Below are 137,630 nucleotides of genomic sequence, written 5' to 3' on the forward strand. Positions count from 1 at the left end.
TTAAATAATAAGGTGGGTGAGGTAATGTCTTTTACTGGACCAACTTCTGTTGGTGAGAGACAAGCTTTCAAGTTACACTGAGCTCTTCTTCAGGTCTGGGAAAGATACTCAGAGTATCACAGCTAAATACAAGATCAAACAGATTGTTTAGCATAAGGTGTTAGTGCATATTCTAAGGGTCCATTCAAGATGACGTGGCCCATTAACCCCACTGTAGTCAATGACCAAAAAGAGGGGTTAAATGGGTTACAATTGCTGTAATAAACCATAAAAATCCGGATTCTTTATTAAGACCATGATTTTCAGTGTCAGGCAAAGTTACAAATTTAAGATCCGAACTCGGCTTTGGAATTTAAGATCCCAGCTCGTCTTCGGACGGTGTTGTGCAGGTTTCCTTTGAGGACTGGTAAATCAAATATGGAGTAATCACTTTGGGAAAAAGGTGTTTTTTGTCTTTTAGCATTTTGCTGTCTGAGTTCATAAAAGAGTTTAGTGATTGTCTGGTTTCACCCACTTATTTTTTGTTGGGGATTTTAGTGCCTTCAGTGAGATATACCGCATGTTGTGATAGGCATAAGTAGGACCCAAGGATCCTGAAAGGTGTGTTGTTGTGGGGGTGTTGATCAGTGTAGCAGTGGAATATGTCTTCAGGTTTTGCACCTGTTGTTCTGGCAGGGTTTGGTGCCACTTTGAGTTGGTGTGGCCTGGTCTGTGGGCAGCTGTTTCTCATGATGAGCTTAGAGAGGTTAGGGGTTTGTTTGAAGGCCCAAAAAGGAGGTTCAGGAAAGATTTCTTTCAGGATGGAGTTCCCCTTCAGTATGGGTTGTAGATGTTTGATGATACCCTCTATGGATTCCATGATGGGGTGGTGGGTGACAACTAGGGGTGTGCAGTTGGAGTGGATTTTATATCTGTATTAAAGCAGATTCTCTCAGGGTATTTGGGTGGCCTGTTCCCTGATGTGATCTGCTTCTCAGGTGGTGTGTCAATGTTTGGTGAAGGCATGTTAAGGTGTATATCCCAGACTTTCTGCTTGGAGCATATTCTGTGGTATCTGAGGGACAGCCAGTAAAGCTTGCTTTTCTTACATTTTATAGGTGTCATTCTTTTTGTTTAATACACAGCTAGAGATAAGGATGTGTCAGTAATGAATGAATGTAGGCACCATTCAGCAAAACACTGAAGCACATGCTTATTAGGCTTCCAATAGTAACACTTGTACAAATGTTCTCCCTTCTCAATAGGGTGGCAACCACCAGCAAAAGGCTCAGGAATTCCAACTGTATTTCAGGAATAACTTCCATTGTAAATATATTTTGTTGTACACACACACACGCGCGCGCACACACACACACACACTCTCTTGTTGCTCTGAGGAAGGTATACGTCTAAATATCTCTTCCAAACCTAGAGTAGAGGTAGAGCTTTGATACCAAGTTCTGTTTTGATTTTTCAATTCCAGGTACTTATTCCTATGACCGGATGCAACTCTCATAAGGAAACTATCAAAGGGCAGGTGAAAGTGAGAAATTGTGGTATCTATGTACTGATATTTGCTAATACCTTCTCTAGTTAGGTAGAGTTTGAGTGTAGAGATTGAAATGAGTGTTTCATCACTTGTAGACATTGTTAGACTGGCTATTAAGAAAAAGGGGTTAAAAATTGGTTTAGTGGCCTGAGTTTCAGATTTTGTTAATGATAGTTTCCCGTGATTCTATAACATTGTTCCATCCTTCGATCCTCTTAAACTCTGAGAGGGTAAACAACAGAATTTACTGCATGATTATGTTCAGCCAATTGAGTCCAGATTGTCTTCTTGTAGTTAATGCCCCTACTGCATCCAATCCTGCAGTCCTAACTCACACAAAACTTCTCAAAGTCCAATGGATGTTTGCTTAAGTAAGGATTGCAGGATTTGACCAGCTATCATGATCTGATTTTTACCTGAGATAAACTAACACAATCTGCTGTTGTGGGGTTGTTGTTTTTTGTTTGTTTGTTTTTATTTGTACAGCTTTTATCTCAAAAAGAGTATTTTATCTCTTGACTGTTGAACGACCTGTGATCTATGATGGTAGTGATTTTCCATAGCTTTGAAAATATGCTGGTATTTTTAATTATATTTTTAAGAAACGCTATTATTCAAATATATCAGAGAGGTAGCCGTGTTAGTCTGAATCTGTAAAAAGCAACAGAGGGTCCTGTGACACCTTTGAGACTAACTGAAGTACTGGGAGCATAAGCTTTCGTGGGTAAGAACCTCACTTCTTCAGATGCAAGTCACTTCAGGACCCTCTGTTGCTTTTTATTATTCATATGTGTATGAAAGCACTGAAATTACCACTGCTTGAACACCCGTTAAAGCTATGCAGTAGTTATAAAACAAAGTATGTACAGTACTTTCTAAAAACAAGAAAGAAACCTTCACAGGAACTCGTATGTTTCAATACTGTGCAGAGACTGCTCAAAAGCCAGCTTGTTCTATCGGTGTGGTCAAAAACTATCCATTAAAAAAAATTTCAACAAAAGTTGTTGTTTTTTTTTTACAAAATTTAAAATGTTGATGTTTTTGTAAAAAAAAAAAAAAAAAAACCCAACATTTAATTGGCTGAAAACTAAAAGATATTTTGTTGTTGTTGTTGAAAAGTTTGGATTTCCCCCCCTGAAAATATTTGATAAATATGAAAAAAAAATCTCAAAATTTTCAATGGGGGAAACACATTTTCTGGTCAACTCAAAATTATAAGAAAATGCAACTATGCAATTCTTCAGACTTTACAGATAGGTATCACTAGAAGATCATTTTTATCTTATTTCAGACTTATAAGCAAGAAATATACTTTTTTGAGATACAGTTTAGGTTTAAAATGTTTAAGTGGGTTTTAAAAAATGGTCTGACTTGTAATACCAGTTCTTCTTCGAGTGCTTGTTCATATTGATTCCAATTAGGTGTGCACACACCACGTGCACAATCGTCGGAAGATTTTCACCCTAGCAACACTCAGTGGGTCGGCTGAGGCGCCCCCTGGAGTGGCGATTTTATGGCACCGGATATATACCCCAGCCGGCCCAGCGCCTCCTCAGTTCCTTCTTACTGCCCGTGACGGTCGTTGGAACTTGTGGAGTGCGGCTTAGCTGAACTCCACTTCCCTAGCTTCTAGTGTAGTACTCGTTTATAGTTGTCAATAGTTTTAAAAGTAGTTGTTATTAATTCTTTAGTAGTTGTTAATAGTTATTGTTCTTAGTGTAAATAGTTGGGGTTAAGGGGCTTCTCCCCTTCCCGCCCTCCCGGTACCCGGGCTGATGCCTAGGTCTCCGGGTTTCAAACCGTGCTCGGCCTACCTTAAACCAATGCCTATGGTTGACCCCCACGACTCTTGCTTGAAGTGCCTGAGTGAATCCCATCAATCCGATAAGTGCCACATTTATAAGCCATTTAAGCCTCGGACTAAAAAGGAGCGGGACTTTAGCCTGAAGCAACTCCTTATGGAAGCGGCACTTAGCCTGATGTCCTCGGCTCCACACTGAGCTCCGGTGTTGACTTCGTCGGTTCAAAGTGCGCCTGCAGCACCGGCAGGGTCAGCACCACGTCTGGACACTGGCAAAGACTCCCGGCACCAGACGTCTCTGGCACCTCAACCAGCGTGGCATCGCTCGCTGTCCCCGGGTCCGAAGAAGCAGCACAAACAATCTGCTGCCCCCCGCAGTTGCCGGCACCACCTGTGCCTCCCTCGGAGCCGCATCCCATGTTGGACCGTCCCGCAAAGGCACCAACCCTGGTACCGTTGACTCCGGCGCAACAAGGGCCGTCGATTCCAGTGCACATGGTGCGTACCGTGATCGAGCTCAGGCTGCCGTCCACTCCGGAGACTGTCTCCACACTTAAAAAAAAAAACCTGCATTTTTTGCAAAAGACAGTTACTCACCTTTGTAACTGTTGTTCTTCGAGATGTGTTCCTCATATCCATTCCAATTAGGTGTGTGCGCGCTGCGTGCACCATCATCGGAAGATTTTTACCCTAGCAACACTCGGTGGGTCGGCTGAGGCGCCCCCTGGAGTGGCAATTTTATGGCACCGGATATATATCCCAGCCAGCCCAGCGCCCCCTCAGTTCCTTCTTGCCAGCTACTCTGACAGAGGGGAAGGAGAGCAGGTTTGGAATGGATACGAGCAACACATCTCGAAGAACAACAGTTACAAAGGTGAGTAACTGTCTTTTCTTCTTCAAGTGCTTGCTCATATTGATTCCAATTAGGTGACTCCCAAGCCTGATTGCGCTCACCGAGCCAAGACTGTCGCAGCCTTCGATACTGCTGGTACGGGCTGTTCCGTCAAAAGGAAAACCCTCCATGCTGCGTCCTCCGTCGCAGAGTGAGACAGGACGGCACCGATCCCAGTCCCAATCCCAGTCACGGTCCCGATCCAGAGGCTGGTCTCATTCACGGCACCGGTCACACTCGCGGCGCCGCTCCGCCTTGTGAAGATTTACTTCCCGATATGGTCAGTACCGGTCCTGCTCCTGGCATCGATCCTGACACCGGTCCAAGAGCCGATCTACTTGGAGTTGATCCCAGCACTGTTCCACCCATAAATCTTCATTGACAGGGCCGGCTCCAGGCACCAGCTTGTCAAGCAGGTGCTTGGGGCGGCCGCTCGGGAGAGGGGCGGCATGTCCAGCTATTCGGCGGCAATTCGGCGGACGGGCCTTCACTCCACCTCGGAGCGAAGGACCTCCCGCCGAATTGCCGCCGCAGATCGCGATCACGGCTTTTTTTTTTTGGCTGCTTGGGGCAGCCAAAACCCTGGAGCTGGCCCTGTTCATCGAGGTCCAGATCTGCCTCCCGGCACCAATATGACCACCAGTCCCGATCAGGATCGCAGTACCGTTCAAGACCACGGCGCCGATCTCCATCTCCATGGCGCAGTGCAGTACCACACAACAAGGCAACCCAGCATACGCACTCGGCTCCGCATTGGCCATCCCGTCCCACCTCGAGGTCGTCCCAGGGAGAAAGTGGCTACTATGTCCAGGACCAAGATGTGGACAGTGCTAGCCAATGGCATGATGAGGGACAGGATCCTGGTCAGGGACCTCTGCAATGGTCTTTTTGGACCAGTTGGGCTTACCATCAGGCCCAGGGTGTCCCCTTAGAGGCTTCTTGCTCTGTCCACTCTGAGCCCCTGGTACCGGAGGCCACTGTGAGTCGCCCCCCCGCCGGTGGTTCAGAGGCGACGGCCCTGCCCCCAGTTCAGGCCCATGCCCCTAGCATGGTGGACCTAGGGCAGCCGGACCCTCCCCAGCAAGACCTTCCCCAGGACCCCTTAGTCCCAGGAGTATCCCAGGTGTTTCCATACCTCAATGACTGGCTCATTCAGGTTGGTCCAAGGACCAGGTGCAATCTCATGTTCAGTTCACCATGAGCTTGTTCAGACAGCTGGGCCTGCTGGTCAAGGTCGAAAAGTCCACTTTGGAGCTGAGCCAAAGAATAGACTTCATCGGAGCAGTCCTAGATTCAAGACTCGCCCGTGTGTGCCTACCGCACGCGTGCTTTCAGTCCATAGCGAGCATTATCCATGGCCTCCAAAGCTTCCCGACCTCGACAGCACAGACGTGCCTCGTTCTCCTGGGACACATGGCATCTTGTACCTTTGTGACCAGACACACCAGACTGCGCCTCCATCCACTTCAGGCCTGGCTCTCAACCGTATACCACCCAGGCCGGGACAGCATGGGCACAGTGATCACGGTACCTCCAGAAATCTTAACCTCCCTGGACTGGTGGCTGAACCCCAACTCAGTATGCGAAGGGATACCATTCCATGCCCCGCAGCCCTCCCTGGCCCTAACCATAATCTTTGGGTTGGGGTGCTCACCTTGCGGACCTTCGCACACAGGGCCTTTGGTCCTCACAAGAGATATCCCTGCACATCAATGTACAGGAGCTGAGAGCAGTGCACCTGGCTTGTCAAGTGTTCCACAAGCACCTTCAGGGACATTGTGTTGCAGTTTTCACAGACAACACAACGGCCATGTTTTATATCAACAAACAAGGGGGAGCGCGATCGTTCCCCCTCTGTCAGGAAGCCATTCACCTGTGGGAATTCTGCATAGCCCACTCGATCCACCTGGTGACATCATTTCTCCCAGGAGTCCAGAACACCTTAGTGGACCGCCTCAGCAGATCCTTCCAGGCTCACAAGTGGTCGATTCGCCCGGACAGCATCCACTCTGTTTTCCAGAAGTGGGGGTTTCCCCAGATAGATCTATTCGCCTCTCGCGAGAATCGGAAGTGCCAGGTGTTCTGCTCTCTCCAGGGACGCTCCCCGGGTTCCTTGTCGGACGCCTTCCTGATACCGTGAAAAGACCGCCTGTATTACGCCTTTCCTCCATTCCCATTAGTCCACAGTCCTTTTCAAGTTCTGCAGAGTCAGGGCCCACTTAATTCTGATCGCCCCGGCATGGCCCAGGCAGCATTGGTATACCACTCTCCTCGATCTGTTGGTGACCACTCCAATTCCACTTCCGTTGTGACCGGATCTGATCACTCAGGACCACGGACGACTCTGTCATCCCAACCTGCAATCCCTCCACCTCACAGCGTGGATGCTGCAGGGCTAACTCAATCTGAGCTACGTTGCTCCCACTCGGTGCAGCAGGTTCTTTTGGGTAGCAGAAAGCCCTCTACCAGGTCCACGTATTTGGCCAAGTGGAAGCGTTTTTCCTGCTAGTGTGCTCTGAGCAATATGCCCCCCTGGAGGCACCAGTACCTACTATCTTAGACTATCTCTTGTCCTTGAAATAGCAGGGCTAAGTAGTTTCATCCAGCAGAGTATACCTAGCAGCGATTTCAGCCTTCCACCCGGGTGAAAATGGGCACTCTGTCTTCTCCAATCCCATGGTCAGCAGGTTCCTCAAGAGATTAGAACGTCTGTACCTGCAAATTCGGCATCCGGCCCCTACGTGGGACCTCAACCTGGTCCTATCCAGACTCATGGGTGCCCCGTTCGAGCTGATGGCCACCTGCTCACTCCTGTACCTTTCCTGGAAGACAGCCTTCCTCGTAGCTATCACCTCAGCGAGACGTGTGACGGAGCTTAGAGCCCTCACGTCAGACTCACCGTATACGGTGTTCCATAAGGGCAAGGTACAGCTGCGACCACACCCTGCCTTCCTTCCTAAGGTGGTGTGTGTCTTCCATGTCAACCAAGACATCTTCCTCCCAGTCTTCTATTCGAAGCTGCATGCTTCTCGACGAGAAAAACAGCTGCACTCCCTAGACGTTCGCAGGGCCCTCGCCTTTTACAGCAAATGAACGAAACCTTTTAGGAGGACGACCCAGCTGTTCGTAGCTGTGGCAGACTGGATGAAGGGCCTTCCGGTCTCCACCCAGTGTATATCGTCCTGGATCACATCATGCATCCGTGCGTGCTATGACTTGGCTGGTGTCCCAACTACGCACATTACTGCCCACTCCACTAGGGCTCATGCTTTGTTCTCCGCCTTCCTGGCTCATGTACCCATACAGGAGATATGTAGGGCAGCAACTTGGTAATCGGTGCATATCTTTGCTTCCCACTATGCCATAGTTCAGCGGTCAAGGGGTGACATGGCATTTGGCTCATCGGTTCTGCACTCCACGACATCTCACTCCGACCCCACTGCCTAGGTAAGGCTTGGGAGTCACCTAATTGGAATCAATATGAGCAAGCACTTGAAGAAGAAAAGACAGTTACTCACCTTTGTAACTGTTGTTCTTCGAGATGTGTTGCTCGTATCCATTCCAAACCTGCTCTCCTTCCCCTCTGTCAGAGTAGCTGGCAAGAAGGAACTGAGGGGGCGCTGGGCTGGCTGGGATATATATCCGGTGCCGTAAAATCGCCACTCCAGGGGGCGCCTCAGCCGACCCACCGAGTGTTGCTAGGGTAAAAATCTTCCGATGATGGTGCACGCAGCGCGCACACACCTAATTGGAATGGATATGAGGAACACATCTCGAAGAACAACAGTTACAAAGGTGAGTAACTGTCTTTTGCAAAAAATGCAGGGGTTTTTTTTAAGTGTTTTCCAATTGAAAAAGTTGAAAAAAGCCAATATCCCAGAGCTTCACTCTAGTGGGCTGTTATGCTGACTGGGGAGCAGCTGAGTATGCCCAGTGCTCTGGCCACACCCTGCACATCAAATGGAGATGTGGCTAAGAGGAGGTGGGCAATCCCCAGTGCTCCAGTAGGGTGGCTTTGGAGCCCCTCTGATATCTGGAGCGCAGCAGAGGCAAAAAAACAACAACAACGCTATTTTCAAGCCAATACAAGGGTTTTACAAATAACGTATCTAGAAACAGGAGATTTATACTGTTAAAGTTCGATGAAATATTCCTAATTAAAGTTTATGGTGCCATTTTACCTGAACAGGAATCCAACCATGCAATCCAAAAGACTGGAGTGTTGCTACATATCAGGCCAAGGTGCTGTGCAAAGAGGATAGTGACAACCTGTTAACGTACCTGGTTTTCCATTCGTACATTAATAAATGGAGGCAAAGCAGCCCCTAATGGACTATACAGCAAACAGAAAACAAATAGTCCAGAAGGCTGGTACAAGAACAGCCATCAGTCAAGTGTCATAAGCCGCAATTCAACAAAGTATTTACGCACATGCTTAACTTTGTAGTTATTGGGATGGCTCGTGTACTTAAAGAGAAGCACATGCTCATGTGCTTTGCTGAAATTAGTCTTTTAAGAACTAATGATCAGCAGCAATGGAAATAAGACAAAAGACACATTTTAATCTGTAATGAGATTAAATTAAAAGTGAGTGATAATTTTGTTACACAGACAGTACAATTATAGCACAGCAAAAGCCAATTACCCAACAACACAATGCCCATTACTGGGCTCAAGGATTTACACATATTTAAGTAGCAGTAACAGTAATGTGCAGTCAGGTGTTTTTTTCGGGGAGTCAGAGGATGTGGCTAATGATTCTCTCCCACCAGAGTTTTCTCTGCATAGGGTAGAATTTACTTGTTGTTTTTTCTCTTTTTGTTTTTTCATTGCTTGACAGTGTTCCTTTACATTTCTATAAGTGGTTCATGAAAACTTACTGACATGTATTGCATAAAAAGAGTTTCCAGCTTTGTAAAATGCTGGAGTTGTAAAGCTGCAATACGTGACTTTGCTCGGTTTTGTTTTAAAATTGAACTTGCAGTTCAATAATAATAGTTTTAATAATTCTCAATGAAATTTACTGTAACTTCTTCAGAATTATCTTTTGGTCATAACTGCCAAAGAATTGCACAGTGGATTTGCACCAAGTTCAACTTAACTTTCACAGAGGAATAAAGCTTTTTTGAATATTCAAGTCTGTACATTTATGGGCATGTAGACGGCTTTGTACCGGAATATTTCTTGATGCTTTTTATTTTTACTCAGGAATTCAATAAATAAAATTCTATATCATTTAGAGTGAGCATCCTTGGTTTTTTAGCTCACAGATATAGCTTTGTCTTGAAAATGAGAAATTGAAATACTGTGCAGTCAGCTTTTAAGCAAGAAAAAAAAATAAGAAAAATCTTGAGGCTTGAATGTATCATGCCAATAAAGTAACTGGGTGAAATTCACACCTCTGCAAATGCTTACATGGTGCATAGACTTTGTGCTGGTTCTTTGCACAGAGGTGAATTTAACCCATAATGAGTTGCATTTAATTCAGAGTATATTAAATAAGTAATATAAGTATAAGTAAGGACCCAGAAGTCAAATTTGTAGTGAGCAAATTGTTATTAGGGGGGTCTGTTCTTTGTTATCTCAATGAGAAGACTAAATGCCCGTGGACCATAATCAGCATTCATTGACACCTGAGTCAATGGAAAACACATAGGTGTAATTGAGGTCAGAATTTGGCCCGAGCCTGCGTCAACAGACTTGTGCTTGCAGGGCTCATGCCACTCTGCTAACAATAGCTATGTAAACATGGCAGTTTGGTCTGGAACTCTGATTCTGAAGGCCACAACTTCAAAGTGCTGCTACACAGCTATTTGTAGGGTGATTCCAAATCTGTTGACCCAGGCTTAGAGGCTCGCTGCTGGTGGCTCTGTAGATGTACCCTGAAATGCACATTTATGCACTGATATTAAGTGGCTTGATTTTAAAAAGTGCTGAGCACCCAGGAGCTTCCACTGAAGGTGCCCATATATGGAACTAGGAACCTAACTTTAGGCACCTACATTTGAAAATGTTGGCTTTATCCTACAATGAAATAATAGAGGGGATGACCACGGTACGTGGGATGGGGAGGGACATCAATTTGCATAGCACAAGTCTCTGTTCAAGTGGGTGAGAAGGAACAGCATCACCACAGATAGCAATACACGACTGAAGGACAACACATGGGATGGAAAACAACTGAGGCGCTCCTCAGAGATTTTCCCACGTTCTGAAAGGAATCTTGTAAGAGTGGTGTAACAGGTGATTGAGCCAGCAAACCTTGCTGTGACAGGTGAGTCTATGCCAAATGAGGTCACGTGTTTGTTTAATTTTGTCTGTGCTGTGTAAGTTCTTATGAATCGAGCATGTGCTAGAACTACACAGGAAGTAGCCTGGCTGCAGGGTGAAGTCTGTGAGAGAAGCAAACAACAGTCATGATGCAGAGAGCTGAAACTACACCACCAAGCGTATACATGATGTTGGCCAAAGTCTGCCCTCATGTGCGCACAACTCACTGGGCCCCCTGTGAATGTTGCTGCATTTGGCCCATCAGATGGAAATGTTTCTTTCTGTAACACCAATTTTTAAGCAGCTCATTTCCCACAGGTTTTTGAAATTATTCTCTCTCTTTCCTATTCTGTCTCCTCAAATTCTGTGCACAAAATCCTACTCAGAGTTATGTTCTGCTCTGTTACACTAGTGTAAATCCAGCAAAGTTACACCAGCTTTTTTTTGCTGTAACTGAGAGCAGAAACTAGCTCGTTATTCTTACCAGTCTTTATTCAGGCAAAAGTCCCAGTGAAATCAATTCAGAATTTGGGCTGACTAAGACTTGCAGATACGGTACAGTTATTATATAATGTGTTGGACAGGTTCCAAAATGGATCAGTTTTTCTAAGCCTTTCTGACCAAATTATGCCAAAGTCACATACCCTGGAATCTAATTGATCTATTTCTATCATTGCTTCAAAAACCTTCTGATGACAATACAAAGAGATCCAAGAAGTGACTCAGGCAAAGTAGCATGACCAGGTCGCAACCTTTCTGTATGAGAAAATACAGATCAGGTTTCAGAACACTTCTAAAGCTGATTGGCGCCGCAAGGCTGGGAGGCAAGAGAAGTGGAGCAGCAACGGTGTGCTCGGGGAGGGGGCGTAGCAGAGGTGAGCTGGGGTGGAGAGCCCTGAGGCAGCTCCCCCCCACCCTGAGGCACCCCCGTGGCAGCTCCCCACCCCCCCAGCCCGGGGAGCCGTGCGGCACCTCCCCACCCCAGCTCACCTCTGCTCCGCCTCCTTCCTGAGCACGCTGCCCCCGCTCTAATTCCCCTCCCAGGCTTGCGGCGCCAAACAGCTGATTGGCGCTGCAAGCCTGGGAGGCGGGAGAAGTGGAGTGGCGACCGCGCGCTCGGGGAGGAACGCTGTAAAAAAAATTGGGGGCACCGCTTTTTGGCGCCCCCAAATCTTGGTGCCTTAGGCAACCGCCTAGTTCGCCTTAATGGTAGCACCGGCCCTGCAGGTTGGGGTATTTTGAAGTTCAGTCTTTCACCTTTTTCCCACACTGGGGGATATGTGAAGAACAGTGGTGAAGAGCTAATAAGTGCCTCATGGGTAATTATCTATGTAGTTTGCTCTGCTGGTGTAGATTTTTTCGATTGGCAGATGTTAATGTGGTTTTCTTGCTGTTTGAGAAGTGTGTACACTGTCTATCATACGTCAAGATTCCACTGCTTTAGCCAAAGCCTGAACTTACTGTGGTTTTCACAGCTGAGCTAAAAAGGCAGGGCAAGCAGCCAGGGCCGGCTCCAGGCACCAGCCCACCAAGCTGGTGCTTGGGGTGGCACCTGGAGGGGGGCGGCGCGGCGCTCCAGCCCGAGAGCGGGGCTGCGACCGGGCTCGCCGCCCTCCCCCCAGCGCTGCCTCTGGCCGCCAGGGAGAGCGGAGCCCCAGCCAGGCTCGCCGCCCTCCCCCCGGCGCTCTGGCCGCTGGGGCTCCGCTCTCCTCGGCAGAGCTCGCCGCCCTCCCTTGCGGGGGGGTGGGGGGGCAGCGGGAGGCTTTTTTGCCTGGGGCGGCAAAAAAGCCAGAGCCGGCCCTGCAAGCAGCACTCTGCTCACAAGGTGAGTCCTAGGAGCTGCTGACTGGAGCTGGAACCGGTGTCAGAGAAGACCATTTGTCCTGGACATCAAGTCAGTGTGTAAGGTTTGCTCATTTACTGTTCAAGGCTAAGGATTAAGAAGGCAGCTTGCAGGGGAAGTAAAACTTTAACTAGAATTTAATTAGCAGAAGAACAATGCTATGTTCATGGCTCATTTCTGTCCCTGCCTTGAGGTAGGTGAGTCTCCAAAGGGGATCTAAGTAACACCTGTTCTAAATGTTTGTGGGTATTTAAAAAAAAAAACCTAGATGATTGGAGTGTTTTGCCAGGATAACTATATTGTATAGAACAACTTTAATATATAAAGCCTCACAAAGTGCGGGGAGGTTCAAAAATGTGTCCATTGGTTTTATTCTATGCTCCAGTGCAGCGAGCATCTCAAACAGACACAAACTGAGGATTTGTTTTCCATAACGTGCTTTGCTCTCTCGTGTACTAAAAGTAATCGGTCTATTCATGTTCTTTTCATGCTGTTTCACCTTGTGTTGAAGCACCATTCTGCATGGTGCTGAGCACAATCAATGCTCACTGAAGTCTGTGATAGCTGAGGGCACTCAGAATCGCCTAGGAATGCTCCACACCTTGTAAGGCCAAATTCTCCATAAGTTAATAAATCCTACATCATTTGGATAAACAGCAGTTTTGTTGCTTCTACTTGCAATTTGGGGCTTTGTCACCAAAGTCTTCTATGCATAAGCCCTGTCTTAGCTCTTTCTTTAGGATTTTTGCAGAAGAGAAAAGACAGCAAAGCTGTGCACCACTTATGCCCAGACCTTGTCAGTCAGAAGGATGGTCTTGTGTTTCTGGCACAGAAGAGGGAGACAGGAGACCCTGACCTGGGTTGTTTCTCACTCTGCCGCAGTCTTCTTGTGCAATTGTAATACTGAAAGGCTAAATTCATTCATGCCTGTGAGGTGCTTTTGACACCACTGAGCAGCAGATGCTATAGATGTGCAGGACATTATAATTGCATAATGTGTGAGACTGGCCCATCTCCAGTGACCAGAGTGGGGAAGTGTCTCCAAAATGTTCCTGCACCTTAGGTTCCACTCCTTCCCTCTCTCTGCCTTACAGGCCTCTGGCTGGGTGCACTTTCTGAACCAGGTTACTATGCTCAGTTTATAACCCTTGGTTCATTCAGGCATCCGTTTGTTTGTTACGTCCAGCTTTACCAGAGGGTAAAAGGAAATTGCCATATTGCTAGAAAATGACAAATATGATCCTCTAAAAATTGTGCTGTACGATGCAATGTTTATTTATGTGCATATATAGTTCAAGTGTCTAACATCAAAGCATTACGGTACAAACCATACACATAGTTTCACTCTAAAATCAAAGACCTACAAAAAAGAATCTAAATCAATCCAGTTCCACAAGGCCCACGTTTGCGATAAAAAGACAGGCAAGAAACCATCATATGTTCATTATTCTGGCAATGTAGCAGCTTTGGAAGTGGAACAAAATTAAATCTGTGTTCACTAAAGTTACACTTACAAATCAGAGACTGAATAAAAAAGCAATGGGGGAGCCAAAGTGGGGACTGGTGTAAATCTGGAGTAGCTCTGGTGAAGTGGCCAGAGTTACTCTGAATTTAAAATGATGTCAGTGAGTGCAGAAATAGACCCTCGATGATTCTGGGGCTGACCCTGAGAAATGTTGAAACTCTCACTAAAAACAGCTTTCACTTCAGGTTGCCAGGTGTCTGGTTTTCGCCTGGAACGCCCAGTTGAAAACGGACCCTGGCAGCTCCAGTCAGCACTGCTGATCGGGCCGTTATATGTCCGGTCAGCAGTGCAGCAGGGCTAAGGCAGGTTCCCTGCCTGCTGTGGCTCCCTGCAGTGCCTGGAAGCAGCAGCTTGTCCCCCGGGTGGCTCCTACGTGTAGTGGCAGCCAGGGGGCTTTACGCACTGCCCCTGCCCCAAATGCCAGCTCTGCATCTCCCATTGGCTGGGAACTGCAGCCAATGGGAACAGCGGGGGTGGCGCCTGCAGATAGGGCCATGCGCAGAGCTGCCTGGCCACGCCGCCGAATAAGAGCCGGAGTGGGGACATGTTGCCACTTCTGGGAGTCGCCTAAAGTAAGTGCCATCCATAGCCTGCACCACTGACCCCCTCCCATGCCCCTGCCCCAGCCCTGATCCCACTTCCATCCTTCGAAGCCCTCAGCCCCAGCCTGGAGTCCCATCCTAAACGCCTCACCCCCAGCACCACCCTAGAGTCTGTACTCCCAGACAGAGCCCCCACAACCGCCCCTGAGCCAGGGTGAAATGAGTGAGGGAGGGTGTTGAGAGCAAGCGACAGAGGTAGGGGGGAAGGAGTGAGCGGGGGAAGGGCCTCGGAAAAAGGGCAGGGCAGGGGGCAGGGCAAGGTTGTTCGGTTTTGCGTGAGTAGGAAGTTGGCAACCCTACTTTCACCTGTTACAGAAAAGGGACTTTGAAAAGCTGCCAGTGCCATGACCGTAACAATCCGTAGCATTTTTCATTTATGAAGCATTATACAAACATCAACCAATTAAGGCCTGATCCTGACAGGTACTGAGCACCTGCAACTCCCACTGAAAACAGTACTGGCCTGACTCCTTCCCTGGCTTCAGTCAGTCATCATGGAAGGGAATGGGCCATAGTGTGAAGCAGCCACCATGTCTTAGCTATGTCCATTGCTATAGTAACTGGTGATTTCCCTTAAATCACTTGCAGGTTCAGATTGTTCACTGTCACAGCTGGGTTGGATATTTACACTTGTAACAAGATTTTTTTTAAATCCCCTCCTTCGGCAGTTCTGCTTCCAGTCAGCGTTATACTATTTCTCTGGCTCTTTTCAATGGTGTCACTGTCTTTCAGCCAGAAGTGTAGGGCTTGATCTTTGAAGGTGCTTGGCGCTCGAGGGGGAGGCACTGAGCACCCTCAACTCCTGTTGACTTCAGCAGAAGTTCAGAGTGCTCAATACTTTGAAGCATCATTGGATCAAGTCCCTCATGAAGAGGCTAATTCACTTTGTTGAGAGGGATCTTTCTTTTTCTTTCATAGGGTAAGAATCACTTACAGAGCACTGCATTCAGTACTCCTTGCTCCAGCGAGACTCCCATTAAGTTTGAAAGGAGCTTGGCAGAAGTTGGGTGAGAGTGAGGAATTTCGGTGCATACTCAAAGTGAGAGAGCTCCTGCTTTTTGATGGCCCCAGCAAAGCAGACCATTTTGAACTCCCATCTTGGCTATCATATACGGAAGAGCTCTGTTCTCGGCTCTTATCAGTGCAGTGAATTTTAAAGAGGGCTTTACGGAATCTTTCCCCAACAAACACATAGAGGAAGGGGTTCAGGCAGCTGTGAAGGAAGGCGATGCTCTGAGTTATCTGGAATCCGAGGTCAATGTTGTCAGAGGTTTTGCAGTCAGATATGACCATGGTGTAGGCGTTGATGGTTTTGACCAGCAAAATGCTGTTGTAGGGCAATTGGGAGAGAAGGAAAGCTGTGCTAATAATGATGATGATCTTTAATGATTTGTGCTTTTGGGATCTTTTGGCTTGAAGGAGGGTATGAATTATAAAAGCATAACAAGTAACCATGACGAAGAGAGGAAGGAGGAATCCTATTGTGATTTTCAAAGCTAGGACAGTAACTTTGACGGTTCGGGTCACTATGGTAGGGTATACCATCTTGCAAATAGTTGTATCATTAACTTGCTTAGATTCACTGTATACTATTTCTGGGATGCATAAGACTATTGCAATCAGCCAAACACCAAAGCAAACTAGTTTACTGCGCAGAAGCCTTTTTGGCATAGAGTTCTTAGCTTTCATGGCCTGGACAATTGTAATGTACCTGTCAAAACTAATGCATGTTAGAAATAATATACAACTGTAGAAGTTGATCTTGTACATGCTATTGACAATTTTACACATGACATTCTTAAAGATCCAGCCATGTGAAGCTGCTATTGCCCAGAAAGGGAGAGTGAGAACGAGGAGCAGATCAGCAATTGTCAGGTGCAGCAGGTATCTGTCAGTGATGCTCTTCCGGTATCTGTATTTGCAGTAGACGAGGATGACTAAGGCATTACCCACTGTGCCGATGCAGAATACAATGCCGAAAAATGCTGGCAGGAAAGTTTGAGCAAACTGCCGGGCGTGCCTTTTTTCACAAATGATGTCTGTGTGGTTAAACGGGTTGTCGTACGGAGGCAACACAAAATGACAACCCGTATAATAATCCAGGTTGGCTGAGTAATTCTGGATGGCCTGCAGGGGAACATCAGGTTAGTTTCATGCTGACAAAATCATTAAATAAGAAACAGTGAAGGTGGAATTTTTAATTAGTTTTGCAATAACCTGGGCAAATTTTCCACCACCAGAAATTGGAAATTTCATACCCTCCATTGGCTGTCGATCAGAGTAATGCCCAATAACCCCAATACATTTGAGTGCAGATAGTGCAGAGCAAAGGCCACCTATGAAATTGTGGCATCTTTAGTATCTAAACTATTGAAATGTGCCTACACCCAAAGTCTAAACATTTCACCATCAGGAAACTCCACGGAAACGGAAGCCCAATCTTGGTCTATCTCTGGGGGGGGAAATAGAGCCAATTTCCTTCTGGTGTAAATGGGTGCAGCTCCATTGACTTCAACAGAATTGTGGTCATTTACTCCAGCAGTGGATTTGGCCCACAGAGGATTTGGAGGTATAATGCCATTAATACAACAAATTAGATAAGTCTGGTGCCCTTTTGTTACCTTTGGGGTACTCTCAGCTAGGGCTTGATCCAGCACCTATGGTGTCAAGAGAAGCCTTTCCATTGATGTCAGTGAGTATTGGATCAGTGAATGTCTTGGACTGTCATAGTTCCATAACTCATTGCTTGGAAGCGAGATTCTGACATCTCTCCTTCACCCACAAGAAATGTTTTCTCCTTCAACGCAGGTTGTTTGTGATAGTCAGAAAGATCTAAATCAGCTCTGACCTATGGGGATTCCCCCAGTGCAGGAAGCTCCCTATGGATGTAAAGCCAATATGCCATCTCATCACAACTCTGCACCACCCAGCATAGCTGGTGTGCCAGGGCACAGAGGTGCAAGAAGGGCTATAGCTGATGTACCTTGCAAGTTGGTAATACAGATGGTCCCATAGCCAGCCAGTGCAGTTTAACTCAGACAGGGATGGGGTCAGGGTAGAACCAGACCCATAATCAGGGACCTAGAACAGGCAACATTCTGGCTTCCCCCTCTCTGCTGTGCCCAGAGGAAAGTGAGAGCAACAAAGAACATAGCAAACAGAGTCTATAGGAAACAGGCACAAGGCTAAAATTGCATAGCAGACACATCACTCTTGTGACCTTTTTGCTCTATTTGAACTTTTATTCCAAAAAGAATCCTCTGGGCCTGTCTCCTCTTGCTTAAATTGTGTAAATACAGAGTAACTGCACTGGAATCACTCAGCCATTTTCTGACTTGACTTGGACTGGTGTTGCATCAGTGGAGCTATTGCAGATTTACACCAGAGTAACAGAGATCAGACACTGGCCCAGTGGAGTCAGGCCTGTGTAAAACGGGTGTGTCATCAGAATCAGGCCATCTCTTTCTTACATATTATATATCTGATTTTATATATATAAAATAAGTAAATGATAGTGCCCTTTTAATGCAGCATTTCTAATCAGGGCATCGAGAAATCTTGCAAGAACAGGTTATTTCCAGAGTGAGCACCTGAATCTTCTGATGCTTCCCCATCTGTGGGGCATAGGTATGATCCTGCTATTAAATCATAGGTACAATCTATGCTCTTGCTGTGTGAATTTAGGCAAATCAATGACGTTCTCTGCTTCTCATTCCCCAGGCGAGAACCTCAGCAGGAGGAAGTTAACAGAGCTGCCCATTTACATCAGCTGAGGATCTGGCTCCCCAGCTATAAACTACAGACAATAATACTTAGCTCACTGGGGTGTTTCATGGTAAAGTGATTTAAGATCCTCACTTGGAAGATCCGATAGGAGAGCAAAGTACAGTTCTACTCTCAGCTCAGCAGGCAAATTCATGTCCAGCATCTTTTGGCTGAACAATACTACTAGTTTGCGTGAGCCGAGTGGTTTGATATGGCGGGAGCATCCATGACTGAACAGATGTTCATTGCTAGCTTGGACAGGACAACACAGTTCTAGAATATGTTCAGGGGAATGTGTTATTGCGCCTTAGGGAATGATGTCATATCCTAGGTCACAAACTGAAATGGGGGAAGTGAGAGAGATTATTCGGCAGTAGTAAATTTATACTCACCATGCTCGTAAATGCCATCTGCAGTCAGATCTTTATTCCGTCTTGAAAACAACACTATGAACTTGAGAGGGAATAAGGTGGGTAAGTGACATATAAAATACCGACCTTCAGACAGGACTGAGATGAGTGTAAAACCTAGGAATATTCACAGAAAGACTTCTCATCTGAGCCTGGGGGCCAGATTCTACTCTCCTACCTCACACGAGTTGTCCCTTTGAAATCCAGGGGACTGTGTGAGTGAGTAAGATGAGCAGGATTTTACCCTGCAGTTTTCAGTTATATTTGCAGCTTTCTTTTCGTAACGCACGTTTTCCAAAAACAAACCTCTCTAAATATGCTCAGGCATTTACATTTGCTTTTAACAGCATACTGGCTGCAGCTTTTCAAGTACTCCGGGCAGGTTAAACATTTTTAATGGCTAGGATTACTTCTGTTTCGTTTTCAATAAGCTGTACAGACCCTGGGTTCACACTTTTCTTAAAAAACTGTTAATTGAAACTAACATAACTTTCCAAAAGCTCCTGGGAGTGAAAAAAAAATCTCAAATTATCTTTCACAACTAACAAGGAAATCCACCTATCTTCATTAACAGCCTCTAGTTTAAAAACACCTCCATTTTCTGCTATGACTGGTTATCTAATCTTTTTCGTTCCCTCTGGGAAATGTCTTTTTCTATAGGCTGTGATCTCTACTTGGGATTATTTCAATTTTAGTCATTGATGGCCAGGAACCATGTAAAACCCAAGGATGGACAGGAATGGATCTAAGGAATTGACAATCCTACATTCAAGCAGGGATAAACTAAACTAGTGCAAATCATGGCTTTCCTTGTCTACAGTTGGTTTGCACTAGTGCAGCTATGCACCAATGAGGGAATCCCAAACACAGAGAAGACCTAGAGTTTTCCCCTTAAATACTATTAGCCACTCAGCAGGTGACCACACACTCACTGGATCTCAGTGGAAATCACTCAGGAAGTTCAGAGTGTCACTTGTTCCCGCATCTTTGAAAATAGGTCACACTACAAACTGGTTTCATTGTGTAGCCGGAGCTGACACATAAAACCGATGCCCACAACAGTGAAGGTACATTAAATAGTGCTTGTTCCAAGAGGCCGTGACCCATGAAAATAAAGAAAAAAACTTCTCATCTGTGCTTACTATAAAATCCCTTCTGATCTCATTACTGGTGGGTGGTAATCCATCATCCAATCCCTCACTATATTATCACTAGCTGTGCTATTAATTTTTATTGAGACAAGAATCTCATTCCATTTGTGTGTGTGTGTATACATATATATATATTAAACATTACCATTATCCTTAGGTCTAAAATCTTTTATGCTTGCCCTCAGCCCAAAAGAGAAGGTTTGAAGAAAATCCACTCATCCTTTTTGTCATTAGACAAGGGTCAAAAAACAACACTTCTTTCATGCATTATTTGGATACTTTTTTTCACCCAACTCAAAATAATTTTGTTATAAAAGTACTAACTTTGGAACTGATCTGGCCACCTTTTGTCATCATGGGGGTGCTACTTATGTGAATATTTGTAACTTCCAGGTAAGGTTTACAAATGGAGTCTTTGCATGTATATCACTATAGCTTTGACAAGATCAAGTAAAAAAATTACAAAAGAACAGAATTTAAAGTCATGAAAAATATATGCTCTAGTAATTTTAATCATATAGAGCGCCTGAGACTGAGAGGTGACAAGCAGCAGAATGGCTGTTAAGTCAATCAGAGCCAACTACTTCATCATGATCAATTTGATCCCCTTTTGGATGCTTGTCTGCAATTCTGCGGTTTGAAAGAAAATACACAGTGAGAATCCTGTCAATTAAACAACTAGAAGTGTGATGTGACCCTTTCCAATTACTATCTGTCATTATCCAAGCCAAAATGTAACAATGTGTCCTCTCTCTGCTGCATTTTGTTTGTTCAAAAGCTTCTGAGCAAGTGGGAATCTCCCAAGTGAGCTGTAATTGACAAAATTATTTTCGGAGGGCCAGGTTCGAATCTCAATCACACTGGTGGTGATTCGTAGTAATCCCACTGAAACTGATGTGCACCAGGGATAATTGCAAGAAAAATGTGTCTATCCCGGTGAAGTCATGTAGCTCCTGATTGCCTTGTTTGCTCTTAGTATCGATTCCAAAATGTCACTGTAAATCCTTTTGGGGTGCACACGGGTAGCTTGGCTGGGCTGATTGCAGCAGCCTTGGGCACCCCAGCAATTACTTTTAACAGTAAATATTTTAAAGGAAACAGTAAATAGTCGTTACAAAAGGATGAGTTAAAAATTGAATTTACTGCTCGCCAAGAGAGGTGGTGTGTCACAGAGACTCATCTCCACTGCAGCAGCATGTGGAAAATAAACAGAAAACTCTTAACCCTCATGCCAGGGAGAGGATGGGAGAGAACTGGGCACTTACCAGCGGCTGTAGCTCCTTATCGAGTCAGTCTGTCAGTCACTGCACTGGTGACCCCAGGTGAACGTGTGCTCCTAGGACTTCAGCAACTCCTGGGAAGTGTTTGTCATTCAGTGCGAGTCTAGGAGGACATATGGCTCCAGGACTCTGGGTTGAGTGAATCTGTGGCTGCCTTTATTTATCTGTGGCTTGAGTCGGTTGCAGCCTCATAAATGAGGCAAACCACTCCTCACCTGAGTTCCAGTAAGCCACACCCTGATGTTTTCTTCATGCTGCACGAAGGATGTTCTTAGTCTTTCCCCTGCCCCCTCTTTGGGGTAAGTAGTTGGATCCCTGATGCCTGAATGTTTTTCTGCCTGTTAGCATCTGTCTGCTCATACAACAGTTAATGCAGGACAAACCAGAAATGTCCAGTGCCATGGCTGCCCCCTCCACGGGCACTGGTGAGAACAACTGAGCCCGAGGGAAGGGTGAGAACGAATGAGTTGCAGCCATAGTCCTGACCTCGCTACACTGGCCAGTTCATCTGGCTTGGAGTGCATGGGAGCATACCCTGCACCCGCTGTGGGAGGCCCTGTTTTGTCCTTCCACAGGGGCTCTGCTGTACAGAGTAAAGGCCAGGCAGGGAGGCTAGTCCAAGCTGTTGTAATGTCTGCTTTCTTCCAGCCCACTTGACATGTGTGCTAGGGGCTGCCAAATTCTGGTGGACAGGCAGTAGTATGATTTGCTGAGGAGAGGAGTAGAGCACTTACTGGGGCTCTGCTCAGGCATTTCCTCACACGGAGGTGGGCTGGTCTTTGATTGCAACATGCCTCAGTACCAGCATAGCCCCAATGCCCAACTATGATTCTTTTCATCGGCAGAGAGGTGGGGCTAGGCAGGTCGACTTGCATCGGTTCAGGGTCTGGCAGGACAACTGGGGCCCCAGGAGACAGAAGAATTCTGCCCTGTGGATATCATTTTTCTTGGGCTCGCTTCGTTAGCCAATCGTGAGTCCTAATGCACAGACCAATTAAGGATCCCAGACGAGGCGGAGGTTCCACCTGTGCTAACTCACTTTGATAGAGTTGTTGAGGCCCTGCCTGAAGTGGTGTTCCTGGGCAGCCTCATTCCAGTGGGGATCTGCAGCCAGACATCAGCGTCCCACTGCATATTTGGCGACAGACCAGAGGGCTTAGAGAGCAGCTTCTGCAGTACGTTCTCAATTAGGGCTATCGAAGACACCTGCCATTGCCTGTACAAAGTAGTCCAAGTGTTCAAAGTGAGGGCTGGACCCCTCCAGGAGAGGGGATGCCCACATCAGGGCCTTTGTGGTGAGCAAGTTAGTACCAATCCTACTGATCTGTGGGGTACAAATGTGGCTGTAAGATGAACTGGAGATGACATTGGTTAAGGAACCTATGAAACTTGGCATAATAGCTGTTGAACTTGTCGGGTAGAAGCAGCTTGGTCATTTAGAAAGTGGATGTGAGAATTGCAGGGACAGAAGACAATCCCTGGTATTGTACTGGGCCTGCAGGGGTGCATTCTGCTGACTGAATTCTGTGACCTGAGCCCGCAGTTCCCCAACAATGTCCAATAAGGCGGATTAGACTCCTGCAGTTGCCCTTCTGTAGGGGAGCTCCACGCTATGGGGCGAAGGCCCCTCCTATCGTCTACTGGGCTGCTCAAACTGTTACACTCCGAGGTTTAGGCGTTGCAAGCTAGTGGTCGGAACAGGAGTCTTGCCTAGTGGTCAGAGCAGAATCTAAGCGCAGATCGGGAGGTGTGGTCAGAGGACAAGCCAACGGTCAGAGACAGAAGTCGGGAGCCAAAACAGAACCAAAGGGCAGAGCAGGTGTCATAGTCAAGAGACTAGCCAGTGCTTTGAGCCAGGAATCAGGAGGTCTGAGGAAGGCAGGGACTAGGGCAGCACCAGGGAGAGACACTGGTTAGAACAAGGGCTGGTACAAGAAGCGGGTCTGGCACAGCTGCAGGCATGGAACACATTGAACAGACACTGTGCTACTGTTGCTATCAGACTTTAATAGAGATCTGTTGGCTCTTCTGTCCAATCTGGGAGTACAGTCACTCAGTAAGGGTTCATTGGGCCCAGCCAAGCTCATTGGGTTACTAGGTGACTGTGCAAGGAGCCACCTGAGTTCCTGACAGTGTTGCCCCTCTAGCGTTTAATCCATCGTGAAGCTAAAAGCCTACTACCACTCCTCGCTAATGGAGTTCCTTCTTTAAAGTGGTGGATGTCTGTGCATTGGTGAAGGTGACACATTCAAGCCCTGTTGATGACCTGTGGTGGGGTTTGTTGCACTTAGCTGCTTTCTCTGCACTGCTGCTAGCCTCAACCCCATCATCCCCCTTATTGTAAAGTTCTATGGAATTTCATAGAAAATAAACTTTTCTAGAGCTGTTTGGAACTGGCCTATAGGGTGTTTGAGAGAATGAAATCTTTGCTATACAGCTAGGATGGTTCAGAAAACCATAAAGAGAGATCATGCTCTATTACATTTTTTAAATTTTTGCAGAAATGTCTATAATACCCTGTTAGTTTCCTACATATTAAAATCTACAGGATTTTCCCATAAAAATGGCAGCATAACTGCCTCAGTTGGCACGTTACTGTTGGCTCCTGTAACACCTCTGATGGAGGCAATGGAGTAAGTAGGCAAAGTTAATACATCTTAGAGTAGCATTAACTTACATGGGAACTGTCCATGTGTGTTCCATGACTTTCAGTGGGGAACATGGTGCAGACAGGCTGCTTTCAGACTCCTTTTCCTCTGCCTCTCCACAGCCCCCAACCCGGTATTTCACAGGCTACTCCAATATGTGAAATTGATGCAGAGGCTTTACTTCCCTTACTGCACCACTTTTTGCACAAACTATGAGGTCTTCCACTCCACTCACTGTAGCATGTAATGGAGAGATGCATATGGGGGTGGGAGGGTTGGGTCTATGATAATTTGATGTTCAATATATTCCTGTTCCTGGTTCATTCACAATTTCCAATAGGTTCAGAAGATTTGCTGTTTTATCATGAAGATATTTCTTGTAAAAGTATTCTGTCATGGACCAGCATTTTGAGTGATATTGTCAGAATAATGACACATTTATAGAACACTTTGCAGTCCAGATCCGGTATCAATTTCACTTCCCTCTGTCAGGGTAGGAGGGCAGCTTTGAAATCTGCCCGCAGCTCCACAGGAAACCGATGCACAAAGGCTGCTGAGGAGATGTACTGAATCTGTGTATTCCCCAACTACTCTGGTCTCACATGCTCTCTGGACAATGGCAACCACTTTTGAGGCTATGCTGGCCCCCTGAAGTGGGGAAGTTGTTGTCACCACAATCTTCTCCCTCCCTCCCCCACCGGAGCAGACTTTCTCTCTCAGTCTCTTTAGTCATGGTTGACTACTTGCTTGCACAGGTTTTTATCCTACATCTTCAAAGCACAGTAAAAACGATCGCTAAGAAACTGGACATTAGAATGTTTTCATGACCATGTGCGTAGTAGGGAGGTGAGAGCTGTGGTGCAGGAACATCAAGACGAGTGAAGCTGGTATCAGTGTAGACTTACCTGTCTGCTGGTAAATGCTGTGTCTTCCATTAAATATCTAAATATCTTGCAGCCCTTATCCACTTTGTTGTTGTGCTCAGTCTTGTCTAGGGGTTCTCCTGTCACCCAACTGTAACTTGATTGATTTCGATGGACTCATCTCTTGGTTCACAGTACCATCATTCAGAGAGGAATCTGACCTGTACAACACAGTTCATTATTTTACTCTCACTGTGAGTTTCCTCACTCTTACTCAGGGGAAACAGGTCTTGGAAGTAAGGCATTGGATATGGGACAAGGTTTGAGCTTGATTCCTGGAAGTGTCCAGATTTCCTGGTAAGTCACTTAAATTTCTCTATGCCTCAGTTTCCCATTTGTAAAAATAGAGATAGCAATGATTCATAGACTCATAGACTCATAGACTTTAAGGTCAGAAGGGACCATTATGATCATCTGGTCTGACCCCCTGCATGATGCAGGCCACAAAGCCATCCCTACCCTTTCCCTTGACTCTGCTGTTGAAGTCCCCAAATCCTGTGGCTTAGAGACTTCAATTGGCAGAGAATCCTCCAGCTAGCGATCCCTGCCCCATGCTGCGGAGGAAGGCGAATCTGCCAATCTACCCTGGAGGAAAATTCCTTCCCGGCCCCAAATATGGCGATCAGTAAAACCCCGAGCATGTAGGCAAGAGTCTCCAGCCTGACCCTCGTTAGCCATTATACTATTTACCTTTCTCCTACTCTTTGTCTATCTTCTCTATTTGCACGCCACCCCTCATGTGCTCTCGAGTTTTTATAGCATGTTAGAAGGGAGACTATGGGGGGCTCAGGAAATAATCTATGAGAATTTAAACCCTGATAAGGAGAGAATCAGCTTCCCTCCTGCCTGCCCATCCATTTGGGGCCAGGAAACCTTCCTTCCCACCATTGCTAGAGTTCAGGGGGGACTGAGACCCTGTGAACAGAAATTCTGGAGAGAGGCCTTTAGCACTTCAGTACCTGGACGAAGACATTGCCTTAGAGGCAGGGGGCAAGGCTCAATTCATCACCGGTGATTGGTGAGCCTTTGGGGGAGGGGCTTATTTCCCATCAGCCACCTCTACCCAAAATGAATCTGTCATAGAATCATAGAATCATAGAATATCAGAGTTGGAAGGGACCTCAAGAGGTCATCTAGTCCAACCCCCCTGCTCAAAGCAGGACCAATTCCCAGCTAAATCATCCCAGCCAGGGCTTTGTCAAGCCGGGCCTTAAAAACCTCCAAGGAAGGAGACTCCACCACCTCCCTAGGTAACGCATTCCAGTGTTTCACCACCCTCCTAGTGAAATAGCTTTCCTGATATCCAACCTGGACCTCCCCCACTGCAACTTGAGACCATTGCTCCTTGTTCTGTCATCTGCCACCACTGAGAACAGCCGAGCTCCATCCTCTTTGGAACCCCCCTTCAGGTAGTTGAAGGCTGCTATCAAATCCCCCCTCATTCTTCTCTTCTGGAGACTAAACAATCCCAGTTCCCTCAGCCTCTCCTCATAAGTCATGTGCTCCAGACCCCTAATCATTTTTGTTGCCCTCCGCTGGACTCTTTCTAATATTTCCACCTCCTTCTTGTAGTGTGGGGACCAAAACTGGACACAGTATTCCAGATGAGGCCTCACCAATGTCGAATAAAGGGGAACGATCAGGTTCCTCGATCTGCTGGCAATGCCCCTACTTATACAGCCCAAAATGCCGTTAGCCTTCTTGGCAACAAGAGCACACTGTTGACTCATATCCAGCTTCTCGTCCACTGTGACCCCTAGGTCCTTTTCTGCAGAACTGCTACCTAGCCATTCGGTCCCTAGTCTGTAGCAGTGCATGGGATTCTTCCGTCCTAAGTGCAGGACTCTGCACTTGTCCTTGTTGAACCTCATCAGGTTTTTTTCGGCCCAATCCTCTAATTTGTCTAGGTCCCTCTGTATCCGATCCCTACCCTTTAGTGTATCTACCACGCCTCCTAGTTTAGTGTCATCTGCAAACTTGCTGAGAGTGCAGTCCACACCATCCTCCAGATCATTAATAAAGATATTAAACAAAACTGGCCCCAGGACCGACCCTGGGGGCACTCCGCTTGAAACCGGCTGCCAACTAGACATGGAGCCATTGATCACTACCCGTTGAGCCCAACGATCTAGCCAGCTTTCTATCCACCTTACAGTCCATTCATCAAGCCCATACTTCTTTAACTTGGCGGCAAGAATACTGTGGGAGACCGTATCAAAAGCTTTGCTGAAGTCAAGGAATAACACATCCACTGCTTTCCCCTCATCCACAGAGCCAGTTATCTCATCATAGAAGGCAATTAGGTTAGTCAGGCACGACTTCCCGTTCGTGAATCCAGGCTGACTGTTCCTGATCACTTTCCTCTCCTCTAAATGTTTCATAATTGATTCCTTGAGGACCTGCTCCATGATTTTTCCAGGGACTGAGGTGAGGCTGACTGGCCTGTAGTTCCCCGGATCCTCCTTCTTCCCTTTTTTAAAGATGGGCACTACATTAGCCTTTTTCCAGTCATCTGGGACCTTCCCCGATCGCCAGGAGTTTTCAAAAATAATGACTAATGGCTCTGCAATCTCACCCGCCAACTCCTTTAGCACCCTCGGATGCAGCGCATCCGGCCCCATGGACTTGTGCACGTCCAGTTTTTCTAAATAGTCCCGAACCACTTCTTTCTCCACAGAGGGCTGGTCACCTTCTCCCCATGCTGTCCTGCCCAGTGCAGCAATCTGGGAGCTGACCTTGTGCGTGAAGACAGAGGCAAAAAAATCATTGAGTACATTAGCTTTTTCCAAATCCTCGGTCACTAGGTTGCCTCCCTCATTCAGTAAGGGGCCCACACTTTCCTTGATTTTCTTCTTCTTGCTAACATACCTGTAGAAACCCTTCTTGTTACTCTTAACATCTCTTGTTAACTGCAACTCCAAGTGTGATTTGGCCTTCCTGATTTCACTCCTGCATGCCTGAGCAATATTTTTATACTCCTCCCTGGTCATTTATCCAATCTTCCACTTCTTGTAAGCAACTGCTGTCATAGCTACTGCTGTCTATGACTTCTGTCCTGATGAATATGTATATGCCACAATAGGAGTAAATCTTCAAAAGAGCCCCAACCCAGCCTGCACTTGTGTGCCCACAACCCCCTGCACACACACAACTCAAGTGCTAACATTTACACACAATGGCAATAGAGTGTGTCACTTGCACAGCAGCTAATAGAATTGATATGCACAAACCCCATCATTCTTATCCCCACCTGTAGATGCCTCTTTTTGAAAATTTGACTCAGCTGTGAGAAGGTTTATTCTTTGACAACAAGAAGGTGATTTGGCCTGTGCTGGGATTTTGTTGAGAGCCCAAGCAAAGGCAGCAGTAAAGAAAAAAAGCCAAACAACAGATTGAGGGGGAGGGTTAAAAATGTCATCAGTTTCTTAAAATTTAGGGTAATTGAGCAAGTTTGGTAGTTGTTTCATCTACGGTAACAACTAATGTTGTGAATAAAGCTGAACATTTCTCCTTGGCCTGGGTACAGTAGTTATTAAAATTCAGCATTTGCCATTTGTTACCAAACAGTAATCTCCAAGATACCACAGTCACCCCCATACTTAGAGTAGGAAATAACCATGGGAATGGTGTGATATCTACTTCAAATGTTGCTTTTTGATGGCAAACAATGAATTCATTACAGTATAACATTATACCACAGATCACGGTTAGCTCTTTGCTCAGATGATTTCTCCTGATTCTAAACAGTGATATATCAGACCAACTCCAGTGGAGATACTGTGGACAAGACAATGAGCTGAGGATCTAAGTATATAGATGTGAAATATATCACTGTAGTCAAGCAGTCTGACAGTGTGTCAAAGTGTGATACAATACACCCCTGACCGACATAAGTTTCCCTGGCAAAAGCGCCGGTGTGGACAAGTGCTATTTTGGCAGGAGAGGCTCAGCTGCCAACATAGCTACCACCAGTCGTTGGGGGTGGTTAAATTATGCCGGTAGGACAGCTTTCTACTGCCATCATCGAGCGGCTACACAGGAGACCTTACAGCAGCCCAGCTGTAGTGGTACAGCTGTTCCAATGTAAGGTTTGTAGTGTAGATACAGCCTTAGGTTCCCAACGTTGGCACACATGTAGTTTGCTTGTTCACTGACAATGTGAGCTTTAGGGTTAATTACCCCCAAAATCCCCAGGACAGAGCACCATGTGACATTTAGTAGAACGGCTGCTCATTTTCACTTGCTCTATACATCTTTTTTTCCTTAAAAATCCATTTCTCGGTATGGATGACGTTAGCATGGTAAGTAACTTAAATAATAAGGTGGGTGAGGTAATGTCTTTTACTGGATCAACTTCTGTTGGTGAGAGACAAGCTTTCAATCACACTGAGCTCTTCTTCAGGTCTGGGAAAGGTACTCAGAGTATCACAGCTAAATACAAGATCAAACAGATTGTTTAGCATAAGGTGTTAGTGCATATTCTAAGGGTCCATTCAAGATGACGTGGCCCATTAACCCCACTGTAGTCAATGACCAAAAAGAGGGGTTAAATGGGTTACAATTGCTGTAATAAACCATAAAAATCCGGATTCTTTATTAAGACCATGATTTTCAGTGTCAGGCAAAGTTACAAATTTAAGATCCAAACTCGTCTTTGGAATTTAAGATCCCAGCTCGTCTTCGGACGGTGTTGTGCAGGTTTCCTTTGAGGACTGGTAAATCAGATATGGAGTAATCACTTTGGGAAAAAGGTGTTTTTTGTCTTTTAGCATTTTGCTGTCTGAGTTCATAAAAGAGTTTAGTGATTGTCTGGTTTCACCCACATAGTTTTTGTTGGGGATTTTAGTGCCTTCAGTGAGATATACCGCATGTTGTGATAGGCATAAGTAGGACCCAAGGATCCTGAAAGGTGTGTTGTTGTGGGGGTGTTGATCAGTGTAGCAGTGGAATATGTCTTCAGGTTTTGCACCTGTTGTTCTGGCAGGGTTTGGTGCCACTTTGAGTTGGTGTGGCCTGGTCTGTGGGCAGCTGTTTCTCATGATGAGCTTAGAGAGGTTAGGGGTTTGTTTGAAGGCCCAAAAAGGAGGTTCAGGAAAGATTTCTTTCAGGATGGAGTTCCCCTTCAGTATGGGTTGTAGATGTTTGATGATACCCTCTATGGATTCCATGATGGGGTGGTGTGTGACAACTAGGGGTGTGCAGTTGGAGTGGATTTTATATCTGTATTGAAGCAGATTCTCTCAGGGTATTTGGGTGGCCTGTTCCCTGGTGTGATCTGCTTCTCAGGTGGTGTGTCCATGTTTAGTGAAGGCATGTTAAGGTGTATATCCCAGACTTTCTGCTTGGAGCATATTCTGTGGTATCTGAGGGACAGCCAGTAAAGCTTGCTTTTCTTACATTTTATAGGTGTCATTCTTTTTGTTTAATACACAGCTAGAGATAAGGATGTGTCAGTAATGAATGAATGTAGGCACCATTCAGCAAAACACTGAAGCACATGCTTATTAGGCTTCCAATAGTAACACTTGTACAAATGTTCTCCCTTCTCAATAGGGTGGCAACCACCAGCAAAAGGCTCAGGAATTCCAACTGTATTTCAGGAATAACTTCCATTGTAAATATATTTTGTTGTACACACACACACGCGCGCGCACACACACACACACACACACACACACACACACTCTTGTTGCTCTAAGGAAGGTATACGTCTAAATATCTCTTCCAAACCTAGAGTAGAGGTAGAGCTTTGAAACCAAGTTCTGTTTTGATTTTTCAATTCCAGGTACTTATTCCTATGACCGGATGCAACTCTCATAAGGAAACTATCAAAGGGCAGGTGAAAGTGAGAAATTGTGGTATCTATGTACTGATATTTGCTAATACCTTCTCTAGTTAGGTAGAGTTTGAGTGTAGAGATTGAAATGAGTGTTTCATCACTTGTAGACATTGTTAGACTGGCTATTAAGAAAAAGGGGTTAAAAATTGGTTTAGTGGCCTGAGTTTCAGATTTTGTTAATGATAGTTTCCCGTGATTCTATAACATTGTTCCATCCTTCGATCCTCTTAAACTCTGAGAGGGTAAACAACAGAATTTACTGCATGATTATGTTCAGCCAATTGAGTCCAGATTGTTTTCTTGTAGTTAATGCCCCTACTGCATCCAATCCTGCAGTCCTAACTCACACAAAACTTCTCAAAGTCCAATGGATGTTTGCTTAAGTAAGGATTGCAGGATTTGACCAGCTATCATGATCTGATTTTTACCTGAGATAAACTAACACAATCTGCTGTTGTGGGGTTGTTGTTTTTTGTTTGTTTGTTTTTATTTGTACAGCTTTTATCTCAAAAAGAGTATTTTATCTCTTGACTGTTGAACGACCTGTGATCTATGATGGTAGTGATTTTCCATAGCTTTGAAAATATGCTGGTATTTTTAATTATATTTTTAAGAAATGCTATTATTCATATGTGTATGAAAGCACTGAAATTACCACTGCTAGAACACCCGTTAAAGCTATGCAGTAGTTATAAAACAAAGTATGTACAGTACTTTCTAAAAACAAGAAAGAAACCTTCACAGGAACTCGTATGTTTCAATACTGTGCAGAGACTGCTCAAAAGCCAGCTTGTTCTAGCGGTGTGGTCAAAAACTATCCATTAAAAAAAAATTTCAACAAAAGTTTTTTTTTTTTTTACAAAATTTAAAATGTTGATGTTTTTGTCAAAAAAAAAAAACCAAAATTTAATTGGCTGAAAACTAAAAGACATTTTTTTGTTGTTGTTGAAAAGTTTGGATTTCCCCCCCCTGAAAATATTTGATAAATATGAAAAAAAAATCTCAAAATTTTCAATGGGGAAAACACATTTTCTGGTCAACTCAAAATTATAAGAAAATGCAACTATGCAATTCTTCAGACTTTACAGATAGGTATCACTAGAAGATCATTTTTATCTTATTTCAGACTTATAAGCAAGAAATATACTTTTTTGAGATTCAGTTTAGGTTTAAAATGTTTAAGTGGGTTTTAAAAAATGGTCTGACTTGTAATACCAGTTCTTCTTCGAGTGCTTGTTCATATTGATTCCAATTAGGTGTGCACACACCGCGTGCACAATCGTCGGAAGATTTTCACCCTAGCAACACTCGGTGGGTCGGATGAGGCGCCCCCTGGAGTGGCGATTTTATGGCACCGGATATATACCCCAGCCGGCCCAGCGCTTCCTCAGTTCCTTCTTACTGCCCGTGACGGTCGTTGGAACTTGTGGAGTGCGGCTTAGCTGAACTCCACTTCCCTAGCTTCTAGTGTAGTACTCGTTTATAGTTGTCAATAGTTTTAAAAGTAGTTGTTATTAGTTCTTTAGTAGTTGTTAATAGTTATTGTTCTTAGTGTAAATAGTTGGGGTTAAGGGGCTTCTCCCCTTCCCGCCCTCCCGGTACCCGGGCTGATGCCTAGGTCTCCGGGTTTCAAACCGTGCTCGGCCTACCTTAAACCAATGCCTATGGTTGACCCCCACGACTCTTGCTTGAAGTGCCTGAGTGAATCCCATCAATCCGATAAGTGCCACATTTATAAGCCATTTAAGCCTTGGACTAAAAAGGAGCGGGACTTTAGCCTGAAGCAACTCCTTATGGAAGCGGCACTTAGCCTGATGTCCTCGGCTCCACACCGAGCTCCGGCGTTGACTTCGTCGGTTCAAAGTGCGCCTGCAGCACCGGCAGGGTCAGCACCACGTCTGGACACTGGCAAAGACTCCCGGCACCAGACGTCTCTGGCACCTCAACCAGCGTGGCATCGCTCGCTGTCCCCGGGTCCGAAGAAGCAGCATAAACAATCTGCTGCCCCCTGCAGTTGCCGGCACCGCCTGTGCCTCCCTCGGAGCCGCATCCCATGTTGGACCGTCCCGCAAAGGCACCAACCCTGGTACCGTTGACTCCGGCGCCACAAGGGCCGTCGATTCCAGTGCACATGGTGCGTACCGTGATCGAGCTCAGGCTGCCGTCCACTCCGGAGACTGTCTCCACGGCACATGACCTGATTGCGCTCACCGAGCCGAGACTGTCGCAGCCTTCGATACTGCTGGTACGGGCTGTTCCGTCAAAAGGAAAACCCTCCATGCTGCGTCCTCCGTCGCAGAGTGAGACAGGACGGCACTGATCCCAGTCCCAATCCCGGTCACGGTCCCGATCCAGAGGCTGGTCTCATTCACGGCACCGGTCACACTCGCGGCGCCGCTCCGCCTTGTGAAGATTTACTTCCCGGTATGGTCAGTACCGGTCCTGCTCCTGGCATCGATCCTGACACCGGTCCAAGAGCCGATCTACTTGGAGTTGATCCCAGCACCGTTCCACCCATAAATCTTCATCGACAGGGCCGGCTCCAGGCACCAGCTTGTCAAGCAGGTGCTTGGGGCGGCCGCTCGGGAGAGGAGCGGCATGTCCAGCTATTCGGCGGCAATTCGGCGGACGGTCCTTCACTCCGCTTCGGAGCGAAGGACCTCCCGCCGAATTGCCGCCGCAGATCGCGATCACGGCTTTTTTTTTTTTTTTTTTGGCTGCTTGGGGCAGCCAAAACCCTGGAGCTGGCCCTGTTCATCGAGGTCCAGATCTGCCTCCCGGCACCAATATGACCACCAGTCCCGATCAAGATCGCAGTACCATTCGAGACCACGGCGCCGATCTCCATCTCCATGGCGCAGTGCGGTACCACACAACAAGGCAACCCAGCATACGCACTCGGCTCCACATTGGCCATCCCGTTCCACCTCGAGGTCGTCCCAGGGAGAATGTGGCTACTATCTCCAGGACCAAGATGTGGACAGTGCTAGCCAATGGCATGATGAGGGACAGGATCCTGGTCAGGGACCTCTGCAATGGTCCTTTTGGACCCGTTGGGCTTACCATCAGGCCCAGGGTGTCCCCTCAGAGGCTTCTTGCTCTGTCCACTCTGAGCCCCTGGTACCGGAGGCCACTGTGAGTCGCCCCCCCGCCGGTGGTTCAGAGGCGACGGCCCTGCCCCCAGTTCAGGCCCCCATGCCCCTAGCATGGTGGACCTAGTGCAGCCGGACCCTCCCCAGCAAGACCTTCCCCAGGACCCCTTAGTCCCAGGAGTATCCCAGGTGTTTCCATACCTCAATGACTGGCTCATTCGGGTTGCTCCAAGGACCAGGTGCAATCTCATGTTCAGTTCACCATGAGCTTGTTCAGACAGCTGGGCCTGCTGGTCAAGGTCGAAAAGTCCACTTTGGAGCTGAGCCAAAGAATAGACTTCATCGGAGCAGTCCTAGATTCAAGACTCGCCCGTGTGTGCCTACCGCATGCGTGCTTTCAGTCCATAGCGAGCATTATCCATGGCTTCCAAAGCTTCCCGACCTCGACAGCACAGACGTGCCTCGTTCTCCTGGGACACATGGCATCTTGTACCTTTGTGACCAGACACACCAGACTGCGCCTCCATCCACTTCAGGCCTGGCTCTCAACCGTATACCACCCAGGTCGGGACAGCATGGGCACAGTGATCACGGTACCTCCAGAAATCTTAACCTCCCTGGACTGGTGGCTGAACCCCAACTCAGTATGCGAAGGGGTACCATTCCATGCCCCACAGCCCTCCCTGGCTCTAACCATAATCTTTGAGTTGGGGCGCTCACCTTGCGGACCTTCGCACACAAGGCCTTTGGTCCTCACAAGAGATATCCCTGCACATCAATGTACGGGAGCTGAGAGCAGAGCACCTGGCTTGTCAAGTGTTCCACAAGCACCTTCAGGGACATTGTGTTGCAGTTTTCACAGACAACACAACGGCCATGTTTTATATCAACAAACAAGGGGGAGCGCGATCGTTCCCCCTCTGTCAGGAAGCCATTCACCTGTGGGAATTATGCATAGCCCACTCGATCCACCTGGTGGCGTCATTTCTCCCAGGAGTCCAGAACACCTTGGTGGACCGCCTCAGCAGATCCTTCCAGGTTCACAAGTGGTCGATTCGCCCGGACATCATCCACTCTGTTTTCCAGAAGTGGGGGTTTCCCCAGATAGACCTATTTGCCTCTCGCGAGAATCGGAAGTGCCAGGTGTTCTGCTCTCTCCAGGGACGCTCCCCAGGTTCCCTGTCAGACGCCTTCCTGATACCGTGAAAAGACCGCCTGTATTATGCCTTTCCTCCATTCCCATTAGTCCACAGCCCTTCTCAAGTTGCGCAGAGACCGGGCCCACTTAATTTTGATCGCCCCGGCATGGCCCAGGTAGCATTGGTATACCACTCTCCTCGATCCGTTGGTGACCACTCCAATCCCACTTCCGTTGTGGCCGGACCTGATCACTCAGGACCACGGACGACTCTGTCATCCCAACCTGCAATCCCTCCACCTCACAGCGTGGATGCTGCAGGGCTAACTCAATCTGAGCTACATTGCTCCCGCTCAGTGCAGCAGGTTCTTTTGGGTAGCAGAAAGCCCTCTACCAGGTCCACGTATTTGGCCAAGTGGAAGCGTTTTTCCTGCTAGTGTGCTCTGAGCAATATGCCCCCCCTGGAGGCACCAGTACCTACCATCTTAGGCTATCTCTTATCCTTGAAATAGCAGGGCCTAGCAGTTTCATCCATCAGAGTACACCTAGCAGCGATTTCAGCCTTCCACCCAGGCGAAAATGGGTGCTCTGTCTTCTCCAATTCCATGGTCAGCAGGTTCCTCGAGAGATTAGAACGTCTGTACCCGCAAATTCGGCATCCGGCCCCTATGTGGGACCTCAACCTGGTCCTATCCAGACTCATGGGTGCCCCATTCGAGTCGATGGCCACCTGCTCACGCCTGTACCTTTCCTGGAAGACAGCCTTCCTCGTAGCTATTACCTCGGTGAGACGTGTGTTGGAGCTTAGATCCCTCACGTCGGACTCACCGTATACGGTGTTCCATAAGGGCAAGTATCAGGGGGTAGCCGTGTTAGTCTGTATCTACAAAAACAACAAGGAGTCTGGTGGCACCTTAAAGACTAACAGATTTATTTGGGCATAAGCTTTCGTGAGTAAAAACCTCACTTCTTCGGATGCATCCGAAGAAGTGACGTTTTTACTCACGAAAGCTTATGCCCAAATAAATCTGTTAGTCTTTAAGGTGCCACCAGACTCCTTGTTGTTTTCATAAGGGCAAGGTACAGCTGCAACCACACCCTGCCTTCCTTCCTAAGGTGGTGTCTGTCTTCCATGTCAACCAAGACATCTTCTTCCCAGTCTTCTATTCAAAGCTGCATGCTTCTCGACGAGAACAACAGCTGCACTCCCTAGACGTTCGCAGGGCCCTCGCCTTTTACAGCAAATGAACGAAACCTTTTAGGAGGATGACCCAGCTGTTCGTAGCTGTGGCAGACTGGATGAAGGGCCTTCCGGTCTCCACCCAGTGTATATCGTCCTGGATCACATCATGCATCCGTGTGTGTTATGACTTGGCTGATGTCCCAACTACGCACCTTACTGCCCACTCCACTAGCCGGCAAGAAGGAACTGAGGGAGCGCTGGGCTGGCTGGGATATATATCCGGTGCCGTAAAATCGCCACTCCAGGGGGCGCCTCAGCCGACCCACCGAGTGTTGCTAGGGTAAAAATCTTCCGATGATGGTGCCCGCAGCGCGCACACACCTAATTGGAATGGGTATGAGCAACTCATCTCGAAGAACAACAATTACAAAGGTGAGTAACCGTCTTTTGCAAAAAATGCAGGTGCTCTGGCCACACCCCGCACATCAAACGGAGATGTGGCTAAGAGGGGGTGGCAGCTCCACAAAAGCCACCTGGGCAATCCCCAGTGCTCCAGTAGGGTGGCTTTGGAGCCCCTCTGATCTCTGGAGCGCTGCAGAGGCAAAAAAACAACAACACTATTTTCAAGCCAATACGAGGGTTTTACAAATAACGTATTTAGAAACAGGAGATTTATACTGTTATAGTTCGATGAAATATTCCTAATTAATGTTTATGGTGCGGTTTAACCTGAACAGGAATCCAACCATGCAATCCAAAAGACTGGAGTGTTGCTACATATCAGGCCACGGTGCTGTGCAAAGAGGATAGTGAAAACCTGTTAACCTACCTGGTTTTCCATTCGTACATTAATAAATGGAGGCAAAGTAGCCCCTAATGGACTATACAGCAAACAGAAAACAAATAGTCCCGAAGGATGGTACAAGAACAGCCATCAGTCAAGTGTCATAAGCCGCAATTCAACAAAGTATTTACGCACATGCTTAACTTTGTAGTTATTGGGATGGCTCGTGTACTTAAAGAGAACCACATGCTCATGTGCTTTGCTGAAATTAGTCTTTTAAGAACTGATGATCAGCAGCAATGGAAATAAGACAAAAGACATTTTAATCTGTAATGAAATTAAATTAAAAGTGAGTGATAATTTTGTTACACAGACAGTACAATTATAGCACAGCAGAAGCCAATTACCCAACAACACAATGCCCATTACTGGGCTCAAGGATTTACACATATTTAAGTAGCAGTAACAGTAATGTGCAGTCAGGTGTTTTTTTCGGGGAGTCAGAGGATGTGGCTAATGATTCTCTCCCACCAGAGTTTTCTCTGCATAGGGTAGAATTTACTTCTTGTTTTTTCTCTTTTTGTTTTTTCATTGCTTGACAGTGTTCCTTTACATTTCTATAAGTGCTTCATGAAAACTTCCTGACATGTATTGCCTAAAAAGAGTTTCCAGCTTTGTAAAATGCTGGAGTTGTAAAGCTGCAATACGTGACTTTGCTCGGTTTTGTTTTAAAATTGAACTTGCACTATAGTTTTAATAATGCTCAATGAAACTTACTGTAACTTCTTCAGAAATATCTTTTGGTCATAACTGCCAAAGAATTGCACAGTGGATTTGCAACAAGCTCAACTTAACTTTCACAGAGGAATAAAGCTTTTTTGAATATTGAAGTCTGTACATTTATGGGGATGTAGACGGCTTTGTACTGGAATATTTCTTGATGCTTTTTATTTTTACTCAGGAATTCAATAAATAAAATTCTATATCATTTAGACTGAGCATCCTTGGTTTTTAGCTCACAGATATAGCTTTGTCTTGAAGATGAGAAATTGAAATACTGTGCAATCAGCTTTTAAGGAAGAAAAAAATTAAGAAAAATCTTGAAGTTTGAATGCATCATGCCAATAAAGTAACCGGGTAAAATTCACACCTCTGCAAATGCTTACATGGTGCATAGACTTTGTGCTGTTCTTTGCACAGAGGTGAATTTAACCCATAATGTGTTGCATTTAATTCAGAGTATATACGGTAAGGACCCAGAAGTCAAATTTGTAGTGAGCAAATTGTTATTAGGGGGGTCTGTTCTTTGTTATCTCAATGAGAAGACTAAATGCCCCGGGCCATAATCAGCATTCATCGACACCTGGACAAACTGAGTCAATGGAAAACAAATAGGTGTAATCGAGGTCAGAATTTGGCCCGAGCCTGGATCAACAGACTTGTGCTTGCAGGGCTCATGCCACTCTGCTAACAATAGCTATGTAAACATGGCAGTTTGGTCAGGAACTCCGATTCTGAAGGCCACAACTTTATCCTACAATGAAATAATGGAGGGGATGACCATGGTACGTGGGATGGGGAGGGACATCAATTTGCATGGCACAAGTCTCTGTTCAAGTAGGGGGGGAAGGAACAGCATCACCACAGATAGCAATACACAAGTGAAGGATCATACATGGGATGGAAAACAATTGGGGCGCTCCTCAGAGATTTTCCCACTTTCTGAAAGGAATCTTGTCAGAGTGGTGTTTCAGGTGAGTGAGCCAGCAAACCTGGCTGTGACAGGTGAGTCTGTGCCAAATGAGGTCACGTGTTTGTTTAATTTTGTCTGTGCTGTGTAAGTTCTTATGAATCGAGCATGTGCTAAAACTACACAGGAAGTAGCCTGGCTACAGGGTGAAGCCTGTGAGAGAAGCAAACAACAGTCATGATGCAGAGAGCTGAAACTACACCACCCAGCGTATACATGATATTGGCCAATGTCTGCCCTCATGTGCGCACAACTCACTGGGCCCCCTGTGAATGGTGCTGCATTTGGCCCATCAGATGGAAATGTTTCTTTCTGTAATACCAATTTTTAAGCAGCTCATTTCCCACAGGTTTTTGAAATTATTCTCTCTTTCCTATTCTGTCTCCTCAAATTCTGTGCACAAAATCCTACTCAGAGTTATGTTCTGCTCTGTTACACTAGTGTAAATCCAGCAAAGTTACACCAGCTTTCTTTTGCTGTAACTGAGAGCAGAAACTAGCTCATAATTCTTACCAGTTTTTATTCAGGCAAAAGTCCCAGTGAAATCAATTCAGAATTTGGGCTGACTAAGACTTGCAGATACAGTACAGTTATTATATAATGTGTTGGACAGGTTCCAAAACGGGTCAGTTTTTCTAAGCCTTTCTGACCAAATTATGCCAAAGTCACATACCCTGGAATCTAATTGATCTATTTCTATCATTGCTTCAAAAACCTTCTGATGACAATACAAAGAGACCCAAGAAGTGACTCATAGGCAAAGTAGCATGACCAGGTCGCAACCTTTCTGTATGAGAAAATACAGATTAGGTTTCAGAACACTCAAAAGCTTTATGTGTCAATTAACCCAGGAACATGGTTCACCAAATACCACACAGCAAAGGAGCCATTATTTCTATTAAGGAGACTCAAGACTTCAAAGGGCTGACAAAAAAAAGTAATACTGAAAGTGACGTGCAACCAGGTTGGGGTATTTTGAAAGTCAGTCTTTCACTTTTTTCCCACACTGGGGGATATGTGAAGAACAGTGGTGAAGAGCTAATAAGTGCCTCATGGGTAATTATCTATGTAATTTGGTCTGCTGGTGTAGATTTTTTCGATTGGCAGATGTTAATGTGGTTTTCTTGCTGTTTGAGACGGGGGTGCACTGTCTATCATACGTCAAGATTCCACTGCTTTAGCCAAAGCCTGAACTCACTGTGGTTTTCACAGCTGAGCTAAAAAGGCAGGGCAAGCAGCACTCTGCTCACAAGGTGAGTCCTAGGAGCTGCTGACTGGAGTTGGAGCTGGAACCGGTGTCAGAGAAGGCCATTTGTCCTGGACATCAAGTCAGTGTGTAAGGTTTGCTCATTTACTGTTCAAGGCTAAGGATTAAGAAGGCAGCTTGCAGGGGAAGTAAAACTTTAACTAGAATTTAATTAGCAGAAGAACAATGCTATGTTCATGGCTCATTTCTGTCCCTGCCTTGAGGTAGGTGAGTCTCCAAAGGGGATCTAAGTAACACCTGTTCTAAATGTTTGTGGGTATTTAAAAAAAAAACCTAGATGATTGGAGTGTTTTACCAGGATAATTATATTGTATAGAACAACTTTAATATATAAAGCCTCACAAAGTGCGGGGAGGTTCAAAAATGTGTCCATTGGTTTTATTCTATGCTCCAGTGCAGCGAGCATCTCAAACAGACACAAACTGAGGATTTGTTTTCCATAACGTGCTTTGCTCTCTCGTGTACTAAAAGTAATCGGTCTATTCATGTTCTTTTCATGCTGTTTCACCTTGTGTTGAAGCACCATCCTGCATGGTGCTGAGCACAATCAGTGCTCCCTGAAGTCTGTGATAGCTGAGGGCACTCAGAATCGCCTAGGAATGCTCCACACCTTGTAAGGCCAAATTCTCCATAAGTTAATAAATCCTACATCATTTGGATAAACAGCAGTTTTGTTGCTTCTACTTGCAATTTGGGGCTTTGTCACCAAAGTCTTCTATGCATAAGCCCTGTCTTAGCTCTTTCTTTAGGACTTTTGTTTGCCATTTCCTTTAAAGTGTTATCTTTCCTTTTCAAGACCATATTTCCAAAGCATTCTTGAAACTTGCAGTCTCAAAACTGCCTGTGTATGTCCGTTTGCCCGCACATGTGCCAATCAGGTCATTGTATGTCTAGTTGCCTCCTTTGTGCACAACAATTTAGGCTTTGTATGTGCCGATGGGTCAGTGTGAAAATTGTGCTCAGAATGGAGGCTAGCTGGGAATATGGTCCTTAATTCCAAAGCCCTCTGTGCCTGTTGCACTCGTCCTGGAGCCATGATAACACTGAAAGAGCTCCTTCCACGAGTGCTTACTGAAACTAAAATGGCCACCAAGAGACGTACAGTCTAGTGCATGTTAGGGAGCAGAAGAGAAAAGACAGCAAAGCTGTGCACCACTTATGCCCAGACCTTGTCAGTCAGAAGGATGGTCTTGTGTTTCTGGCACAGAAGAGGGAGACCCTGACCTGGGTTGTTTCTCACTCTGCCGCAGTCTTCTTGTGCAATTGTAATACTGAAAGGCTAAATTCATTCATGCCTGTGAGGTGCTTTTGACACCTCTGAGCAGCAGATGCTATAGATGTGCAGGACATTATAATTGCATAATGTGTGAGACTGGCCCATCTCCAGTGACCAGAGTGGGGAAGTCTCTCCAAAATGTTCCTGCACCTTAGGTTCCACTCCTTCCCTCTCTCTGCCTTACAGGCCTAAGGCTGGATGCACTTTCTGAACCAGTTTACTATGCTCAGTTTATAACCCTTGGTTCATTCAGGCATCCGTTTGTTTGTTACGTCCAGCTTTACCAGAGGGTAAAAGGCAAATGCCATAATCCTAGAAAATTACAAATATAACCCTCTAAAAATTGTGCTGTACGATGCTATGTTTATTTATGTGTATATACAGTGCAAGTGTCTAACATCAAAGCATTACGGTACAAACCATACACATAGTTTCACCCTAAAATCAAAGACCTACCAGAAAAAATCTAAATCAACCCAGTTCCACAAGGCCCACATTTGCGATAAAAAGACAGGCAGGAAACCATCATATGTTCATTATTCTGGCAATGTAGCAGCTTTGGAAGTGGAACAAAATTAAATCTGCGTTCACTAAAGTTACACTTATAAATCAGAGACTGAATAAAAAAGCAATGGGGGAGCCAAAGTGTGGACTGGTGTAAATCTGGAGTAGCTCTGGTGAAGTGGCCAGAGTTACTCTGAATTTAAAATGATGTCAGTGAGTGCAGAAATAGACCCTCGATGATTCTGGAGCTGACCCTGAGAAATGTTGCAATTCTCACTAAAAAACAGCTTTCACTTCAGGTTGCCACGTGTCTGGTTTTCGCCTGGAACGCCCAGTTGAAAACGGACCCTGGCAGCTCCAGTCAGCACTGCTGATCGGGCCATTATATGTCCGGTCAGCGGTGCAGCAGGGCTAAGGCAGGTTCCCTGCCTGCTGTCGCTGCCTGCAGTGCCTGGAAGCAGCAGCTTGTCCCCCGTGTGGCTCCTACGTGTAGTGGCAGCCAGGGCGCTTTACGCGCAGCCAATGGGAGCTGCAGAGGTGGCGCCTGCAGATAGGGCCATGCGCAGAGCTGCCTGGCCACGCCGCCGCATAGCAGCCAGAGTGAGGACATGTTGCCACTTCTGGGAATCGCCTAAAGTAAGTGCCGCCCGGATCCTGCACCACTGACCCCCTCCCATGCCCCTGCCCCAGCCCTGATCCCCCTCCCATCCTTTGAAGCCCTCAGCCCCAGCCTGGAGCCCCATCCTAAACGCCTCACCCCCAGCCCCACCCTAGAGCCTGTACTCCCAGACAGAGCCCCCACAACCGCCCCTGAGCCAGCCCGGTGAAAATGAGTGAGTGAGGGTGGAGAGAGCAAGCGACAGAGGGAGGGGGCATGGAGTGAGCGGGGGAAGGGCCTCAGAGAAAGGGCGGGTAGGGGGCAGCGCAAGGTTGTTCGGTTTTGCGGGAGTAGAAAGTTGGCAACCCTACTTTCGCCTGTTACAGAAAAGGGACTTTGAAAAGCTGCCAGTGACATGACCGTAACAATCTGTAGCATTTTTCATTTATGAAGCATTATACAAACATCAACCAATTAAGGCCTGATCCTGACAGGTAATGGGCACCTGCAATTCCCATTGAAAACAGTACTGGCCTGACTCCTCCCCTGGCTTCAGTCAGTCGGCCTGGATGGGAATGGGCCATAGTGTGAAGCAGCCACCATGTCTTAGCTATGTCCATTGCTATAGTAACTGAGCTCCATGACCACATGTGATCATTCCCTTAAGTCACTTGCTGGTTCAGATTGTTCATTGCCACAGCTGGGTTGGATATTTACAGTTGTAACAAGATTTTTTTTAAATCCCCTCCTTCGGCAGTTCTGCTTCCAGTCAGCATTATACTATTTCTCTGGCTCTTTTCAATGGTGTCACTGTCTTTCAGCCAGAAGTGAAGGGCTGGATCTTTGAAGGTGCTTGGCGCTCGAGGGGGAGGCACTGAGCGCCCTCAACTCCTGCTGACTTCAGCAGAAGTGGAGAGTGCTCAATATTTTGAAGGATCATTAGAGCAAGCCCCTCATGAAGATGCTAATTCACTTTGTTGAGAGGGATTTTCCTTTTTCTTTCATAGGGTAAGAATCACTTACAGAGCACTGCATTCAGTACTCCTTGCTCCAGCCAGACTCCCATTAACTTTGGAAGGAGCTTGGCAGAGGTTGGGTTTGAGTGAGGTATTTCGGGGCATAATCAAAGTGAGAGAGCTCCTGGTTTTTGATGGCCCCAGCAAAGCAGACCATTTTGAGCTCCCTTCTTGGCTACCGTATATGGAAGAGCTCTGTTCTCGGCTCTTACCAGTGCAGTGAATTGCATCCTCCAGAATTTTTAAGAGCGCATTACGGAATCTTTCCCCAATAAACATATAGAGGATGGGGTTCAGGCAGCTATGAAGGAAGGCGATGCTCTGAGTTATCTGGAATCCGAGGTCAATGTTGTCAGAGGTTTTGCAGTCAGATATGACCATGGTGTACGTGTCGATGATTTTGACCAGCAAAATGCTGTTGTAGGGCAATTGGGAGAGAAGGAAAGCTGTGATAATAATGATGATGATCTTTAATGATTTGTGCTTTTGGGATCTTTTGGCTTGAAGGAGGGTATGAATTATAAAAGCATAACAAGTAACCATGATGAAGAGAGGAAGGAGGAATCCTATTGTGATTTTCAAAGCTAGGACAGTAACTTTGATGGTTCGGGTCACTGTGGTAGGGTATACCATCTTGCATGTAGTTGTATTACTAACTTGCTTAGATTCACTGTATACTATTTCTGGGATGCATAAGCTTATTGCAATCAGCCAAACACCAAAGCAAACTAGTTTACTGCGCAGAAGCCTTTTTCGCTTAGAGTTCTTAGCTTTCATGGCCTGGACAATTGTAATGTACCTGTCAAAACTAATGCATGTTAGAAATAACATACAACTGTAGAAGTTGATCTTGTACATGCTATTGAAAATTTTACACATGACATTCTTAAAGACCCAGCCATATGAAGCTGCTATTGCCCAGAAAGGGAGAGTGAGAATGAGGAGCAGATCAGCAATGGCCATGTGAAGCAGGTATCTGTCAGTGATGCTCTTCCTGTATCTGTATTTGCAGTAGACGAGGATGACGAAGGCATTACCCACTGTGCCGATGCAGAATACAATGACGAAAAATGCTGGCAGGAAAGTTTGAGCAAACTGCCGGGCGTGACTTTTTTCACAAATAGTGTCTGTGCGGTTAAACGGGTTGTCGTACGGAGGCAACACAGAACTGGAACCCGTATAATAATTCAGGTTAGCGGAGTAGTTCTGGGTGGCCTGCAGGGGAACATCAGGTTAGTTTTATGCTGACAAAATCATTAAATAAGAAACAGTGAAGGTGGAATTTTTAATTATTTTTGCAATAACCTGGGCAAATTTTCCACCACCAGAGACTGGAAATTTCATACCACCCGTTGGCTGTCGATCAGAGTAATGTCCAATGACCCAAATACATTTGAGTGCAGATAGTGCAGAGGTACAACCTATGCTCTTGCTGTGTGAATTTAGGCAAATCAATGAAGTTCTCTGCTTCTCATTCCCCAGGCGAGAACCTCAGCAGGTGGAAGTTAACAGAGCTGCCCATTTACATCAGCTGAGGATCTGGCTCCCCAGCTATAAACTACAGACAATAATACTTAGCTCACTGGGGTGTTTCATGGTAAAGTGATTTAAGATCCTCACTTGGAAGATCCGACAGGAGAGCAAAGTACAGTTCTACTCTCAGCTCAGCAGGCAAATTCATGTCCAGCATCTTTTGGCTGAACAATACTACAGGTTTGCGTGAGCCGAGAGCATCCATGACTGAACAGATGTTCATTGCTAGCTTGGACAGGACAACACAGTTCTAGAATATGTTCAGGGGAATGTGTTATAGCACCTTAGGGAATGATGTCATAGCCTAGGTCACAAACTGAAAGGGGGGAAGAGAGAGAGATTATTCAGCAGTAGTAGATTTAGACTCACCGTGCTCGTAAATGCCATCTGCAGTCCGATCTTTATTCCGTCTTGAAAACCACACTATGAACTTGAGAGGGAATAAGGTGGGTAAGTGACATATAAAATACAGACCTTCGGATAGGACTGAGATGAGTGTAAAACCCAGGAATATTCACAGAAAGCTTCTCAAATGAGCCTGGGGGGCAGATTCTACTCTCCTTCCTCACATGAGTTGTCCCTTTGAAATCCAGGGGACTGTGTGGGTGAGTAAGATGAGCAGGATTTTACCCTGCCGTTTTCAGTTATATTTGCAGCGTCATTTTCGTAACGCAAGTTTTCCAAAAACAAACCTCTCTAAATATGCTCAGGCATTTACATTTGCTTTTAACAGCATACTGGCTGCAGCTTTTCAAGTGCTCTGGGCAGGTTAAACATTTTTAATGGCTAGGATTACTTCTGTTTCGTTTTTAATAAGCTGTACAGTCCCTGGGTTCACACTTTTCTTAAAAACTGTTAAATGAAACTAACATAACTTTCCAAAAGCTCCTGGGAGTGAAAAAAAATTCTCTCAAATTATCTTTCACAACTAACAAGGAAATCCACCTCTCTTCATTAACAGCCTCTAGTTTAAAAACACCTCCATTTTCTGCAATGACTGGTTATCTAATTTTTTTCGTTCCCTCTGGGAAATGTCTTTTTCTATAGGCTGTGATCTCTCCTTGGGATTATTTCAATTTTAGTCATTGATGGCCAGGAACCATGTAAAACCCAAGGATGGACAGGAATGGATCTAAGGAATTGACAATCCTGTATTCAAGCAGGGATAAACTAAGCTAGTGCAAATCATGGCTTTCCTTGTCTACAGTTGGTTTGCACTAGTGCAGCTGTGCACCAATGAGGGAATCCCAAACACTGAGAAGACCTAGAGCTTTCCCCTTAAATACTGTTAGCCACTCAGCAGGTGACCACACACTCACTGGATCTCAGTGGAAATCACTCAGGACGTTCAGAGTGTCACTTGTTCCCGCACCTTTGAAAATAGGTCACACTACAAACAGGTTTCATTGTGTAGCCGGAGCTGACACATAAAACGGATGCCCACAACAGCGAAGTTACATTAAATAGTGCTTGTTCCAAGAGGCCGTGACCCATGAAAATAAAGAAAAAAACTCTGTGTTTCTCATCTGTGCTGACTCATAAAATCCCTCCTGATCTCATTACTGGTGGGTGGTAATCCATCATCCAATCCCTCACTATATTATTACTAACTGTGGTATTAATTTTTATTGAGACAACAATCTCATTCCATTTGTGTGTGTGTGTGTATACATATATATATATTAAACATTACCATTATCCTTAGTCTAAAATCTTTTATGCTTGCCCTCAGCCCAAAAGTGAAGGTTTGAAGAAAATCCACTCAGCCTTTTTGTCATTAGACAAGGGTCAAAAAACAACACTTCTTTCATGCATTATTTGGATACTTTTTTTCACCCAACTCAAAATAATTTTGTTCTAAAAGTACTAACTTTGGAACTGATCTGGCCACCTTTTCTCATCATGGAGGGGGGGGCTACTTATGTGAATATTTGTAACTTCCAAGTAAGGTTTACAAATGGAGTCTTTGCATGTATATCACTATAGTTTTGACAAGATCAGGTGAAAAAATAGATTACAAAATAACAGAATTTAAAGTCATGAAAAATATATGCTCTAGTAATTTTAATCATGTAGAGCACCAGAGACATGCAGAATTCTGTAGCTCCCGAGCGTTCTATGTATAGAAATATGTTCAGTAGATACTTTTTATGATTATATCTATGCTGTGGTGCATTTAGTTGAATTTGTGACCCCATGCTTAGTTGAGGCTCACATCCATAGATTCAGATTTCCTCTTTTTAAAAAACAAAGAAGGAAATTAAATGCCTAAAACCATATTAATGTCACAATGCAGATGGGAATTTTACAGTAGTAAAAGGAGGCAGATTGAAAGTCCCCATCCCTACAGAAATCATAAATTAGTCATACTATACCGAAATGCTAAGGCATAAATAGTAACACCAGAGAGTGTCATATAAAAATAGTACATGTAAATGAGGTGCTATTTTACAGTTCTGAGATGCAACATTGTAAATTCAGATAATTACACTGGAGCCAATGGAGTTATCTGGATTTACGCTGGCGTAATTGAGGAGCAAAAAACGGTGTCACAAAAGCATCCTGCGTTGGGTGTGTGTAACATGTTAGCCACAGCTTTGCTATCATGTACGGGGGAGTTATTGTTATTTCACGTAGCTTAATTTCAGATGTTCAGAGATATTTTAGATGTTGAAGATACTGACTCATTTTTCTATAGCAAACCCTGAGACTAAGAGGTGACAAGCAGCAGAATGGCTGTTAAGTCAATCAGAACCAACTACTTCATCATGATCAATTTGATCCCCTTTTGGATGCTTGTCTGCAATTCTGCGGTTTGAAAGAAAATACACAGTGGGAATCCTGTCAATTAAACAACTAGAAGTGTGATGTGACCCTTTCCAATTACTATCTGTCCTTACCCGAGACAAAATTAAACATTGTGTCCTCTCTCTGCTGCATTTTGTTTGTTCAAAAGCTTCTGAGCAAGTGGGAATCTCCCAAGTGAGCTGTAATTGACAAAATTATTTTCGGAGGGCCAGTTTCGAATCTCAATCACACTGGTGGTGATTCGTAGTAATCCCACTGAAACTGATGTGCACCGGGGATAATTGCAAGAAAAATGTGTCTAACCCGGTGAAGTCATTTAGCTCGTGATTGCCTTGTTTGCTCTTAGTATCCATTTCCAAAATGTCACTGTAAATCCTTTTGGGGTGCACAGGGGTAGCTTGGCTGGGCTGACTGCAGCAGCCTTGGGCACCCCAGCAATTACTTTTAACAGTAAATATTTTAAAGGAAACAGTAAATAGTCGTTACAAAAGGATGAGTTAAAAATTGAATTTACTCGCCAAGAGAGGTGGTGTGTCACAGAGACTCATCTCCACTGCAGCAGCATGTGGAAAATAAACAGAAAATTCTTAACCCTCATGCCAGGGAGAGGATGGGAGAGAACTGGGCACTTACCAGCGGCTGTAGCTCCTTATCGAGTCAGTCTGTCAGTCACTGCACTGGTGGCCCCAGGTGAACATGTGCTCCTAGGACTTTAGCAACTCCTGGGAAGTGTTTGTCATTCAGTGCGAGTCTAGGAGGGCATATGGCTCCAGGATTCTGGGTTGTATGAATCTGTGGCTGCCTTTATTTATCTGTGGCTTGAGTCGGTTGCAGCCTCATAAATGAGGCAAACCAACCCCTCTCCTCACCTGGAGTTCCAGTAAGCCACACCCTGATGTTTTCTTCATGCTGCACAAAGGATGTTCTTAGTCTTTCCCCTCCCCCCTCTTTGGGGTAAGTGGTTGGATCCCTGATGCCTGAATGTTTTTCTGCCTGTTAGCATCTGTCTGCTCATACAGCAGCTAATGCAGCTAATGCAGGACAAACCAGAAATGCCCAGTGCCATGGCTGCCCCCTCCACGGGCACTGGTGAGAACAACTGAGCCCGAGGGAAGGGTGAAAACAAATGAGTTGCAGCCATAGTCCTGACCTCGCTACACTGGCCAGTTCATCTGGCTTGGAGCGCATGGGAGCATGTCCTGCACCCGCTGTGGGAGGCCCTGTTTTGTCCTTCCACAGGGGCTCTGCTGTACAGAGTAAAGGCCAGGCAGGGAGGCTAGTCCAAGCTGTTGTAATGTCTGCTTTCTTCCAGCCCACTTGACATGTGTACTAGGGGCTGCCAAATTCTGGTGGCCAAGCAGCAGTGTGATTTGCTGAGGATAGGAGTGGAGCGCAGACCCAACTCTTGCCCCTTACTGGGGCTCGGCTCAGGCATTTCCTCACCCGGAGGTGGGCTAGTCTTTGTCTGCAACATGCCTCAGTACCAGCATAGCCCCAATGCCCGACTATGATTCTTTTCATCGGCAGAGAGGTGGGGCTAGGCAGATCGACTTGCATTGGTTCAGGGTCTGGCAGGACAACTGGGGCCCCAGGAGACAGAAGAATTCTGCCCTGGGGGTGTCATTTTCCATGGGCTCGCTTCGTTAGCCAATCATGAGTCCTAATGCACAGACCAATTAAGGATCCCAGGCGAGGCGGAGGTTCCACCTGTGCTAATTCATCTTTGATAGAGTTGTTGAGGCCCTGCTTGAAGTGGTGTTTCTGGGCAGCCTCATTCCAGTGGGGATCTGCAGCCAGACATCAGCGTCCCACTGCATATTTGGTGACAGACCAGAGGGCTTAGAGAGCAGCTTCTGCAGTACGTTCTCAATTAGGGCTATCGAAGACACCTGCCATTGCCTGTACAAAGTAGTCCAAGTGTTCAAAGTGAGGGCTGGACCCCTTCAGGAGTGGGGATGCCCACATCAGGGCCTCTGTGGTGAGCAGATTAGTACCAATCCTACTAGGACTGATCCGTGGGGTACAAATATGGCTGTAACATGAACTGGAGATGACATTGGTTAAGGAACCTATGAAACTTGGCATACTAGCTGTTGAACTTGTCAGGTAGAAGCAGCTTGGTCATTTAGAAAGTGGATGTGAGAATTGCAGAGACAGAAGACAATCCCTGGTATTGTACTGAGCCTGGAGGGCTGCATTCTGCTCACTGAATTCTGTGACCTGAGCCCGCAGTTCCACAACAATGTCCAAAAGGCAGATTGGACTCCTGCTGTTGCCCTTCTGTAGGGGAGCTCCAGGCTATGGGGCGAAAGCCCCTCCTACAGTCTACTGGGCTGCTCAAACTGCTACACTCCCCGGTGTAGGTGTTGCAAGCTAGTGGTTGGAACAGGAGTCTGGCCTAGTGGTCAGAGCAGAATCCGAGAGCAGATCAGGAGGTGTGTCCAGGGGACAAGCCAATGGTCAGAGACAGAAGTCGGGAGCCAGAACAGAACCAAAGTGCAGAGCAGGTGTCGTAGTCAAGAGACTATCCAGTGCTTGGAGTCAGGAATCAGGAGTTCTGAGGAAGGCAGGGACTAGGGCAGGAGCAGGGAGAGGCACTGGTTAGAACAAAGGCTGGTACAAGAAGCAGGTCTGGTGCAGCTGCAGGCATGGAACGCATTGAACAGACACTGTGCTGCTGCTGCTATCAGACTTTAAAAGAGATCTGTTGGCTCTTCTGTCTAATCAGGGAGTACAGTCACTCCCTGGGCCAAGCTAAGCTCATTGCAGGGTCACCTAGCAACCCAAGGAGCCACCTGAGTTCCTGACAGTGTTGCCCCTCTACTGTTTAATCCATCGTGAAGATAAAAACCTACTACCACTTCTCGCTAGTGGAGTTCCTTCTTTAAAGTGGTGGATGTCTGTGCATTGGTGAAGTTGACACATTCATACGCGCTGATGACCTGTGGTGGGGTTTGTTGCACTTAGCTGCTTTCTCTGCACTGCTGCTAGCCTTAACTCCCATCATCCTCCTTATCGTAAAGTGCTATAGAATTTCATAGAAAATGGACTTTTCTATAGCTGTTTGGAACTGGCCTATAGAGTGTTTGAGAGAATGAAATCCTTGCTATACAGTTCTGTAGCATGGTTCAGAAAACCATAAAGAGAGATCATGTTATAATGTAACTTCTATTACATTTTTTAAGTTTTTGCAGAAATGTCTATAATACCCTGTTAATTTCTTACATATTAAAATCTACAGGATTTTCCCATAAAAATGGCAGCATAACTGCCTCAGTTGGCACGTTACTGTTGGCTCCTGTAACACCTCTGATGGAGGCAATGGAGTAAGTAGGCAAAGTTAATACATCTTAGAGTAGCATTAACTTACATGGGAACTGTCCATGTGTGTTCCATGACTTTCAGTGGGGAACATGGTGCAGACAGGCTGCTTTCAGACTCCTTTTCCTCTGCCTCTCTACAGCCCCCAGCCCGGTATTTCACAGGCTACTCCGATAAGTGAAATTGATGCAGAGGCTTTACTTCCCTTACTGCACCACTTTTTGCACAAACTATGAGGTCTTCCACTCCACTCACTGTAGCATGTAATGGAGAGATGCATATGGGGGTGGGAGGGTTGAGTCTATGATAATTTGATGTTCAATATATTCCTGTTCCTGGTTCATTCACAATTTCCAATAGGTGCAGAAGTTTTGCTGTTTTATCATGAAGATATGTCTTGTAAAAGTATTCTGTCATGGACCAGCATTTTGAGTGATATTGTCAGAATAATGACACATTTATAGAACACTTTGCAGTCCAGATCCAGTATCAATTTCACTTCCCTCTGTCAGGGTAGGAGGGCAGCTTTGAAATCTGCCCGCAGCTCCACAGGAAACTCATGCACAAAGGCTGCTGAGGAGATGTACTGAATCTGTGTATTCCCCAACTACCCTGGTCTCACATGCTCTCTGGACAGTGGCATCCACTTTTGATACTGTGCTGGCCCCCTGAAGTGGGGAGGTTGTTGTCACCACAATCTTCTCCCTCCCTCCCCCCATCCCTACCGGAGCAGACTTTCTATCTCAGAGTCTTTAGTCATGGTGACAAGTTCACTTCTTGCTTGCACAGGTTTTTATCCTACATCTTCAAAGCACAGTAAAAACGGTCGCTAAGAAACTGGACATTAGAATGTTTTCATGACCATGTGCGTAGTAGGGAGGTGAGAGCTGTGGTGCAGGAACATCAAGACGAGTGAAGCTGGTATCAGTATAGACTTACCTGTCTGCTGGTAAATGCTGCGTCTTCCATTAAATATCTAAATATCTTGCAGCCCTTGTCCACTTTGTTGTTGTGCTCAGTCTTGTCTAGGGGTTCTCCTGTCACCCAACTGTAACTGGATTGATTTCGATGGACTCATCTCTTGGTTCACAGTACCATCATTCAGAGAGGAATCTGACCTGTACCACACAGTTCATTATTTTACTCTGACTATGAGTTTCCTCACTCTTACTCAGGGGAAACAGGTCTTGGAAGTAAGGCATTGGATATGGGACAAGGTTTGAGCTTGATTACTGGAAGTGTCCAGACTTCCTGGCAAGTCACTTAAATTTCTCTGTGCCTCAGTTTCCCGTTTGTAAAAACAGAGATAGCAATGATTCCTTTCTCCTACTCCTTGCCTATCTTCTCTATTTGCACTGCAGGCTCTTTGGGGTAGGAACTGTCCCTTACTGTATGTATGTACAGTGACTAGCACACTGGCACTGCAGTTTGGGTCTGGGCCTCTAGGTGCTGCTGTATAACAAATAGTAAAGATGATCGAGTTTGTCCCTCAGTAACTGAAAATAATCTACCATAGGAGGCAAGTGTGCAAAGGGTACTATGGTGATTATTTGTCTGTGTTGTGCTGTTTCAGAGATTATTTAATAACAGTTTTCTTCCCTTTTGCCATAGAAACAGCACATGTAATTCGTTGACCTTTGATGACTCAGAAGAATTGCAAGTGGCCCAAGACGCTGAGATATGTTTGCTGAAGTCAGGAGAACTGATGTAAGCAGAATAGTTTCATTACTGCCTGGTTTAAAGAATAAACCTCAAATTTGCATCTTGGATATGTGAGCACAACTCTCATTGACCTCAGTGGGAGAATAATGGGAATATACCTGGGTTACATGGTAGCTGTGAGAGATGATAAGGAGCAGGGCTTAAATTCAGCCAGAGCTGTCCAGAGCGGAGCTCCGGTAAACATTTCCAAACCTGCGGGGAGCCCCAGTTTCTCTCAGCGGGCAGAAGTCCTGGGCCCCGGCACGCCCCACAGGGCAGAAGCTCCGAGCCCCGGTGCCCCTTGTGGGGCTATAGCCCTGAGTCCCTTCATTGCCCCCACTTGGGGCTTAAACCCCAAGTCCCAGCATCCTGCCTCCCGCGGGGCTCAAGCCCCGAGATCCCCCTCCATGCAGCTGAAGCCCGGAGCCCTGCTGCTCCGCAGGGCAGAAGCCCCTAGTCCCACCACCCCACCGCAGCACAGAAGCCCCAGGCTCCCCACCTCCCCCAGCCCAACGGCTCAAGCCTGGAGCTCTGAGGGCACCCCCCACCCCTCATGTGCTCTCGAGTTTTTAAAGCATGTTAGAGGGGAGACCATGGGGAGGCTCAGGAAATAATCTATGAGAATTTAAGCCATGATAAGGAGAGAATCAGCTTCCCTCCTGCCTGCCCATCTGTTTGGGGCCAGGAAACCTTCCCTCCCACTATTGCTAGAATTCAGGGGGGCTCTGACCCTGTGAACTGAAATTCTGGAGAGAGACCTTTAGCGCTTCAGTACCTGGAGAAGACATTGCATTAGAGGCAGGGGGAAATGCTCAATTAATCACCGGTATTTGGTGAGCCTTTGGGGGAGGGGCTTATTTCCCATCAGCCACCTCTACCCAAAATGAATCTGGCATAGCTACTGCTGTCCGTGGCTTCGGTCCTGATGAATACGTATATGCCACAATAGGAGTAAATCTTCAAAAGAGTCCCAACCCAGCCTGCACTTGTGTGCCCACAACCCTCTGCACACACACGACTCGAGTGCTAACATTTACACACAATGGCAATAGAGTGTGTCACTTGCACAGCAGCTAATAGAATTGATATGCACAAAACCCATCATTCTTATCCCCACCCGTAGATGCCCTTTTTTGAAAATTTGGCTCAGTTGTGAGAAAGGTTTATACTTTGACTACAAGAAGGTGATTTGGCCTGTGCTGGGATTTTGTTGAGAGCCCAAGCAAAGGCAGCAGTAATTGAAAACAAGCAAACTATTGTTTTGATTGAGGGGGAGGGTTAAAAATGTCATCAGCTTCTTAAAATTGAGGGTCATCTGAGCAAGTTTGATAGTTGTTTCATCTACGGTAAGAACTAACATTGTGAATAAAGCTAAACATTTCTCCTTGGCCTGGGTTCAGTAGTTATCATTAAAATTCAACGTTTGCCATTTGTTATCTAACAGTAATCTCTGAGATACCACAGTCATCCCTATACTTAGAGTAGGAAATAACCATGGGAATGGTGTGATATCTGCTGCAAATGTTGCTTTTTGATGGCAAACAATGAATTAATTACAGTATAACATTATACCACAGATCACGGTTCGCTCTTTGCTGTAGTGAGGCAGTCTGACAGTGTGTCAAAGTGTGAAAAAATACACCCCTGACCGACATAAGTTTCCCTGGCAAAAGCGCCAGTGTGGACAAGTGCTATGTTGGCAGGAGAGGCTCTCCAACATAGCTACCACCACTCTTTGGGGGTGGTTTAATTATGCCGGTAGGACAGCTCTCTCCCACCAGCATCCAGCGACTACACAGGAGACCTTACAGCAGTGCAGCTGTAGTGGTACAACTGTGCCAATGTAAGGTCTGTAGTGTAGATATAGCCTTCAGTTGGCACATATGTAGTTTGCTTGTTCACTGACAATGTGAGCTTTAGGGTTAATTACCCCCAAAATCCCCACGACAGAGCACCATGTGACATTTAGTAGAACGGCTGCTCATTTTCACTTGCTCTATACATCTTTTTTTTCCTTAAAAATCCATTTCTCAGTATGAATGACGTTAGCATGGTAAGTAACTTAAATAATAAGTTCAAAAACTTCAAAAGTTTTTTTTCTCTTACTTAATTGGTCTCTCAGAATTGGTAAGACAACTCCCACCTGTTTATGCTCTCTGTATGTGTGTGTATATATATATATATATATCTCCTCAATATTTATTCCACTCTGTATGCATCCGAAGAAGTGGGCTGTAGTCCACGAAAGCTTATGCTCTAATAAATTTGTTAGTCTCTAAGGTGCCACAAGTACTCCTGTTCTTTTTTAAATAATAAGGTGGGTGAGGTAATATCTTTTACTGGACCAACTTCTGTTGGTGAGAGACAAGCTTTCAAGTTACACTGAGCTCTTCTTCAGGTCTGGGAAGGGTACTCAGATTATCACAGCTAAATACAAGATCAAACAGATTGTTTAGCATAAGGGTTAGCGCATATTCTAATGGTCCATTCAAGATGACGTGGCCCATTAACCTCCCTGTAGTCAATGACCAAAAAGGGGGGTTAAATGGGTTACAATTGTTGTAATAAACGATAAAATCCAGATTCTTTATTAAGATCATGATTTTCAGTGTCAGGCAAAATTACAAATTTAAGATCCCAGCTCGTCTTTGGAAGGTGTTGTGCAAGTTTCCTTTGAGGACTGACAGATCAGATATGGAGTAATCACTTTGTGAAAAGTGTGTTTTGTCTTTTATCATTTTCCTGTCTGAGTTCATAAAAGAGTTTAGTGATTGTCTGGTTTCACCCACATAGTTTTTTGGGGGATTTTAGTGCCTGAGTGAGATATACCGCTTGTTGTAATAGTCATGAGTAGAACCCATGGATCCTGAAAGGTGTGTTGTTGTGGGGTGTTGATCAGTGTAGCAGTGGAATATGTCTTCAGGTTTTGAACCTGTTGTTCTGGCAGGGTTTGGTGCCACTTTGAGTTGGCGTGTCCTGGACTGTGGGGAGCTGCTCTCATGATGAGCTTGGAGATGTAAGGGGCTTGTTTGAAGGCCCAAAGAGGAGTTCAGGAAAGATTTCTTTAAGGATGGAGTTCCCCTTCAGTATGGGTTGTAGATATTTGATGTTACCCCCTATGGGTTCCACGATGTGGTGGTGGGTGACAACTAGGGGTGTGCGGTTGGAGTGGATTTTATATCTGTATTGAAGCAGATTCTCTCAGGGTATTCGGGTGGCCTGTTCCCTGATGTGATCTGCTTCTCAGGTGGAGTGTCCATGTTTGGTGAAGGCGTGTTAAGGTGTATATCCCAGACTTTCAGCTTGGAGCATATTCTGTGGTATCTGAGGGACAGCCAATAAACTTGCTTTTCTTACATTTTATTTGTGTCATTCTTTTTGTTTAATACATAGCTGGGGATAAGGATGTGTCAGTAATGAAAGAATTTAGGCACCGTTCAGCAAAGCACTGAAGCACATGGTTAATGTCACAGAAGTTCAACATGTGCTTAAGTGCATTGCTGACTTGGGCCATAAAGCTTGTTACCAGACGTTAATCCCACTAACTGTGAAGTAAGAAATCTACATGTTTAAACAATCCATTCTGCTTGTACATGAAATGGTCTCACACCAAGTACCAGAATTTTTAAAAATCAGTTATAAGTTCAAGTCCATCTTCCATTACATGTGAGAGGGATAAATGCAATATCTCAGCAGTTTCCTGCTTGGAGAGTTAAAGTTCTCCAGTGATTGATAGAAGTCTGACAGTAACTCGTTTGAGATATTAGGCTTCCCATTGTATCACTTGTACAAATGTTCTCCCTTTTCAATAGGGTGGCAACCACCAGCAAAAGGCTCAGAAATGCCAACTGTATTTCAGGAATAACTTCCATTTTAAATATATTTTGTTGCACACACACACCCTCTTGTTGCTCTGAGGAAGGTATATGTCTAAATATCTCTTCCAAATCTAGAGTAGAGGTAGAGCTTTGAAACCAAGTTCTGTTTTGATTTTTCAATTCCAGGGACTTATTCTCATAAGGAAACTATCAGACGGCAGGTGAAAGTGAGAAACTGTGGTATCTATGTACTGATATTTGCTAACACCTTCTCTAGTTAGGTAGAGTTTGAGTGTAGAGATTGAAATAAGGAGTTTTTCATCGCTTGTAGACGTTGTTAGACTGGCTATTAAGAAAAAGGGGTTAAAATTCAGTGGCCTGAGTTTCAGATTTTGTTAATGATAGTTTCCCGTGATTCTATAACATTGTTCCATCCTTCGATCCTCTTAAACTCTGAGACGGTAAACAACAGAATTTACTGCATGATTATGTTCAGCCAATTGAGTCCAGATTGTCTTCTTGTAGTTAATGCCTCTACTGCATCCAGTCCTGCAATCCTAACTCACACAAAACTTCTCAAAGTCCAATGGATGTTTGCTTAAGTAAGGATTGCAGGATTTGACCAGCTATCATGATCTGACTTTTACCTGACATAAACTAACACAATCTGCTGCTGTGGGGTTTTGTTTGTTTGTTTGTTTTTTTGTTTGTTTGTTTTGATTTGTACAGCTTTATCTCAAAAAGAGTATTTTATCTTTTGACTGTTGAACGACCTGTGATCTATGATGGTAGTGATTTTCTATAGCTTTGAAAATATGCTGTTATTTTAATTATATTTTTAAGAAATGCTATTATTCATATGTGTATGAAAGCACCTATATTACCACTGCTTGAACACCTGTTAAAGCTATGCAGTATTTATAAAACAAAGTATGTACAGTACTTTCTAAACACAAGAAACGTGTTCCTGTGAAGGTTTCTATGTTTCAATACTGTGCAGAGACTACTCAAAAGCTAGCCTGTTCTATAGGTGTGGTCAAAATCTTTCCATCAAAAAATGTTCAATAAAAATTTGGTTTTTTTACAAAATTAAGAATTTTGAGGTTTTTGTCAAAAAAAAACAAAATTTAATTGGCTGAAAACTAAAAAAACATTTTCTTGTTGTTGAAAAGTTTGGATTTTTTCCCCTGAAAATATTTGATAAATATGAAAAAGAAAATCAAAATTTTCAATGGGGAAAAACACATTTTCTGGTCAACTCAAAATTATAAGAAAATGCAACTATGCAATTCTTCAGACTTTACAGATAGGTATCACTAAGGGATCATTCTTATCTTATTTCAGACTTATAAGCAACAAATATACTTTTTTGATATTCAGTTTGGGTTTAAAATGTTAAAGTGGGTTTTAAAAAATGGTCTGACTTGTAATACCTGTTCCAAAAAATGCTGTTACAGATGCAAAATTAGTCTTGATCAGTCTACTCTGTAAGTAGATCCACTGAAATCAATGGAAGCTCTTGCAGAATCAGGTTTCTCTCTAAGTAACTTACAGTGGCAGAATCTGGTGTATAATTGGCAGAAAAAATCAGCAGTTCTCGTGTGTGACACTAAAGAAAGGGAAACAGGCATGTTTATTTTTTCTGCTTTGGCTCTTTTAAACCACAGTAATCGCACAAAAATAAAAACTCAAAGGATACAAATGACGAGAATGATTCCTTTTTATAGACTGAGTGGAAGGTAGCAATTGTTGAGCCTCATGTTGTAGTGACCAAGCAAGGTACTGACAAACTTCAACAGGACTTTATTTTTAAAGTGGAAACCTCTTTACCAAGCTGCTGCTGCACCCTCTGTAACTCTCACTCAGCCTCCTCTTCTCCTCCCCCCTCCTTCCTCTTTCCTGTCCTTCCAGACGCCCAACAGCCAGTGCTCCCAGTTCTAATAATTACAAGCAACATCTAAACACCACACCTCATCAGGTTTGATCCAGTCTAGATAAGTCCACCCAAAACTGGATGCATATCCAAACCTAGTGAGGTCCTCCTCCTTCTCCCCTGTCCTCCTATCCTTCTCTCTCCTGGTACCAACCCAGTCAGGTCACTTTCCTTTGTCCTTCCCCGAATCTCTGCTTCCTCTACCCCAGCCTACGTGCTCCTCTGCTCCTTCCCTCCAAGTACAAATGATTTCCTCCCCATTTCCTGGCTAATCTGGTGACTCCTATTACCATTCTCCATTGTCCATCCAGCCCTCATGCTTGGCACTTTCTCCATCTCCTCTCCCCCATGTTTATTTCCCCAGTACAAACCAGTGGTTTGCAGTCTCTGCTCGGCCCAAGGTGGCTCCTGTATTCAAATCTTGTGCATTTGTGGGCAGGGCTGGGTAAAAGTTTTCAATCAAAAAGCCTTTTTTGGTGGAAAATAGGTTTTTTGATTTAACAAAAATCGTCTCCATAGAAAGTGTCTGCTTTCTACACAAAATTTGAGGATATATTTTTTTTAAACAAACTGAAAAATCAAAAGATTTTGGGGTTTCAGTTGAAAAGTTTTCAGTTTATCAAAAGAAAGTTGGGGAAAAAAATTGAGAGCAGATGGACATTTTCCAATCAGATCTCCTCATGGGTCAGAGGCATCTCAGAATAGACTGAATATCGCTCACCAAAGGAGGCCTAGGACCATGAGAGATTTCAAGGCAGCAACTGGTGGAAGCCCAGCAGAGCCTGCCAGGAATCTGACAGCTTCCTGATCGGAGTAGCAGCTGATGTAGGGGGCCCTGTGAGGAGTTAGAGGAGGGAAAAGAAACCTGGGGGTGAGAACAGAAAACAGTGGGAGTTTCCAAGTCTAGGCTGAAGGATCTGGCTGGTTGACTGTAGAGAATTTGGAAGGGGGAGATAAATTTGGGTACAAAAGAGCATTGGATGGGGGTGGGAGGACTCTTTATCAAAGGTTCAGTTCAGTTTGGGAGAAGGATTGAGGTTCAAATGGGTGTGTGTATTTTTCTGGTGCCGTACCTCAGCCCTAATGGATTCTGTTTGATAGGAATAGCACTGTTGCTGTGATGGCACAGATTGCTCATGCTGATTGTAAGCACTGAGGTCTGTAATCCCTATTGCTGAGGTCATTATTGTTATTGTAAACAGCAGTGAAAGGGGATGGACGTTGTTTATGGGTGATGTACTTTTTAATTGGTCAATACATAGTATTTTTAGACCATAAATGCCCTTGCTATGCCCCCAATCCAAAGCCCACTGAATTAAATGGAAGTCCTCTTGGGGGGGAGGGATAGCTCAGTGGTTTGAGCATTGGCCTGCTAAACCCAGGGTTATGAGTTCAATCCTTGACGGGGCCACTTAGGGATCTGGGGCAAAATCAGTACTTGGTCCTGCTAGTGAGGGCAGGGGGCTGGACTTGATGACCTTTCAAGGTCCTGTCTAGGAGATGGGATATCTCCATTAATCTAATCCTCTCATTGATTTCAACAGGCTTTGGATCAGTCCCTATGTTAACCTCCAGGACCCTGACTCATCTCAAGATATTCCATTTAGTTGACCATCCAGTTCATCTTTCTTATTATATCAGTACTACATGTAAAGTGCCGTGGGAAGATGTATCAAAGAAAGATGCAGGGTCCTTTTCTTTGTAGGAACAGAGAGGTCAGAGACCATCACAACTGAGCTCTATGCTGCTGAAAATATGATTACATTTAAAAGATTCTAATCAAGATGGAAATGAGATTAAGGTGAGCAGCACATAAGCAGGACGGCTCTATTTATTTTGCCACCCCAAGCACAGCAGTCAGGCCGCCTTCCTGCTTTCCTGCCCTGGCAGCTTAGGACTTCAGTGCCCTGCCTGGTTACACGGATTTGGCAGCATGCCTGCGGGAGGTCCGGTGGTCCCGCGCCTTTGGCGTCCCTGCCGCCGAATTGCCACCAAAACCACAGGACCGGCAGACCTCCCGCAGGCATGCTGCTGAAGGCAGCCTGACTACTGCCCTCACGGCGACCTGCAGGCCGCCCCCTGCAGCTTGCCGCCGCAGGAACGTGCTTGGTGCGCTGGTGCCTGGAGCTGCCCCTGCACATAAGCAATAAACAAATTATGCACTAGCAGTTTCATTACTTACCAGCATATTATTTTATTATTATTATTGCTGAGCTTATGTTTTATTCTTATTTAGGCAATGAGCATTTATTTCATATTTAAAAGTGGAACACTACACTATGCAATATAATGGATGTTTAACTGAAGTCTAACTGCAATTTTCCTTAAACTTTTAGGTGTAATTTTAAAAGCATTTTGCTACTGTTTAGCTGAATACTAATTTCACTAAGATATTTTTTCTTAAAATGCCAAACATAAGTTAAAGGGACACTGTCAAGTGGTAGGTCAAACTGTGATCTATAATATATTATAAATAATCTGATGAAGGGTGGCCTCTGGATTTACTTTTTCTCTGTCCCTTATTTAAATCTATCACTCTGTTGCAAAGATTTTTTTTTTTTTAAATGCGCTGTTCATGTAGGGCCCAGAGTAGCTTTGCTTCTGCAAAAAACGGTATTGCAACCTCAAATATTCAAAACACGAATCTGCCCCGCCATCCCAAAATCTAGAGATTTATAAGGCGATCATGAGATTTTTTTTAAATTATAAATGTTGGGCTTTTTATTTACCTTTTTTGCTTTTGAGTCTTTAGGGTGCATTTGTATCACATTTTCACACTTTTCTCTGCAAGCATCGGGGTAGAAACTTACTTATTGAAAAATGAACACTGAGATACTCCTGCAACACCATGACTCCAGCAGCTGGGGCTTAGTGAAAAACACTAAAAACTGTTGGCAACACTGAAAAACAGCAATCCAGCATCAAAATCACACATTTATTAACAGAACTCTGTTATCAGAGCTGTGCTGAGGTTGTCAGTTATGTTATCAATAAAGCTGGGACACAAACGAGGTAAGAAATGTAGCAGTTGTACGACATCAGAAATGCAGGTGGTTTTTAAAAACAAAAACAAAAACAAGAAGTCAGGTGGCACCTTAAAGACTAACACATTTATTTGGGCATAAACTTTCGTGGGTAAAAAAACTTCACTTCTTCAGATGATTCTCTCCCACCACAGTTTACTCTGCATAGGGTAGAATATAATTGGTTTTTTGTCTTTTTGTTTTTTCATTGCGTGACAGTGTTCTTTTACATTTCTATAAGTGTTACTGAAAATTGGTTCATGAAAACTTACTGACATGTATTGCATAAAAAGAGTTTACAGCTTTGTAAAATGCTGAAGTTGTAAAGCTGCAATACGTGACTTTGCTCGGTTTTGTTTTAAAATTGAACTTGCACTATTGTTTTAATAATGCTCAATGAAATTTACTGTAGCTTCTTCAGAAATATCTTTTGGTCATAACTGCCAAGAATTGCACAATGGATTTGCACCAAGTTCAACTAACTTTCACAGAGAAATAAAGTTTTTTTGAATATTGAAGTCTGTACACTTATGGGGATGTAGACGGCTTTGTACTGGAATATTTCTTTATGTTTTTTATTTTTACTCAAGAATTTACTTATTAAATATTATATAATTTAGAGTAAGGATGACTATGGTATGCAGGAGGGGGAGGGACATCAATTTGCATGGCACAAGTCTCTGTTCAAGTGGGTGAGAATGAACAACATCGCCACAGATAGCAATGCATCGCTGAAGGACCATACATGGGATGGAAAACAACTGGGGCGTGCCTCAGAGATTTTCCCACTTCCTCAAAGTAATCTTGTCAGAGTGGTGTAACAGGCAAGTGAGCCAGCAAACCTGGCTGTGACAGGTGAGTCTGTGCCAAATTAGGTCACGTGTTTGTTTAATTTTGTCTATTCTGTGTATGTTCTTATGAACCGAGTGTGACGGGTTGGATCACAGAACCCCCCTGATGTGCCACCTGATGTGCCAAAACTACTTCTTCTGCTGCTTTCCTGCCCTGGCAGCTTAGGACTTCAGTGCCCTGCCTGGTTTGAACCAGATCCGCTAGCCTGTCGCAAACCCAGACCCAGGTCTGAACCACGTCCCCTAACAGCTGTAGGCTTAACTGAAAGCAACTTACAGAAGTGTTCCTGTCTTTAACACTCAGATGTCCAACTCCCAATGGGGTCCAAACCCTAAAAAAATCGATTTTACCCTGTATAAAGCTTATACTGGGTAAACTTATAAATTATTTGCCCTCTATAGCACTGAGAGAGAGAGATGCACAGCTGTTCCCCCACCCCCCGGTATTAATACATACTCTGGGTTAATTAATAAGTAAAAAGTGATTTTATTAAATACAGAAAGTAGGATTTAAGTGGTTCCAAGTAGTAACAGACAGAACAAAGTGAATTACTAAGCAAAATAAAATAGAACACGGAAGTCTATGTCTAAGAAACTGAATACAGATAAAAACCTCACCCAGTAAGCTTCCTTTTACAGACTAGTCTCCTTCTAGTCTGGGTCCAGCAATCACTCACACCCCCTGTAGTTACTGTCCTTTGTTCCAGTTCCTTTCTGGTATCCTTGGGGGTGGATAGGTTTTCCCTTTAGCCAGCTGAAGACAAAATGGAGGGGTCTCCTGGGGGTTTAAATAGACTTTCTCTTGTAGGTGGAGACCCCCCTCCTCTCTCCTATGCAAAGTCCAGCTCCAAGATGGAGTTTTGGAGTCACATGGGCAAGCCACATGTCCATACATGGCTCAGTTTTTACCAACCAAGCCACATTCCTGTGAAAGCTCAGATGTGGATTGGCAAGTTCATTGTTGGCTTAAGTGGTTTTTGATTGGGCACTTAATTTGTGCTTTTCTCAAGAAGCTGACCATAATGCTCTAGTAGGCTCAGGGCTGCCCAGAGGGGGGGGCAAGTGGGGCAATTTGCCCCAGACCCCGGGCCCCACAGGGGCCCCCACGAGAGTTTTTCAGGGCCCCTGGAGCGGGGTCCTTCACTCGCTCTGGGGGCCCCGGAAAACTCGCACATGGTCCGGGCACCCGGAGCTTCTTCCGCTCCGGGTCTTCAGTGGCAATTCAGCGGCAGGGGTTCCTTCTGCCCCGGGACCCGCTGCCGAAGTGCTGGGTCTTTGGCGGCAATTTGGTGGCAGGAGCCCCCTGCCGCTGAAGACCCCAAACTCCCTGAATCCTCTGGGTGGCCCTGACTAGGCTAGTTAAAATCAAGCAAGTATACAGCCAATATTCCTAACTTCAAGTACAAAAATAATACATGCATACAAATAGGATTAATAGATTCAGTAGACCATAACCTTTACAGAGATATGTTTCATGGCATATTCTAGTTATGTCATATGTACATTCATAAGCATATTCCATAAAGCCTTATGGGGGGCCAGCGGCGGCTCAAGGCACCAGCACTCCAAGCGCGTGCCTGGGGCGACAAGCTGCGGGGGGGCGGCCTGCCGGTCCCTGCGAGGGTGGCAGTCAGGCTGTCTTCAGTGGCATGCCTGCGGGAGGTCAGCCGGTCCCGCAGATTCGGTGGCAATTCAGCGGTGGGTATGCCGAATCCGCAGGACCAGGGACCTCCCTGCCGTGCTTGGGGCAGCAAAAAAGCTAGAGCCTCCCCTGTGGGGGCCACCGTCACATCAAGCATGTGTTAAAACTACACAGGATGTAGCCTGGCTGCAGGGTGAAGCCTGTGAGAGAACCAAACAACAGTCATGATGCAGAGAGCTGAAACTACACCACCAAGCGTATACATGATATTGGCCAAAGTCTGCCCTCATGTGCGCACAACTCACTGGGCCCCCTGTGAATGGTGCTGCATTTGACCCATGGAAATGTTTCTTTCTGTAACACCAATTTTTAAGCAGCTCAGAGCGTACAGGATTTTGAAATTATTCTCTCTCTTTCCTATTCTGTCTCCTCAAAATTCTGTGCACAAAATCCTACTCAGAGTTATGTTCTGCTCTGTTACACTAGTGTAAATATAGCAAAGTTACACCAGCTTTCTTTTGCTGTAACTGAGAGCAGAAGCTAGATCATAGTTCTTACCAGTCTTTTTTCAGGTAAAAGTCCCAGTGAAATCAATTAAGAATTTGGGCTGACTAAGACTTGCAGATATGGTACAGTTATTATACAATGTGCTGGACAGGATCCAAATGGGGCAGTTTTTCTAAGCCTTTCTGTCCAAATTATGCCAAAGTCACATACCCTGGAATCTAATTGATCTATTTCTATCATTGCTTCAAAAACCTTCTGATGACAATACAAAGAGAATCAAGAAGTGATTCATAGGCAAAGTAGCATGACCAGGTCACAACCTTACTGTATGAGAAAATACAGATTAGGTTTCAGAACACTGAAAAGCTTCATGTGTCAATTAACCCAGGAACATGATTCACCAAATACCACACAGTAAAGAAGCCATTATTTCTATTAGGGAGACTTGAAAATACAAAGGGCTGACAAAAAAGTGACATGCAACAAAGTTGGGGTACACCTCTACCTCGATATAACGCTGTCCTCGGGAGCCAAAAAATCTTTCCGCATTATAACTGAAACCGCGTTATATCGAACTTGCTTTGATCCACAGGAGTGCGCACCTCTCCCCCCCCGGAGCGCTGCTTTATCACCTTATATTCAAATTTATGTTATATCGGGTCACGTTATATTGGGATCGAGGTGTATTTTGAAGTTCAGTCTTTCACTTTTTTCCCACACTGGGGGATATGTGAAGAACAGTGGTGAAGAGCTAATAAGTGCCTCATGGGTAATTATCTACATAGTTTGCTCTGCTGGTGTAGATTTTTTCGATTGGCAGATGTTAATGTGGTTTTCTTGCTGTTTGAGAAGTGTGTGCACTGTCTATCATACGTCAAGATTCCACTGCTTTAGCGAAAGCCTGAACTCACTGTGGTTCTCACAGCTGAGCTAAAAAGGCAGGGCAAGCAGCACGCTGCTCACAAGCCTAGGGCTGGATCTTTGAAGGTGCTCAGTGCTCCAGGGGGAGGCACTGAGTGGCCTCAACTCCTGCTGACTTCAGCAGAAGTCGAGAGTGCTCAATACTTTGAAGCATCATTGGATCAAGCCCCTCATGAAGATACTAATTCACTTTGTTGAGCGGAATCTTTCTTTTTCTTTCATAGGATAAGAATCACTTACAGAGCACTGCATTCAGTACTCCTTGCTCCGGCCAGACTCCCATTAACTTCGAAAGGAGCTTGGCAGAAATTGGTTGTGAGTGAGGAATTTTGGTGTATACTCAAAGTGAGAGAGCTCCTGGTTTTTGATTTCCCCAGCAATCCAGACCATTTTGAGCTCCCTTCTTGGCTATCGTATATGGAAGAGCTCTGTTCTCGGCTCTTACCAGTACAGTGAATTGCATCCTCCAGAATTTTAAAGAGGGCTTTACGGAATCTCTCCCCAACAAACACATAGAGGATGGGGTTCAGGCAGCTGTGAAGGAAGGCGATGCTCTGAGGTATCTGGAATCCAAGGTCAATGTTGTCAGGGGTTTGGCAGTCAGATATGACCATGGAGTAGGCATCGATGGTTTTGACCAGCAAAATGCTGTTGTAGGGCAACTGGGAGAGGAGGAAAGCTGTGATAATAATGATGATGATCTTTAATGATTTGTGCTTTTGGGATCTTTTGGCTTGAAGGAGGGTATGAATTATAAAATCATAACAAGAAGAACAGGAGTACTTGTGGCACCTTAGAGACTAACAAATTTATTAGAGCATAAGCTTTCGTGGACTACAGCCCACTTCTTCGGATGCAAAAAATCATAACAAGTAACCATGACAAAGAGAGGAAGGAGGAATCCTATTGTGATTTTCAAAGCTAGGACAGTAACTTTGATGGTTCGGGTCACTGTGGTAGGGTATACCATCTTGCAAGTAATTGTATTAATAACTTGCTTAGATTCACTGTATACTATTTCTGGGATGCATAAGCCTATTGCAATCAGCCAAACACCAAAGCAAACTAGTTTACTGCGCAGAAGCCTTTTTCGCTTAGAGTTCTTAGCTTTCATGGCCTGGACAATTGTAATGTACCTGTCAAAACTAATGCATATTAGAAACAACATACAGTTGATCTTGTACATGCTATTGACAATTTTACACACGACATTCTTAAAGATCCAGACATCTGAAGCTGCTTTTGCCCAGAAAGGCAGAGTAAAAATGAGGAGCAGATCAGCAATTGCCAGGTGCAGCAGGTATCTGTCAGTGATGCTCTTCCTGGATCTGTATTTACAGAAGACGAGGATGACGAAGGCATTACCCACTGTGCCGATGCAGGATACAATCCAGAAAAATGCTGGCAGGAAAGTTTGAGCAAACTGCCGGGCGTGACTTTTTTCACAAATGGTGTTTGTGCGGTTAAACGGGTTGTCGTACGGAGGCAACACAGAACGACAACCCGTATAATAATCCAGGTTAGCTGAGTAATTCTGGATGGCCTGCAGGGGAACATCAGGTTAGTTTTATGCTGACAAAATCATTAAATAAGAAACAGTGAAGGTGGAAATTTTAATTAGTTTTGCAATAACCTGGGCAAATTTTCTACCACCAGAAATTGGAAATTTCATACCCTCCGTTGTCTGTCAATCAGAGTAATGCCTTATAACCCCAATACATTTGAGTGCAGATAGTGCAGAGCAAAGGCCACCTATGAAATTGTGGCATCTTTAGTATTTAAACTGTTGAAATGTGCCTACACCCAAAGTCTAAACATTTCACCGTCAGGAAGCCCCACGGAAACAGAAGCCCAATGTTGGTCTATCTCTGGGGGGAAAATAGAGCCAATTTCCTTCTGGTGTAAATGGGTACAGCTCCATTGACTTCAACAGAATTGTGGTCATTTACTCCAGCAGTGGATTTGGCCCACAGAGGATTTGGAGGTATAATGCCATTAATACAACAAATTAGATAAGTCTGGTGCCCTTTTGTTACCTTTGGGGTACTCTCAGCTAGGGCTTGATCCAGCACCTATGGTGTCAAGAGAAGCCTTTCCATTGATGTCAGTGGGTATTGAATCAGTGAATGTCTTGGACTGTCATAGGTCCATAACTCATTGCTTGGAAGCGAGATTCTGACATCTCTCCTTCACCCACAAGAAATGTTTTCTCCTTCAACGCAGGATGTTTGTGATAGTCAGAAAGCTCTTAATCAACTCCGACCTATGGGGATTCCCCCAGTGCAGGCAGCTCCCTATGGATGTAAAGCCAATATGCCGTCTCCCCACAACTCTGCACCACACAGCATAGCTGGTGTGCCGGGGCACAGAGGTGCAAGAAGGGCTATAGCTGATGTACCTTGCAAGTTGGCAATACAGATGGTCCCATAGCCAGCCAGTGCAGTTTACCTCAGACAGGGATGGGGTCAGGGTAGAACCAGACCCATAATCAGAGACTTAGAACAGGCAACGTTCTGGCTTCCCCCTCTCTGCTGTGCCCAGAGGAAAGTGAGAGCAACAAGGAACCTAGCCAACAGAGTCTATGGTAAACAGGCACAAGGCTAAAATTGCATAGTAGACACATCACTCTTGTGACCTTTTTGCTCTATTTGAACTTTTATTCCAAAAAGAATCCTCTGGGCCTGTCTCCTCTTGCTTAAATTGTGTAAATACAGAGTAACTGCACTGGAATCACTCAGCCATTTTCTGACTTGACTTGGACTGGTGTTGCATCAGTGGAGCTACTGCAGATTTACACCAGAGTGACAGAGATCAGACACTGGCCCAGTGGAGTAAGACCTGTGTAAAACGGGTGTGTCATCAGAATCAGCCCATCTCTTTCTTACATATTATATATCTGATTTTATATATATAAAATAAGTAAATGATAGTGCCCTTTTAATGCAGCATTTCTAATCAGGGCATCTAGAAGTCTTGCAAGAACAGGTTATTTCCAGAGTGAGCACCTGAATCTTCTGATGCTTCCCCATCTGTGGGGCATAGGTATGATCCTGCTGTTAAATCATAGGTACAATCTATGCTCTTGCTGTGTGAATTTAGGCAAATCAATGAAGTTCTCTGCTTCTCATTCCCCAGGCGAGAACCTCAGCAGGTGGAAGTTAACATAGCTGCCCATTTACATCAGTTGAGGATCTGGCTCCCCAGCTATAAACTACAGACAATAATACTTAGCTCACTGGGGTGTTTCATGGTAAAGTGATTTAAGATCCTCACTTGGAAGATCCGATAGGAGAGCAAAGTACAGTTCTACTCTCAGCTCAGCAGGCAAATTCATGTCCAGCATCTTTTGGCTGAACCATGCTAAAGGTTTGCATGAGCCGAGTGGTTTGATATGGCGGGAGCATCCATGACTGAACAGATGTTCATTGCTAGCTTGGAGAGGACAACACAGTTCTAGAATATGTTCAGGGGAATGTGTTATTGCATCTTAGGGAATGATGTCATATCCTAGGTCACAAACCGAAAGGGGGGAAGAGAGAGAGATTATTTGGCAGTAGTAAATTTATACTCACCGTGCTCGTAAATGCCATCTTCAGTCAGATCTTTATTCCGTCTTGAAAACAACACTATTAACTTGAGAGGGAATAAGGTGGGTAAGTGACATATAAAATACAGACCTTCAGACAGGACTGAGATGAGTGTAAAACCCAGAAATATTCACAGAAAGACTTCTCATCTGAGCCTGCAGGCTAGATCCTACTCTCCTTCCTCACATGAGTTGTCCCTTTGAAATTCAGGGGGCTGTGTGGGTGAGTAAGCTTTGTTTTCATAATGCAAGTTTTCCAGAAACAAACCTCTCTATATATGCTAAGGCATTTACATTTGCTTTTAACAGCATACTGGCTACAGCTTTTCAAGTGCTTTGTGCAGGTTAAACATTTTTAATGGCTAGGATTACTTCTGTTTCGTTTTTAATAAGCTGTACAGTCCCTGGGTTCACATTTTTCTTAAAAACTGTTAAATGAAACTAACATAACTTTCCAAAAGCTCCTGGGAGTAAAAAAAAATTTTCTCAAATTATGTGTCATAAGGAAATCCACCTGTCTTCATTAACAGCCTCTAGTTTCAAAACACCTCAATTTTCTGCAATTAGACTGGTTATCTAATCTTTTTTGTGCCCTCTGGAAAATGTCTTTTTCTATAGGTTGTGATCTCTCCTTCCGATTATTTCAGTTTTGATGGCCAGGAACCATGTAAAACCCAAGGGTGGACAGGAATGGGCCTAAAGAAACCTGTGATTTGCACCAATTGACAATCCTACATTCAAGCAGGGATAAACTAAGCTAGTGCAAATCATGGCTTTTCTTCTCTATAGCTGAGGTTTGCACTAGTGCAGCTATGCACCAATGAGGGAATCCCAAACACTGAGAAGACCTAGAGTTTTCCCCTTAAATACTATTAGCCACTCAGCAGGTGACCACACACTCATTGGATCTGTCCAGCTGTGTTTCTCATCTCTGCTGACTCAAAAAATCGGTCCTGATCTTATTACTGGTGGGTGGTAATACATCATCCAGTCCCTCACTGTATTGTCACTAACTATGCTATCAATTTTTATTGAGATGACAATCTCATTCAGTGTGTGTGTGTGTGTCTCTATATATATATATAGAGACACACACACAAAATTACCATTATTTTAGGTCTAAAATCTTTTATGCTTGCCCTCAGCCCAAAAGTGAAGGTTTGAAGAAAATCCACTCATCCTTTTTGTCATTAGACAAGGGTCAAAAAACAACACTTCTTTCATGCATTATTTGGATGCTTTTTTTCACCCAACTCAAAATAATTTTGTTCTAAAAGTACTAACTTTGGAACTGATCTGGCCACCATTTGTCATCATGGGGGGGGGGCTACTTATGTGAATATTTGTAACTTCCAAGTAAGGTTTGCAAAATGGAGTCTTTGTATGTATATCACTACAGGATATGAGCTTTGACAAGATCAGGTGAAAAAATAGATTACAAAATAACAACATTTAAAGTAATGAAAAATATATGCTGTAGTAATTTTAATCATATAGAGCAACAGAGACATTCAGAATTATGTAGCTCCCTGGAGTTCTATGCATTGAAATACCTTCAGTAGATTACTTTTTATGATTATAACTATGCTGTGGTGCATTTAGTTGAATTTGTGACCCCATGTTTAGTTGAGGCTCACATCCATAGATTCAGATTTCCTCTTTTTAAAAAAACAAAGAAGGAAATTAAATGCTTAAAACTATATTAATGTCACAATACAGATGGGAATTTTACAGTAGTTAAAGGAGGCAGATTGAAAGTCCCCCTCGCCATGGAAATCATAAATTAGTCATACTACACCCAAATGCTAAGGCATAAATAGTAACACCAGAGAGTGTCATATAAAAATAGTACATGTAAATGAGATGCTGTTTTACAGTTCTGAGATGCAACATTGTAAATTCGGATAATTACACTGGAGTCAATGGAGTTCTTTGGATTCATGCTGACGTAACTGAGGAGCAAAAAACGGTGTCACAAAAGCATCCTGCGTTGGGTGTGTGTAACATGTTAGCCACAGCTTTGCTATCATGTGCGGGGGAGTTATTGTTATTTCACGTAGCTTAATTTCAGATGTTCAGAGATATTTTAGAGGTTGAAGATACTGACTCGTTTTTCTATAGCAAACCCTGAGACTCAGATGTGACAAGCAGCAGAATGGCTGTTAAGTCAATCAGAACCAACTACTTCATCATGATCAATTTGATCCCCTTTTGGATGCTTGTCTGCAATTCTGCAGTTTGAAAGAAAATACAGCAGTGAGAATCCTGTCAATCAAACAACTAGAAGTGTGATGTGACCCTTTCCAATTACTATCTGTCATTACCGGAGCCAAAATGTAACAATGTGTCCTCTCTCTGCTGCATTTTGTTTGTTCAAAAGCTTCTAAGCAAGTGGGAATCTCCCAAGTGAGCTGTAATTGACAAAATTATTTTCGGAGGGCCAGGTTCGAATCTCAATCACACTGGTGGTGATTCATAGTAATCCCACTGAAACTGATGTGCACCGGGGATAATTGCGAGAAAAATGTGACCATCCCAGGGGAGTCATTTAGCTAGTGATTGCCTTGTTTGCTCTTAGTATCCATTTCCAAAATGTCACTGTAAATCCTTTTGGGATGCACAGGGGTAGCTTGGATGGGCTGACTGCAGCAGCCTTGGGCACCCCAGCAATTACTTTTAACAGTAAATATTTTAAAGGAAACAGTAAATAGTTGTTACAAAAGGATGAGTTAAAAATTGAACGTACTGCTCGCCAAGAGAGGTGATGTGTCAGAGACTCATCTCCACTGAAGCAGTATGTAGAAAATAAACAGAAAACTCTTAACCCTCATGCCAGGGACAGGATGGGAGAGAACTGGGCACTTACCAGCGGCTGTAGCTCCTTATCGAGTCAGTCTGTCAGTCACTGCACTGGTGGCCCCAGGTGAACGTGTGCTCCTAGGACTTCAGCAACTCCTGGGAAGTGTTTGTCATTCAGTGCGAGTCTAGGAGGGCATATGGCTCCAGGACTCTGGGTTGGGTGAATCTGCGGCTGCCTTTATTTATCTGTGGCTTGAGTCGGTTGCAGACTCATAAATGAGGCAAACCAACCCCTCTCCTCACCTGGAGTTCTAGTAAGCCACACCCAGACGATTTCTTCGTGCTACACAAATGATGTTCTTAGTCTTTCCCCTCCCCCCTCTTTGGTTAAGTAGTTGGACCCCCTGATGCCTGAATGTTTTTCTGCCTGTTAGCATCTGTCTACTCATACAGCAGCTAATGCAGGTCAAACCAGAAATGCCCAGTGCCATGGCTGCCCCCTCCACGGGCACTGGTGAGAACAACTGAGCCCGAGGGAAGGGTGAGAACGAATGAGTTGCAGCCATAGTCCTGACCTCTCTACACTGGCCAGTTCACCTGCATGGGAGTGCATGGGAGTATACCCTGCACCCGCTGTGGGAGGCCCTGTTTTGTCCTTCCACAGGGGCTCTGCTGTACAGCATAAAGGCCAGGCAGGGAGGCTAGTCCAAGCTGTTGTAATGTCTGCTTTCTTCCAGCCCACTTGACATGTGTACTAGGGTCTGCCAAATTCTGGTGGACAGGCAGCAGTGTGATTTGCTGAGGAGAGGAGTGGAGCGCAGACCCAACTCTCACCCCTTACTGGGGCTCAGCTCAGGCTGTAACATAACTGGAGATGACATTAGTTAAGGAACCTATGAAACTTGGCATAATAGCTGCTGAACTTGTCGGGTACGAGCAGCTTGGTCATTCAGAAAGTGGATATGAGAACTGCAGGGACAGAAGACAATGCCTGGTCTTGTATTGGGCCTGGAGGGCTACATTCTGCTCACTGACTTCTGCGACCTGAGCCCCCAGTTTCCCGACAATTTCCGAAATGGTGGACTGGGCTCCTGCTGGGGCTCTTCTGTAGGGAGCTCCATGCTATGGGGCGTAGCCCCCCGCTGCTTTTTGCTGGGCTGCTCAAATTGTTACACACCGAGGTGTAGGCATTGCAAGCTAGTGGTCGGAACAGGAGTCTGGCCTAGTGGTCAGAGCAGAATCAGAGCGCAGAACTGGAGGTGTGGTCAGAAGACAAGCCAATGGTCAGAGACAGGAGGCAGGATTCAGAACAGAACCAAAGGGAAGAGCAGGTGTCATAGTCAAGAGATTAGGCAGTGCTTTGAGCCAGGAATCAGGAGGTCTGAGGAAGACAGGGACTAGGGCAGGAGCAGGGAGAGGCACTGGTTAGAACAAGGGTTGGTACAAGAAGCAGGTCTGGCACATCTGCAGGCATGGAACGTATTGAGCAGACATTGTGCTACTGTTGCTACCAGGCTTAAATAGGGATCTGTTGGCTCTTCTGTCCAATCAGGGAGCACAGTCAATTAGTGAGGATTCATTAGGCCAAGCCAAGCTCACTGGGTTGTTAGGTGACCGTGCAAGGAGCCACCTGAGTTCCTGACAGTATTGCCCCTCTAATGTTTAATACATAGTGAAGATAAAAGCCTACTACCGCTTCCTGCTAATGGAGTTCCTTCTTTAAAGTGGTGGATGTCTGTGCTTTGGTGAAGATGACACATTCAAACCCCACTGAGGACCTTAGCTGCTTTCTCCGCATTGCTGTCAGCCTTCTAACCCCATCATCCCCCTTAAAGTTCTATAGAATTTATTAGAAAATGAACTTTTCTGTAGCTGTTTGTTCCTGTACCTGGTTCACTCACTGTTTCCAATAGGTGCAGAAGATTTAATGTTTTATCATGAAGATACTTCTTGTAAAAGTATTCTGTCATGAACCAGCATTTTGAGTGATATTGTCAGAATAATGACACATTTATAGAACACTTTGCAGTCCAGATCTAGTATAAATTTCACTTCCCTCTTTCAGGGTAGGAGGGCAGCTTTGAAATCTGCCCGCAGCTCCACAGGAAACCCATGCAAAAAGGCTGCTGAGGAGATGTACTGAATCTGTGTATTCCCCAACTATCCTGGTCTCACAAACTCTCTGGCCAGTGGCAACTACTTTTGAGCCTGGGCTGGCTCCCTGAAGAGGGGAGTTTGTTGTCACCACAATCTTCTCCCTCCCCCACCCCCACCAGAGCAGACTTTCTATCTCAGAGTCTTTAGTCATGGACACAATCTGACTTCTGGACTGCGCAGGTTTTAACCTTGCACCTTCAAAGCACAGTACAAACATTAGCTAAGTAACTGGACATTAAAATGTTTTCTTGACCATGTGCTTAGTAGGGAGATGAGAGCTGTGGTGCAGGAAGATCAAGATGAACTAAGCTGGTATTAGTATAGACTAACCTGTCTGCTGGCAAATGCTATGTCTTCCCCTAAATATCTTGGAGACCTTATCCACTTTGTTGTTGTGCTTAGTTTTGTCTAGAGGTTCTCCTGTCACCCAACTGTAACTTGATTGATTTCGATGGACTCATCTCTTGGTTCACAGTACCATCATTTAAAGAAGAATCTGACCCATACAATACAGTTCATTATTTTACTCTCACTGTGAATTTCCTCACTCTTACTCAGGGGAAGCAGGTCTTGGAAGTAAGGCATTGGATTTGTAATAAGGTTTGAGCATGATTCCTGGAAGTGTCCAGACTTCCTGGCAAGTCACTTAAATTTCACTGTGCTTCAGTTTCCCATTTGTAAAAATAGAGATAGCATTGATTCCTTTCGCCTACCCTTTGCCTATCTTCTCTATTTGCACTACAAGCTCCTTGTGGTAGGAACTGTCCCTTACTGTATGTATGCATAGTGACTAGCACACTGGTGCTGCAGTCTTGGTCTGGGCCTCTGGGTGGTCCTGTATTGCAAATAGTAAAGATGATCAAGTTTGTCCCTCAGTAACTGAAAATAAACTATCGTAGGAGACAAGTGTGCAAAGGGTACTATGGTGATTACTTGTCTGTGTTGTGCTGTTTCAGAGATTATTTAATAACAGTTTTCTTCTCTTTTGCCATAGAAACAGCACATATTTTCTTCCCTTTTGCTGTTGACCTTTCACGACTCAGAAGGATTGCAAGTGGCCCAAGACGCTGAGGGTATGTCTACACTACGAAATTAGGTCGAATTTATAGAAGCCGGTTTTATAGAAATCGGTTGTATACAGCCGATTGTGTGTGTCCCCACATAAAATGCTCTAAGTGCTCTAGTCGGCGGACCGCGTCCACAGTACCGAGGCTAGCGTCGACTTCCGGAGCATTGCACTATGGGTAGCTATCCCACAGTTCCCGCAGTCTCCGCCGCCCATTGGAATTCTGGGTTGAGATCCCAATGCCCGGATGATGCAAAACAGTGTCGCGAGAGGTTCTGGGTACATGTCGTCAGGCCCCTCCCCCTCCGTCAAAGCACCGGCAGACAATAGATTCGCGCCTTTTTACCTGGGTTACCTGTGCAGACAACATACCACGGCAAGCATGGAGCCCGCTCAGCTCAGCTCACCGTCACCATATGTCCTCTGGGTGCCGGCAGACGTGGGACTGCATTGCTACACAGCAGCAGCTGCTAACTGCCTTTTGGCGGTAGACAGTGTAGCATGACTAATAGCCGTGGGGCTGGCAGTCGTAGGGCTGCATTGCACCAGCCCCTTGCCTTTTGGTAGAAGATGGTATATTACGATTGGTAACCATCGTCATTGTACTGCAGTGGCTGTCAATCATGGGCACCTGGGCAGACATGCTACTGTCTCGATGATGATGGCTATCAGTCGTAGTATGCTATTTTCTGCCAATTGCCCAGTATTGTCTGCTAAGCACCCAGAAGTGGCCGAGGGCGATCTGGGTGCTGGCAGACGTGGGGCTGGCAGACATGGGGCTGCATTGCTACACAGCAGCAGCCCCTTGCCTTTTGGTAGAAGATGGTATATTACGACTGGTATCCATCGTCGTCGTACTGCAGAGGCTATCAGTCATGCTGCACTGTCGGCTGCCAGCTTAAGATGTAAAAAATAGATTTGTTCTGTATTCATTTGCTTCCCCTCCCTCCGTGAAATCAACGGCCTGCTAAACCCAGGGTTTTCAGTTTAATCTTTGGGGGGACCATTCTGTGTGACAGTTGTTTGTGTTTCTCCCTGATGCACAGCCACCTTTCTTGATTTTAATTCCCTGTACCTGTACGCCATGTCGTCACTCGACCCTCCCTCCCTCCCGCCCTCCCTCCTTCTCCTGGTCCGTCAGATACTAGTTTCGCGCCTTTTTTCAGACCAGGCGCCATAGCTAGCACTGGGATCATGGAGCCCGCTCAGATCACCGCGGCAATTATGAGCACTATGAACACCACGCGCATTGTCCTGGAGTATATGCAGAGCCAGGACATGCCAAGGCGAAACCCGGACCAGCCGAGGAGGCGATTGCAGCGCGGCGAAGAGAGTGATGAGGAAATTGACATGGACATAGACCTCTCACAAGGCACAGGCCCCAGCAATGTGGAAATCATGGTGTTACTGGGGCAGGTTAATGGCATGGAACGCAGATTCTGGGCCCGGGAAACAAGCACAGACTGGTGGGACCGCATCGTGCTGCAGGTGTGGGATGATTCCCAGTGGCTGCGAAACTTTCGCATGCGTAAGGGCACTTTCATGGAACTTTGTGACTTGCTTTCCCCTGCCCTGAAGCGCCAGAATACCAGGATGAGAGCAGCCCTCACAGTTGAGAAGCGAGTGGCGATAGCCCTGTGGAAGCTTGCAACGCCAGACAGCTACTGGTCAGTCGGGAATCAATTTGGAGTGGGCAAATCTACTGTGGGGGCTGCTGTGATCCAACTTGCCAGGGCAATGAAAGACCTGGTGATATCAAGGGTAGTGACTCTGGGCAACGTGCAGGCAATAGTGGATGGTTTTGCTGAAATGGGATTCCCAAACTGTGGTGGGGCCATAGACGGAACCCATATCCCTATCTTGTCACTGGAGCACCAAACCACCGAGTACATAAACCGCAAGGGGAACTTTTCAATGCTGCTGCAAGCCCAGGTGGATCACAAGGGACGTTTCACCAACATCAACGTGGGATGGCCGGGAAAGGTACATTATGCTCGCATCTTCAGGCACTCTGGTCTGTTTCGAAAGCTGGAGGAAGAGACTTTCTTCCCCGACCAGAAAGTAACCGTTGGGGATGTTGAAATGCCTATCGTGATCCTTGGGGACCCAGCCTACCCCTTAATGCCATGGCTCATGAAGCCGTACACAGGCAGCCTGGACAGGAGTCAGGACCTGTTCAACTACAGGCTGAGCAAGTGCCGAATGGTGGTGGAATGTGCATTTAGACGTTTAAAAGCGCGCTGGCGCAACTTACTGACTCGCTCAGACCTCAGCGAAAAGAATATCCCCATTGTTATTGCTGCTTGCTGTGTGCTCCACAATATCTGTGAGAGTAAGGGGGAGACATTTATGGCGGGGTGGGAGGTTGAGGCAACTCGCCTGGCCGCTGATTACGCGCAGCCAGACACCAGGGCGGTTAGAGGAGCACAGCAGGGCGCGGTGCGCATCAGAGAAGCTTTGAAAACGAGTTTTGTGACTGGCCAGGCTACGGTGTGAAACTTCTGTTTGTTTCTCCTTGATGAACCCTCCAACACCCCCCCACACCCGGTTCACTCTACTTCCCTGTAAACCAACCACCCCACCTTCCCCTCCCCACTTCGAGCACCGCTTGCAGAGGCAATAAAGTCATTGTTATTTCACATTCATGCATTCTTTATTAATTCCTCACACAAGTAAGTAGCCTGGGATGGGTGGGGGAGGAGGGATGGAAAAGGACACACTGCATTTTAAAACTTTAACTCTTATTGAATGCCAGCCTTCTGATGCTTGGGCAATCATCTGGGGTGGAGTGACTGGGTGGCCGGAGGCCTCCCCACCGTGTTCTTGGGCGTCTGGGTGAGGAGGCTATGGAACTTGGGGAGGAGGGCTGTTGGTTACACAGGGGCTGTAGCGGCAGTCTCTGCTCCTGCTGCCTTTCCTGCAGCTCAACCATACGCTGGAGCATATCGGTTTGATGCTCCAGCAGACGGAGCATTGACTCTTGCCTTCTGTCTGCAAACTGACGCCACCTATCATCTTCAGCCCACCACTTGCTATTTTCATCCCGCCATTCAGCCAGCCACCTCTCCTCTTGTTCATATTGTGCTTTTCTCATGTCTGCCTCCACGCATTCTGCTGTGCTCTATCAGCGCGGGAGGACATCTGGAGCTCCGTGAACATATCGTCCCGTGTCCTCCGTCTTCTCTTTCTAATGTTCACTAGCCTCTGCGAAGGAGAAACATTTACAGCTGGTGGAGGAGAAGGGAGAGGTTGTTAAAAAAGACACATTTTAGAGAACAATGGGTACACTCTTTCGTTACAAGGTCGCATTTTTCCTCTTATAGTGAGGGCCTGCCGTTTTGGTATGAGAGATCACTCACCCAGTGCCAGGCAACAGATTTCGGCTTGCAGGCAGCCATGGTAAGCCACAGTCTTTTGGCTTTTTTAACCTTCTTAACATGTGGGAATGGTTTCAAACAGCAGCGCCCTCATTTCCCATATCAAGGATGAATTGGGTTGGCCATTTAAAATTAGTTTTCGATGTAAAAGGAGGGGCTGCGGTTTCTGGGTTAACATGCAGCACAAACCCAAGTAAACCACCCCACACACACACACACGATTCTCTGGGATGATCACTTCACCCCTCCCCCCACCGCATGGTTAACAGCGGGGAACATTTCTGTTCAGAAGAGCAGGAACGGGCACCTCTGAATGTCCCCTTAATAAAATCACCCCATTTCAACCAGGTGACCGTGAATGATATCACTCTCCTGAGGATAACAAAGAGAGATAAGGAATGGATATTGTCTGCATGCCAGCAAACACCGGGACCATACGCTGCCATGCTTTGTTATGCAATGATTCCAGACTACGTGCTACTGGCCTGGCGTGGTAAAGTGTCCTACCATGGCGGACGGGATAAGGCAGCCATCCCCAGAAACCTTTTGCAAAGGCTTTGGGAGTACATGAAGGAGAGCTTTCTGGAGATGTCCCTGGAGGATTTCCGCTCCATCCCCATACACGTTAACAGACTTTTCCAGTAGCTGTACTGGCCACGACTGCCAGGGCAAATTAATCATTAATCATTAAACATGCTTGCTTTTAAACCATGTGTAATATTTACAAAGGTACACTCACCAGAGGTCTCCTGTGTGCCCTCAGGGTCTTGGGTGAGTTTGGGGGTTACTGGTTCCAGGTCCAGGGTGACAAACATATCCTGGCTGTTGGGGAAACCGGTTTCTCCGCTTCCTTGCTGCTGTGAGCTACCTACATTACCTCCATCCTCATCTTCCTCGTTCCCTGAACCCTCGTCCCTGTGTGTTTCTCCATTGACGGAGTCATAGCACACGGTTGGGGTAGTGGTGGCTGCACCCCCTAGAATGGCATGCAGCTCCGCGTAGAAGCGGCAAGTTTGCGGCTCTGCCCCGGACCTTCCATTTGCTTCTCTGGCTTTGTGGTAGGCTTACCGTAGCTCCTTAATTTTCACGCGGCACTGCTGTGTGTCCCTGTTATGGCCTCAGTCCTTCATGGCCTTGGAGACCTTTTCTAATACTTTGCCATTTCTTTTACTGCTACGGAGTTCAGCTATCACTGATTCATCTCCCCATATGGCGAGCAGATCCCGTACCTCCCGTTCGGTCCATGCTGGAGCTCTTTTGCGATCCTGGGACTCCATCACGGTTACCAGTGCTGATGAGCTCTGTGTGGTTACCTGTGCTCTCCACGCTGGGCAAACAGGAAATTAAATTCAAACGTTCGCGGGTCTTTTCCTGTCTACCTGGTCAGTGCATCTGAGTTGAGAGTGCTGTCCAGAGCGGTCACAATGAAGCACTGTGGGATAGCTCCCGGAGGCCAATAACGTCGAATTCCGTCCACACTACCCCAATTCTGACCCGCAAAGGCCGATTTTATCGCTAATCCCCTCGTCGAAGGAGGTGTAAAGAAACCGGTTTAAAGGGCCCTTTAAGTCGAAAGAAAGGGCTTCGTTGTGTGAACGTGTCCAGGCTTAATTCGATTTAACGCTGCTAAAGTCGACCTAAACCCGTAGTGTAGACCAGGCCTGAGATATGTTTGCTGAAATCAGGAGAACTGATGTAAGCAGAATAGTTTCATTACTGCCTGGTTTAAAGAATAAACCTCAAATTTGCATCTTGGTTATGTGAGCACAACTCTCATTGACCTCAGTGGGAGAATAATGGGAATATACCTGGGTTAGATGGTGCGTGTGAGAGATGATAAGGAGCAAGGCTTAAATTCAGCCAGAGCGGTCCACAGCTGAGCTCCGGTAAACATTTCCAAACCTGCGGGGAGCCCCAGCTTCTCTCAGGGGACTGAAGCCCTGATCCCCAACATGCTCAACAGGGCAGAAGCCCTCGTGCCCCTTGTGGGGCTATAGCCCTGAGCCCCTACATTGCCCCCACATGGGGCTTAAACCCCAAGCCCCGGCACCCACGGGGCTAAAACCTCGAGATCTCCCTCCCTGCAGCTGAAGCCCGGAGCCCTGCTGCCCCGCAGGGTAGAAGCTCCTAGTCCCACCACCCCACCGCAGGGCAGAAGCCCCAGGCTCCCCACCTCCCTCAGCCCAATGGCTGAAGGCTGGATCCCTGAGAGCACCCCCCACCCTTCATGGGCCCTGGAGTTTTTATAGCATGTTTGAAAGGAGACCATGGGGGGCTCAGGAAATAATCTGAGAATTTAAACCCTGATAAGGAGAGAATCAGCTTCCCTCCTGCCTGCCTATGTGTTTGAGGCCAGGAAACCTTCCATCCCACTATTGCTAGAGTTTAGGGGTGACTGAGACCCTGTGAACAGAAATTCTGGAGAGAGGCCTTTAGCGCTTCAGTACCTGGAGGAAGACATTGCATTAGAGGCAGGGGGCAAGGCTCAATTAATCACTGGTGTTTGGTGAGCCTTTGAGGGAGGGCCTTATTTCCCATAAGCCACCTCTACCCAAAATGAATCTGTCATAGCTATTACTGTCCATGGCTTCTGTCCTGATGAATATGTATATGCCACAATAGGAATAAATCTTCAAAAGAGCCCCAACTCAGCCTGCACTTGTGTGCCCACAACCCCCTGCACACACACAACTCAAGTGCTAACATTTACACACAATGGCAATAGAGTATGTCACTTGCACAGCAGCTAATAGAATTGATATGCACAAACCCCATCATTCTTATCCCCACCCGTAGATGCCCCTTTTTGAAAATTTGACTCAGCTGTGAGAAAGGTTTATACTTTGACTACAAGAAGGTGATTTGGTCTGTGCTGGGATTTTGTTGAGAGCCCAAGCAAAGGCAAACCCCCTGATGTCTCCCCCTCCCACGCCCCAGGACCATCTGTCAGACATGCCAGCCCCTTCCAGGAGCGGCAAGGAGCCAAGGCAGCCAGGGACCCTACCTTAGCCCCGCTGCGCTGCCAGAATGTTAGTGGCCGATCTCCCAGTTTGGCTGCAGAAGGGTTGGCAACCCTAGACTGTGATTGCGATCAACTGTCAGAGGCTCCACGATGTATCAATCGATCACGATCTACTGGTTGGTGACCACTGGTTTAGCATAAGCTGTTAGCAGATATTCTAAGGGTCCATTCAAGGTGACGTGGCCCATTAACACCCCTGTAGTCATAGACCAAAAAGGGGGGTTAAGTAGGTTTATTGTTGCAATAAACCATACAATCCAGATTCTTTATTAAGACCATGATTTTCAGTGTCAGGCAAAGTTATGAATTTAAGCTCCCAGCTCGTCTTTGGAAGATGTTGTGCAGTTTCCTTTGAGGACTGATAGATTAGATGTGGAGTAATCACTTTGTGAAAAGGATGTTTTTGTCTTTTATCACTTTCCTGTCTGAGTTTATAAAAGAGTTTAGTGATTGTCTGGTTTCACCCACATAGTTATTGTTGGGGATTTTAGTACCCTGAGTGAGGTATTCCACATGTTGTGATAGGCATGTGTAGGACCCATGGATCCTGAAAGGTGTTTTGTTGTGGGGGTGTTGATCATTGTAGCAGTGGAATATGTCTTCAGGTTTTGCACCTGTTATTCTGGCAGGGCTGGTGCTACTTTGAGTTGGTGTGGCTTGGTCTCTGGGGAGCTGCTTCTCATGATGAGTTTGGAGAGGTTAGGGGTTTGTTTGAAGGCCCGAAGAGGGGATTCAGGAAAGATTTCTTTCAGGATGGAGTTCCCATTGAGTATGGGTTTTAGATGTTTGATGATACCCCCTATGGGTTCCACGATGGGGTGGTGGGTGACAGCGAGAGCTGGGGGGTCTGTAGCTGAAGTGGATTTTATATTTGTATTGAAGCAGGTTCTCTCAGGGTATTCGGGTGGCCTGTTCCCTGATGTGATCTGCTTCTCAGGTGGTGTGTCCATATTTGGTGAAGGCGTGTTACGGTGTATGTCCCAAACCTTCTGCTTGGAGCATATTCTATGGTATCCGAGGGACAGCCAGTAAACTTGCTTTTCTTACATTTTATTTGTGTCATTCTTTTTGTTTAATACACAGCTGGAGATAAGGATGTGTCAGTAATGAAACAATGTAGGCACCATTCAGCAAAGCACTGAAGCACATGGTTACTGTCACAGAAGTTCAACATGTGCTTAAGTGCATTGCTGACTTGGGCCATAAAGCTTGTTACCAGACGTTAATCCCACTAACTGTGAAGTAAGAAATCTACAGGTTTAAACAATCAATTCTGCTTGCACATTAAATGCTCTCACACCAAGTACCAGAATTTTTAAAAATCAGTTATAAGTTCAAGTCCATCTTCCATTACATGTGAGAGGGATAAATGGAATATCTCAGCAGTTTCCTGCTTGGAGAGTTAAAGTTCTCCTGATGATTGATTGAAGTATGACAGTAACTAGTTTCCCATTAAAAAGCAACAGAGGGTCCTGTGGCACCTTTGAGACTAACAGAAGTATAGGGAGCATAAGTTTCCCATTGTACCACTTGTACAAATGTTCTCCCTTTTCAATAGGGTGGCAACCACCAGCAAAAGGCTCAGAAATGCCAACTGTATTTCAGGAAAAACTTCTATTTTAAATATATTTTGTTGTACACACACATGCCCTCTTGTTGCTCCCAGGAAGATATACGTCTAAATATCTCTTCTAAACCTGCAGTAGAGGTAGAGCTTTGAAACCAAGTTTTGTTTTGATTTTTCAATTCCAGGTACTTATTCCTATGACCCGATGCAACTCTCATAAGGAAACTATCAGAGGGCAGGTGAAAGTGAGAAACTGTGGTATCTATGTATTGATATTTGCTAACACCTTCTCTAGTTAGGTAGAGTGTAGAGATTGAAATAAGGAGTGTTTCATCGCTTGTAGACGTTGTTAGACTGGCTATTAAGAAAAAGGGGTTAAAAATTGGTTCAGTGGCCTGAGTTTCAGATTTTGTTAATGATAGTTTCCCGTGATTCTGTAACATTGTTCCATCCTTTGATCCTCTTAAACTCTGAGACGGTAAACAACAGAATTTACTGCATGATTATGTTCAGCCAATTGAGTCCAGATTGTCTTCTTGTAGTTAATGCCCCTACTGCATCCAATCCTGCAGTCCTAACTCACACAAAACTTCTCAAAGTCCAATGGATGTTTGCTTAAGTAAGGATTGCAGGATTTGACCAGCTATCATGATCTGACTTTTACCTGAGATAAACTAACACAATCTGCTGTTGTGGGGTTTTGATTTTTGTTGTTGTTGTTGTTGTTTGATTTGGTTTGATTTGTACAGCTTTATCTCAAAAAGAGTATTTTATCACTTGACTGCTGAACAACCTGTGATCTAGGATAGTAGTGATTTTCCATAGCTTTGAAAATATGCTGTTATTTTTAATTATATTTTTAAGAAACACTATTATTCATATGTGTATGAAAGCACCTATATTACCACTGCTTGAACACCTGTTAAAGCTGTGCAATAGTTATAATGTATTTACAGTACTTTATAAACACAGGAAAGAAACTTTCACTGGAACACCAATAGTTCAGTACTATGCAAAGAATGCTCAATAGCCATGTTGCTCTGTAGGACTGGTCAAAAAATTTCCATCAACATTTTCTTCAATGAAAATTGGGTTTTTGACAAAATTAACGTTTTTGATGTTTTTGTCAATAAAACAAAAATTAGTTGTCTGAAAACTGGAAAATATTATTTTGTAGTCATTGAAAAGCTTGTATTTTTGCTTGGAAATTTTTGATAAAAATAAAAATAAAAAATCATTGAAATTTTCAGTTGGGGAAAAAACATTTTCTGACTAGCTCATAATTATAAAAAATGCAACTATGCAATATGCTAGACGTCACGGATATGTATCATTAAAGGATATGCATCCGAAGAAGTGGGCTGTAGTCCACGAAAGCTTATGCTCTAATAAATTTGTTAGTCTCTAAGGTGCCACAAGTACTCCTGTTCTTCTTTTTGCGGATACAGACTAACACGGCTGCTACTCTGAAACCTATCATTAAAGGATCATTCTTATCTTTTTTCAGACTTATAAGCAACAAATATACTTTTTAGATATTCAGTTTTGGTTTAAAATGTCTAACAGGGTTTTAAAAATGCTGCAACCGTTGTAAAATTAAGGATTATTTCTTCCACTCTTGATTGCTCTTCTCTGTAAGTAGATCCACTAAAATCAAAGGGAGTTCTTGCAGAGTCCGGTATCTCTCTAAGTAACTTACAGTGGCAGAATCTGGTGTATAATTGGCAGAAAAAATCAGCAGTTCTAATCTGTGACACTAAAGAAAGGGAAACAGGCATGCTTCTTTTTTCTGCTTTGGCTCCTTTTAAGCCACAGTAATTGCACCAAAATATGAGGAGAATGATTCCTTTCTATAGACTGAGTGGAAGGTAGCAATTGTTGAGCCTCATCGGGTTTGAGCCAGTCTAGATAAAAGTCCATCCAAAACTGGATGCATATCCAAACCTAGTGAGGTCCTGTCCTCCTATCCTTCTCTCTCCTGGTACCAACCCAGTCAGGTCAATTGCCTTTGTCCTTCCCCTTATCCCTGCTTCTTCTACCCCAGCCTACCTGATCCTCTGCTCCTTCCCTCCAAGTACAGATGATTTCCTCCCCATTTCTTGGCCAAATATTGTCACTTCTATTACCATTCTCCATTGTCCACCCAGCCCTCATGCTTCACTTTCTCCATCTCCTTTCCCTCATGTTCAGCTCCACAGTGCACAACAGTGGCTTTCAGTCTCTGCTGGGCCCAGAGTGGCTCCTGTATTAAATCGTGGGTAGGATCGGTAAAAGTTTTAAATCAAAACTTTTTTTGATGGAAAATTGGTTTTTGATCAAAAAAATCTCGAAAGCTTATGCTCTAATAAATTTGTTAGTCTCTAAGGTGCCACAAGTACTCCTGTTCTTTTTGCGGATACAGACTAACACGGCTGCTACTCTGAAACCTGTCGATAGATAGTGTCTGCTTTCTGCACAAAATTTCAAGGTTTGGGGGTGAGGTGGGGGGGAGGTTGGCAAGTTTTCTGGTTTTCAGTTGAAAAGGTCTCAATTTATCAACAAAAAAATTATTTTTGAGAGGGGTGGGAGGTGGAGGTGGGGAGATATTATCTGATCAGATCTCCTCATGGGTCAGAGGCATCTCAGAATGGACTGAATATCGCTCACCCAAGGAGGCCTAGGATTGTAAAAGATTTCAATGCAGCAATTGGTGGAAGCCCAGCAGAGCCTGCCAGGAATCTGACAGCTTCCTGATCGGAGTAGCAGCTGATGTAGGGGGCCTTGTGGGGAGTTAGAGGAGGGGAAAGAAACCTGAGGGTGGGAACAGAAAACAGTGGGAGTTTCCAAATCTAGGCTGAAGGATCTGGCTCATTGACTGTAAAGGACTTGGAAGGGGGAGAAGGAGGAGACAAATTTGGGTACAAAAGAGCATTGGATATCAAAGGTTCAGTTCAGTTTGGGCGAAGGGTTGAGGTTGAAATGGGTGTGTATATTTTTCTGGTCCCATTCCCCAGCCCTAATGGATGGGGATAGCACTGTTGCTGTGATGGCACAAATTGTTCATGCTGATTGTAAGCACTGAGGTGCTGGTCACTTAACCAATAATGATAAAAACACAGGACATTGCATGGGGATTAATTATTATCTGAAAGGAGAGGAATCCAGGGCCAAGGTACATTCCTGAGGTCATTATTGCTGAGGTCATTATTGCTACCCAAGATCCACAAACCCGGAAATCCTGGACGCTCCATCATCTCAGGCATTGGCACCCTCACTGAAGGACTGTCTGGATATGTGGACTTCCTACTCAGACCCAATGCCACCAGCACTCCCAGCTATCTCCATGACACCACTGATTTCCTGAGAAAACTACAATGCATTGGTGACCTTCCAGAAAACACCATCCTAGCCACCATGGATGTAGAGGCTCTCTACACAAACATCCCACACACAGATGGAATACAAGCTGTCAGGAACAGTATATTGGTGATGCCACAGCACAACTGGTTGCTGAGTTCTGTGACTTTATCCTCACACACAACTATTTCAAATTTGATAACAATATATACCTCCAGACCAGTGGCACCACTATGGGCACCCGCATGGCCCCACAATATGCCAACATTTTTATGGCTGACCTGGAACAACGCTTCCTCAGCTCTCGTCCACTCATGCCCCTTCTCTACCTACACTACATTGATGACATCTTCATCATCTGGACCCATCGGAAGGAGACTCTGGAAAAATTTCACCACGATTTCAACAGCTTCCACCCCACCATTAATCTCAGCCTGGACCAATCTACATGGGAGGTCCACTTCCTAGACACCACAGTGCAAATAAGTGATGGTCACTTTAACACCACCCTATACCGAAAACCCACTGACCGCTATGCCTACCTTCATGCCTCCAGCTTCCATCCCGGACACACCACACGATCCATTGTCTACAGCCAAGCACTGAGATACAACCGTATCTGCTCCAACCCCTCAGACAGAGACCAACACCTACAAAATCTTCACCAAGCATTCTCAAAACTACGATACCCGCATGAGGAAATAAGGAAACAGATCAACAGAGCCAGACATGTACCCAGAAGCCTCCTACTGCAAGACAAGCCCAAGAAAGAAACCAACAGAATTCCACTGGCCATCACATACAGTCCCCAGCTAAAACCTCTCCAACGTATCATCAGTGATCTACAACCCATCCTGGACAACGATCCCTCACTTTCACAGGCCTTGGTGGCAGGCCAGTCCTCGCCCACAGACAACCCGCCAACCTGAAGCATATTCTCACCAGTAACTACACACCGCACCATAGTAACTCTAACTCAGGAACCAATCCATGCAACAAACTTCGATGCCAACTCTGCCCACATGTCTACACCAGCCACACCATCACAGGACCTAACCAGATCAGCCACACCATCACCGGTTCATTCACCTGCACGTCCACCAATGTAATATATGCCAGCAATGCCCCTGTGCTAAGTACATGGGCCAAACTGGACAGTCCCTACGTAAAAGGATAAATGGACACAAATCAGATATTAGGAATGGCAATATACAAAAACCTGTAGGAGAACACTTCTACCTCCCTGGACACACAATAGCAGATTTAAAGGTAGCCATCCTGCAGCAAAAAAACTTCAGGACCAGACTTCAAAGAGAAACTGCTGAGCTTCAGTTCATCTGCAAATTTGACACCATCAGCTCAAGATTAAACAAAGACTGTGAATGGCTAGCCAACTACAAAAGCAGTTTCTCCTCCCTTGGTGTTCACACCTCAACTGCTAGAAGAGGGCCTCATCCTCCCTGATTGAACTAACCTCGTTATCTCTAGCCTTACTCACTCTTGCTTGCATATTTATACCTGCCCCTGGAAATTTCCACTACATGCATCCACAGAAGTGGGTATTCACCCATGAAAGCTCATGCTCCTGTACGTCTGTTAGTCTATAAGGTGCCACAGGACTCTTTGCTGCTTTTAAAGTTAGCCTGTTAGGATAAGTCTACACAGCCCGTGGACATGAGCCTCAGAGCTTGGGTCGACAGACTTGGGCTTGCAGGGCTCATGCCACTGTGCTAAAAATAGCTATGTAGACATGGCAGTTTGAGATGGAGCTCAGATTCTGAAGGCCACAACTTCAAAGTGCTGCTACACAGCTATTTGTAGGGTGAGTCCAAGTCTGTTAACACAGGCTTAGAGGCTCGCTGCTGGTGGCTGTGTAGAAGTACCCTTAAATGCACATTTAAGAACTGATATTAAGTGGCTTGATTTTCAAAAGTGCTGAGCACCCAGGAGCTTCCATGGAAGCTTTTGAAAATCAGGCCACATACGTAGGTGCCCATATAGGGAAGTAGGAGCCTAACTTTAGGCACCCAAATTTGAAAATTTTGGCTTTATCCTACAATGAAATAATAGAGGGGATGACTATGGTACGTGGGGGGGGGGCATCAATTTGAATGGCACAAGTGGGTGAGAAGGAACAACATCACCACAGATCGTAATACATCAGTGAAGGACCATACATGGGATGGAAAACAACTGGGGTGCTCCTCAGAGGTTTTCCCACTTCCTCAAAGGAAACTTATCAGACTGATGTAACAGGTGAGTGAGCCAGCAAACCTAGCTCTGACAGGTGAATCTGTGCCAAATTAGGTCAAGTGTTTGTTTAATTTTGTTTGTGCTGTGTAATCCTTAAGAACCGAGCACCTACTAAAACTACACAGGAAGTAGCCTGGCTGCAGGGTGAAGCCCATGAGAGAAGCAAACAACAGTCATGATGCAGAGAGCCAAATTCTGCCCTTGTGTGTGCACAACTCACTGGGCCCCATGTGAATAGTGCTGCATTTGGCCCATCTGGTGGAAACATGTTTCTTTCTGTAACACCAAATTTTAAGCAGCCCAGAGCCTACAGATATTTTTAATTATTCGTTCTTTCCTATTTTGTTTCATCAGACAAATTCAGTGCACCAAATCCTACTCAGAGTTCTGTTCTGCTCTGTTCTGTTACCAGTATAAATCCAGTGAAGCTACCCGAGATTTCTTTTACTGTAAGTGAGAGCAGAATCTAGCTCATAGTTCTTACCCGTCTTTATTCAGGCAAAAGCCCCAGTGAAATCAATTGAGCATTCTGGCTGACTGAGACTTGGAGATATGGCACTTTTACTATAAAATGTGATGGATAGGTGCTAAGCAGGGAAGTTTTTGTAGACCTTTGCATCCAAATTATGGCAAAGTCACTGTCACGCTGTCTGGAGTGGCTCATGACCATAAGTGTCAATGTCAGGGCAGATACCCCAAACTGGTCGTATATTCTCTAATTAGATTTCACCAACTGAGGGCAAGTCTACACTTAAAATGCTGCACTGATGCAGCTGCGCCACTGTAGTGCTTTAATGAAGAGGGTCTAATCCTCTTCCATGCGAGGCAGTACGTTGGCAGCGCTTAGGTTGGTATAACTGTATTACTCCGGGGTGTGGATTTTCACACCCCTCAGAGATGTAGTTATACCAAAGTAATGCTATGTAGACCTGCCCTCAATAACAAATGTGAACTCCTGGATTGCTATGAGAGTCTCACCAGGGACTGGGAGTCACAGACAGTCCCCTTTGACTCTCCAGTCTATCTTGCCTCCCAGGCAAACTGGATTTAGTGAAAAATGGTCACTTACACCAAAAATCACACAATACTCAGGTATCAGAGGGGCAGCCGTGTTAGTCTGGATCTGTAAAAAGCAACAGAGAGTCCTGTGGCACCTTTAAGACTAACAGATGTATTGGAGCATAAGCTTTCATGGGTGAATACCCACTTCGTCGGATGCATGTCCAACAATACTCAGGTTGCCTCCAGGCCCAAGAGACCAGTCACTTACCTCAGATCAGTTGGAACCCTAGATCTTACACCCATGGGCAGCGTGTATAAAAGGCAAGAGGAGGCTTAGTCTACCCCAGAAAGGCCAGCCATGCAGGGGAGAAATGCTGCGGATGCAGTGCAGGTCACCTCTCCAGAGGCGCGCCGGCCAGACGTTGCCTTTGGAGCACCAGAAGCGAAGCTCCATAGAAATATGGGGGGGGCTGTGTTCTGCCCCTCCCTCATTCCTCCTCTTCCCCCATCCTCCGCCTGTCCCCTCAAGCCTCTTCTCCCCCACCCTCCGTTCGCTCCTCTCTGTCCCCTCCCCACCATCACTCGCATAAGGCAGGAAAAAGTGATGGGGTCATGGCCCCATGGTGTCCCCCCAGCCCCGTTCCAGGAAGGAGGTAGAGAGGAGCAAGCAGCAGACAGGGGGGTCTCGGGGAAGGGGGCAGAGAGGAGCAAGCAGTGGGTGGAGGGGTCTCAGGTAAGAGGGTGGGAAGAGGCAGAGTGATGGCTGGGTCTCAGGGGGAAGAAGTGGAGTGGGGGCAGGACCACAGTCCATGTGCCAGTGGCCCCCCAACTTCTAGGTGGCTTCCAGTGCTCACATGTGAGCCTCCCCAAACAGAGGACTCATGCGTGGCCTATGCTTACACCAAAGACAACCCCTGTAGCCAGTCCTGTAATAAACTATCTAAAGGTTTATTAACTAGGAAAAAGAAATGAGAGTTATTTACAGGTTAAAGCAAGCAAACATAGACACAGATGAGTTGCAATCTAAATCCTAAAAGTGACAGAGAGGTAGTGATCTGTCAATTCAAAGTGTCTTTCAGGGCGGATCTAAGGGGTAGCCCCTGGGGAACTTTGGCTTCAGTTGGTGTCTCTGGCCCTGTGAGAGTTCAAACAGCAAAGAGATGGAAAATTTTCCTGTGTCTTTGTTTTATTTCCTCCAAGTCCATAGGACAAGCTTCCTTGCACATAGTATTTCCAAGGTGTGATACGGCCATTAACCAGTCCTTTATATTACGATGGTCCTTGATGGCCCATCTGATTTTGACAGTTCTTCTGGATGGGCCGGAGGGAAACACTCTTCCCATCTGGGTTCACAAGTTTAGAGCAAACATTTTCAAGTTATAAAGCAAAACTTACATATTTCCTTACAGCATGGAATACAGCCATTACAAATAAGATGAATGTATGCAGCAACTTACAAATATACTATAAACACTACATATATTCTCATAACAGTTTTACCTATTTTGAGTAACATTAACACATAAGTGAACTGATCTGGTCTCCAGTAGGAGTTTCTCAGTTCATAGCTAATACCAGTAGCCTGGGCAAGAACTGACATCTGGCCGGCCTGCATTACAATCATGTAGCCTAGAATCTAGTTGTCCTATTTCTGTATAGTGCATTAGGCTATCATAACTTCAAAATCTTCTGATGAGAATATGAAAATATCCAAAAAGTGACTCATAGGCAAAGTAGCATGACCAGGTCACAACCTTTCTGTATGAGAAACCGTGAGAAAATTCAGATTAGATTTCAGAATACTCAAAAAGCTTCATGTATCAATTAACTCAGGAATATAGTTCACCAAATACCACATAGTAAAGAAGCTTTCTATAAAAGAGACTTGAGACTTCAATGGGCTGACAAAAAAGTAATACTGAAAGGGACAAGCAACAAAGTTGGGGTATTTTGAAAGTCAGTCTTTTATTTTTTTCCCACACTGGGAGATATGTGAAGAACAGTGATAAAGAGCTAATCAATGCCTAAAGGGTAATTATCTACATAGTTTGCTCTGCTGGTGTAGATTTTTTCGATTGGCAGATGCTAATGTGGTTTTCTTGCTGTTTGAGAGGTGTGTGCACTGTCTATCATACATCAAGATTCCACTGCTTTAGCCAAAGCCTGAACTCACTGTGGTTCTCACAGCTGAGCTAAAAAGGCAGGGCAAGCAGCATTCTGCTCACAAGGTGAGTCCTAGGAGCTGCTGACTGGAGTTGGAGCTGGAACCGGTGTCAGAGAAGGCCATTTGTCCTGGACATCAAGTCAGTGCGTAAGGTTTGCTCATTTACTGTTCAGGGCTCAGGATTAAGAAGGCAGCTTGCAGGGGAAGTAAAACTCTAACAATTTTTTATAAAAAAGCAAGCAGAAGATCAATGCTATGAGACTGGTCATTTCCCTTTGCACATTTTTGTCCCTGCCCTGAGATAGGTGAGTTTGCAAGGGGGAGTTAAGAAAAACATGCTTTAAATGATTGTGATTGTTAAAGAAAATCCTGACAACCAGATGGTTAGAATGTGTTTACTGTGATAATTATAGTGTATAGAACAATTTTTATAGAATCATAGAATACCAGGGTTGGAAGGGACCTCAGGAGGTCATCTAGTTCAACCCCCTAATCAAAGCAGGCCCAATCCCCAGACAAATTTTTGCCCCAGATCCCTAAATAGCCCCCTCAAGGATTGAACTCACAACCCTGGGTTTAGCAGGCCAAGGCGCAAACCACTGAGCTATCCCTCCCCCCATATAGATAAACCCTCAGAAAAGGCTGTATACACTAGTTCAAAAACTTGTTAATTACTGGTTTTATTGTATGCTCTAGTGCAAGATCTTCTCTTCAATTAGACATTATCTAAGGATTTATTTTCCATAACATGCATTGCTCTCTTATGTACTAAAAGTAATCAGTCTATTAATGTTCTTTTCATGCTGTTTCTCCTTGTGTTAGGGCTCCATCCAGCAAAGAGCTGAGCACTCCTGCACGGTGCTGAGCCCAATCAATGCCAGTGTTGCCAGATCTCATGATTTTGTCATGAGTCTCATGATAATTATTATTTTCCTTAAAGCCCCAGCTCCCGGAGCCAAGTGATTATGTGATGATTTCAGCCTTCATTTTTAAAGAAAAAATAAGTTTCTAGCTCTTGTGGCTGCGGAGAAAGCATCAAAATGTGACCTAAAGGCTCAAAAAGCAGAAGGCAAGCAAAAAAGAACACCAAATCTGTTATTGTTACATAATCTTGTGATTTTAAAACCAATCTCATTATTTTTGGTGAGCTGGACTCATGATTTTTAAACATTTGGGGTTGGCAATTAGGGCCGGCTCCAGGCACCAGCCCACCAAGCATGCGCTTGGGGCGACGCCTGGAGGGGGGCGGCGCGGCGCTCCAGCCCGAGAGCAGGGCCGCGACTGGGCTTGCTGCCCTCCCCGCAGCGCTCCGGCTGCCGGGGGCCCTCTGCCCTCCCCCCGATGCTCTGGCCGCTGGGGAGAGTGGAGAGCCCCGGCCGGGCTCTCTGCCCTCCCCCCCAGCGCTTCGGCCGGTCAGGGATTGCGGGCCCGCGGCCGGGCTCGGTGCCCTCCCCTGCCGCGCTAGGGGCGGGGAGGGCGGCGGCGGGTGGCTTTTTTGCCTAGGGTGGCAAAAAAGCCAGAGCTGGCCCTGTTGGCAATTCTGCAATGATCGCTGAAATTTGTGATAGTTCAGGGCACACAGAATCTTACAGGAATGCTCAGCGCCTTGTAAGGCCAATCATTTCAATAAAGAGAAATTTTGTTGTTTCTACTTTCAATATGGGGCTTTATCATCAAAGTCTTCTATGCATAAGCCCTGTCTTAGCTCTCCCTTTAGGACTTTTTCTTGCCATTTACTTTAAAGTGTTATCTTTCCTTTTTTGGAGCATGTTTTCCAAAGCATACTCAAAACTTGCACTCTCAAAATTGCCTGTGTATGTCCGTTTGCCCGCATATGTGCTAATCAGGTCTTTGTATGTCTAGCTGCCTTCTTTGTGCACAACAATTTAGGCTTTATATATGCCAGTGGATCAGTGTGAAAATTTTGATCAGAATGGAGACTAGCTGGGAATATGGTCCTTAATTCCAATGCCCTGTGTGCCTGTTGCATTCGTCCTAGAGCCATGATAACACTGAAAGAGCTCCTTCCACGAGTGCTTACTGAAACTAAAATGACCACCGAGGCACGTATAGTCTAGTGCATGTTAGGGAGCAGAAGAGAACAGACAGCAAAACTGTGCACCACTTATGCCCAGATCTTGTTGGTCAGAAGGATGGTCTTGTGTTTCTGGCACAGAAGAGCGAGACAGGAGACCCTGACCTGGATTCTGTTTCTAACTCTGCCACAGTCTTCCTGTGCAATTGGAGTATTGAGAGGCTAAATTCATTCATGCCTGTGAGATGCTTTTGACACCCTGGAGCAGCAGATGCTATAGATGCACAGGACATTATAATTGCAGAATGTGTGAGACTGGCCCATCTCCAGTGACCAGAGTGAGGATGTCTCTCTAAACTGTTCCTGCACCTTAGGTTCCACTCCTTCCCTCTCTCTGCCTTACAGGCCTCAGGCTGGATACACTTTCTGAACCAGTTTATTATGCTCAGCTTATATATCAGTTCATTCAGGCATCAGTTTGTTTGTTATGTCCAGCTTTACCAAAGAATAAAAGGCAAATGCCATATTGCTAGAAAATTACAAACACGACCCTCTAAAAATTGTGCTATACGATGCAATGTTTATTTTTGTGTGTATATAGTGCAAGTGTCTAACATCAAAGCATTACGGTACAAACCGTGCACATAGTTTCACCCTAAAATCAAGGACCTTAAAAAAAAAAGAATCTAAATCAACCCAGTTCCACAAGGGCCATCTTTGTGATAAAGAGACAAAAGATAAACAGGAAACCATGATATTTCCATTTTTCTACCAATGTAACAGCTTTGCAAGTGGAACAAAATTAAATCTGCGTTCTCTGAGGTTACACTTACAAGTCAAAGACTGAATAGCAAAGCATTGTGGGAGCCAAATTCTGTTCTCTTTTATTCTGGTGTAAATCTGCTGTAGCTCTGGTGAAGTGAACAGCTATTCTCAATTTCAAATATTTTTTATCCTCTCTCAATTATCAGTCTGCATACAATCAGCATCACATTATGTCCTCTGCATCTTTTCAATAGTTTCACTTTCTTTCAGCCAAAAGTCTAGGGTGTGATCTTTCAAGGTACTGAGCGCTTCAGGGGAAGGTGCTGAGCGCCCTCAATTCTCACTGACTTCTGTGGGTGTTAAAAATGCTCAGCGCTTTACAGGATCAAGCCCTTTGTGATGTGAACATGCAAATTCACTCTATTGAGAGGGGTCTCTCTTTTTCTGTCAGAATGGAAGACGAATCACTTATAGAGCACTGCACTGCTTCAGCCAGACTACCATTAATTTCAAAAGGAGCATGGTAGCAGTTGGATGTGAGTGAGGAATTTGGGTGAAAGCTCAAAGTGAGAGACCCTGATTTATCACCGTCCCAGCAATGCAGAGGACTTATTTGAGCTCCCATCTTGGCTATCATATATGGGAGAGCTCTGCTCTCGGCTCTTACCAGTGCAATGAGTCATGTTCTCCAGAATTTTAAAGAAGGCTTTACGGAATCTCTCCCCAGCAAACACATAGAGTAAGGGGTTCAGGCAGCTGTGAAGGAAGGCGATGCTCTGAGTTATCTGGAATCCAAGGTCAATCTTGTCAGAGGTTTTCCAGTCAGATATGACCATGGAGTAGGCATCGATGGTTTTGACCAGCAAAATGCTGTTGTAGGGCAACTGGGAGAGGAGGAAAGCTGTGATAATAATGATGATGATCTTTAATGATTTGTGCTTTTGGAATCTTTTGGCTTGAAGGAGGGTATGAATTATAAAAGCATAACAAGTAACCATGACGAAGAGAGGAAGGAGGAATCCTATTGTGATTTTCAAAGCTAGGACAGTAACTTTGATGGTTCGGGTCACTGTGGTAGGGTATACCATCTTGCATGTAGTTGTATTACTAACTTGCTTAGATTCACTGTATACTATTTCTGGGATGCATAAGCCTATTGCAATCAGCCAAACACCAAAGCAAACTAGTTTACTGCGCAGAAGCCTTTTTCGCTTAGAGTTCTTAGCTTTCATGGCCTGGACAATTGTAATGTACCTGTCAAAACTAATGCATGTTAGAAATAACATACAACTGTAGAAGTTGATCTTGTACATGCTATTGACAGTTTTACACATGACATTCTTAAAGATCCAGCCATGTGAAGCTGCTATTGCCCAGAAAGGGAAAGTGAGAACGAGGAGCAGATCAGCAATGGTCAGGTGCAGCAGGTATCTGTCAGTGATGCTCTTCCTGTATCTGTATTTCCAGAAGATGAGGATGACTAAGGCATTACCCACTGTGCCGATGCAGAATACAATGCCGAAAAATGCTGTCAGGAAAGTTTGAGCAAATTGCCAGGTGTGACTTTTTTCACGAATGGTTTCTGTGCGGTTAAACGGGTTGTCGTATGGCAGCAACACAGAACTAGAACCCGTATAATAATCCAGGTCGGCTGAGTAGTTCTGGGTGGCCTGCAGGGGAACATCAGGTTAATTACATGCTGACAAAGTCATTAAATAAGAAACAGCGAAGGTGGAATTTTTTCATAGTTCCATAACTCATTGCTTGGAAGCGAGATTCTGACATCTCTCTTTCACCAACAAGAAATGTTTTCTCCTTCAACTCAGAATGTTTCTGATAGCCTGAAAGCCCTAAATCAACTTTGACCTATTGGGGATTGTTCCATGGCAGGCAGCGCCCGGTGGATGTAAAGCCAGTATGCCACCTCCCCACAACTCTGCACCACCCAGCATAGCTGGTGTGTCAGGGTTGGGAGGTGCAAGGAAGGACTATAGCTGATGTGCCTTGCAGTCTGGCAATACAGATGGTCCCATTGCCAGCCAGTGCAGTTTACATCAGACAGGGATGGGGACAGACCCATAATCAGGGACCTAGAACAGGCAACGTTCTGGCTTCCCTCTCTCTGCTGTGCCCAAAGAAAAGTGAGAGCAACAAAGAACCTAGCCAACAGAGTCTATAGGAAACAGGGACAAGGCTAAAATTGCATAGCAGACACATCGCTCTTGTGACCTTTTTGCTGTATTATAACTTTTACTCCAAAAAGGACGTGCTGGGCCTGTCTCTTCATGCTTAAAATAGTGTAAATACAGAGTAACTGCACTGGAATCAATCAGCCATTTTCTGACTTGACTTGGACTGGTGTTGCATCAGTGGAGCTACTGCAGATTTACACCAGCGTGACAGAGATCAGACTGTGGCCAAGTGGAGTCAGGCCTGTGTAAAACGGGTGTGTCATCAGAATCAGGCCATCTCTTTCTTACATATTATCTACATATTATATATCTGATTTTTTTTATATATAATAAGTAAATGATAGTGCCCTTTTAATGCAGCATTTCTAATCAGGGCATCTAGAAGTCTTGCAAGAACAGGTTATTTCCAGAGGGAGCACCTGAATCTTCTGATGCTTCCCCATCTGTGGGGCATAGGTATGATCCTGCTGTTAAATCATAGGTATAATCTATGCTCTTGCTGTGTGAATTTAGGCAAATCAATGAAGTTCTCTGCTTCTCATTCCCCAGGCGAGAACCTCAGCAGGTGGAAGTTAACAGAGCTGCCCATTTACATCAGTTGAGGATCTGGCTCCCCAGCTATAAACTACAGACAATAATACTTAGCTCACTGGGGTGTTTCATGGTAAAGTGCTTTAAGATCTTCACTTGGAAGATCCGATAGGAGAGCAAAGTACAGTTCTACTCTCAGCTCAGCAGGCAAATTCATGTCCAGCATCTTTTGGCTGAATCATACTACAGGTTTGCATGAGCCGAGTGGTTTGATATGGCGGGAGCATCCATGACTGAACAGATGGTTATTGCTAGCTTGGAGAGGACAACACAGTTCTAGAATATGTTCAGGGGAATGTGTTATTGCGCCTTAGGGAATGATGTCATAGCCTAGGTCACAAACTGAAAGGGGGGAAGAGAGAGCGATTATTCAGCAGTAGTAAATTTATACTCACCATGCTCGTAAATGCCATCTGCAGTCAGATCTTTATTCCGTCTTGAAACCAACACTGAGAGGGAATAAGGTGGGTAAGTGACATATAAAATACAGACCTTTGGACAGGACTGAGATGAGTGTAAAACCCAGGAATATTCACAGAAAGCTTCTCAAATGAGCCTGGGGGCCAGATTCTACTCTCCTTCCTCACACGAGTTGTCCCTTTGAAATCCAGGGGACTGTGTGGGTGAGTAAGATGAGCAGGATTTTACCCTGCCGTTTTCAGTTATATTTGCAGCGTCATTTTTGTAATGCAAATTTTCCAAAAACAAAACTCTCTAAATATGCTCAGGCATTTACATTTGCTTTTAACAGCATACTGGCTGCAGCTTTTCAAGTGCTCTGGGCAGATTAAACTCTTTTGCTGGCTAGGATTAATTCTATTTCTTTTTTAATAAGCTGTTCATACTGAAACTGGCTTTCCAAAAGCTCCCGAGAGTGGAAAAAAATTCTCTCAAATTATGTGTCACAACTAACAAGGAAATTCACCTGTCTTCACTAACAGCCTCTAGTTTAAAAACACCTCCATTTTCTGCAATTACTGGTTATATAATTTTTTTCGTTCCCTCTGGGAAATGTCTTTTTCTATAGGTCGTGATCTTTACTTGGGATTAGTTTCAATTTTAGTCACTGATGGCCAGGAACCATGTAAAACCCAAGGGTGGACAGGAATGGGCCTAAGGAAACCTGTGATTTGCACCAATTGACAATCCTACATTCAAGCAGGGATAAACTAAGCTAGTGCAAATCATGGCTTTCCTTGTCTACAGTTGAGGTTTGCACCCGTGCAGCTGTACACCAATGAAGGAATCCCAAACACTGAGAAGACCTAGAGTTTTCCCCTTAAATACTATTAGCCAACTCAGCAGGTGACCACACATTCACTGGATCTGTCCAACTAAATGTCTGGAGTTCAGTGGAAATCACTCAGGACATTTAGAGTGTCACTTGTTCCCGCATCTTTGAAAATAGGTCACACTACAAACAGGTTTCATTGTGTAGCCGGAGCTGACACGTAAAACCGATAACTACAACAGCGAAGTTACATTAAGTACTGCTTGTTCCAAGGGGCTGTGACCAACGTTCAAGTGCTAGTTTCCCATGAAAATAAAGAAAAAAAACCACGTTTCTCATGTGTGCTGACTAATAAAACCTCTTCTGATCTTATTAGTGGTGGGTGGTAATCCATCATCCAGTCCACGTACTGTATTAATTGAGACAACAATCTCATTCTGTTATATATATTACCATTATCCTTTGGTCTAAAATCTCTTCTGCTTGTACTCAGCCCAAAAGGGAAAATTTGAAGAAAATCTACTTGGTGTTTTTGTTGTTAGCCAAGGTCAAAAAGCAACACTTCTTTCATGCGTTATTTGGATACTTTTTGTTCACCCAACTCAAAATGATTTTGTTCTAAAAGTACTAACTTTGGAACTGGTCCGACCACCTTTTGTCTTCACAGTGCTATTTACGTGAGTATCTGTTACTTTATGAATAAGGTTTGAAAAATGGGGTCTTTGCATTTATATCCTTCTCAATACGGGACATGAGCTTTGACAGGCTCAGGTTAAAAAAAGATTTTAAAAACAACAAAATTTAAGGCAATGAAAAAATATGTGCTCTGTTCATTTTTAAACATACAGGAGAAAGGCATGTAGCTTTATGCAGTTACCTGGAATTCTATGCATTAAAATACATTCAATAGCTTTCTTTTTATGACTATATATATGCTGTGGTGCATTTAGTTGAATTTGTGAGCTCCACACGTAGGTGAGGTTCACATCGTACATTCAGTTTTCCTCTTTTTTAAACAAACAAACAAACAAACAAGGAAAATAAATACCTAAATTATACTAATGCCACAATGCGGGTAGGAATTTTACACTGTTAAAAGCAGGCAGATTGAAAATCCCCATCCCCACAGAAGTCATAACGCAGTCAGACTACACCTAAATGCTAAGGCATAAATATTAACAGCAGAGCATGTCAGATAAAAATAGTATATGTGAAGGGGGAGCTATTTTACAGTGCCCGTAAAACAATGGAACATAATCTGTTCTGAGAGGAATCATTGTAAATCTAGATAATTCCAGTGAAGCTGGCAGAGTTATCTGGATATATGCTGGCCTAATTAAGAAGCAAAAAACATGTGTAACATGTTAGCTGCAACATTGCTCTCATGTTGAGTTTTTTTTTATTATTATTTAACGTAGCTTCATTTCAAATATTTAGAGATGCGTTAGATGCTGAAGAAGATATTAACTCATTCTCCTAAAGCAAACCCCGAACCTGAGAGGTGACAAGCAGCAAGCTAGGATGGCTGTTAAGTCAATCAGAGCAAAATAATTCATCATAATCAATTTGATCCCCTTTTGGTCGCTTTTCTGCAATGATGCAGTTTGAAGGAAAAAAACAAGCCTGTGAATTGACCCTTTTCAACTACCATTTGTCATTTTTGGAGCCAAAATTAAAGAATGTGGTCTCCATCAGCCGCATTATGTTAATTCAAAATCTTCTAAGCAAGTGGGAATCTCCCAGGTGAGATGTAACTGACAAAGTTACTTTTGGAGAGCCAAGTTCTAACCTCAGTCACACTGGTGATGATTCATAGTAACCCCACTGAAAGCAATTTACACCGTGGATAAGGGTGGAGTCATTTAGCTCGTGATTGCCTTGTTTGCTCTTCGTATCGATTCCAAAATGTTACTTTAAATCCTTTTGGGGTGCACAGGCATAGCTTGGCTGGACTGACTGCAGCAGCCTGGGGCACCCCAGCAATTACTTTTAACAGTAAATATTTTAAAGGAAACAGTAAAAAGTCGTTACAAAAGGATGAGTTAAAAACTGACTTTACTGCTCACCAAGAGAGGTGGTGTGTCACAGAGTCTCATCTCCACTGAAGCAGCATGTGGAAAATAAACAGCAAAATCTTAACCCTCATGCCAGGGAGAGGATGGTAGAGAAATGGGCACTTACCAGCAGCTGTAGCTCCTTATTGAGTCAGTCACAGCATTGGTGGCCCCAGGTGAATGTGTGGCTCCTAAGACATTAGCAACTCCTGGAAAGTGCTTGGCATTCAATGTGGGTCTTGGAGGGTGTATGGCTCCAGGATACTGAGTTAGGTGACTCTGTTGCTGCTTTTTTATCTGTGGCTCGGATTGCCTGAGATGTGAGGTAAACCAAAAACCCGCTTTGTGTGCAGTTCCATTAAGATACAGCTGGGTGTTTTCTTCATGCTTGCAGTGGATTATAAATATGGAGATATACTTATCTCATAGAACTGGAAGGGACCCTGAAAGGCCATTGAGTCCAGCCCCCTGCCTTCACTAGCAGGACCAAATACTGATTTTTTTTGCCCTAGCTAGATCCCTAAGTGGCCCCCTCAAGGATTGAACTCACTACCCTGGGTTTAGCAGGCCAATGCGCAAACCACTGAGCTATTCCTCCCCCCACCCCAGTTCAGTGAGAGACCACTCCATCACACTACATCACTGGGGCACCACCAGGTTCTAGATGATTAGCGATTCAAGCGGTGGGGCTGAGACTCCTCTAGCAGGATAGAGCAGAGCAAACAAACAGTCTCGGGGCTCCGGCTCAGGCAGGGTGGATTAACCAAATAGTCTATGTGCCCAGTCCCTTGGGCAGGGCGTAGCCACAAACAGTCTTGGGGCTCAGGCCCTCAGGCAGGGCAGAGCCACAAACAGTGTTAGGGCTTTGGCCCTCAAGCAGGGCAGAACAAACAGTCTAGGGTGGACAGGGTGTCTCTGACCCTGAAGACAGCCATCCATCTGACGGCTTGGCTCAGGTAGACGGCAGACAAATGCAGGCCTTTTGGCCTAAGTTGGGGAGGCTGCCACCCCAGGGATGGTTGGCAGTAGGGGGTAGGGGGACCTGGGCCCACTCTATTCCAGTGGGTCCCAGCCCAGGGCCCCAACAGTGGGGGAGTGTTCTGCCACTGTGTCAGTGGGGATCTGTCCAAAACACATTGACAAATGTTCAGGCAGCAACACAACTGGACTATATTGGCTGTCCCTGGACTACTTCCTACTCTCCCATTGTAAGGTATCTGTGGCTCAGGGTCATTGCCTGTGTCTTTGGGGTACAGGGTGAGTAGCAGTCATGGCAGCTCTTCTTCTGGATCAGTCTCCTCCAGGAGGAGCAGGGCGTGGGGCAGCACAGGGTCAACTGTGGGATCTGCAGGGGGCTGGAGACATCTGCTCCCTTTCCTGGCTCAGACCTAACTGAATTAAAGGCTCCACCTTTTATACTTCCTGTCCCGCCTCTTAGCTTCCGACAGGAGGAACGAGCCCAGCCTGGCTTCGCCCACCAGGAATCAGATAGTGGTTCCTACCTCTTTGGCTCAGTGGGAGGCCACAATGATGTTCTTTATCTTTCTTTTTTTTTTTTTTTATCCTTTGCGATAAGTAGTTGGATCCTTGGAGTCTGTGTAAATGTCTATCTGACTTTTAGCATTTGTCTGCCCACACAGCAGCTAATGCAGGGCAAACCAGAAATGCCCAGTGCCGTGGCTGCAACTTGCTTCAAAAGCCACTTTAACTGATACTAAATTAGCTGTGACCAGCTCAGCCCAGGGAATTCTCCCTCCTAGTGCATCAGTGGGAGCAACCAAACCCAAGGAAAGGGTGAGAATGAATGAGTTGCAGCCATAGTCCTGACCACTCCACACTGACCAGCTCAACTGGCTTGGGGTGCATGGGAGCACATATTGCGCCCTCTGAGGGAGGCCTTGTTTTGTCCTCCCATGGGGGACCTACTGTACAGACTAAAGGCCAGGTGGGGAGGCTAGCTGAGCTAAATTCTGAAGGAGTCTAAGTTGTTATAATGTCTTCCTTCTTCCAGCCTACTTGAAATGTGTTAGTGCTGTCATCAGTGTAGAGGAAGGATGGTCATGGCACTGGACTGGGATTCAGGTGATGTGGGTTCAAATCCTAACTCTGCTACAGATTTCCTGAGTGACTTTGAGCAAGTCATGCAATCTCTCTGTGCCTCAGTTCTCCGGCTGTAAAATGGGGGATGATGCTATTTCCTTTCCCCCACCCTTTGTCTGTCTTGTCTATCCTGATTGCAAGCTCTTTGGGGTAGGGATCCTCTCTTACTGTGCAAATGTGCCCTGCCTAGTACAGCCGGCCCTGATCTTGATTGGAGCCTCAAGGTGCTATCGTAACACAAATATTAATAATAATATTTGAGGCTGCCACTGACCTCCTTGAGGGGGTCTGTCAGGAGAGTAGAGCAGCTGTAAAACCCAGTTGGGGCTCTACAAGAGCGCACAGGTGGAGACTAGTCAAAAGAGGCACTTAATCAGCACATTTCCCACTGGCTTAGGCCCAGTCCCTTCCACTCGGTGGCTGTGTCAGATGACTCTGGATCCTCAGGTGCCCCTGTTCCAGGCAGACTTACTGCCTCCAGTGTCTTGCTGCCCAGCTCCCGCTAGCATATCAAGCCCTGCCCCTGAAAGTAGCTCACTGAGCCTGTGTCTGTTTGAGTGTCTAAGATAGTGTATCTCACATGAAAAGGACCCAGAAGGGAGGTGTTGTAGCAAGAAAAGCAGCTAAGAAAAGGGTGTCAAGAAATGTAACAATTATATAACTTGCACATTCTTACAGCTTCTTCCGGCAAATCGGCATGCAAATTACACCGATTAAGACTCCCTTATACAATATTTCTTTGTATCTCCCTCATGCAATGTGTGGCCCCACATTTAATGCATACCAACCAAACCCTGCACTGAAGACAAAATTATGGATTTCCTCCTAGGTGTTTCTGTGGCGCTTCACAAATATGAATGAAGTTATATTCGCAACTTTTGTGAGATGAGGCGCTATTATGATTCCCATTTTACAGCTGGGGAACTAAGGCCCAGAGAGATTAAGGCCAAAATTGTCAAGTTTCCATTAACTTTGCGTGCCCAATTTGAGATAAAAAGGACCTAATTTTTCAGAGTACTTAGCATTTTTATAGTACTTTATATGCTCAAAGCACAGCTCCCACTGACTTCAGTGGGGTTGTGAGTATTCAGCACTTCTGCAAATCTGGTGCTCTTTGTCACTTTCTGGGCACTTAGAAAATGTGGACCAGCCCTTAGAAGGAGATGAGACACACACTTTGTCAGCGGGTTTCACAGCTATTTGCTGACAGCAGAGGAATGGTGAGACTCAAGCCTCTTGGGTTCAGTTCTAGATTTTGGAGGGCATTGGTTATAAATCCTTCTGCTCCTGTACCCTCAGTCTGTCTCCAGCCCCCCCTCTACTTCTATCCATTCCCCACATTCCTGCCTCTCTTCCCTTCTGCTTCTATGCACCCCCTACCTATTGGTTTCTGCACCTATCCAACTCCATGCCGTTGGCTCCTGTCCCACTCCTCCTCTGTTCCTAACCAATCTCCTTCTCCCAGATCCTGCCCCCCACTCTCTGTGCATTTCTCAAACCCACACCCCCACACTTCTCAACCCCCCACCCGTCTGCTCCCATCCAGTCCTAGCACCACTTCAGCTCCTGTTTCCCGCCCACTCTGTACTTCTATAACACCCCCATTCCTGCCTTTTGTTCCCCTCCCCCATCCACATACCCCATCCCCTTGCCCTCCTCTGCTTCTATACCTCCCCTTTGCTGCCCCCCCACCCTCTGTCTGAAATGAAGTGCTTTATTCTGTGAGTAGTTCACAACTACAAGTGGCAAAATCCCCTAATGCATTAAGCGTCACAAGACTCATGTGAAGTAAGTAAAGATTATCTCCATTTTACAGATGAGTAAACTGAGCCTCAGAGTCATTAAATGAGTAGCTCAAGGTAAGGCAATCGGTCTGTGGCAGAGTCGGAAACAGAATCCATATCTCCTGATGCCAATCCCGTATTTTATCCATCAGACCAGCTAGGTCATAACCTTTATTCTCCCCAGATACTCTTACACCCAACCCTAACAGTAACTCCGACAAAAGAAAACAAGATCTGTGTGGAGCTGATGGGTGGGTAGAGGGAGGTGAGAAGCTTATTTGCATCAATTCCTTGCTCTGAGCTACAGTTGGGTGGGAAATGGTTTTCCTGTCCTGTGAAAATTTCAAGATTTCAAAAAATGGTCCCATCCCAAATTGGAATGAAAAGTTAAAAAATCTCAAAAACTTTTATGAACCAAAAATCCAAAATAATTTTAGTTTGGGTCAGTTGAAATAGTTCATTTTCATCATTTTGAAACCTTTAGTTTTGACTTTGATCGTTTTTAATTTTTTTACTATAATTAACTAAATTTCTAAACATCAAGTTGTTTTGATCCACAAACTGGAACTTTTCACTTACAAAATGTTGAAATATTTTGTTTAGACAAATTTGAAACTTTTTTCAATATTTTTAAGTCAAGAAATTAATCAAAACTGCCCCTTTTCTGCCAAGAGGGTTTGTTTTGAGGAATCTTCATTTTCCAATGAAAAAATGTTCAGTTAAAAAATTCCCAGCCAGCTCTGCCCTGAGCATCTTCTAGCTCCCAACCACATAACAAGAGTGGATACCTTCCGTCCCTCATATGCACCATACAGGACCAGTGACACCATCTGGAGCCAGGTTATATGGTCTTCCAAGGCAAATGATCCTGATCTAGCCATTATATATCTTTGAAAAGTAGGAGACTGCATAAATTGCTCACTCTGGAGATGAAAATTAGCTCTTTATTTATTACTTTTTAACATCAAAAAACGAGAAACTCTTTAACCACAGCTGTTGAGAGAAGTAGGCACAAAAAGCTGCTATGTCACCCACTTCGCTTATTGCCACCACTTTTCCTAACACTTGTTCAGAACAGCATTTTACTGCTTCTTTCTGCACTTTTCAGCAGTGCAGGAATATTTCCTATGAGGGCAACTTATCTACTTCAAACCTGTAAAGAGGCAAGATCTCTCAGAAGTGTTGTAGAGTCAATGAGAAATCAGCAAATGTCTAGTGACAGAGAGAAGGAGGCTGTGCAAACTATGCAAGCACCAAGTCAGCAGGGCCATTCAGTGCGATCTTGAGAGAGAGAGACTTGTAGGACTGAATTTTCAATAAGATATTCCTGAAACACACACCCCAACCAAAACTAATATTTTGTGTGTGCACCTAATTAATTGCCTGCACATGTGTCCATAGCACATTATTAAATTATTACTTCTTAAGATTTATGATTGTGGTGTGGCAGGGTGGCTAAAAGAGTCCTCTCGGGAATTTCATTTAACATTCTTGCTCTAATTAGGCATCTAGAGTGGAAAACAATATGAAGAAATACTGGTTTAAAACTGTTTCAGCCCCAAAGGTGAGGAGGAGGGGAAAAAACCCACCAGAAAGTCACATTGCGCCACCTACTGGTACAATAACAGGGGAAAAAGTGGATTTACTCAAGATGGGTGAAACTCACTGATATTGGTTCCCAATGGTTTCTACAAGGCTTTCTGATGCATTCAGTTTTCAAGGGGTTGTCTAAAACCTGACATTTATTTCAAATCTTGTCAGATCATCAAGAGATTCAGGCTCCTCATCACCCTTTTGCTTTTAATGCTTTTCTTGGGTAAGGGCAGAGAGTGGTGTAGGGGCATTCTCTTTCCTTATTTTAGCATCTTTAGGGAAAGTTGATTCATTCATGCCTCAACCTTACCAAAAAAGAAAGGGCCAGATTTTTAAAAAGTATTTAGGCTTCTAGTGGGATTTTCAAAAGCATCTAGGAGCCAATTATCCATTGAAATCAATGAGTTTTAGGCATCTAAATTTCTTTGAACATCCCTTTAGGTACCTAAATCCCTTCAAAAATCTGTCTCTAAAGAACTTGGTAATTCCTAGAGGAAAGGATTGAACAGCGTATCTGATGGCATAAATGGATGCTCTTGGGCAACAGCTTATTCTGCAATTCATCTTGCTCTATGCTCTTCTGCAACTTCCAACTTCCACCCCCTATATTTAGCCTCAGTTTGGTTATATAAGATGAAGATTTGAGAAATACCTTTGTAATGGAAGAGTAGTAATAAAAAATAAAAAATAAGCCATTTTCGGCATCACTTGACTGTGCTTCCTATGGGCACAGCACTTCTTAGTGCACCAAAATGGCTACATACAGGAAGGAGAGTATAGCATGCATGTTTCTCTATGCATGTTGGTGTGACGCAGTAGGGAGCCATTGACTTCCTGCTGGATTGAAGAGCCCTTTGTAAAATATTTGTTCCCCGTGTAGGTACTTATAGACTATAATCAAGTCACCCCTTAAACTTCTCTTTGCTGTGCAAAATAGATTGAGTTTCTTGAGTCTATCACAGGGGTGGGCAAACTTTTTGGCCTGAGGGCCACATCTGGGTATGGCAATTGTATGGGGGGCCATGAATACTGATGAAACTGAGGGTTGGGGTGCCAGAGGGGGTGAGGACTCTGGCAGGGGGTGTGGGCTCTGCGGTGGGGCCAGAAATGAGGAGTTCAGGGTGCAGGAAGGGGCTCCGGGCTGGGGCAGGGGGTTGGGTTGCAGGGGTGTGTGTGTGAGGGCTCTGACTGGAGGTGTGGGCTCTGGGGTGGAGATGAGGGGGTGCAGGAGGGTGCTCCAGGCTGGGACCAAGGGGTTCGGAGGGCAGGAGGGGGATCAGGGCTGGGGCAGGGGGTTGGGGTGCGGGAAAGGGTTAGGGGTGCAGGCTCTGGGCGGCACTTACCTCAAGCAGCTCCCGAAAGCAGCGGCAGGTCCCCCCTCCATCTCCTACATGGCGGCGCAGCCAGGCAGCTCTGGGCACTGCCCCGTCCACAGACACCACCCTGGCCAATGGGAGCTGCGGGGGCAGTGTTTGGGGCAGAGGCAGCGTGTGGAGCCCCCTGGCTGCCCCTACACATAGGAGCCGGAGGAGGGACATGCCACTGCTTCCGGGAGCCGCGCAGAGCCACGGCACAAGCGGAGCGGGGCAAGCCCCCAGCCCCATTCTCGACTGGAGCAGGGCAAGCCCCAGACCCCACTCCCTGGAGGGAGCTCGAGGACCAGATTAAAACGTCTGAAGGGCCAGATGCGGCACCCAGGCCGTAGTTTGCCCACCCCTGGTCTATCACTATAAGGCATGTTTTCTAATCTTTCATCATTCTCATGGCTCTTCTCTGAACCCTTTCCAATTTATCAACATCCATCTTGAATTGTGAGCAACAGAACTGGACACAGTATTCCATTAGTGGTCACACCAGTGCCAAATACATAGATAAAATAATCTCTCTGCGCCTCTCTCTACCAACTCCATTGTTATTCCTCATTTTAAATATGGGGAATATATTTCTTACTAGTGTAATCTTTCCAAATGTAATTAACCTTTCAAGTGTGCGCACCGTATTTGCAATTGCATTTTTAATTAATTGCTGGGAATTTTAGCTGAACACCATATTTTTATTTGCAATATGGGTCTATCTCATTCCTTGGCTACTATATTTTCCAACAAAAGATATTTGTTAATTTTCCTAATTTTGAAAGCATATTTATGTATTTGTTTACATATTTCTATGCATTTGTAGGGCGCTCTTCATCATAGTGCCAGTATATAACATATCAAATATATTAATAAATAGGAACAATGAATAAGCCATTTTCTGCATCTTTACTTTATTTATCTATATCGGGCCACATTTTTAAAAACAGCCTTAGTTTTTATGCCTGCAATTACTCACAGGCACAGTTTGGTTCACTTAGACATCTATATACCTAGCTGTGTCTGCAAATACTTTTGAGTGCCAGACTGTACCCCCAAACTGCAGGAGTAAATATGAAGAGCCAGTTAAGACTGGGCTGAAGAGCTGGCCCCAGATGATGTATGCACATATTGGTATCCCCTTTTTTAGTTATGAAATTAAAATCAGATTAAATGTTATTATGTGATTGCTCCCTTTGCCTGGGCAGAAACCAACTTTAATCCTCATGCAGCCCCAGTGAAGTCAACGCAGCTGCATGGAGGTCAATCCTCAGAACAATTTATGTCAGACAGAGGGTGCCCAACATTTGCATGTGCTAGATAGAAGTTGAACTATTTTGATGTCTGTAATGTAACGAATAATATTTTCACACAGGCAAAAACTAATTTAAGCTTTAAAAAAAATTGCTAAAGGAAGCCTGCCACTTTTAAACCAGTCTGTCTTTTCCCTCTTGAGGGCTTATGTGACCACAAAGCTAAACAAAAATCCTTCAGACCTGAATAACAGAGCAGTGGTGTCAGCCTAAGTGAAACTAATTTTGATTTATTCCATGGAAAGCTAAGCAGATGGCTTCTGCTCAGTTTACACAAATACAAGTTGTGCTGCTTGACAGGTTTGGCTCCTCTGCATGATGGATATCGAATCGGATGTGGCCAAGTGGTAAGAAAAACACGTTGGAAAGTATTTATTTTTGGATGCTGTTAGGTAACTGAATAACAGAGATCAAAAAGAAGTTTGTTTCTCTTGAACTTGTGTCTGTTCTGTCAAAATCTTTAACTGTGATTTTAAAAAAATGCTTTAGTGAATTCTGTGCTGATAAAAGGTGAAGAAAAGAATGAATGCAAAGTACAGTAGCAATGCAGGCTTCCCCCAGACTGCCAACAGGAGTGCCAGCTGCAGCAGTGGTTTTGTGACGTGGACACGATGGCCAAAATTTTCAAAACTGGGTGCCTGAAGTTAGGCTCCCAAGTCCATATTTAGGTCCTTAAATAAGTGGTGTGATTTTCTGAAGTGCTGAACACTAAGAATCTAAAGTTCAATAGAAGCTGTTGGATGCTAAGGACTGAAAAATAGGGGTACTTATTTAGGGACCTAAACATGGACATAAGAACCTAACTGTAGGCACCTATTTATTTTAAATCTTGGGGTGGGATCTTCAGAAGCACCTAAATGACTGATGTTCCTAAGGCACTTTTAGGTGCTTGAGAAAAATCCCCTCCTTGACCTTTGCCATAAAGAACTGAAATGAGATGCATATTGAACAAGCAAACTCAGATGGAAGCAATTGTTATTCGCTACTAGCCTGAATCACAATCACACCAGTGACTTAATGTTGAAAGGTTCCATAATACATTACCAGTTCCCCAAGCCATTCAGTTCCCACCACTTGTTACTTGTAAACATGATGGTAGATTCTGAAGTACCCACCATTTTCTACCAATTGGTTGGGAAGTGAATAGTACAGAACTAATCTGCATAAGGCCGTTCCCCCGAATTAGGGGTCGGTGCTCCCGGTGTGGCATGGAGGTAGATTCCAGGGGAGCTCCTTTTGGAGCAGCCAAAGGAGCTGGGGCAGGTGTGAAGCAAGAGGTTCTGTAGCTATGGAAAATCTACTCTCCACCTCACTTCAGGGGAATCACAGAAGAGGCTGTGGACACTGGGCTCAAGTAACCTGCAAAGAACAGCCCTTAGTCATTCCACAACCTAGAGGTAAGAACTCTTCCCTCCTGACTTTCTTTGCATCTGCTCATGAAATGAAAAACAAGCAGAGAAAGCAGCTTCTTGGGATTATTCTTAATGATTTATATTTTCCTCCCTGACAGTAAAATTAATACCATTGTAACCGTTCACCATGCCAAACTACGTGGGTGTGATCCAAAGCCCATGCAAGTCAATGGCAAGATAATGATTTCAGTGGACTTTGGATTGGGCCCCATATCACTAGAATCATAAATATTGTTTTAAATTCTTATTTTGAAAGAGCTGTTTTGCCAGAAACATCTGCTGATGTTGCCTTTATTTTCTACTTTCTATCTTTAGGCTGACAGTGTGTGGTTTTCTGTTGTTTTCTGAGAACACTACCCAGAATGTTAGTTTTGTTTTTACTAATTATCCTGGGTGATCACATAATGCTTTTCTTGGTTAGTAATTGGCATTTTGTCAACGACAGGAGACAGAGTCATTGTAGGAAAGCATATGTGATAGTTTTATCAGGCAAGCAGCAGATGTGGGAAGATGGCATTGATTATGTGGGGAGGCAGAGAAAATGACCATCCTGACTTTTTGTGCATTCTGTTCTCCTTGACCTAATTTTTCTACTATTCTCTGCTTTTGAAATCCTTAGATGTAGGCATAGAAGCTTGTCACATTAACTGAGTCTAAATGGAGGTGACTTGTGGCATAATTAATATATAATTAGAAAACTAGTTAAAAGAACCTTTTCCCAGGTAACATATATGTGTGTGTCACTAACTAGCTATGCATTTCTAATTTGCCCTTTGTCATATTATCTAGGCTGTAATGTAGATAGCATCGTATCATCCACACATATTTACATTGTGTAGGAATATACTATAGTTCAGAATATATGAAAGCACTTAAGTACTTTGTGGATCGGGACCAGAACACTTAGCACCTAGAAAGACTGACCATTGTGTGAGTAAACCAAAAAACATGAGTCATTTTTTATGTTGGGAAAAAAATATTTTCCACAAAATTCACTCAATGGGTTGTTCTCCCTTTCCTGTTAAAGGATGGACTGAGACCAAGCATGTAAAGTTTCAACCTAAAAAGAAAATTTTATCAGAAAGTATGAGCAACTGAAAACGGATCCTTAATGGAAGTGGGTTTGCAACTTAAAATACAGTGTTTGCTAACAGATGGATTTGGGTGGTGTCTTGATGTGTGAAACCAACTCAAACCACAAGTTACATTTAACTAAATAAAAGCAACAGAGAGTCCTGTGGCATCTATGTTTCTCATCTCTTTCGTGTTTCCAAGCTTGTAATGCAAAGAAAAAAACAGTCATACATTATTTGGCAGACACTGGACTGTTTGTAGTTTATAACAATATTTGCTTCTAAAAGTAATGTTAGTAAATGATGGTAAGATGAACCATTGTTTTTTAGCAATACAAAAATAAAGACCTAACACAATATTTGATTTTTTTTCTATCAATCATTCTGCTAACTTTGTTGGTGGATGCAGGGGTGGAAAGAGCTAATTCATAAAAACACAAAGTAATAAATATACTACTGTAAATGTGGACTAAATCCTTTGGCTACATGGTACTACTTCAGATTTACACTAGTGTTTTAGAGCAGAACTTGCCCTCAAAAAAGTGATGAAGTACTCCTTTGTACTGTACATATGCTTAATACTGTTTTATTAAGGTGCCTTCTTAACTGCATCCCCAATATTTACAATACTCCTCCTCTGAGCATGAAAAAGTGTGATGCTATGCGCTTGTCATTTTCCGCTTAGATCAAGTAACATCATGGCTCCTCAATGTTCCTTCTTCCATCCCCACTTTCACTGGTTTTTTTTCTTTTATTCATCTCCCTGTTATCTTGGCAAGTCCAATGGCTGACATTTCCTTGATACATTCATTCTGAGTAGCTTGCCCTGTTGTTTCATTTATCAGCTATTTGTTTGAAAGGAATTAACTATTCATCCATATTTGTTACAAACTAATAAAATAAGTGCAGATTTTTAGCAGGTTTATTATTGTATCAGGTATTTCTCATAAAGTATAATTTAGTTAGGAATTTTTATCATCAAAGCAGGAAATGTCTTTGACTTTTCCATGCTTAGTTAAAACTTTAAAATGCTATTGACAATTCTTGGAAGCTTTTTATTGGAGGGGGAGCGAATTTATTTAGAACCAATTCTTCTTATCATTTTTTTTTTCTTTTCAGGCATTATCTATTTTTTTTTCTTTTTATTACAGGGGACATTTGCATTAATAAAGTTCATTTGGATCTGCTGGTTATTCTCCATCTGAAGTCACAGTCTTCTATTTGTGACTTCACAATTAGTTGTGGTGGAGTCGATGACTGTGACACAGAAGAAATACAAGCAGATGAATGTTAAGAAACTAAATTCCAAACTTGTGAGAGAGTGGGGATTTCCTTAAAGCCCAGTGCATTCTGGGGCATGAGTTCAAGAGCCCGCCAAGGGTTTTAAGGCCAACCAAGTGGTATTAATAGCAGAGGAAGCACAAGCCCTTTCCACTTATACTGTTGCAGAAAGGGGTAAAGGCAAGCAGAACACCAATTCTTCAGAAGATGCCTGATAATGAAGATTTGGACTCAGCAGGTCTACTTTGCTGGCTCACTGAATAAATGGAATAGGTGAGGCAGACCAATCAGATATCAAAGAGCCAAGAGTAAGCCTGCTGACCGCTGCCTGAAGACCCTAAAAAGGAAAGGATGATAGGAGCAATTGAATCTGCTCCACCAGAAGACAAGTGACCAGAGGGAGGGGAAGGAAAATCTGAATGAGTCATCAGTTTTGTAACAAATACAATCTTGCCAAGTGAACTTTAGCTTTGAGTATTCAGATTCCCATAAACCCTAAAGTTAAATTGGAGGTCATAAAACCAGGCAACTCACACAATATAAGATTGTCAAAAACTCACTATGAACCAATACAGCTGGTGTTCACACAGCCCAAGAATTAACACACCCTTATTTGCAAGAATAGCCATTCTAAGCTATAACTGGATCCCTAGGGTACAACCTGGAACTGGGGTACCGCTGTGCCCTCTTAACTCTGCAGCTTGGGTTGTCTCTCACAATGCTTTGCTAGTGACAAGCAGCAAACCCCTCCGGGCGCTATCATCATTCAGTACAACAGCATGTGGAGCCCCACACCCAGCTAGATTGAATGAGCCACTCACAAATCACACAGAGAAAGGCACCAGTCTGTTCCCCCCAACTCCACACCCTTGTACCCCCAGAACTATACCAGTTTGCCCTGGTCAGAAGCCTGACCAGTGTAAGTTCATTACCCAATCCGCCCCTCCCTCGATGTGGAAAGGACAGACACTAGCCTTTGTGACCTGAGCTGAGATTTCCCAAGCACTTCAACCAAAACACACTGTTTTAAGTAAAATATAAAACAGATTTATTAACTACAAAAAGATAGATTTTAAATTATTATAAGTGGGAGGTACAAAAGGTCAGAGATGGTTACCCAAGAAAATAAAAGGTAAGCACGCAATCTAAATCTTAAACCTTATTAGACTAGACAGTATTTGAATCAAGCAGTTTTCTCACCCCACTGGATGTTGCAGGTCAGTTATAGTTCTTAAAACACAGGCTTCCCCTTTAAGCTTAAAACCAGTCTCCTCAGTTCAAGTCTTTCTCTTCCCAGTGTTCTTGTTGCTTCCAGCGTAGGTGGGGGAGGAGAAAGGTCAAAGCATGATGCCACTGTCCCCTATTTTATATCCTCAGTCCATGTGCTTGGAAAACACTAGCCCAGACATGGCCTGGTGGCAGGGGCGGCTCTATGTTTTTTGCCGCCCCAAGCAGGGCAGTCAGGATGCCTTCGGCGGCATGCCTGCGGGCGGTCCACGGTCACACGGATTCGGCGGCGTTTCTGCGGGTGATCTGCCGGTTCCGCGCCTTCGGCTTACCCGCCACCAAATTGCCGCCAAAACCACGGGACTGGCGGACCTCCTGCAGGCACGCCACCGAAGGCCGCCTGACTGCCGCCCTCCCAGCAACCGGCAGGCCGCCCCCCAGCTTGCCATCCCAGGCACACGCTTGCTGCACTGGTGCCTGGAGCCGCCCCTGCCTGGTGGGCTTTGTTGAGTCACAGAGTTGAGCAATCCCTCATTGTGTGATGCTTTTGCAGCCCTCTTACAGTATTGTAAACCCCTTGTTTACAACTTCCCTGCTGGGAGTGGATCACCACCTAGCAGTAGAGACTCTCAAACTTACAACATATTTCAGTAACAACCATACAGCAAAATCCCATAACTTCATATACAGTAATGATATACATATTTGGATAGAACAATGGGTTTCAGCAGATCATGACCTTTCACTTGATATCTTATATGGCACGTTTTGTATGAAATATATCATAATTATGACAGGAGTGAGTATGGGGATTCCAGGGTGCTGCTTTGAGGTACAGAGTGTCATAGAAGCACATTGCTATTCTTAGCTCTTATGAAACTACAATGTATTATTACTATATATTCCATAATGATAACAATAAATTAGTATTTATTTACTTACTGTGTATCGTAAAATATTACAGTAGACCCACAGACTTTCATACCAATGATAACACGGTACCCTTGTCACTTTCTACTTATTGTTCAATCATTTTCACAGTCCTGTGGGTAAGGAGAAAATGACTCACTCTTAGATTCACCCAGCAGGGTTAAAGTAAAGAAATGGTTGCAACCATACTTAGCACAAGTAAAATATCTAACTAATACCACATTAGAAAACATCTCCGACAATAATGGCCATTTTGTAGTGTCTTGGCATGATCACATGGAATCACAGAGTGGTGGTGATGTGGTTTTCTTTATTTTCCATTTGTACTCATTGAGTTCTTATTCTGATTAACTTTTTTTCCCTTTTCCTTTACATTATTGGAAGCAGAAGGCGATGTCCCTGGCTCCTGTACCATTGGTAAGCTTGGTTCATTTGTCCTTTGCATTTTTTTTTTGATAGTTGAATGTTTCTTGCCTATATGAATACATCCAGAGGGACATCGAAAGTTTAAATGCATGCAACTAATGAATGAAAATTAGCAAAATTCTGCTCTCATTTACACCAGTTTAAATCTGAAATTGACTCAGTTGTCTTAAAGTTCTACCCTTATACCCGTACATCCCTATTGACAGCAGTCTAGTGGCAAAGTAGGGAATAAAACTCAGGTCTCCTAAGTCCCATATTAGTGCTTTATCTACTAGGCTATACTGCCTGAAGGTTTGGGAATTGTTTTTTAATATAGCATGTTCTTAAGTGCTTTGCTGGATCATGGCTTTATTTAGGATCCTATACAGGTACCTAACTCTAGGCACCCAATCTTGAAAAAAAATTCATTCACTTTTGTTTATTTTGACTATTTAAAACTTTAATTGTAGAACGTCGGGGGTGGGGAGGGTACGAGGAGCCTTTTTCCCTCCATCTCTCTTGTGTCCTGACCCACTACAATCTCTGACATTGTGACAAAGGGGGAATCCCAGGAGTCAGTGGTGATGTTTTTAGGAAGTTATAGGTGTTTGTAAACAGTTTATTGTCAAAGCTGTTATGAAAATTTTACTATAGCATTAGCTATCAAGTAATCTCTATAATAATAAGTATTTTTGTCCAACCTTCCATCGGAGGATTTCAAGGCAATTAATAAATTGATTAGCTGTTACACAGCATTCATTGGCCAGATTTTGCTCTCCGTTATTCTGGCTTTACATCACTATTACTGGTATCAGAAACTGGCCCAATATCTTCAAAGTGGTGAACACACATTAATCCACTAGAAATCAGCACTCTAGCTATGAGTACCGTATATACTCATTCATTAGCTTGTTCGTTTATAAGCCGACCCCCCCAAGATGGATAGGTAAAAATAGCAAAAACTGTATGACCCTTTCATAAGCCACCCTATATTTCAGGGGTTGGCAAACTTTGGCTCCTGGCCCGTTAGGGTAAGCTGCTAGTGGGCCTGGACTTTTTGTTTACCTGGAGGGTTCACAGGCACGGAGCCCCTCAGTTCCCAGTTGCCGCAGTTTGCCATTCCCAGCCAATGGGTGCTGCAGGAAGTGACCAGTTTGCCGTTCCCAGCCAAAGGGAGCTGCAGGAAGTGGCGCCACTTCCCGCAGCTCCCATTGGCTGGGAACGGCAAACCGCGGCCACTGGGAGCTGAGGGGCTCTGTGCCTGCAGACGCTCCAAGTAAACAAAATGTCCCGACCTGCCAGCGGCTTACCCTGACGGGCCGGGAGCCAAAGTTTTCCAACCCTGCTATATTTTAAAAGCTGGCATCACAAGAAACACTCAAAAGTTTTGCTAGAATTATTTTAATGTAATCTAATGAAAGACCTGTTGTTGTTATAATAATAACTGAACAAATATGTATTCACCTTCAAAATTACAGTCAATATTTAAAATCAGTAAATGGATATTTAAAACAAGTAACTTAGAACAATATGAGACTTTAAAAAGTCTTAAAATCCTTCAGAGTCTGAATCCGTCTCTGATTCACCAAACAGTTCATTAAACTCGGCTTCAGTCACAGCTGCACCTGCATTGTCATCATAGATGTTGGCAGTGTCGTCTTCAGACTCAGATTCCTTCTCATCATCAGCCTCTGTTGTGTCATCGTCAAACATGGCATCATCTTCTGACCCATCGAGTGCATTGCTGATACAGCATTTCCTAAATGATTTTTCAATCATTTCCGAGGGAATGGACACCCATGCGTCCTTGATCCACTGGGCGACCAGATTGATTTCGGGCTTCATAAGATTCCCACCTTTTGTCAACTTCGCCATGCCTGAACACATCCATTCAGACCACATTTTGCATAGCCTGTCTCTAAAGGGTTTGTTCAGGCAGACATCAAGCGGTTGTAGAACTGAAGTTAAGCCTCGAGGTATTACAGCCAAAGTAGTTTTCATATTTTTGGCCACATTTTTCACCTCATCCATCTTGTGTGCCCTGAACATGTCCCAAACGAGCATAGCAGGTTTCTTTAAAAGTGCTCCTGGTCTCTTATTCCACACTTTTTCCAGCCATTCAATAGTCCCACTTTCATCCATCCATCCCTTTTTGTGTGCACGTATGATGACACCAGCAGGAAATTTCATGTTTTAGGCAAAGTTTTTCTTTTAAAAATAACAACAGGAGGGAGCTTTGATTGATTTGCAAAACACAATAAAACCACCATAAAATGGATTTTTTCATGGCCAGTGGTTTTAATTAAAACTGTTTTTTGACCAACGCTGGTTACCATTATATTGCTCGGGAGATCGAATGTCATCGGTGTTTTATCCATATTTCCTATTTGTGACAGTTCAAATGCATATTCCTTTCGATATTTTATAATAAACCTTTGGAAAGATTCGATTTTTTTCTTCCAGATCTCTCGGCAGCTTTTGTGCTATCTTTGTTCGCTGACGAAGACAGAGACCATGATGGTTCATGAAGCGAGTACACCAACCCGCTGATGCGACAAACATCGATGGCTTTACTGACTTGTATTTGTCATCTTTCGACATTTGCAGAACACACAGACGAATTCCATTTCTAGTGACAATGTACCCATTTTGTCAACATTCTACAACCCAATTATTGAGATCTTTCTCCAGCTCAGGAAATGAATCACACCTCATTGGACATTTTTTCTTGCTTCTTGGCATGTCTTTTAGTGTTGTTTTATTTTTTCACCATTCTCTTACTTGCTTCTCATTGATACAGAATTCACGAGCAGCGGCACAATTATTGTTTGCTTCTGCATATTCAACAACTTTAAGTTTGAACGCTGCGTGATAAGCAGACCTTTTTCTTTTGATTTCACCGTTGTTCATTTTAAATACTAGTATGAAAATAGATTATTATTATTGTAGTTTATAGATTTTGTAGGACTTTATATAGGAATGTCACCTGCTTTATCACTGTCAAATTATTATTGTTCTTTGTTTATTTCAAAGCAGCCCTGTAGATTGGCATGTCTGTGGGGATAACAGGCTATTTCAATTTTATTCGGTATTCCATCGATTCTGCGCATTATATTTTCATATTGGCTCGAGATTTATGAGGTCCATTGGTAGAAATGCATAAAGAGATCAAATTACACAGTAGCGGACTGACACCAGTGCTATAGTACTATCATTCATTGTGTTTTTCTGATTGGCTTGTAAGGCATAGTATTTTGTGAAATGCATGGGTCAAATGTCATGCAGATCTGCAGCACAGCTCTTTTAGTATTCCTTTCAAGCCAATGGCGCGCCACTTCCCACAGCTCCCATTGGGCTGGGAACGGCGAACTGCGGCCACAGGGAGCTGAGGGGCTCCATGCCTGCAGATGCTCCAGGTAAACGAAACGACAATGTATTAGATATTCAATTCAATGATTCCATAGAGTTTAAAATCATCAAATTTTGGTGTAGACCCATTTATAAGCCAACCCCCGCTCTTTCATGCGTCACTTTTTTACCAAAAATATTCGGCTTGTGAATATATACAGTATATGTTTTTTATTACTCCTTTTAAATTGCAAACCTACTTGACTCAGTACCTTCTTTCAGAGCACAGAATAGGAACAACAAGTCCTCTCAGACCTGCAATGTGTTTATGCCTGGAGCATTTGGAACCCATTATTGCAACCAAATATGGTAATAGTATTTACTTGTCAACCTATTTAAGCTTGATTACTTTACTAAGAAGAGCGTGGATACCCACCATCATTTCCTTCTTGTTCCTTTTATAGACTCTCAGCTGACATTAAAATTAGCAATAATTTTCATACCAGTGCCCTTCTCTCATCTATAAGCTGTGATTCATCAATTCTGGAACCACTGATAAGACAAAAAAATTTTGTTTTACTAAGCTGAAGGTCTACCCTTCAGGCTTGAAAATTCACAGAATATTTTAAACATCAAAATCTCAATACATGTTTAAATGCTAGGAGTGAGGATTGTGAAATTTGTGGTTTCTGCTCTTGCTTTGGCTTTATGTAACACAAAACCAACTTTTATATTTTTAACAGGGCTTTGGAGCTGTGCTCCGGAGCAAGCTCCAGGCAAAAACCTGCAGCTCCACTGCTCCGGAGCTGCTCCGCACTCCAGCTCTGGGCTCCGCTCCAAAGCCCTGATTTTTAAACTGAACATTCCAGTTCATATAAACTAGTCAGTGGTTTGGGGTATTTTGGAAACAATAACTGAAAGAGGGTGTTGTTTCATTCTGAAAGGCAGTGGTAAATTTTGTTCAACAAACTTTCTATACTGATTTTAGTATATGGCAAGACTATGCACACAACTAAGGCATTCTGACTTGACAGATCAAATATAACTGAAAATGATGCTTCCACAGGAGTAATTTAGTCAATGATCCGTGTGTTAAGTATTCTGTAGGGACTTGATATCGTTGGCCTCATCTAAAGCCAATTGAAGTCAATGGGGGACTTTTTATTGACTTCAGTGGGCTTTAGCTCAGACCACATGGGAGCACAAAATCAGTCAGAAATATGCATTTTAAAATGTCCTTTTCTACAGTTTTAATGATAAACCATAAAGACTGACACAGAGCATTATGGATAATGAAATAAAGGATACGTATTGCAAAAAAGACTATCTGTACATTTTCATGATATCTAAGATGCTCATATTTTCAAGCTGAAAAATCAGGCACTAGTCTATCAATATTTTTAAGAGTGCAAAATATTCACTCAAAAGACAATTATACTTTTTTAAAAGTATATTGGTGTCACTACTACCAGCTTCTGACTCAAAAGCAACATATGCATATTTTGGAGGATTTTTCCCTCATAAAATATTAATGTTCTGAGTGAATCTATCATGAAACAATAAACAGGTGTCTTAACCTTTATTTTGAGCAAATGAACAGTTCTGACAGTATATAAACTCATCAGAATTTTTTCTTTTCACTCCAGACATTGTTCATCACACTGAACACTCATTCCCCTGGATTGTTAAACACAGAGCAAATTCAACTTAGTATGGCACTATGTCCTGAACAAACATTTTATTATAAAGAAAAAAATCTGAACATGTTGACTGATTAAATGAAAAACCAGTATATCCCAGGTATCTCAAAAAGAAGTTCCTGGGATACCAAAACATCATATGAAAAAACAGGCCATTTCTGGAAAAAGCAGGATATAGGGTTTTAACAACAGTAGCTCAAATTGGAAAAAATAATTTCAGTGGTTAAAAAACAAAACAGAAGACATTTGCACCCAAAGTACATTCTGTATACACTATTCATATATTTTCCTCCTGTAATACTACATGTATAGTTAATTAAAATTAACTATTTCCATTCAGCACATCTGTCTCTGACAGACTTAATTTTCAAAACAAAAATAATAATATTTTCCTCCACAAAATAAGAACATCAAAATAACCTTAATTTTTGAACAAGCAACTAAACTCGTATCAAGAGTGATAAAGTTGCTGCTTTCCTTGAACTGTGATTAATAATAATTGCTTAAACCAAGATGTTTGTTCAACAGTGGAGTAGCTATATAGTGTGGTTTCAGACTTAAACCACTAGGGCAATACAATTGAAAGCAACAGAAAACAAAGGCCTAGATCCTCAGCTAGTGTAAGGGTAGTTCCTGACCTATTTCAATTTACACTGACAGAGGATGTGATTCAAAGTGTGTTCCTTTAGTCTTTAAAATTTGTTAACTGAGAGGATTCTTTTTGTGGCTGTGCAAATTCTGAGGCAATAGTACATCATCAGATGAGCCTGCTCATCAGAACTTCAGCCTCACAATTTTCCATTCAAAAACAAGTAGAAAACAAAAAAATTACTTCATATTACTGGGAAAGGGTTTTTTCCCCATCTTTTTCCCATACCCTAGCTCCCAGCAGTGATAACACTCTGCTTTAAAGGAAGGTATAAAACCTCAATAACGGACAATTATGCTATTTTCTGCCTGTGTGAGATGTCTTCCCAGCCCCAGACAGTTACTGGTTGGCTTATGACTTGAAATATGAGTGCTGATATCTCATGAATGTTTTTAGCTAATGCAAATGTGAATAATGTTCATATAAAAACAACAAGGAGTATTTGTGGCACCTTAGAGACTAACAAATTTATTTGGGCATAAGCTTTCGTGGGTTAAAACCCACTTCATCAGATGCATGGAGTGGAAAATACAGTAGGAAGATATATATACATAGTCCATGAAAAGATTGGGGTTGCCTTACCAATTCTAATGAGACAATAGCCCACTTTAATTGAATTGTCTGAGTTCACTATCTTATATTAAAGCACTGTCCCTTAAACTTATATGCACCAATTTAATCATTATTTCTTTCCTTTTGTTTCCAATAATCTATTTTGTTTAATTAAATGTATAGACTCAGAAGAATTCTTGAGTTTGTGTTTTAGCAAACAACCCAAATTTTGAACAAATTAATGGAGATTCTATCATTGGTCAATTACAATTATTTAATTAATGATATACCTTTATATCATATTGATCCATTTGTTCTCATAGAAAATTACGAGAGGGACCATAACACATAAACGTTGAAAAAAAAAAGAGTTTTAAGCCTCATTTGTTTGAAAAGTTTCACGAGTATTCTTTTCTTTAATTAAATCAGTGTGCCTGTCTCTGTCAAGTGTGGACACCAGACTCAGACCAATGCTTTTGCTGTCATCTGGTGGACTGCAGTATTGCTTTGTTCTAAACAGGGCATCTATTGTTGAAATGAGTTCCCCAGTTTAGCCCTGAAATTCCTCTCAGTGTCTCCTATGGGATAACACATATTTGTTCCTCATCTTACACAGGGCAGAAGTGATTGCAGATGTGCTGATTATGTCAAAACGCAGGTGTGTGAAATACAGAAGTGAAGGTTCTCTAGTGGTACTCTACTACTATTAATTAATAATAATGCTTTGCATTTATAAAGTACCTTCCATCCCAGGATCTAAAAACATTTTATGAATTCATTAGTTTCCCAAACTACACCTCTGTTGGGTACTTGAGCATTATCATCCTCATTTTACAGCAAGAAAAACTGAGGCACACAGCTAGTTAGTAATTTGCTCAAGGTCATACAGCAAGCCATTGACAGAACTAGGACTAGAACCAACGATTCCTAACTCCCAGTTACTTGCCCTAAGCACTAAACATATTCTGTTCTTTCAAATGTGTAAAGAGTAGCAGGTTCCTACCAAAAGCAAATAAAGCACACCAATTAAGCAACAAAAGAGAATATTATAAATGCCTTTCACAATAGTGTATCTGAAATTATAGTGAATCCATCAAGTTTAGATAAAATTAATGTTGCTTACTACCAACAACTTGAAGCACAACTTTACTTAGTAACATTTTTTCAGTTATTTCATATCTTTTAATGATGGTAATATCTCACTTTCATGTTTTAGTTGCAATCTGTCCTGTAAAAATTACAGAAGTTAATTGGACATCATTTCTTACAGCAGTAGACTACTCCTCTGATTAATAAATGTAATATAAGCATCAAAAAGGGAGAGGGACATCAACTGAACAGAAAATTACTCCCTCTGTCGCCCTGGACAAGTTATCTACCAGCTCTAGGCCTCAGTTCCCTGATTATAAAATGAAGATAATAATTCCTCACAGGGGTGTAGTTAATTAGTTAATAATCTACCATAAAGTACTTTGAACATGAAAACCACTGCAAAAATTGTGGAGACCACTAACATGGATTTAGTTTAATTGTGCCAGGGGCTCGCATTCCATTGTGATGAACACAATATAAACATCTAGATATGGGGTTCTCAAACTTCAATACATCGAGACCCCCTTCTGACAACAAAAATTGCTACACGACCCCAGGTGGGGGGACCGAAGTCTGAGCCTGCCTGAGCCTTGCCGTCCCGGACACAGGGGCCAGAGCCAAAGCCAAAGCCAGAGCCCCACTGCTCTGGAGGGGAGAGACAGCCAAATCCCAAGGGCTTCAGCCCCAGGCAGGGGGCCTGTATCCTGAGCCCCCCCCTTCCCCACACACACACACACACACTCACACTCAGTCCTGAAGCCCTTGGGCTTTGGCCCCTGACAGTGGGGCTCAGGCTTCGGCCCTGGGCCCCAGCAAGGCTAATACCAGCCCTTGGCGACCCCAGTTTGCCAACTGATCTAGATAGATGGCTATGTTAGATTGGATAAAGTGCTAACTACTAATGTGCTTTCACAAGAGAATTGTACAACTCCATTTTTAAATGGCTGCTATGGAAAGAAAAAGATCTAATAATAAGGGCCAGATTCTCGCTTACGCTAAGGCCCCTTTACACTACCACAGTGGTGTAAAGAAACTTAACTGTAAATAAGAATCTGGACCTAAAACTGGTATGGTTTTTTAATGTGCAAAAAACAGTATAAACTCTCTAAACTAGTGTCAAACTCATACATATTTTGCTGTGAGAAAAACAGTGCTTTTACTTTATCATGTCATTTCATGTATGCTTCTAAAAATAAATAACATTTATTTTATCCTGCTGCTTTGGTTTTGTGTTTTTGATTAATATGTGGTGCACAATATTAGTTTAAACAAACCTTGGGAGGGTGTAAGTTTCAGTTTTATTCAGCACTAACCAAAACATGTGCTCATTTGTCCATATTAGGGCTGTTGATTAATCGCAGTGAACTCACTCGATTATCTCAAAAAAATTAATCATGATTAATCATGCTGTTAAACAATAGAATACAAATTGAAATGTATTAAATATTTTGATGTTTTTCTACATTTTCAAATATATCTATTTCAATTACAACACAGAATACAAAGTGTACAGTGCTTACTTTATATTTATTTTTATTACAAAATATTTTCAGTGTAAAAAACAAAAGAAATAGTATTTTTCAATTCACCTAATACAAGTTATGTAGTACAATCTCTTTATCATGAAAGTTGAACTTACAAATGTATTGTAAGCCCTAAGTTATATATTTGAATATGTAGAAAAACATCAAAAATATTTCAATAAATGGTATTCTATTATTTTAATAGCGTGATTAATCATGATTATTTTTTTTAATTGCTTTACAGCCCTAGTCCAAACATGTTCCAAAATATTATAAACAAGTGACCTCAATGATTTCAAGTTCTTTCAAATTATTCTAGGGCTAGTAATCTTTAGCTCTCCATTTTCTGAGTTAACAATGACAGGTTTCAGAGTAGCAGCCGTGTTAGTCTGTATCCGAAAAAATAACAGGAGTACTTGTGGCACCTTAGAGACTAACAAATTTATTAGAGCATAAGCTTTTGTGGGCTACAGCCCACTTCTTCGGATGCATATAGAGTGGAACATATATTGAGGAGATATATATACACACATACAGAGAGCATGAACAGGTGGGAGTTGTCTTACCAACTCTGAGAGGCCAATTAAGTAAGAGAAAAAAACTTTTGAAGTGATCATCAAGATAGCCCAGTACAGACAGTTTGATAAGAAGTGTGAGAATACTTACAAGGGGAGATAGAAGCCATCTATCTTAATTGGCCTCTCAGAGTTGGTAAGACAACTCCCATCTGTTCATGCTCTCTGTATGTGTGCATATATATCTCCTCAATATATGTTCCACTTTATATGCATCCAAAGAAGTGGGCTGTAGCCCACCAAAGCTTATGCTCTAATAAATTTGTTAGTCTCTAAGGTGCCACAAGTACTCCTGTTATTTTTGAGTTAACAATAATAATCATTTTACACTTTAGCTCTAAGCTAAACAATGGCATGTGTAATTAAGTATTCCTGGCTTTACTGGACCTGATTTTTGCGGATACAGACTAACACGGCTGCTACTCTGAAACCTGTCATTGTTAACTCAGAAAATGGAGAGCTAAAGATTACTAGCCCTAGAATAATTTGAAAGAACTTGAAATCATTGAGGTCCCTTGTTTATAATATTTTGGAACATGTTTGGACTAGGGCTGTAAAGCAATTAAAAAAATTAATCATGAGATTAGAAGCCATCTATCTCCCCTTATAAGTATTCTCACACTTCTTATCAAACTGTCTGTACTGGGCTATCTTGATTATCACTTCAAAAGTTTTTTTCTCTTACTTAATTGGCCTCTCAGGGTTGGTAGATAGAAGCCATCTATCTCCCCTTGTAAGTATTCTCACACTTCTTATCAAACTGTCTGTACTGGGCTATCTTGATGATCACTTCAAAAGTTTTTTTCTCTTACTTAATTGGCCTCTCAGAGTTGGTAAGACAACTCCCACCTGTTCATGCTCTCTGTATGTGTGTATATATATCTTCTCAATATATGTTCCACTCTATATGCATCCGAAGAAGAGGGCTGTAGCCCATGAAAGCTTATGCTCTAATAAATTTGTTAGACTCTAAGGTGCCACAAGTACTCCTGTTATTTTTGAGTTAACAATAATAATCATTTTACACTTTAGCTCTAAGCTAAACAATGGCATGTATAATTAAGTATTCCTGGCTTTATTGGACCTGCTTCTCCCCTCTGTTATACCAGATTAAACTCAGCACCACAGAGTGCAGGATCAGAGCTTCCTAACTTCAGCTGGGCTATTTGCGCAAGCATGGTAACCCGGTTCCAGCCCAATGTTTGTAATGTGTGATATAAGGGCACTTACTGCAATCAGACACTCTCCAGAGTGAGAGCAGAAAATACCAGACATACCAACTCTTGCCAGTTTATCGGATTTCTAACTAAAAGTAAGCCTCACTCATGATAGAACTCTCAAATCTCAGGAATTTTTTTTCTACTGGCGTGATTCACATGAAGCTTCTCATAAACTGACAAGAAGAAATCTTGTGCAGCTTCCCTGTGTTCAGAAGACATAATTTGGCACGTGAACAATCACGGCTCCTAGGGGGTTAGCTGAGCAACAGGCATGTGTGTAGTCAGCTTTTGCATTGGACTCAGCGTCAGCGGCATCTCTGTTGAGCTCCCTGTTTGTGTCCCAGTAGCTGGGGTGGGGCTGGGCCAGGCCAGACTTAGGGGTGGGAGACGTGGGTGACTGCCCAGGGCACTGAGGTCAGGGGGGCGCCATCAGAGTACTGCCTGTGTGGGAGTGAGTGCAGGCAAGCCTGGGTCTGGAGGCCCTATCCAGCCAGGTGGGGAGCGGGCAATGCCACCCAGAGCTGCCAGCCTGCCCAGGAGAGGCAGGCAGCAGGGCTCACCTCTGCGTAGTCAGTAGGCCAACCCTGGGTCCTTCCCTTTCCATGGGCAGTAAGGTCAGGGTGTGTATGGCTGAGGGAGCCCCGAGGCTCAGAAACTCATCCCTGAGCAGCCCGGCCTGAGTGGCCAGAGAGCAGCAGCTGCTAGCCAGGCGCCCAGCTCTGAAGGCAGCACCGCCACCAGCAACAGTGCAGAAAGAAGGGTGGCATGGTCTGGTATTGCCACCCTTCCTTCTGCATTGCTGCTGCTGGCAGTGCTGCCTTCAGAGGTGGGCACCAGACCAACAGCCACCGCTCTCTGGCTGCCCAGCTCTGAAGGCAGTGCTGCTGCCAGCTACAGCCCAGAAGGCATACCATGCCACCCTTCCTTCTGCACTGCTACTGGTGGCGGCGTTGCCTTCAGAACTGGACACTCAGGCAGCAGCTGCCACTCTCCAGGCACTATGGGGCACCGTGGTCAAGAGGAGCGAGGCTGTGTGACGTCAGGGCAATGGGACGTTGGGGCAGCAGATCCTGAGAGTGATGGGGAGCCCGGGGAGGCAGCTGCAGCCAGATGGGGCGCTTGGGGAGATAGCGAGATCTATGGGGAGCCAAAAGAGGCGAGAGGGAGGGGTGATGGAGGATGAGTCACGCCATAGTATCAGATATATCACAATTGTGCTTCATCTGATCTATGAGCTAAAAAACAAAGGGCTGATTTTCCATTGCCTTGTACCTAGAGCTGTCCTTTATACCTATGAAAAATGGGTGTAAGATGTAACAAAACTGGTTTTTATATTCACTTCACTTTACATATGGCACAAAGCAGTGAAGAATCAGCCACATAATCTCCTGTTTCACTGTTCACAGAAGACCCCAACTGTTCAAGGGCCAACCCTGTCTTTGAGAGCTTCCTGTTTAATCAAGACTACCTCAAAGAGCTCAAAGAAGAGTGAATACTTATACTTCCCTTACTTCTATATATGGGCGGAAGATGTTTATCTGACATATCTCGGACAATATGATCTTTTTTTAAGATAATCTGGCAATAACAAGTAGGATTTCTAAAAGATTTTTGTAAAGCATTTTCAGGTGCAGTCATATAGTTTTGGCAAAGAGCTCTGACCTGTTAGAAAGTAAAGAAGCCACTAGTGAGGTTTATAACCATCAATAGATCTATATTGGTTTATGTTTGAAAAAACAGCAACTCGTGATTTATATACCAAATCTCCTGATTATTAATAGTTTGTCTCTTGCTTTATGAGACGGTGGGATTGGCAACACTGATTAATACCGTAGTTTCCTCATGTGCCTCTGATTCAACTGAGCCTGTTAATTTTTGAAAACCAAGGACTATCTGGCAGAAAAGGGGGCTTGGGGGAGGTGGAAGATGGAGGGCTTTGCTAATGCCGGAGGGCCCGATTCGTGATTGCCTGACTCAGTATTGACAACTTCAGGGGCTCAAAAATCCGGTTTCAGCCTCTTCTCCCCCCCCCAAAAAACGTCCACGAGATTGGCTTCAACATCGTATGGTTTCTCCTAATTAATCAACATGGCTCCTCTGGCTTTGCATTGCCATCCTTTCCTCTCTGCCGCCAGCCAGACTCGGCAGCCCCTTGTTCTTTTAAACAAAAAACGCCCTGTCACCTGTCTCCTACATTCAGAGCATTAAGCAAAGCAAAGCCCTAGCTATTGCCACACCCAGCTCCGCTCTGGCTGCTGTGCTGGAGTGGGGACCAACTGGCTTGGCGTTGAGGAAGTTACACAGGTGTGAGGCAGTCGCGGCTCTGCACCACACACCACCTTTCCCCCTTTGCAAGGCAGGGACAGGGGCACTAGAACAATGTGTATGGGGGTGGGGGTGCTGAGAGCTATTGAACCAAACTGTAAACCCTGCATATAATGGAAACCCCTTCAAGCCAGGGAGTGAAGCAGCACCCCTCGTTGCAGCACCAGGCTGCAGGGGATCAGCCACGCCCCCTCCGTGTGAAGCAGGCAACCTAGGGGAGGATCCTGGCCACTGAGGGTTAGCGTCATGGCCAGCCCCATGTGGCTCCGCAGGAGCCAGGACTGCGCCCCATAGGCAACGCGTTAAACGGGGGACCAGGGAGTCAACGGGCGAGGTGAGCAGCGCTTGCTGTGGAAGGGAGGCGCGCGCCCCCTTCTGGCCTGGGCGCTCAAATCAACGCATTCAGTGCAGAGAGCGCGAGAGACGAGCTATTGGGCACGTGCAATGTGAAGGGGGCGGGGGGAGTTCCGGGAGCAAATCGCGGCTCCGTCTCCCTTGGAAACCGCCACAGCCACTAACGTGTCCCCCTAAAATCCGCGCAAGGCAGAAAAGAATCCCTTAGGCTGCCGCGCCCCCTTACTTCCGGCCACGTGAGCGAGAATCTTCCAATGAGATGGTAGTACAGGGCTCGCGAGGTTTTGTTCTCCATGGCAACCGTCGCTGTATAATCAACCGTCGCCTCCAGGTACCCGTTAGAATCGCCATGGTGAGTAACGAAGTTGCCTCCGGGCCTATCTGGGGGCGGTACCGGCTCTGGGACCATGCTGAGCCCGCGACCCCAGCATCCCTGTTCCCTCGCCCCGGCCGCCTCCCCCAGCCTGTGCGGGGTCAGCGCCCCTGGGGCCGTCAGGAGCGAGCGGGCCGGGACATGGCCCCGCCCATCCCCGCAGGGGAGCCCCGCCGGATAACGGCCGAGATGCTCAGGCTGATGCAAAGACGCGCCCCCATCTCATCCTTCCGCGCGGGGCGGCCCGGGACCAGGCGCTGAACCCCGCCCCAAGTCCCCGGGCGGCTGCTGGCCCAGGCCGGGGGCGGCTTAGTTGAGCGGCGCCAGGGTGGCTTTGCCCGAGCCGTCAGTCATGGTCAGGTCGAGCAGGAGCTGCCACTGTAGGCGCCATTGTTATGATTCCCAGCCTCAGGCGCAGACCTCAGGAGACTGGCCTAGAAAGCAAGAGCGGCATTTGGAAAGCAGCCCACAGTGTTCGCTCAGGATTCGCCTGGCAGGGAGAGGGTCACGTTTTCAAGCTTTTCTCCACAACCCTGAGGGTTGGAAACTTATTTTGCTTCTCTAAACAAAACTTAAGCTTGTCAGGTAAATCACCTGGCCCTGGGAGCTGGGGCTTTGCGAACAACAGCAAATGCTGTCAGGCTTGCAAGAAAACAGTGTGAGTTGGTTTTATCGCTGTTAGGAATCCAGTGTCGTTTTCTTGGCTGCCGTTAAATCCACTTTTAGCTTTGGATTCACACTGAACCTTTCCCTGCAGTATTGTTTCTAGCCAGGCATTACAGTTAGTGCATGGAAACAATAAACAAAGGCAGGGTGGATTGGTCTAAATCAAGGCTATTTAACTCACCAAATGTCAAGCCTCAAGTTAAATCATCAATTGTAAACAACTTTTCCATTTGTACTTCAGTTGTTTTCTAAAAAAAAGTGGTGCAGTCTCATTGGATGATACAACCATTACAACATGTTGATTTACAAGTAAATAGAGCTTTTACACTAGATTTGGTACATCTTTGTGCTACCTAGGAGGGTACACTGGAACTACATACATTTATTTAAGGAATTACATAGCTTAATATTTTCAGATTCTAATTAAGTGTACGTTTTTCATATGTTAGAAAATGGTGAATAATATATTGCTTATTTACTAACTTTTCGATCATGACATGTGTCAAGCTGAATTAGGATAGTAACTGAAATTTATCACACAAAACAGCATATAAAATTTATTTTTATTAAACAAAACAAGTGCTTAATACTACATGACCTGTTGTATCATATTTATAAAGCTTGACCTCAGAAGTTAGGTTTATTTCCTTATTATGTATATAGAAAAGAAGCCTTTGCTAGAGGCTGGATTCAGCATATTTATTTTTCATTTAAATGTTTTAAGAGATTATTATTAATTTAGGCCTTAACATATTTTTTATTAAATTCAGATTTAATTTTAAACAGGTTTCTTTTTAAAAGAAAAACTTATTATAATTTAAATAATAAAATTTTAAAAACTGATTTAAATTTAAAAAGTCAATTTTTTCCCCAAAAATCATCAATTTCTGTCCACCCCAAAAAAAGATGAGCATTCCAAAGTTATTTTCATTGTCTTAGCTGACTCAGACATGCACACAGTAAATAAGCATAAACAATAGTGTAAAGTCAATCCTATTTGTAAAAAATTGTTCAGATTTAATTATCTGAGATGTTAAGAGAGAAGCTTCAATTTTAAAAAAGGTATTTAAACTTTAAAAGCTAGTACAGAAACCATTTGGGAAGGAAGACCCAGGTCCACAAAGGTATTTAAATTCCTAACTTCCATTGAAATTAGAAGCCTAAATACCTTTGTGGAGCTGGACCTAAGTCTTCTATGTTAGATTTATCTCATATATATGTTAACTTTTACTGTGTCCCCTGATCCACAGGCGGAGCTGGGTCTAAATGATCACCACCAGAATGAAGTGATCAATTACATGCGCTTCGCTCGTTCCAAGCGTGGCCTCCGTCTCAAGACAGTGGATTCTTGCTTTCAGGATCTTAAGGACAGCAGGTACCATGAGGAGGGAATAATAATAAAGCAAAAGCCTGAGGAGAGCAAGACTCTTCTGCCAAGGATTAATCCTGAGGCATCTGTTAAATTATGTATCAAATATGTTTGACTTCACATGTATGTAAGATAGCTAATTTGTATGCAATGGGTCTGTATATCCCTGCCAAGGAAAACATAAGAACGGCCGTACTGGGCCAGACCAATGGTCCAGCTAGCCTAGTATCCTGTTCTCCGAGGGTGGCCAGTGCATCAGAGGGAATAATCAAAACAGGGCAACTATCGAGTGATCCATCCCCTGTAGTCCAGTCCCACCTTCTGTCAGTCAGAGTTTAGGGACATCCAGAGCATGGGGTTGCATCTCTGACCATCCTAGCTGATGGAGGAACCTATCCTTCATGAATTTAGCTAATTCTTTTTTGAACCCAGTTATACTTTTGACCTTCACAACATGTCCTGAAAATGAGTTCCACAGGTTAATTGTGTGTTGTGTGAAGTAGTACTGCCTTTTGTTTGTTTTAGAACTGTTGCCTATTAATTTCATGGGTCTCAAATTATGTGATGGGGTAAATAACACTCCCTTGTTCACTTTCTCCACACCGTTCATTATCTTATAGACCACTATCATACGTCCCCTTAGTCATCTATTTTCTAAGATGAACAGTCCTAGTCTTTTTTAATCTCTGTAAACTCTTCCTTATCCCTAATAACTTGTGTTGCCCTTTTCTGTACCTTTTCCAATTCTATTATATCTTCTTTGAGATGGGGATGTCATGCTGTCTGGACGGGCTCATGACCATGAGTGCCTACCTCAGACCAGACTGTCAAGAACAGGGCAGACATCCCAAACTGGTGGTATGTTTTACAACTAGATTTCACCAACCCAGTTAAAAATGTGAACTCTTGGATCACTATATCAGTCTTACCATAGAATCACAGACAGTCCCCTTAGGCTCTCTCGTCTATCTTGCCATCCAGGCAAGCTGGACTTAGTGATTAATGGTCACTTACACCAAAAGTTATAAAATATTCAGGTTTCTTCCAGTCCCAAGAGACCAGTCGCTTACCTCAGAAAATTGGTACCCTAGATCTTGCACCAAAGACCATGGCTGTAGCTAATTCTGTAATAAACTAACTAAAGGTTTATTAACTAGGAAAAAGAAATAAAAGCCATTTACAAGTTAAACCAAGCAAGCGTATAACACAAAGTAGTTGCAGCCTAAATCCTAAGAGTGACAGAGTTATAGTAATCTGTCAATTCAAGATGTCTTTCAGGGTAAACCCAGGGATAAACCTGGGGGATCTCTCGCTTCAGTTTAGAGACTCTGGCCCTGTGGGAGTTCAAACAGCAAAAAGATGACATTTTCCTGTGACCCTGTTTTATCTTTTACATTTGGCCTTCCAGTCGATGAGACCAGCTCATTTCTGAGCTGTGATAGGGCCATTCATAAATCCTTTGTATTGTGATGATTCTTAACGGCCCGTGCCTGGGTTCACAAGTTCAGAGCAAATATTTTTAAAGCTATAAAGCAAAACTTACATATTTCCTTATAGCATGGAATATAGACATTACAAGTGAAATTAGTGAGATTAAAGCAATTTACAAGCATTTCATAGAGTCTAAACACTAAATACGTTCTTAGAAGACTAATACCTATTTTGAACAAAACTAACATACAGGTGAGCTAGTTTGGTTTCCAGCTATGAGTTTCTCAGTTCTAAGCTAACACCTACGGCCTTGGCCAGAGCTGGCCTTTGGTTTACTAGCATCACAAAGTTGACCAGAACTGCATGGAGTATTCAAGCTGTGGATATGCCATGGATTTGTATAGTGGCATTATGATATTTTCTGTCTTCTTATCTATCCCTTTCCTAATGATTTCTAATATTCTGTTAATTTTTTTTAGCCTGACACTGCACAATCCCTGACAGGTCTAACCTGTTTCTAAAAACATCCAATGATGTGGATTCCACAACTTCCCTAGATGACAGTTAAGCACTGGAACAGGTTCTTATAGTTAATGTTTTTCCTAATATCTCACCTGAATCTCCCTTGCTGCAAACTTCTTGTCCTACCCTCGGTAGACATGGAAAAAAATTGATCAGCATCCTCTTCCTAACAACCTTTTACATATTTGAAGACGTTATCATGTCCCTCCTCAGCCTTCTTGTCTCTAGACAAATCCTGTCCACCTTTTTCAACCTTTCCTCAGAAGTCATGTTTTCTAAATTTCTTATCATTTTTGTTGCTCTCCTGGGGACTCTTTCCAACTTGTGCACTTGTTTTGTAAAATGTGGTGCCCAAAACTAGACACGGTATTCCAGCGCAGCAGAGCAGAACAATTACCTCCTGTGTCTTACATACAACACTACTGTTAATACATTCCAGAAAGACACTTACCTTTTTCTCAACAGCATCATACCGCAAACATCGACACGGCTTTTTTTAAAAGGTCCTTTTGTTAGCTGCAAGCATTATCTGATCTCGTGAAGTTTTTTGGATTGGATTGTTATTTTTATGATACATGTGACTTTTCTGTTTAGGCTGGTGGAGGAGACTTTCACAATAGATGAGGTGACAGAAATGTTGGATGGGTTGCAGACTGTGGTACACAGTGAAGTGGAATCCGAACTCATTAACACGTCATACACCAATGTGTTACTTCTACGCCAACTCTTTTCTCAGGCTGAGAAGTGGTACCTTAAGTTACAGACTGACATCTCTGAGCTGGAAAATCGGTAACCTCATTTGAATTATATAGAAATAGAGAACAGTTTCACTGATACCTTTAAAGTGACTAAATACTATTAGGTTCAGCTCCTAATCTTAGAAAATTATTTTAGTGGTGTATTTACCAATGACAATTTACTTTGAGATGCAATTTTTCAATTAAAAGATGATGATTTTAACTTCTTCATGAAGTGATTTGCCAATGTAAATAATAATCCTGCTTGCCTATAACTTGCTTATTTATTTTTATTTGTATATAGGGCATACTTATGTTGCCTTTTTTGTACTGATCTAGGATTTGATCCTGTGCACCTAATTGAAGTCTTACTTGAATAAGAAGCACAGCAGCAGACTTGTAAATTGTTTAACAAGATTATTTGTCTAATAAACTTAATGTTTCGCTTTATTTTTCTCTCCAAGAGAATTGTTAGAGCAAGTTGCTGAATTTGAAAAGGCTGAATTTACATCTTCAAACAAGAAGGTAGAGATTTGTTACTCTAAAATACTATAATCAAATGCCTTATAAATCCACTACACATGTTAAATATGTTTACTATAGACTATTTCCTTGTGCTTAAGAGGAAAGGTATTTATGCTAGAAGTAACCTTTAAAGATTTTCAAAAATAGCAGCCTAAAGTTAAGCTCCAAAATCTATATACAGACACTTCTTAGCGTACCCTCAACGTGCTCAAGTGGCAACTTGAACACAGATCCATGACCCCCTACTCTGCAAATATTTTAAAAATTGAAAACAAGTTATATAAGATTTGTTAGTTTTAATGAGAGCGCCCAAGTCTGAACAAATAAAAAAATTAATTCAGAATAAGCAATCATTCGTTGCATTTCACCAGACAGCAGAAAGGATAGAGTTGGAGAAATATTTTAATTACTAAAAAAAAGCTAGAAAGAAAACACATCATTTTAATTTTTTGTGTCTTTGTCATTACTTTAGCCCAGTTCAGAGCTTATTAAGCCTAAACTTGCGCCATTAAATGAAGGTGGTTCAGAGCTGCTAAACAAGGTAAGAATTCTTTCCCTTGACATATTTGGAGTTCATGAGCATTTAATTTATTCAACTGAACTTAGGATGCTACCCAGTAATCAGGGTTTGCATAATACATTAGACACCATTTACTATGCACTCTAGTACGCTACAAAACTACAGTCACTTCAATAAATGAAACACTTTTGAAGATTCATTAAATTATGTGCTTTGGCATTTAATTTATTGCAAATATTAAAACTTATTTTGCATGCATTTTAGAAAAAATGATTACTGTTACAGTTTCTCTATTTAATTAATAGGATTAGTGGGAGGTGATGTTTTGCTGATCTTCATAAGACTGGACTTCCTGCTGGGAAGTAGATTGAAACACAAGTAATGCAGCTCATCATTGGTGTGAATGGGATATTGGAGATTTTCAAAGTCAAATTCTATTTCTTTTTCATTTTTATTTTTGCATTAGTTTAAATTAAATTCTAATTGAACCACAGTTTAAAAGCAAAACAATTAGAACTTGCCTTTCAACATTAGAAATTTCCAATTTCCTATTTGTTACAGATTTTCAAATTTGTTGTAAAGCAAATTAATTTTTTTAATGGTGATTCATTCAGCAATAGTTTAGACTACTAAATAACCCAAAAACTTAATATAAAGAAATAGAACTAGCTTTTCAAGAACTTAGTAATGCATGGACTCTCATGAGATTTTTCAGTGATGAGCTGTATTTTCTGTCTCTGTCACCAAGTGATCAAGTGAAGCTGGAGACTCCTATATGTGTTTTAATTTTTATATTTAATGTGAATATTAACATTTAACAAATTTCCTTTTGTTTATAACTGAATATAATTAGAACATCCAACACTACATATTAGAATATTACACTGCATTTTTTTATCCAAATACAATTTTTTTTGCAAAGGTGGTTCAAAGCTGAAATGTAAATTTACTGTGACCAATAAAACATTGTCACATTTTGTGACACAAAACATAGGAAGCAGCAGACAGACTCAGCAGGAACAACACCCACGTGAAAGGTAACTGTTGTTGCAAAGCAAACTTTTTCGGCAGCGTGATGTCAGTAGTTTTTCTGGAATCACTGTGCAGAGAAGAGGTTTTCAGGATTGTTTGAGGAGAAGGATATTTCCTTGAGGTGGTAAGCTAGGAAAAAGTCCATTCTCTGGTTGTGTAGCATTCATTCTGGAGTAAGGTTTTTAAGGCCTTATGACACAATTATAAATGTAAAGATATAACAGTAGTTAGACAAGGTGTAAATGAATTCAGAAGTCGTATATAGATACATTGATCATACCACTGTGTATGATATTTAATAAAATAGTTGGTTCTACAGATATTGTGTTTAAGTAAAAGTCAAAGTAGGTAGGGAAAACTATTTGTGGTGCTGTGCCAGTTATTCCTAAATACTTGAAAGAAAGAATACCAAGGTGAACATGGTAAATATAACTATAAAAGTGAACTTGAAAGCTCTTTAGGCCTCAATCATGCAAACACTTAGGCACGTGAGTAACTTTAAGCAGGAGAGTAATTGTTAATTTTAAATGGAATTACTCGTGTTTAAAGTGAAGCATGAAAGGGATTGTATGACAGGCCTGCAAACTTGATGACCCAGGAGGTCCCTTCCAGTCCTACGTCCATAGACATAAATAACAGTAGGATCACAGCCTTAATATTTAAACTATTTCATTCCCCAACTGTTGACATAATACAGTGGCTCTCCACCTTTCCAGACTGTTGTACCCCTTTCAGAGGTCTGATTTGTGTTGCGTACCCCAAGTTTCACCTCACTTAAAAACTACTTGATTACAACATCAGACATAAAAATAGAAAAGTGTCACAGCCACTATTACTGAACAATTGCTTACTTTCTCATGTTTATCATATAATTATAAAATCAATTGGAATATAAATATTGTACCTACATTTCAGTGTATAGTATATAGAGCACTATAAACAAGTAATTGTCTGTATGAAATTCTAGTTTGTATTGACTTCGCTGGTGCTTTCTATGTAGCCTGTTGTAAAACTAGGCAAATATCTCGATGAATTGATGTACCCCTGGAAGATCTCTGAGTACCCCCAGGATTACACATACCTCTGGTTGAGAACCACTGACATAATATATATGAAGACTAAACAAATACATTTTAAAATAAACATTTGAAGATCACTTACACTCCTACTTGGCTAAAAGGACTTTTGAGAGGGGTTGCCTGATTTTCAGAAGAGCCTATTTGTCACATTTTAAACAGTGACCATTAATAAATTGTTTCCTGTCCTGTTGATTGGAAAGCATTTTGACAAATACCACGAATAAGATATATATCTCTAAAATGCAATTTTACTTTTGTTTCAGTTAATATTATACCTTATCCTGTAGTTTGATCCTGCAAGGTATTGAGTGCTCTGACCCTGATCCAGTAAACAACTTATGCATATGTTTAACTTAAGCATGTAAATAGTCCTATAGACTACAGTGCAATTGCTCATATACTTAGGTAAGAACATGCTTAAGTTCTCTGCTCTGTTGAGGCCTGGATGCCCAAGACCGTGCAGGATCAAACCCATCAAGAAAAACCAATGACCCACAGTGTGCTGGTCATCTTTTTAAGCATTGACATAGTAGCTAGCTTTTCTAAACTAGAAAATATATTTACTTACATGAAATAATTGAAAATAACTGCAAGTCTATCAAATTCAGTCATGCAAGAGTGTTCATGATAAAACTAATTTTTATTTACCAAAAGGAAATTACAAGACTTCAAGAAGAAAATGAAAAACTGAAGACCAGACTCAAGACAATAGAAACACAGGTAAACTCACTATGAACCTGGATAGTAAATATATGTACATTTTTAAAATACCTACATAGAAAGAACACCATTGTAATTCTCTCATTTCCAGTAAAAGTTGCTTTATTAAGCTTTGTCTTTCCAATTTATTGCAGGCTACAAGTGCATTGGATGAAAAATCAAAACTAGAGAAATCACTGAAGGATTTACAGATGATTCAGGGAGATCAAAAGGTTGGCTGTTTTCTCCATTGAACTAGCATTACCACGTTGTGTAGAGCTAATTAGACCTGACAGGTGCAGTTAGCTTTGTGGGGCATACAAAGGTCCTATTCTGGGTTGCCATGGTCCCACTAACATTTAGGGCTCTGATCCTTTAAGAAAAATATTTCATGCTTATGTGTGACCTAATCCATGGTAGGAAATTATCAGTAAGTACCATTCCAAAGTTTGTTTCTTTGTATTCTAAAGATCAAAAGGAGTTTGATATTAATAGGTATATGTTTTGTTCTGTTTTTCTTTTTGTTTTT

At 43.9% G+C, this 137,630-nt stretch overlaps 4 protein-coding genes, 1 long non-coding RNA gene and 1 pseudogene across 11 annotated transcripts in view; 2 read left to right on the forward strand and 4 right to left on the reverse strand.

Annotated features, from left to right (window-relative positions):
• The first annotated feature begins 8,054 nt into the window (after positions 1-8,054).
• Positions 8,055-121,412, forward strand: LOC122172262 (uncharacterized). 2 transcript variants are annotated; one of them, XR_010598377.1, is made up of 6 exons: positions 8,055-8,154; positions 36,353-39,480; positions 52,359-52,454; positions 74,680-74,758; positions 114,793-114,822; positions 117,274-121,412. It is a non-coding gene; the product is annotated as an uncharacterized LOC122172262 (long non-coding RNA). The 2 variants fall into 2 exon arrangements; XR_010598378.1 differs by lacking the exon at positions 74,680-74,758.
• LOC112061666 (C-C chemokine receptor type 9-like) lies at positions 15,079-32,757 on the reverse strand. Its single transcript, XM_065582372.1, has 3 exons — positions 32,568-32,757; positions 31,133-31,194; positions 15,079-16,588 (listed from the first exon to the last, which is right to left on the reverse strand). Exons 1-3 carry the CDS (start codon positions 32,755-32,757, stop codon positions 15,392-15,394), a joined length of 1,449 nt encoding a protein of 482 aa, XP_065438444.1. The 3' UTR covers positions 15,079-15,391.
• LOC135981385 (C-C chemokine receptor type 9-like) lies at positions 40,375-48,248 on the reverse strand. 2 transcript variants are annotated; one of them, XM_065583650.1, is made up of 3 exons: positions 48,060-48,248; positions 44,988-45,048; positions 40,375-44,300 (listed from the first exon to the last, which is right to left on the reverse strand). In XM_065583650.1, the coding sequence occupies exons 2-3, from the start codon at positions 45,003-45,005 to the stop codon at positions 43,089-43,091; spliced, it is 1,230 nt and encodes a 409-aa protein (XP_065439722.1). In that variant the 5' UTR covers positions 45,006-45,048; positions 48,060-48,248; the 3' UTR covers positions 40,375-43,088. The 2 variants fall into 2 exon arrangements, with proteins under 2 accessions (XP_065439722.1, XP_065439723.1); XM_065583651.1 differs by lacking the exon at positions 48,060-48,248 and having other exon boundaries at positions 44,988-46,268.
• On the reverse strand, positions 65,069-68,733 carry LOC101938038 (C-C chemokine receptor type 9). The gene is made up of 3 exons (XM_042856153.2): positions 68,716-68,733; positions 66,017-66,686; positions 65,069-65,912 (listed from the first exon to the last, which is right to left on the reverse strand). The coding sequence occupies exons 1-3, from the start codon at positions 68,731-68,733 to the stop codon at positions 65,380-65,382; spliced, it is 1,221 nt and encodes a 406-aa protein (XP_042712087.2). The 3' UTR covers positions 65,069-65,379.
• LOC122172261 (C-C chemokine receptor type 9-like) lies at positions 92,884-97,513 on the reverse strand (annotated as a pseudogene).
• A 6,590-nt stretch (positions 121,413-128,002) lies between the features above and the next one.
• Positions 128,003-137,630, forward strand: part of LZTFL1 (leucine zipper transcription factor like 1) — a 17,271-nt gene continuing 7,643 nt past the window's right edge. Inside the window, exons 1-7 of one of the 5 annotated variants that reach the window (XM_005278610.3) lie at positions 128,003-128,500; positions 130,438-130,562; positions 133,104-133,298; positions 133,711-133,771; positions 134,244-134,312; positions 137,057-137,122; positions 137,257-137,334. In XM_005278610.3, the coding sequence (XP_005278667.1) occupies positions 128,408-128,500; positions 130,438-130,562; positions 133,104-133,298; positions 133,711-133,771; positions 134,244-134,312; positions 137,057-137,122; positions 137,257-137,334 (687 nt within the window). In that variant the 5' untranslated portion in view covers positions 128,003-128,407. Of the gene's footprint in view, positions 129,180-130,437; positions 131,415-132,466; positions 133,299-133,710; positions 133,772-134,243; positions 134,313-137,056; positions 137,123-137,256; positions 137,335-137,630 lie in introns of all 5 variants that reach the window. The other 4 variants (XM_065587099.1, XM_005278613.5, XM_042841135.2 and 1 more) reach the window with 4 other exon arrangements.

This window comes from Chrysemys picta, chromosome 2 (assembly GCF_011386835.1).
Source record: "Chrysemys picta bellii isolate R12L10 chromosome 2, ASM1138683v2, whole genome shotgun sequence".
NCBI classification, from domain to species: domain Eukaryota; kingdom Metazoa; phylum Chordata; order Testudines; family Emydidae; genus Chrysemys; species Chrysemys picta.

Excerpts from the sequence above, each read along its gene's own strand:
- LOC101938038 (XM_042856153.2), bottom strand. Across the intron at positions 65,913-66,016 it reads TCCTCTCTTTGTCATGGTTA|CTTGTTATGATTTTATAATT; the intron begins CTTGTTATGATT and ends ACTCCTGTTCTT.
- LOC112061666 (XM_065582372.1), bottom strand. The coding sequence starts at position 32,757 with ATGGAGGGTTTTCCTTTTGACGGAACAGCCCGTACCAGCAGTATCGAA. Across the intron at positions 31,195-32,567 it reads TTGTGGCGCCGGAGTCAACG|AAAGTACTGTACATACTTTG; the intron begins GTACCAGGGTTG and ends TCTTGTTTTTAG. Across the intron at positions 16,589-31,132 it reads TAACGGGTGTTCTAGCAGTG|GCCATCCAGAATTACTCAGC; the intron begins GTAATTTCAGTG and ends GTTCCCCTGCAG.